The 105,661-nt window shown below is 42.5% G+C and overlaps 6 protein-coding genes across 12 annotated transcripts; 3 read left to right on the top strand and 3 right to left on the bottom strand.

The window, feature by feature from the left end:
* The first annotated feature begins 5,633 nt into the window (after nt 1-5,633).
* Nucleotides 5,634-52,676, top strand: fam222aa (family with sequence similarity 222 member Aa). Its single transcript, XM_063897905.1, has 3 exons — nt 5,634-6,520; nt 29,544-29,687; nt 45,685-52,676. Exons 2-3 carry the CDS (start codon nt 29,591-29,593, stop codon nt 47,148-47,150), a joined length of 1,563 nt encoding a protein of 520 aa, XP_063753975.1. The 5' UTR covers nt 5,634-6,520; nt 29,544-29,590; the 3' UTR covers nt 47,151-52,676.
* Nucleotides 52,677-55,640: 2,964 nt separating this feature from the next.
* trpv4 (transient receptor potential cation channel, subfamily V, member 4) lies at nt 55,641-68,273 on the bottom strand. The gene is made up of 17 exons (XM_063896405.1): nt 68,019-68,273; nt 66,892-66,973; nt 65,875-66,311; nt 64,916-65,091; nt 63,776-63,928; nt 63,125-63,265; nt 61,443-61,741; nt 61,138-61,317; nt 60,826-60,984; nt 60,161-60,253; nt 59,950-60,023; nt 59,433-59,598; nt 59,221-59,287; nt 58,308-58,612; nt 57,389-57,516; nt 57,172-57,293; nt 55,641-57,049 (listed from the first exon to the last, which is right to left on the bottom strand). Exons 2-17 carry the CDS (start codon nt 66,898-66,900, stop codon nt 56,949-56,951), a joined length of 2,610 nt encoding a protein of 869 aa, XP_063752475.1. The 5' UTR covers nt 66,901-66,973; nt 68,019-68,273; the 3' UTR covers nt 55,641-56,948.
* A 1,353-nt stretch (nt 68,274-69,626) lies between these two features.
* Nucleotides 69,627-74,460, bottom strand: gltpa (glycolipid transfer protein a). The gene is made up of 5 exons (XM_063898102.1): nt 74,354-74,460; nt 71,578-71,636; nt 71,344-71,477; nt 70,287-70,437; nt 69,627-70,164 (listed from the first exon to the last, which is right to left on the bottom strand). Exons 1-5 carry the CDS (start codon nt 74,454-74,456, stop codon nt 69,982-69,984), a joined length of 630 nt encoding a protein of 209 aa, XP_063754172.1. The 5' UTR covers nt 74,457-74,460; the 3' UTR covers nt 69,627-69,981.
* A 984-nt stretch (nt 74,461-75,444) lies between these two features.
* tchp (trichoplein, keratin filament binding) lies at nt 75,445-80,439 on the top strand. 2 transcript variants are annotated; one of them, XM_063897820.1, is made up of 13 exons: nt 75,445-75,582; nt 75,773-75,967; nt 76,920-77,130; nt 77,228-77,284; nt 77,623-77,691; nt 78,123-78,296; nt 78,374-78,486; nt 78,575-78,641; nt 78,734-78,906; nt 78,991-79,072; nt 79,161-79,346; nt 79,510-79,653; nt 79,742-80,439. In XM_063897820.1, exons 2-13 carry the CDS (start codon nt 75,777-75,779, stop codon nt 79,772-79,774), a joined length of 1,500 nt encoding a protein of 499 aa, XP_063753890.1. In that variant the 5' UTR covers nt 75,445-75,582; nt 75,773-75,776; the 3' UTR covers nt 79,775-80,439. The 2 variants fall into 2 exon arrangements, with proteins under 2 accessions (XP_063753890.1, XP_063753891.1); XM_063897821.1 differs by having other exon boundaries at nt 78,389-78,486.
* Nucleotides 80,440-80,482: 43 nt separating this feature from the next.
* On the bottom strand, nt 80,483-94,951 carry git2a (G protein-coupled receptor kinase interacting ArfGAP 2a). Of its 6 annotated transcripts, none has more exons than XM_063897812.1 (20): nt 94,557-94,951; nt 91,559-91,692; nt 91,093-91,205; nt 90,871-90,976; nt 90,676-90,762; nt 90,072-90,202; nt 89,891-89,985; nt 89,247-89,292; nt 88,762-88,810; nt 88,602-88,674; nt 88,418-88,515; nt 88,187-88,298; nt 87,953-88,095; nt 87,733-87,882; nt 85,810-86,058; nt 84,916-85,005; nt 83,375-83,457; nt 83,051-83,236; nt 82,128-82,191; nt 80,483-81,801 (listed from the first exon to the last, which is right to left on the bottom strand). In XM_063897812.1, the coding sequence occupies exons 1-20, from the start codon at nt 94,606-94,608 to the stop codon at nt 81,589-81,591; spliced, it is 2,274 nt and encodes a 757-aa protein (XP_063753882.1). In that variant the 5' UTR covers nt 94,609-94,951; the 3' UTR covers nt 80,483-81,588. The 6 variants fall into 6 exon arrangements, with proteins under 6 accessions (XP_063753882.1, XP_063753881.1, XP_063753886.1 ...); XM_063897811.1 differs by having other exon boundaries at nt 88,762-88,813; XM_063897816.1 differs by lacking the exon at nt 94,557-94,951 and adding an exon at nt 93,058-93,079 and having other exon boundaries at nt 88,762-88,813.
* A 169-nt stretch (nt 94,952-95,120) lies between these two features.
* On the top strand, nt 95,121-104,000 carry ankrd13a (ankyrin repeat domain 13A). The gene is made up of 15 exons (XM_063897819.1): nt 95,121-96,343; nt 97,339-97,474; nt 97,828-97,952; nt 98,057-98,102; nt 98,382-98,525; nt 98,618-98,807; nt 99,671-99,737; nt 99,842-99,923; nt 100,052-100,113; nt 100,198-100,328; nt 100,742-100,899; nt 101,311-101,493; nt 101,589-101,749; nt 101,876-101,940; nt 102,115-104,000. Exons 1-15 carry the CDS (start codon nt 96,242-96,244, stop codon nt 102,311-102,313), a joined length of 1,851 nt encoding a protein of 616 aa, XP_063753889.1. The 5' UTR covers nt 95,121-96,241; the 3' UTR covers nt 102,314-104,000.
* Nucleotides 104,001-105,661: the final 1,661 nt, after the last annotated feature.

Consider the following 105,661-nt stretch of genomic DNA (forward strand, 5'->3'; position numbering starts at 1 on the left):
TGTGTTTTGGGGGTGCAGGGCGGGTGAAAGGAGGGAGCACTCAAATCCCAGTGGCTCTGGGGAGCTGTCAGAACTGATAGTGCTCTATCACTTGTGAGCGGAGGTGCAAAATTGGGCAGAGCTGAGCACTGCGCACAGCAGAGGATGATGGTCCCTCTGTCCACTGGAGCCTGACTGACTGAGATGGAGAGACATGGAAAGTGTTCAACCAGCTACTTCACAACTTGAAATGAACAAGCCTAAGCAATTTAAAATGCAACACAGGGAATTCAGAACACAGTAACCTGCAACAGGGGTGACAAAATCCTCAGAATTTTCTAATATGTTCTATCCATAATGCAAAGGAGTGACTGCAAGAAGTAAAATTGTGCTAGTGAAGTACGCTTACCCACTTCTTTGCTGAGAGTTTAATGAGAAAATCAACACTAATCTTATATCTGATGAGTATATATGTAGATAGAGCCAGCAGATGGTTAGCTTAGCTTAGCATAAATCCTAAAACCACTGGAAAACAGCGTATATATTAATATTAAGAGTCATCAATATCTATGTTCTGATACCATACAACAACAAAAAACTGCCGCCCATTTCAGGTGTACTGTAGAACTTAACAATGAAGAGACTAACTATTCAGAAAATTCAGAAGAAGCTTGTAAGTGGACTTTGAGTTTTGATTGCTTTATAAAACTATTATTTTCAAGGTCTAGAATATACTTTCTAAAGAAATCACAGCAGCTACTGAACTGCTCTGTGAGCAACTCCTCCAGATTTGTTTTGCATTGCTTTGTGGGACAACATCATCCTTCAAAACCACACTCCACAACAAGTCATTTAGTACTTTTACATTTTACTTATTTGTGTCATTTTTTCAGGATAAACACATAATTGAAACCCAGTTAGAATAATGTATTGAGCACTGGCACTAAGTGAAGGCTTTTTTTTACCAAGTTGTATTGAAATTACAGTCAAATTTTTCACAAGATTAAGATATGTAATTAGTGCGGAGATCATCACAGTCTTTTTCACTGCACATCGGGGAGATTTCACTGCTGCATGGCTGGAAATCTCTGATTTAAATGAACTTGCCTTCATGTTGTACTTGCTTTTTAAACACATATTGATTATATGTGTGCTTTTGTTATGGCTGTTTCCTTTAAGGGCGTCTTTTATTAAAGGTGGTCTTAACCTAAACAAAGTGTAATCAGCGGCCCCTTACTTGTCACAGACACCAGTGCTAATCTGATCCTGTCTTGTATTGTATACAACAAGTCAAGCTCTCAAACAACAGAACTGCCTCAACCAGCTGCTGTAAGGAGAACCAGACTCCAGCGTAAATATAGTGTGTGTGTCTGTGTGTCAGTGTGTTTGTCTGTGCGTGACTTCGGGTTGTTGTAAAATGTTGACGTTTCATATTATGTTGAAACACTTTCATTTGGTATTTTTATTCATCACAATTTCATTGCTTGATGAATAGCAGAAAAGTGTATTTTTTAATACGATGCTGGGAGCTGCAGCTCACATTAAGGTGCTGACAAATACCGTAGTAGGTTTTGAAAAAGGGTTTTATTTTCTAACAAGGTAGTGGCAGCTGGGTGTAAGACTTTCTGCTTAAAGGCTTTTCAAATACTGGAACATGACTTCCTAACAAACACAAATAGCTTGGGTGTCTCCTTAGTTTGTCTCCTTAGTTTTTTTATGAGGCGGAACATCTGCAATGAGATTAAAAAGGCCCAGGTGTGACAGAGGTCAAGCTTTCTGACCTCCCATCACTCGAGCATGTTTATGCTTCTGTTTTATGACGACACGTAAAAACCTGACCTTTCAACTCTGTTCATGTTTTGTCTTAAGTAAAGATTATTTTATGAAAGCACAAATACATTATTGCCCTTTACTTTCACACCTTAATGCAATTACAGTATTTGATATGCTGTTTTTGAACGGAAATGTAAGCCTGAGGAAGGCATTAACCGTCACCACCTTAAAACACACTCATCCCAAACTCAGACTGTCTGCAAACGGTTTCCTGTGTGTATGATGAGGCTCCGGATGGTGTCTCATAGAGACTTCTCTTGACTGGTCACACACAGGAAACCAGATGCTTTCGAGGGTTGAACCAAAACACTTCTGAGACATAAACAAGTGACAGTCTTTGTGTCAATTCAACTGAGGTTCACTTAAACGGCACCTTGAATAGAAAACAAGGTTACAAAGCACTTCACAGGAAATCACTCTCAACCTAAACTGTTCAGAAACACCTTGTCCTTTTCAAATATAAATGAGGTACAGACTGCCTGTTTACTTAACTACAAAAGTAACTTATAAAACCTACACCATTCTTGCATAATATGGTTGAAATATCACCACCTTCACAATAGCGAGGCCGTAGGAAAAAAAGTGTTGTATTGGTTTTTCCAAAATATGAAATACCAACCTTTTTCTGAAGGTTGCTACAGAAGCAGGGGGCCACAATAGCAAACACTCACTTCTCCTTCAGTTTCAGTGCGGACGTGAGATTGCCAACAGCCCACTGAGGAGAGAGAGGGATGTTGTAAAGATTCAGGAGTAACACTTCTTTGTCTGGGTCTGTGTGGCTGCTCTGCCCTCTGATCTTTGTCCTGGCTTCCCCTCTTCTCAACAACATTTGGCTGTCAGTATAAAGTCTCTGGGGAAACATCTATTTGCCAATTGCTGAGACTTAAAATATTGCAAAAGAAGCGTTTCTTGTCAAGCCCTTGCAACAGCAGGAATTGATAAATGCTTACTCAGACAGTATCATTGTAGCCAACAGCATTTGAGATCACAATGACTAAACTAAAGTTGTTGTGCGTATGATAGTTAAAACAGGGGTCAGCCAGGTTACATTCATTTATGATGTTGATACTTTCAAGAGGACAGGGAAGTCTTGAATTCAGCTGGGGTCTTGGTTGATGACTTTAGCTTCAGGCCTTTTGCTCAGCTTGCTGCTTTCATGTTGATCTCTGTTCTCTTCTGTCAAAGACATTTAACGCAACACTTTAGAGACTCAACCCCTCGTAGTGTCGATGTCATCCTCGCAACATCATCCCCTCTTATCAATCCTTTCTTCCACTGCCTTTTCTCCGTTTGATACTTCATGCCCTTGCTCCCACTCCAGTCTACTCTTCCTCCCATGCCACCTTTGGCTGCCCCCGATCTCATCCGCCACCTCTGTGTCCTCTAACCACTTGACACCTTTTCAGATTCATCCCCATCAGTTGGCAGACAGCGTGCATTTCACCCAGAGGGCACAATGCAGCGATCCCTGGGAATCAATGGCAGATAAATCAATGCTATCTCTTTTTTCCATGCCTCTGCTGCCATCGATTTCTTTTCCTGTTACTTTGCTGTTTGTGGAGACTTGAACTTTGCTCAATTAAACTGAGTTCACTTTCAGGAACAAATTGTAACAGTGTAAGACTTTCAGTTCAGAGACAGACACTAATGTTTGCTCTGGATGGGGGCGTGCAAGAGCTTTATTTATGAGATGCCCCATTCAAACAGAAGCAGCAGTGGTTTTTACTGAAGCTGAACCTGGATTTATTGGTTTTGTGAACCCTCTTTCAGATGAAGCATGCCAAAGACTTTGCTTAATAGTGAGGTCTTTCATTTTGAAGCAGAGCTGATACCTCAAACAGAGACAAAGCAAATACCCTTTGATCATATTTAAGAAAGGAGGCCCAATTACCATGTGAATAACCCTTGCTTTGGTGTTTTAGTAAACGGCTCAGTGGTTTCTTGGCAGGGAAATATCTAATGTGATTTCATATCCAACCTCGCTGTAGATCCTGTCATTGGGACTGATTTCTTGGGAATGCAAAGACTCAGACATATTATTTTGAAAACTGCATTTAATATAGCCCACAGAAAATTATCCACTGTGATATTTCGCTAGTCTCCCCCATAAATAATTCATTGTTTTTATGTGCCCTCATGCTGCCTTGGGGATTGGAACAGCTGAGTGTTTTCACAACGTATTTGTGTCCAATCTTCTGCGTATTGGGCATACTCTAATCAAACCACAGTAAACATGCCTTGAATGTTTGTTGAGTCATCTGCTTATCAGCTAATCAAATGGCTTATTTGCCTGCCTGCCTGCCTCACTGGAGCAAAACACAGCTCTGGTTGAGTATTTTTCAATTAATTGTTCATCTGTATGATTGACTATGCAGCTGCACGGCGTAGGTGATATGATTGAGCTTTAATGTATGCTCTATAAGTCCACTGCAGCAATGAGGGGGAGATGTGATTGCAGTGAATACATTTAAGGGATTGACTAAGTCAGGCATCATCATTTCACCTCCCCCGACAGTCAGTTTTATTTTGGTCCTGTTGGTGTAGGACCACACAAAAGACCCCATATGTACCTCTTTTTCTGTCAAAGAACTAGCATGAAAGTGCAAGTCATAGAGAGAATTTCAAAGGCAGAAGCAGGACAGCGACATGGAGCTGCCAGGGATTGGTGAGCAATCAGATAGGGCAGAATTGATGACCTGGCTCAGGATGGATTTCTAGGAGCGGGCTGCCAGACCGAGGTAATACTTTCAGGCTCTTATCAGCACTGGCATAAGCTGAGTGCTGCATCACCCACTTCCCAGCGTCAGCTTATTATGAGAGTCCATGATGTGTGATTGCTTGTACTGCCTTTGTATGTCCAGGGGTCTGTGTGCACCGGACACAGTTGGTAAGAAGAAGAAGAGGAATGCTCAGGGCCTCAGTCAAAGAAAACCCTCCCATTTCCCCCTGTTAAATGACATTTGCAAAATAGGTGTTTTGCAAAGTTCCCTGTGACTCATATAAGCTGGAAGTGTCAGTAAAGAAATGCTGCTAAGTAGACAGTCACATACACTTATGTCATATTTTTAAAGATTGTCTGACTGAAATATATTTAGGTATGTTGTTGAAAGACATTATCAATCGTCAGGAGTTTGAAGAGATGTGCATGATTTCCCCTTTGGATCACTTAAGAAATATGAGCTCATACAGGACAATAAACTCTGATCACACATCAGGCAAACCTTTGATATCAAAAACAGATTTCTGCCAGGCTTATTATTTATATGGATCATTTGTCCTATAGGAGTTTCAAACCAATTAAGTTAAAAAGCATTTTGCAGTCACCAATTCATAAACAGCAGATTAATTCTGCATGCTAATCACTTTTAATTGTATTCGGGCTGCATGATAATACTTTATTTCTCCCTATAGACCAGCTACGGAGCAGCTTTCCTGTGGCTTGAAGTAATTCAGTCTCCTGCTCAAGGGCACGTCTGCACAGCCTGCAGGTTTTAGTTTTCCCGTGAAGAGATGCTGCCTTTAACCTTTAAGTAGGCTGCTGATAAGGATGGAAGCGTGATTAAAGATCTCAATCTGCATCCTGCCACGGCAATTTATATCAGACCGTTTTTTTTTTGTTTTTTTTTTCTCCACGAATAAACAACGTGCTTTTAGACGCTTGGACGCCGAGCATCTCTATGGTAACAGTCCTCAATTACTGATGATTGGCCAACCCGTGGGAATGTTTCTATTCCCTGAGTGCAGTGATTGGTCGGTGGGCGGTCGGTGCAGCCTGACAGTCTGCAGCGTTCCGGGTTATTGTCAGTCTCGGCAGCTCGGCACAAGGGCAGGACCGCATCCCGGAGCCGCCTGCAGCTGCTAGCTCTCAAATCAGTCGTAACTATTTCTTATTTAGTTCATACACCAAAGAGAGTATCTCGGACCTTTGCTATCGAGGTTACTCCAAAGTCTGAGCTGGAAATCTGAGTCTGAAACGGGAGGCAAGACATCTCGTTTCTGCCGACACCACGGAGAAAGTGACGGACGGAGCAGAGCCTGAGCACCGGGATTTTACATCGCTTCAGTTTAGGATATTTCAGCCAGCTCCATTGGCCCAGCCTTGATTTCTTTCAGGGTACCTGCTATTTCATAGAGAATAATACTAGCACTCGGTAGAGAATGTTTAACTAAGGTCGTCTATATTGAGCAGGCGGACCACTTAAAACCCATGCGTAACAGCGGTGGATTTGGGAATACTGCGTAGTAGTTCACCAAGCCAGTCTTCCGATAATCAGTTCTGTTATTTGGAGGTATCTACAAGCGAAAAGGAGAGCGACCAGGACCCTTTACTTTGTTCCGGAGGCTAAACGTTGAAAACCCGAAGCGCTCTCGGTGCGCAATCCTTCCGAGGACGCTCCTGAAATTGCCGACCTGCGCTTTGCCCTCGACAGAAATTGGCAGCGGAGTCGAGAAAAAAGGGCAAAGCTTATTAACTTTGCATGCTAGAGGCTAGAGTGTGGAATCTAATTCACGGGGTTACCGGTGAATTTGCATAACATCGGAAGAGGAGGATAAACTTAATCAACATTTGACATCGACAAAGCGACTGCTGGATTTTGGAGAACAGAATGAATCCTTTTTAATTTGGACCACAGAAGTATGAGGCAGATTGCTCAGTGAATGCTACAATCTGCATGGAGTTCTAGTCTGCACTACGGAGCAATTTATGGTAAATATATTCTATGATCATTTATTTTTCTCATTTAAGTCTTGCAGATGCAGAATGGTTTGGGTCAGCTTTTGTATCCATTAACGTAGTTACAGGCAGAGACGCACTGAATCCTTTTGGGATGGTAAAGAGGAGAACAACAGAAAATAATGAATGTTTGTAAATGTTCCCTTTTCCCAGGATACTGCCCACATAACGATGTCTCAGATATAAAGTCTTTGTTTCCATGCGTGACCTACAATAAAGGAAGTGTTGTAAAATCGACTTGTTAGAGAGCCGCTCCCGAATGGCTTTAGGAACTGCTTTGATGTGTAATATTGGTCTTTTCAAGTATGGGTAGCAATTAAGTGTATTGTCGAGGGTATCGCACCGCAGGCACCACAGGCAGGAGTGTGTGCCACTAGAGGAGTTGCTGCTCAGAGCAAAAGGTACGAATTTCTCATCTTTACGCCCCCGTGCGTCACTGAGTGTGGGGAGGGTGACTATAGTGACTGCTGCAATTAGTGATTTTTCACCCTCGAGTGTTAATGATATACAATCTGTTTTTATAGCGGGCCTGCATATTGTGACAGGCTTTAATCAAGGAACTCAGGCAATTCCTGCAGATGTGTGCTGAATGCTGTAAAACTTTTCACTTTGTGCTCGGAGACATGGGTGATTCTCTGTGCTGCATTGAGGTCTGGAGGCAATTTGTCATTGTCCTGTGAATTCTTTAGCAAACCTTTCCTCTGCAGCCTGAGCCTTGAATGCACATCCAACAGTTTGATTATCTTGAATGTCAGTCCATGTTTATTTGAATATGCGGGTTGATAAAGTTTAGGGCTGTTTCCACTCTTGTGAACTTTGAGCCTCATGGGTAGCTGAGGTTTCTCTGCAATATTTAGCTTCATCGCTCACACTGCACATAAATGAGCCTGCACATTATGCTGACTGTGCAGGGAAAAAGCTGCACACAGTATGTTTTATCATTAGACTACAAGCATCCCCAAAATGTATCTTCCTCACTGGCTCCAGTCACTCTCTCTCCAGCAGCCCAGCAGACAGGCAGCTCGCTGAATGTAATATGGGCCCCTACAGCGGGGCAGGCGCCCCCACAGTCAGGGCACCTGCCATCCTGGCTGTATTGAATAAAACATCCAGTGATGTATGAGGCAGGGGCTGCACCCGAGGGGGCAGAACTGCCTCATTTACTTCCTCCACTCTGCGCCTATGACCTGCTGAGCAAATTGTGCTCATATTAGCTCTGCGGCTGCTCCTCACCTAAACAAATAGTCTTCCCAGCATAATGCTTGCCTTAACTCAACATGAAGGTTGGACAAGGCAGAGGAGAACAGAATGTTGAAAAAGCTTTAATATCTGGGTCACTGAATCACCTTTTGGAATTTGTAGCTCTTGGTTTGCCTTTTTATTTTCTAGCTTGCTGTTAAGTCTTGTGTTTTTCAGTAACATTGGACCTTCAAGTGTCCTGCTGCTAGACTTTTCTCAAATTCCCTCTTTTGATTTCACAATGTTTCCTATTGCTGTCTGCTATCAACTGTCAAACAAAGTCCACACATTTAGTCTTGAAAAGTATTTTGTGTTGCAACAATCTGATCATCTCAGCATTTTATTCGTCTCTGCTTTACTCGCCGATCAAGTCCTGAAAGCATTACTAAAGTAAGATCTAATTTAATCCAACAACAGCTGTAAGGTGGAGAGCATATTTTAGCATCGCATTGATAAAAGTCAAAGGCAACACCAAGAGAAGCCTTGAATTTTTTTAGCTCCAATTCCATATCAGTTTGATTGATTGATAGCGTTTGGGTGCCTTACTGTATTCGTTGCTTATTAAAGCGCATGCCTGAAGTGAATAAGTGAGCTTCACTCATGAATATCGTTAAAGTCGCTGAAGTTTAATTTCCTGCGCTGTGTATTAATCTTTTTTAATCCCTGCATGGTTTGATTGTCTCAGCACCTACCCAGAGGCAGCAAAACTCATTTTGGCACTTAAGATGACTAAAATAGTAGATTGTGTGTGTGTGTGTGTGTGTGTGTGTGTGTGTGTGTGTGTGTGTGTGTGTGTGTGTGTGTGTGTGTGTGTGTGTGTGTGTGTGTGTGTGTGTGTGTGTGTGTGTGTGACTAAAGATCTTCCCACCCCTGAAGTGTCTGCATGTCCATTCTTGTGTGGACTCTGTAATAAAAGTGCTTATTTTTATTCACACAAATAAAATAGCCCCTTTTTTTTTTAGAGAACCGATTTACGATCCACTAACTCCATTTCCAGCGAAAATATACTGCAGACGTAAATAATCATGAAAAACATTTCCTTACCCTGTCAAAGAAAAGAAAAGACAGGCGTTCTTAGATTATTTGATATCCTGGAAAAAAGCACAAAGCTTCTTACTTCCTAATATCATCGGACACTTTAAGGAACACAAACGTTTCCTCTCAAAGCCATGTCACCAGCAGCTCATTAGATGCCTGATCAAAGTGTTTCATTTCAGGCAAAGTCTACAATAGTCCTTGTTTTAATACTTCTCATGTGCAGGCAAACAAAACAGACGTGCCCTTTTCTTGTACCTTACATGATTTCATATAAACTCTGATGTCCCTGCAGCAAGATTTGTCTTACACATCAGTACTCAGGATGTGGAGGGGGAAGGGGGGGGGGAAAGTGAAGTAAAACAAAGGCATTACGCAGAAGTAATTGTGGAGAAACAAACACACCCTTCAGCCAGTCAGTGTGAATGAATCGAGGTGGAAGCTAAGTTCCTTTTCCAGCAAAGTGTTGATGGGATTTGACATCATATGTGCAGGCAGGATTTGCAGGAAAAATATCTGGTGTAAATGTTTGCAGGTAGCACTACAAGTTCTTTGTGCTCAAAGCAGCTGCTAGTAAATCAAACCATACACAGTACTTAACTGCTGTTTGATTGACCCGTAGTGTAATTAGCATCGTGTAACAGAAAATAATACAAAAGATCATCATTAAATTGACTTGCGTGTCATTCTACAACTTTAAACACAGTGCAGGCATCTTGTTTTCATAAACAACCCTATGCATTTCAATTCAAGCATGTCTGATGTGGAGTAGCTGCTCAAATAAAGACTGCAGGCCTGTGATTGCACACTTGCACCCCTGCAGGGTTTCTGATGAGAGCTTTATGTTAGTGAGACGCTGTGTGGTTCTCTGCTCATTACGCCGCCGAGGATTTCCTGTTGTTCGGGCTGTAGGAAAAGGTTCACCTGACCACAGCCCTGCTCATGTGATCTGATCCGCTGTGATGGTAGACGTTGGCAGCTCTTCATCAGGGTTATCTGCAGCCACTTAGCGCATGACGGACAGCGGCGATCCCCCGACCTCCTCCCCCTCCTCCCCCTCACCCTGTCAGACTGAGTGGAAGTCACGTCTCACAGGGCCCCCGAGGTTAATGTATAGCCTTTAATTTGCAAAGGTTACGGCGGTCAGTCCATTTTTTTATGTCTGACAATGCCCTTGTGCGTGTGAAATATAGGGACTGGGGAGTTTATATGTGGTTAATGAGTACACTAGTATAGGAAGGCTGAGTGCCGTGCATTTTATAGTTTACTCCATAACCCAGTCAGAGAGGTGTGGGGAGGCATGCTCCTTCCAAAGTGTTCTTAGTGGAAGAAAAAGTATAAAGCAAATCTGACAAGCTCTCCAACAGCGAATTTGCTCTCCTTAAAAACAATGCCGCTCTTGCCTTCCTCATGGTCACATTGATTTGTTCTGGGTGACAGTGCAGGCTGCTGTGAAATCACCCCAGCGCCATTGATCTCAAGTGGAGGAGGAGGAGAGGGAATGAGAGCCTGGCGACAGTGAGCAACATGGGAAAATCCTCAGTATGCCCTCTTCAACCTTAAACAGTAATAAAATGAAGGCCTTGGTTACTATCTGATCAGCCCCCACTGTACTTATCCAACCTCTGTATTGCAGCCTAGTCGGCGCTTTGATTTGTTTTGGAGGCCTGTGCATGCTGTTTGATTTGCTATTGTGCCTGGCCATGTTTCACATTATCAGCTGAACTCTTTATTGCCACTGTTTTCCATGCCAGAAGCAAGGCTGTTTTTTTTATCTCATGCAGGCCTCTGATTAATCTCCCCGCTCTATGCTGGTGTACTTTAATCTTGAATGGAAGATATCTGATTCTCCTCGGCTATTGAGGAAGATCAAACTTTAATGGAACATGGAACTGCACATCATCCTAATCTCCATCTCCCTGCATTTTGGTTGACTGCTCTCCCTCGGGCTTGGTAGCTTTCTGCAGAAGCAGGAAATACATCAGACAGATAAGGTGTTTTCTGGTCATGCTGTGCTAATATATTCCCTGTTGACAATGGTCACCGATTTACATCTCAGATGGTTGAATACTTGGTTGAAGTAACAGCGAGTAAAAGCAAGGTGAATTGATTAATAATTACTTACAAATGGCAATCCTGTATAGAGCTCAAGGCGTGAAACTTTTCAACAAGCTTTAATTGAGGTTTCTTCGCAGTTCATTCCGCAGAAAGAGAAAATGTGTACGCCCTCGCTCTATTTATCGACATGCTACAGATGAGGCCTTGTGTGAACCATGTCATCTGTCTATAATAGCCTGGAGGAGAGATACAGTCAGCTGTATGGATGCGTGAAGGTTCAATGCGTCTGATTACATGACAGTCAATCCAGGAATTAGCTATTGACTGCTATTTCCACCACTCACTTCCTCCATATCACTGAATAACGGTGCACATTATGCTGACCAGCATCTGGACTGTGACTGACTAGATGCATATTGTTGCAAATGGATAACACTTATGGAGTGTCACACCTCCCACAGACGGTTTGTGTCTCTGACAAAAAGAGGCTATTACCCAATTCTAAGGCGGTTGCTGTAAGGTAATGAAATTTCCACTGACTGGAGAAAACAATGTTGTCTGGTCCTGGATTGTAATTGCAGAAGCCACCTCACCATTTTCCTGAGTTCAGCGTGAATGCAACACGATTTAATAAAACTCTGGAGATTTTTATCATTTATTGCCAGGCCTGGCAGCCGCATCAGGGGGAGTAAGCTGAGGCGTGCACAGATAAAACTCATTCAATTTTACTTGTTGAATTTTAACCAAGCTGCAGACCATTTACAAGACAGCCGGCATATAACCCATAGGGAATCGTTTATGTGTTTGTGTAGGGCGGAAGCAGGTCAGCTATATTGTTAATATAAAGCAGCCATTTCCTTAATCTAAATGGAGGAGTAGCCTGGAATTTCCGTCATTCTCTCCTGCGTTATTATTTGTGTCAAGAAAGGGTTGAAAATCCGTGGGATATTAGGCCCTGAGGCCAAAGAGCTTCTGTGTGCCTGCCTCCACTCACATACAAAAACATAGGAACATTGACATGAGGACATGTATGGACACACACACACTCACAGACAAATGCACACCCACACACACACACACTCCTAGCCCTGTTTTATTACCTCCTGCCTGCTGCTGGAATTGCTTTCCTCCCTCGAGTGAGCCAGGCAAAGCCGGCTTTATTGTGTTAACCTATTTGTGTGTCAAGAGCGATTGCAGCGTTCTTTATCTCTGTTTGTATTCGGACGGGGAGACGGCAGAGAGAGAGGGAGAGCGAGAAAGCGAGCAAGAGGGAGCGAGAGTGGCGGGGGAGAAAAAGGAGAAAGGGGTGGGGGGGTTTGCACAGGAGCCAGGCGAGCCACCGGAGTTAGACGGATGGCCGGTCACCTCGCTCCACTCTGGAGGATAATGACTGGTTGCTTAGCAATAACCCACCCCCACCCACTTCCAGACTTGCATCCAGAGTAATCACTTTTTTCCTCTAAAAGATTTCATATATAATTACTAGCCCACTGCCGGCCTTTGAAATCTGCCTAATGGGTCTTTTAATTTATTTAGCAGAGTGGGTCGAAGGTTAGAGCTGAAATTTGGGTGTGTGAGGTGCTTATCATCTCCTGGTTCACTGTAGATTTGTGTTTGTCAGCATGCGTTTGCATCACTTTGTGTTGGGCAGTTGGTGGAGTTTGACCGGGATTACAACAAGGCCAAAGATGTATTTCTGCTCGATAGCTGCTGCTGTATAACCTCTGACCTGTGTGATGCTGCAGTGGCAATGTTGCATTTAAACGGATGCATGTGCACACAGTCACATATTCCCCTTTTTTTTAATGGCTGACCGGAAGCTATAAGTGCTTCTTCTTGTGAGCTCTTAGTTTTATTAACATTTTTATTGAGTTGAACAAATTGCTGACCTTTTGTAGCATAATTAATAGCCCGGCCTGCTTAGGAAAAGAGAGTTTTGGCAGAAGTGACTGGCGTTAATCCAAGCTGTTTATCTCAAGATTTGCAGTGTGTTTATTCAGCAGGTGACAACATTTAATACTGCTGAGTGTTTTTCAACGTCTATATTCTTTTCAACTGCTTTTTTCGTTATTACTCCTCAGTCAGGATGTTAATCTACAGGCTGTCTTTACCCTCCACTGTTCTCCAGCAGGTCTCCATTATTTTAGGTAACTGTGTTTTTAAGTGGCAGGATAAAGGTATAATATCTGAACATGACCCCAATTTAAACTGCCTTTCATCACCAGCAGCCACTGATGTTGGCACAAAGTCCAGAGTCGTTTTAATGCTCAGCCAATTATCCTCTCTGCTGTTGAAAATAGATTTCTTCTTCTCCTCTTTTATAAAGAAGTAAAAACTGTTTTATAAATTCCCTGTGAAGTTCATATTAAACTTTTACTTGTTTATGATGATTTAAGAAAGTCACGGCTGCTCAAACAAACCCACGGATCAAACTAAATGCTTTGACTTATGCCAGTGTAGCCAGTTGGTGTTGCATTAGACTGTTCATTTCTGGATAAACAAATTACACTTCACATAAAAAAGAGTTTTGTTAATGGAGCTTCTTCAAATAATGTCAGCCGTGTCTGATATTTACCCATCTGTGCTCTCTCTCCATATCGCGTTCGTTGCCATCTTTCCTTATCCAGGCTCATGCACCATTGCTAAGAGTGACAGCTTTGCACGTCCTGGGAACTTCATACAGATAAACTAAACATACAGCGCTATCCCCCACCCCCATCTCAGTGGCATGCTTCTGTGGCTGCGTCTATAGGAACAGCTGTCCAGCTGTCACTGCAGCCAGCCAGTCAGACGCTCTCCGAGGCAACATCTGTAGAGACTGAACGCACAAGGGCAGCCTGCCATTCTCTGCTCGTCCCAAAAGACCATGAAAGTGTGTCAGGCCTTTTGGCTGCACATTACCGCTGACCAGATCAACCGTATCACTGGGTTTTGATTGAACGTAATCTGCTCCTGTGGCCCTTAAATAGGCTCTGCGGGGCTTCAGACCTTTATTGTGTCACTAACTTTGAGTGATCTGTCACTGAAATGAGTCACATGATTACAACAGTTCTTTAAATGTGACCGTAGAGCCAAAACATCATACCACATTATCACACCCATTAATAGTCGTGTGTGTGTGTGTGTGTGTGTGTGTGTGTGTGTGTGTGTGTGTGTGTGTGTGTGTGTGTGTGTGTGTGTGTGTGTCTGTGTCTGTGTCTGTGTCTGTGTCTGTGTCTGTGTCTGTGTGTGTGTGTGTGTGTACAAAATTCCATCGAGCAAGGTGCAATGGCCTGGAACTGACGAGAACCCACTGGGAGAGTCTTTCCTTGATGTAGCCCCGACTCCCCCTCCCCACCATCTTTTCCTCCTGGCAGCAGAGTGGCGGCGGCGGCGGCGGCGGCGGCGGCGGGGGGGGGCACAGAGCCATGCGAGTGGGGAGATGAGCAGAGCTGCGGTCCCTCTGTCAGCCACAAACTAGGATCAGGGAGAGCGCATGGGTCTCTCCTGGGATGAGCAAAGGGAAGAAGGGAGAAAGCAGCTGTTCAGTGTTTTTCTCTCACTTCTTCACCAGCTTACTGTTTTTTTTTTTACTCTATTTCTTTTTCTCTGAGGCTGTCATTAGCTTCTGTCATGCTTCCTTTTTCGGTGGGTTTGTCTTTAGAGGAGAAAACGCTTACAGTGTTTCTGTAGACATGGTTGAGAGGAAAATGTGCTCTTTGAAAGTGTCATTATCATTCCTGCACCTCTCCTTGTTGTTTTTAGGAACTTTTAAGGCACTTGATTTCTTCATCAGTGCACTTGGTAACTGAGGGCCTCTCAGGCATACTGTGCCGCTCCCCACAGACAGCTGCAGACTCATACAGGCTTTGGGCGAAGTTTGATGGATCCTGTTTACTGGAGCTGAGAGAATGCCTGGGTATCTCAAATTAAGTGTCACTTAAAGCTTGTCTTTTAGTCAGCTTTCCATTTTGTTCGCCCATCTCCAGTGACAGCACTGTGCTGCCAATTGTAACAGGGATTGAGAGGAAGACATTCGGTGATTATACATTCTGTCATGATTGAGGGGTGAAGCCAGAAAACTTGAGGCAAAACCAAATTCCATATGGCTTCAGTGAAATCTCTCCACCCATAGTGAGTTACACTCAAACAGCCCCAGTCCCAATGACAGGGAAATCGCCTGCTCATGACTTATCGTTTTATCATTCAAATTTGCCCCATTGATGCTGGCTGTTGTGATTGACAGCTGGGCTTGAAAGCCACAGCTATCTCAATTGAGCTGCGGCAGCCAGTTGGTAACCGTGACAATGGTCTCTCCTCTTTGCCTTGTTTTCACACTTTTTCTGCTGTCACAGAAACCTCACTGATTGCTTCTCTGCCAAGACAGCATCCTATTAATCTTTTAAATAAGGGCCTCTGCCCAGCAGTATTCTCTGCAGAAAGCCAAGAGAACCTTGTGAGACCACACTGAAAAGGAACATTTGGTAACTGGGGCTGAAGCCACCGCATTGTGGCAGGAAACCCAAGCCTCTTTAAAATCAACAATATTAGAAATCTAATAACTGCTGTGGAGATAGATGGTGCTGAGATCTGAATGCAGCCGGCGCTCTCTGGCCCCGCCTGATAACTCTGAGCTCTGTTGTCTTCCTCCGCTCTCAGCTTTTGCTCTCCAGGTGCATTCTGTGCTTTCATCTGCATTGTGGCACTCTGAATAAAAGCCTCTGTGTGTTTAGGGCCATTTTCTTCTTCTTTGCACTTATTGATCCCTTTCAGCGTGGTTGGAATAGGCTTTATCTTTTTTTCAATTCTGGGCTCAAAAGCATAACACCGGCATATTCTGAAATGGCACACCATTGATGTATTGTTGTCTGACCTAGGGAAGGGAGAATTACGGCCCTATCCTTTGTCCCTCTGTGCTTGGCAATTTATTTGAAGGCAACACAAACATGAATGAAATAACGGTCTCCTCGCCAAATGTATGTTTTTTTTAAGAGCCAGAAAACTCTTCATGCCCCTATCTTGAAAAATATTTCTGCATTCTGATTTCAAGGACTAGGCTTTGTGTTTAATTAGGTGTGATTTTGTGAACATTTCCCATGTGGTAAGAAGTCTTATTTGAGTCTCTGTAATTTCTTGTCAATTAATCTTAATGGGTTAATGGGAGTATTGCTGCAATGCTCCCGACACCTTCTGCCTTGTAATGAGAGCCTTCCTGTGCAAAACAGCCCCATAAACCAAACCTTTCAAGGATAAGGAACATGTGGTGGCAGTATTTGTCAGCTTAGTAGTTAGGATGTTAACGGAATATAAAGATAGTGAAGTTATAGGATCATTCTATACCTTCCTTGTGTCTTTGTCTCGTTTCTGGACATGGAAACCCAGTGAGGCAGGGCAACCTGGATGACTAATTGACTGCCAGGACAGAGCCATATGATAGCAAGACTGCTGGTCAATGGAAATGGATATACTTTCCCGTACAGGGAGCTATGTCTGCTTTGTGATCATCTGTGTGATCACGTACCCGTGCATGCACATGCATGAGCATCTGAGCATGTTGCTATTCATAGCTGTTCAGCTCTTTGTCTCACAGTCACTCCTCTGCTTTAAAAACACAGCAAATGTGTCCCTTAATCACAACTTCAGAAGGTTTTAAAACATCTATTTGTATAGACTTTATTCTGGTTCCTGTATGATAATATGACATGATGATGCTCGAAAATATTTCACATTTAAACAAAAGGAAACAGACAAGAGAAGCATTGTTTTTTTTAATGATATGCTTTAATACATATAAATAATTGTGGCTTGATTATGTAATACATAACAATAGTAATAGGTGTATCCACTTCAGATTTTGAGGAACATTTTTTTCCCAAGGGCGTTGCAACAGTTTTCGTCAATAGTAAGGGCTTTACTCTGTGGATGAAGCCTCACTGCAGTGCCTTTTATCAACAGTGAAGTTCTCTCTTCACAAAGACTCTGACAGTTGGTGCTTGAAATGTGCGTTAAACTGCAAGGACAATGTTTCCTCTGAACATGCAAATGTGTGCGCGCAGGGATGTCTTTTTGTTCTTGTTTGCAGGTTAAACACAAACACTTCTGTCCCAGTTTCACACACAAGCCCCCACCACCTGAGTCTGATCCCCGGCAGCCAGCCATGAGCCTCCTCGCCTCCGCCCGTCATCCAAAAAAAAAGATCCTCTCAGTTCCTCCAGTTTCAAAGCGCCCACATAACTTGACTGTGTCGAAGCACAACCCCCCCCCCCTCCCTGACCCCTCCTTCTGGAGACGGCACTCTTGACCTGCTGCCCCATTGTTTCCAGCGGGGATGGATGGGGAGCCGCCTCTGCCGGCGCGATCCTTCACTCAATAGCTGCTCCATCTGTTGACTGCGTGACTCTGGGTTACAAGCGGGGATTTTGCTCCGTCTGTGCAGGGTGTGAAAGGCGCTATCTCAGGGGGCTTCCTGAATAGGGGCTTTAAAACTGCAGTAGCAGGGTGTTGTGATGCCCCTCACACCCCGTCCCTCCACCCGCCATCAGCCCAACACAGCCGACTGGGTGTGTGCAGGATGAGAGGCCTTCATTGTGCTTGTTCACAGGCCCCTAGGCAACAGGGTCACCTTGTCCCCTAACAAATGCTGCCCTCAGTGGGATTGTTGGCACTGCATGTCTGTGTTTCTTCGTGTGTGTGTGTGTGTGTGTGTGCGGGGGGAGTGGGTTTTTGAGTATAAGAATGCATCATCAGGAAGAGGGCAGAGGCCTTAGCTGCAAGGACATTTATCTAACATCTCTGCCTTTCACATCAAGGCCTATTCAGTGAAAGCCGTCTGCGTCAGGCTTTCAAAGGGCATCACAGAGAGAGAAACACTCTGGGCTGCTTTAGGTCAAACTGCTCTCACTGAGCATTTAGACCAACAAAGCTTCTGATGTGATTTTATATCTTAAATTCAGATAAACTCAGCTTAGAAAGATAAAAACACTTTTTGGAAACATTATCAGTGTTTTGTCTCCCCTGAATTTGAGTTACCATCTCCTGAAGTAGTGAGAAAGCGCTGCCTAAGCTTAAAGATGGTCTTTTTTGGTCCATGCTGGAGTGTTTGTGAACAAAAACTAAATCTGAGGCTGTTTTGACTGCTGGTTCACCTTCAGTAATTAGTGTTGAAATTGCATTCTGCCAAACGTTTGTGCTGAGGTCCTCTGTCTAAATGCGTAGGAGTTGTTATTTGGCATTTTCTCTTCAGTGAAAATGAGCAGGATACGGCCCTGTGGGATCGTTTTCTTTCTCCTGATTAAAATGTTCATTAACTAAAATAACAACCTGTGTTTGGGAGGGTTTTGCATTCAGATAGTTGCATATATTTATAAATGTGCTGGCCTTTTATAAACCTGTTTCTCTGTTTCATGCTTTTGACCGTTTAAACAAGTCTACTGCAGTTTAATTTAGCTCACTTTGTTCTGGCTGTATATAAAAGGGGGGTCTTATGAGCACCCTTGTGGGCTCTGTTTCCTGTTCTTTTCCTTTATCACAGAGCCACAGTCAGCCACAGCCCCACCACTGTGGCCCAAACCTCTTAGCTGTCACAGGATGTCCCCAACACACCATTACCTCAGCTAAGATGATTAAAGTAGCAGGATCTGCTTTCCTCATGTCTCCGGCACATGCGTTTCACCTCCACCTTTATCTCAGCTAAGTGAGCAGCAGTACCAGGCCTGAAGCCCCCTCACCAGACGAGACACAGTTAAAGGAGGAGGGCGCTATTGAATGAAATGAGTGGAGGTAGAAAACTGCAGTGACAGCAGAATGAATAAATTGAAGAATTCTCTCATTGTAAATTGTCTATCGCTCGTGACAAACGATCTGATAGGCGAGCGGCCCCGGTTTCCGACGCATCCGTCCCAATAGAGCTGTGAATAACTGGTCTATCTCCACACTGCTTAGCACTGGCCCCGCTCTTAATAATTCATACAGTGTGAAATATTTTCCCCGGTACAGATATGCCAAAGAGCTGCCGCCAGCAGGCGGGGGCGGTGAGGGGGGTGTCCCTGCGGTGCTAATTTGGGGGATGGTGACGTGCATAGATTTCTAAGGGGGCTATAGTTTAGAAGAGACGGCTCCGACACATTTGCTCCCCTGTATGCTCTGTCTACTGTTAGAGCTGAGCTGCAGATGCAGAGTGAGGGAGTGCAGATGACATTTAACTCATGGCTGATCTGCCTGGAACCCGGGAACAGTGAAGGGAAATACATTTCCATTTAGGCTGACTGAACACAGTTATCAGTGACTGTGGGGACAAAGGCAGGCGGTAAACTTGATAAGTAGTTTTTGCTGTTTGCCCTGGTGAGGGTTGTGGTCACAGATGACATCAGTGGCAGCAGGTGTCTACGGACACCTGGTCTACAGTATGTCTCCTGTTTCCATCAGGTGACTCCTCCTGCCTCGGGCTCCTGCAGGAGCTCTCATGGTCCCTGACCTTATTGTCCCCTTTATTCACAGCCCTGAGCTCACACCCCCTTATTCTCCACGGCAATGAATCCAAAGCAATAATGCCCTAACTCGTATGTTCGCAGAACTTTGTGCTCGTGTGTCATGGTGTCATGCCATGTGTGTCCTTTTTTGTGTGGTTTCGTCTGGCTTGGTCCCCGGCGCAGTCCAGCACAAACTGGGTTTTTATGGGTCGCATTCAGGCCCTGATACCAATTATGCAAACTATTAAAAATTTAAGGAGGACAGTCTTTTATAATTTAATCCTAAAGTAATAGATTCTATTAAAAATGCATGAGAGGAGCTTTATAGATGGAGCTAGAATTAGTGTCTATCAAATTCTCCAGTCAAGGATGCAAGGGGAATGGGCAGGAGAGGTGGTATTGCCTCATTATTCAAAAAGGATACGATTACCATAGAGCAGGAGTCCCTCAGAGCTGAGGCAGGGCTCACTGACCACTGCGATCACAGACAGGAGGAGTCAGGTTGGACTCTCAGAGGGAACTCTCCCCTTTTCTGGTGAAATGAAACTGCATTTCCTGTTTCAACTTTTGCAAATGGGATTCTAAGTGACACGTGATTTGTTGTGGTTTAAAGCATTCTGACGTCAGAGTACTCTTTGTCTTCTGGCTGCTCCTCCCTAGTGTTTCACTCAAGATTGTTTGGTCTTGTCCTTGCTGAGAGCATGCAGAAAGTGTTCAAGCATGAAAACAGGAAACCTGCAGTGCTGTAACTTAATGGCTCATGCAGCAAGCAAGCAGCAGATCTTTTACCGGCCCCTGTGTTCCTCGCTTTACCTCACAGAGCTTCCTGGACAGGTGAAAACAAACCAGGGTGACGACTTTTCACAGGACTGTTTTAATTCTCATACATTTTATTCTCCACTTTTTCCCACTCTGCACGGGAAGAGATAGTGTTTCTGCATCGTATGTTTAATGGAGAACAAATAGCAGGTGAATTTCCCTTTGTTATTGTGATTCGCTTCAATAATTACAAGTAGGAACTGCAGTGCTTCAGATACCAAACCAGCTACTGAAATAAGGCTCTGTGCTCAACAAAGTGCTGTACGATGTGGATTTGAAAAGCCAATATAAATTGGAGTTCTGCCTCCGAGGTAAATTCCTCGCCTTTTTGATGTAATGGTTGCCTGTTTATGGAATAAATCCAAAAGGCTTAATCGATCATCTCCGTGGAAAGGTCAAGAGGAGAAGATCTGGTGTTTGAAGTGCTTATCCCATGGAGGAGTGCCAGAAATGTGACACCTTCTTATGAGTAGGCGGCGGCAGGCAGATTAGTGACGGACAGGGTGGCCCAGGGGGATGATTTAGGGAGATTCAGCTCTAAATACTCTGTGTATATCAGAGGGAAAGAGAAACATGATAAGCTGCCTTCCCACAATCTCTATTTTCAACAGAAAAGCATATTAATAGATTAAAAAGAACATTTCCAAGAGTAAAACAAATAAATGGGGGGGGGGGGGGGGGCTCACAGCTGGTGGTGAAAGGTGAACAAAAGTGTATTGGTTTTAACCTCCTGCCCATGCTTCCTGTTTAATGTTGCTTGAAGTTACCAGTCGGTTTCATCCCTCTGCAGTCTAATCTAATCTGGAGTGGGTGGCTTTGGGCAGCATCTGTGCTCTGAGTTGAAATAGGGCTTTCTCTCCGCCTAATCCTCTATCCAGGGATCACTCAGTAGGGTGAAGACAATTACCAGCCTGCTCTCTCATGCTAATGGAATCTCTAACTAGATCTTACAGAAAGAGGAAAAAATAGACGGCGGAAGAAAAGAAGCAGGGACAATGGCGCAGAAAGATGACCCAACTAAAATGGGTTTTTAGATTACCATTTAATTATTGATAGAGACCCAGTTGTTAGGCCTAAGGTCAGGATTTGGAGAGCATTTTCTGCAAAAGGAGATGGATTATCAAGTTATTTTGGTGTGTGTGTGTCGGGGGGTGTCGGGGCCAGGAAGTTGCTGAGACAGGACTGATGTCACTGACATATCAGCAGCTGTGTGCCAGGTAGTTCACCTTTTTATCACCTGCCTCCAGCAAGGTGTCTAGAGTGGTTTTAAATTGCATTAATATGCAGGAATTTATAGATTGCCTCCCTTGGCGTTTCTGCAGGGAGGGGTTGAGAGTACTACAGTCTCCATCTGCACTAATTACTGGGTCTTGGCAGTGTTACCTGTCTCTTGTGAAGGACAAACCAAGGCACCGCACAGAGACACACGGAGCAGAAGGATCTCATCTGCTGGGGAGTCTTCAGGAAGAGGCATGTCTCCAGGGCGTTTTTAGTCTCATGTTTGATGTGCTGGGAGTCCTGACGACCAGAAAAAAAAAATGTCTGCGAGCTACATCAATAGACTAAAGGACTTTGTCAAACTTCCTTATTCTTGCTGAGCGAGAAAAAGCTAAAAGGGTCTGCACCTTATTTTAGTGACAGCTACAATTGCTCACGTAGGTTTACTCAATCTGGTGTAGTTAAATATATCAGCATAAATCTTCTGTTAATCCCGGGGGGAACTCAAATTGACTGTGTGTCAGAAGATTTAAAGTTACGGCAGCTCAAGAGCAAATATTAACAGGTGGAGACCAGCCATGTTCACTTTAAAGAGTGGTGAAACCGGAAAGCAAGCCTCTGGTCTAACAAATAAATCATGGAAGCAGCAAAATGTATCAAAAATCCTTGAGAGGGGACAAGATAATCAGTCTTCACATAAGCTGTTATCTATGCGATGACCTCGCTTCTCGTTTCTCTCCGTGGCTGGTCAAACTCGCAGATAACAGGATCCCTTATCGGGATGCTTTTGTCATGGAAAGCATCTACCATTTTAAATCATTATAACGTGGCCATTTTTTCACTTTCCCGATCATTGAGCAGTGACACCAAGACCTTGCCTTGGAAATCGATGCTTTAACTCTTTGTACTTCACGTAGCGCAGTGGCTGCCAGGTTTCTGCATCGAATCAGCATGCTGCGACTCCTCTGCTTGCTGTGGGTTTCTCAGGTTTGTCTGTCAGGAAGACTTCTTGGATTGCTGCTGCACGACAACATCTTGCTGATGCTTGTGCCATCTGTGCCTTTAGCCAGCAGGTGATTACCAACCGCAGACTCGACTCCCACTCTGTCCAATAGATTCCTCTGCTGGCATGGTCAGCTCGGCTTTTGAGAGGAAGCAGGATGACAACAGCTGGATAGCACACATTACAGAGTAAAGGGAAAGGCTTGCTGAGTCTCGGTGACAGAATCCGCAATGAGGGGAAGATGTGTGGGGAAAAATGCCTGCTTCCTTTTTTCAAATCTGGCTTAGCTGAGAGAACTTGTGTCATCCTCTCCTTTATAGTCGGTAATATCCTGCAGAGCAAAAATGGCTTTGTCACACTTGAGATATATCAAATGAGATCAGTGTCAACATTTCAACAGTGCACTATTTGATTGCCTTGTGGGCTTCACAACAAACTAATGTTATGCATGACTGACTATTGGATCCATGACACCCTCCAGTGAAAGACGGCGAAGTCGTCCTTTGGACCATGGGAATTGGGGTCACCTCAGGCCCTGCAGAGAGCGATGTTTGGAGTCAGGCTTCGGCAAGTCTGAGAAGAAATCACATTGTTTGAATTTAATTATATTCCATTGATTTATTGAACACCCATTAATAAGCATACATTTTGAGGCAGGGCCATTTTGCGTCAAGGTTTTCTCTCACTCTTACACTGTCTCTCTCTCCCTCTTTTCTCTCGCCTGCTCACTCCATTTCATCATAAATTGACATAAGCCTTTCTTTGAAGTTCAGGAGCCAAGCTGAGAAAATGACAGCACAACAAACAATGAACACAACACAAAAAGACAATGAACACTGTTTGAATATTCAAGTGAGCCACCATCGGATGGGTACAGGGGGAAAAAAGAGCCCTTGTTTTATTGTTAGTTTGTTAAGCCATGAATGGACCTGTCTGAGACAATAAAGGATTGTGTCACATAGGGATAAGACATTTTGCAATATCAACAATGCTTTACAAATGGTGTGTAATAAGGTTTACTTGGAAGCTATAATTCCTAGCATGAAAACCAAGAAAGCACGGCCCATTTTTCACATTTAAGGAAGAGTTTGTGATTTATGCTCAAAAGTGGTGCTGGTGAGATGCATCTCTAACAGAAATCTGTTTTTAGAGTTGACACTTGGTTTCTTAATGCAGCCAGATTGGTGTTAATTTAATTTACTTTTTTTAATAAAGATTATCCACAGCTACCCTACACATCTGTTCAATATGTCACAACATTCGCAGGGATTCTGTGTGAAAGTGGTATTAGATGACAACTGATGCTGCTGCCTCGCAAAACAATGCAACAAAGGCTGAGGCAATAAGCGGAGAAGAGGATCTGTTTCCCCTGTGGTTTGTCTGACAATCTTAAGCCACACTCTCATTGCTCAAAGTCCCTCGCTGGCAACAGCAGAAGCACCGAGGCTCCGTCATGTTGTAAGAGCACCTCGGTTGTACTGTGCTGGAAACCAACAGATTTTTTACCGAGGGGACTCTCCCAGCGCGACATTAAAGGCGTGTGTTGGGTTTCAGATTGGTGATTGGTGCACAGGACTCAGGCTACATGTTCATTATGACTTTTGGATTTTGTTTGTTGGTTTATATCTCATAGATTTTGTAATATTGTAATTAATGGGACATGTTTTATGCATTTAAAATGATGTTACACTGTTTTTATTGGACAGTGAGAGCTTGAAAGTTGGATTTAATTACATATTTTGTTTTTATTATGGACATCTCTCCCATTTCAGACTCTACTTCGTAAAAAGCTTCATCTAGTGTTATTATGGCATGGCTTTCTGACTAAAAAAACAACCACATTTTTAAGATTTCATTGTTTTCCTCAAAGGCTTTGGTAGACACTGTAGAAGAGGAACACGCCTGCTACTATGTTTAAAAAAACAAGAACAGAGTAGTATTTCAAAATGAAACAAGGTAGCAGAGTATGTGTGAAAAATAGTTTGGTCTTTGGAGAAATATGAATCAAAATTTCTCAACATTTTTGACTTTTTCTATATTTTGAAACCGGTTTCCACACAGTCATTATAACATGCCGCCTTCTGAGCCTGTTATTTACCATAAATGAATCCTCTCCCGCCACAAGCAGCATTTGGATGTAAAGTCAATTAGTCCACATTGCTATTACAGGGTTGACATTAGTTGAGGCAGGCATGTTTTGATTAGAGGTGACAGACGACTCGCTGCTATTGGACTGCCAGACATTCCTCACCCTTCTTCCCATGGCTGAGCTATTGAAGCTGACTGAAATATAGAAAGCTAACAGCTCAGTGGTTTTTTTTTTTGCCAAGGCGCCCGTCATCTGCAGAGAAACCTCTTATAAATACGACAACACGGCATACAAGGCTGTATAAGCCCCAATAACAGTGACATGCTGCATCGTATATATAAGAATCGGCTGCCAATATGTTATTCCAACGCTGTATATCATGGCAATAATGCCTAAACTGTAGGCTTTTACACACAATGGCCTTTTGTTGTGCAGGTTATTTATTGTGCTGGTGTGAGGTTGTGCAGCGCTGGTGGGTGAGTGCATCCAGGGGCTTGTATTGTTAGGGAATCAGTGGCTCTTGTTTGTGGAGCTGGGAGGGTCTGTTAACAATGCCTTTTTTATGTCCCAGAGTGCGTGCCTGTCGGCAAACGTCCCCTCAGAATTTTTGTTTGTGTGTTGTTTTGTTGTTTGTGTGTGGATCTGGGACGGCGAACATAACCCTCCCATTGTTTGCCACGGCCAAGAAGACCAGTTTTATATCAGGCACATGTGAGCATGAGTGTGTGTGTGTGAGTGTGTGTTTTAAATATACAGTATGAGTGCAAATTATGTAGTGCCGATGTGTGGAAAGTGCCGAACTGAAAGGGTTTACTGCCAGTCCTTCCTAATGGAGCCTTTCACTATCCCTCCATTCATGTGACGGAATGGTGACGGAGAAGGGGGAGCCAGGGATTAAGGGGGTAGAGGCAGTGCCTTGTTAAAGAAAAAGAAAGGGTTTGAGTGTGTCGATTGGATTAACTTGTTTGGGCTTATTAAGAGTGGAGACACAGCAGCTTGTTAAAAGCACTGCATGGGGCGTCCTACAGTGAGATGGCAGGGTCACCATTCAATTAGGTCGAAGCCCCGCCTCCGCTCATTGTGGAGGCTGTCTGCCAGGCTCCCGGACCTCGGCTGCTCCTCCATTGGGAGGGGAAGCTTCACTGGAGACACTTTAACTGAGATAGTCAAGCCTCCACAGAAGCTTGGCAATTGGTTTTATATAAAAATAACTTCGGGATAATATTAGCTAGGACATGGAATGTGTTTTGTTACAGTATGCTGATCAAATACTTGAGTTTCTATGTCAATGACAAAATAACAATATAAGTTTTCCAGCTTTTTACCACGGGTTGTAACACATTTAACACCATGTAGAATGTTGATTGTAAATAAACCTTGGTCAAAAATGACTTTGTGAGCTCCAACCTCCTTCATATACATTGGAACATGCTACTCCTGTGGTGTCAATATGCCTAATATGAGCAAAACTCCCGGGTGAGTTTTCCTAAACCCGATTTCATTTGACAAAAGAAGACACATTTCAAATGCTATTTCAAGAGCAAGCAGCCTTTCAAGAACCTTGCATACAGGAACAACTGATCAAAGAATAAACAAACAACTATGAGTCTGACTCTTTCTTTTCTTTCTTTCTTTTACCTGAAACATGCAGTTCAAAACACACCCCTAAACACACACACACACTACGTTTATTCACCCATGACCACCCTGCAACACCCCGCACTTGGCAGGATGCTTATCTGGGCAGACAGCTTTGGGCGCGGGGAGCCATCTCCTCTGATCTCCTCTGCAGTTTAAGAACCTTTTAACTTAGAAATAGCCCTCTGCCAAGCCCACCGCCTCTTGATTCCGGCTTATTCCCTCATCTCCTGGGACTGATCTTCCGCCCCCATTGCAAACCCTGCAGCAGCGTTAGCAGAACGGGGAAAGAGCCGATAGACATCCTGGCTTTTGAGATATCCCCGCACTGGTGTAATAGGAGACCTGTGAGTGGATTTGATGAGTGAGTGAGGTGCAGGTGGTTTTTTCAAGTGTGTGTGTGTGTGTGTGTGTGTGTGTGTGTGTGTGTGTATGTGTGTGTGTGTTCTCGCACCAACCCCTTACAGGGATTGACCCGGGCATAACAAGCGTTTTTTTTTTCGGGCAGCTGGATGATGGCTCACAAGGTTTTTGGTTTGGAGATAATTTCCTGCCTCTGATAGACATCTGCTAAGTAGTACAATAACCTAATAGGAGGAGATGAGGGGAAAGGGGGACATGACAAACAAGCCAAAGACTTGCTCCTTTTGCCTCGCTCTTAAAGTCAATAATGGGAGAAAATTGGTTCTTGAAATTGAATTGAAAAAAAGTGGGTCTCTTTCAGCGAACTCTAATGCCTCCGAATACATTTGGTGAACAGCAAATGGAGAAAAATGGAGGGTAGTTACACGATTGTCTTTCATTTCACAGAGGGGAAAACTGTGGAGGTATCCCCCCGTTAAGACCTGCTTTTAGTCTCAATCCACACCACGTGTCCCTTTACTCCCTCTCAACCACTATCTTTTCACAAATGGGCTTTGAGGATGGGGTCATTGTGAAATTAGTATCCTCACAGAGAGGACACAGAGAAAGGATTATGTGAATAGCCAGTAATGAGCTGAAAGTGCCAGTGTGTTTGGGCCAGGCCTGCCTGTGTGTGAGAGGAAATGGCACTGCAAGCGACCTTTTTTGCTCAAGCACCTGGCGAGAAATAGAGTGGCCCCTCTCTTCCATCTGCAGCGTGTGTGTGTGTGTGTGTGGGATGGGATGGAGGGAGAGTGAACTATTTCATTAACAAGAAATCCTGAGTCTAAAGATTTAATTTACCTACATTTATCAGAGAGGAGCAGCATTTTCACATTGTCAGGTGTTTGTGCTAAAAGGTGTTGTGTTTTGTTGCTTCTAAAATGTTTTAAAAATACACATTTTTGAGTGAAAAGTGTGTTATACAAGCATCGGGGTCTGAGGTCAAATTAAATGTCTTGTGAAAAATGTTTTATTAGAACATATTTTTATGAGCGAAAGACTGAATTCTTTGAACGGGTGCTGCTTTTTTTGGCAACACCTGCTTCTAATCTTTTAACTATTCAAAACAGGAAAGTCATTCAGCCTTAATTATAGGCAGTAAATTGTGTTGTGGTAATTTATCGTGCTTCCTTCCTCCATTTCTCAATCCGTACTCTAGCACTTTACTTTTACACGGCATCTGTGTAGGGACGGCTGTTCAAGTTTTTACAAACGCACCTAGAAAATTCAGATTTATAATATATTTTAAATGGCATTATCTGCATCTTTGAGACCACGCATTCAGTGGGTGCTGAATTCTGAAAAGTGAAAAGCAATCATTTTTAACACAGCTTGAATAGATATGAATTGTTTGATTCTGTGCACTAACGTTATATTACAGTGTGCATAAATATATTGTATAAATGTTTCATATTTCTTTGTTGTTTTCCTACTAGATCGGTTGTTTATGGAATATGTTTTGTGTAAAGGTTAGTTTGATTGAATGCTTCAATTAGTGGTTTAATATTTTGATGTTTTCACTGGTGATTTATAATTTGCTTTATTCCTAAATGAGAAAGAACAAGGGCTGGGGCTTTATGGACTGCCATTAATTTATCTTGTAATCATTATAATTGCTTTCTTTAAATGATAATCTATAAAACTAAGTAATGGACTGATGGCAGGTGGCTAAATGTTCATTTAGTGATTCACCGAGAAAATAAATAACAGTGGACAAGCCTGTGACAGGCGCATGAGAAATCATTTTTCAATAATCTGCCACGCATCACGGCTGGAGACGCTAGCAGTGACAGCACGGATGAAATATTTGCCTCTCCTTTGTTTTAATATGTGAGGAGACCGGCCTAGATGGAAACGATAGTGTTTCATATCGATGCATTTTGGACAAGAGACTCAAACACATGCAGAGCTAAGATTAAACCCACAGAGTTTTAAACAAAGACAGCCTTGCTTTTAGGTGAGGCTGCTTCGCTGTATTCAGTACATTAAGAGCACGTTGTCTTCCTGGAAACCTAACAATATCCGCTAAGTGAACCATTGAGGGAATCTCGATGCTTATCATATAAAAACACTCTCTGGAACCAAATGGTTTGCTTTAGCTCTTCTCAGCTGGCACATAATCCAAGTAGAAGACTTAGTAATCAGTCATCATTGTGCAATGTGACACTGGTATGTGCTGATGAATGATACCTACCATGCTACTCGATTGTTGAGGGTTCTCCGTGAGGGAGCTGTAGGTTTTCTTAAATATAAATATATATATCTGTGTTTCCACTGGGGCCGTGATGGGCTTTTTGAGAGGAAACTAGCAGCAACTGCCTCCGTGCTCCTGAGTGAAGGTGGCTGTGGGGAAAAGGGGGAGTGCAGAGCTAGAGATTTATGGCCTAGAGGGAGATTGATTAGTGCCGTCACGAGCCCTGATGTACGGTTGGCAGTCCCCCCTCCCAACCCATCACATTTCCCACAAACACACACACATTCAACCATACGGTTCAACACACAGCTACACATACATCCAGACACCGCTCAGTCCCCCAGGCCTTTCCTGACAGTCCCCCAGAGCTGTTGCATGTTAAGTTGTAGCAGAGAGACTGCTGTTTTCTCAGCATTACCATTTTTTTTTGCCGTCCATAGATAACGCCATCAATCACCATGTACACACTGCCCTGGAAGGAATGTGTCTGAGTGTTGCTACTTTCTGTGTGCGCCCGTGTGTTTGTTTTGAGGATGGTTTCTAAGACGGGAGATGTGGTTGAATGGCTGTGTGCTTGTGCTGTTTGAAGCTGCAGAGTGACTGGCCTGGACTGTGCTCTGAACCCGTGTCAACCGTGCTGCCCCAGTGCAGGTGTGTGTTTATCATTCAGCACACAGAGCTGAGAGGCAGGCAGCTGTAGGCATGCTCTCCCAATTAAATCCTGGGTGAGAAACTTAGTCCATCTAGCCCTCAGCCAGATCCTGCCGCTTTTACCAGACACGGCATGGAGCTTTGACCTCGAATCATCCTGCTTAACTCACTCTCTTTATCTTTCTCTTTTCCTGCTGCAGGTTGGCCGCAGAACTCCCCACGGCTGTAGTACTGTGCCCACCTCGCCATGCTGGCCTGTCTGCAGAGGAGGCAAAACCCTCCACCCCAGCACCCAGTGTGTGCCAGCAAGACCCTGGAGCCCCCGCAAGCCCTTGGACGGAAATGTAAGTTTTCAAAGTGAAAGGGAGCGACGCAGTTAAGGAGTTCAGCTCACCCGAAGCTAAGGAATGAGAGAGGCTTGTGTTTGTCGTTTGTATTTAATCGGTCATGGTGAATGATGGAAACGGGTAGTTAACCCCAACTGTGAATAAGTGAAGGAAAATAGACTTTCCGGGTCCCGTTGTTTTGTCATTGGGTTCCCTCGCTACTCTGAGGAATTCTAAACAGTTTCATTGGCTCTGCACTTAGACCTTGGATTGCCATGTTGTTTGGCTATTCATTGTGAGGGGGGCTGTTTAGCTGTGCTGATTGTGCAGTCGTGACAACAGGGCTGAACAGACAGTGTTTAACGTGCCTCTCTGGCCCCGGGTGACCCTGAGGGTCTGTAAACATTTACAGTGTCTGGCCCTGGCTGTGCCGGCCGCCTGTAAAGCATGACAGCTGCTCTGTTTGCTCCCCGAGCACCACCCTCTGTCCACTCACAAAATGGTGTAAAGGGACAGAGATGAGCCAGGGCTGAAAACTGTTATAGAGCTGGCAAAACTAGTTTCAACCAGTTTTGGATTAGAGGGCTGCGGCAGTCAGGCATCTGGAAGGTGAGTTTCCCCCTGATTTTGTAGAAGCTTCTGGATAAGCTTTTTACTGTGAGAGTCTTTTTTCTTATGAGGGGAAGAAAGACCTTCCTCCTTATTGAATGCTTCTAGAGTGTTTAGTCGCTTTTGTTTACATGGCAGGCATACGAGCTAGCTCAAGCAGATTAAAAGGACTGGCGGATGGAGAGCGCTAACCTACCAGTTTTTACCTCAGCTTAGAGAGGCATAGTGGGAGTAGCAGGTTCTGTGCTTCTTCATCAGTGGGAAATTGTATCAGGCCTGTAACCAGCGCTGTGAAAGGCACTGCCTTCTTTCTCAGCTTCTCACTGGCCAATTAGCTACTTCTCAGCTCTACATCACACTCCAACCACCTCCTACAGAGGAGACGAAAGTCACATAAAACAAGGTGACAGTGTGCTACCTCTGTCCTCAGATCTGGCTGTATGGATGTTTCGTATGGAGCTGTATTGGTGTGTGAAACCGAGAGAGAGAACACGAGACATAAACACAGCTCTGAGTGCATTTGGAAGGGGCCGCTCTTCAGCTGAGTGGGGTCCAATGTGGCCCACTAATGAGGTTTCAGAGAGAGGTGAAGTGAAAGGAAGGACAAAGAGAAACTGCGCAAAATAGAATTAGAGAAGATGGAAATGAAGGGGGGCAAATAGAGGGAGTCCTCAACAGTCGTCTTAATCGATTCACTTCTTCCAATTTTGCAGGATTAGCCCACTTCCTCTCTGAGTCCTTTATTGAGGAGCAGCCAGTGCGAGTCAGGACCTAAATCAATAGAAAAAAGAACAGTCTCCAGTTTTCCCTTTGCACTCCGTCTTACTGACCCTCTCTCTGTTACTCTCCCTTTCCCTCTCTCCCTTTCTCCACCTGTTAAAACCTTTGATTGAAAGACTACCACAGTGACTGACTTGAGGTTCATAATGAGGATGTTTGAACATAATAGCCTCCTTTCTGTCCTTGGAGGAAGGGGTGGGGGGAGCAAGTGTTGGATTTCCACCACTGTGCAGCTCCTGGCCTCAATACGGCAATTGTTCATCCAGGCCCAGAAGGGGTGCAGGAAGGCAGACAGTGGGTCTGGCTGCACAAGTGGGCACACTCGGGTCACCATGCTGAGCAGGTCCCCATGATTGATTGTTCGAGTCCAAGTTTGTGCCAACCTAGAATGGGGGTTGTGGGTAAGGTGACCTGAGCTCTCAACAGGCGGCTGAATACCAGAATACACCCTCAAAGCGAGAGAGAGGGAGTGAGAGCACGTGAGGGGGATTACCTGGCAGCGAGGCGGAGGTGAACTCTGTCATCTGCATCTGCTGTCCTTTACACAAAAATTGTGTGTGTGTGTGTGTGTGTGTGTGTGTGTGTGTGTGTGTGTGTGTGTGTGTGTGTGTGTGTGTGTGTGTGTGTGTGTGTGTGTGTGTGTGTGTGTGTGTGTGTGTGTGTGTGTGTGTGTGTGTGTGTGTGTGTGTGTGTGTGTGTGTGTGTGTGTGTGTGTGTGTGTGTGTGTGTGTGTGTGTGTGTGTGTGTGTGTGTAAGTGTGTAAGGACTGGGGTGGCAAAGCAGTTGGGATGACAGGGCGAGGAGGGTTTTAGCAAAAGCCCCTGCATGCAGATGCACAGTGGCTGCACAGATCATTGATGCGACTCCCATTAAAAATCCCTCATACCCTCAATAAAAAAGGACTTAACTGGCTCTACCATCAGCTGGAAGCGTTCAGATCTGCTCGCCAGACAATCAATTTCCCCCAAGCGCACAGAGCTTAGCGGGAGAAACGGGAGGCGGAGAGCGGGATGTTTCCATTATCACAGCCCGCTCTGTGTCTGGACTCGGGGGGGTTGGGTGAGGTACTGTAGAGCGGGGAGTGCAAGGTAGAGAAAGGAGGGAGTGGCAGAGGGAGATGGGGAAAGACAGACAAGTGGGGGAGAGAGAGATAGAAGCCGAAAGGGAGACAGAGAAGCTGGCTTTTCAAAAAAAAACATTGACCGCCTGCCCTTAAAAATATCATATTGGATTAGCCTCACAGAGGCGGCCTTTTGATATGTTCTTCTTTGGACGTAGAATTAAAAGGAGTGCAGCACATTACTTGAATTATAAATCATAGGCACTTGCTTTCACTACGTCCAAATTCCACGCATATGTGGCTGCACTCTCCAGCGCCAGCCCCTGTCATTTTTAATTAAATCCCCCCTTATGGGTGACATTTGCAGATTGGCCCCTCCTCCGTCCTCCACTCCACGTCTCTCTACCACTGCCCTAGATGGAGACATGAAAGGCAGAGACGGCAGTGGGCCTCTCATCGTGTTGTGCCCCAGAGAGAGGGCACCCATCCAGACAGATGAGAAAGAAAGGCCCTGCAAGGGTAGAGGGGTGAATAGTTGCCACTGACCCTGGCTCCCCACAGCCAGCGGCAACCTCCCTCTCCCTGATTGTCGTCCTCCACCGTGGGTCTGAAGGTCCAGGGAGCAGGAGGTGCATTGGTCCGGTGATGAGTAACACTGAGATGGCTGGACAGCAAGCCCAGCAGCCCCCACCAACACCCTGCCTCCTCCCTGGCCCAGACAGCAATTACTCTGCCACATGTCAGCTCCAGAATAACAGGTCCAGGATTCCTCAATTGACTGGCTCATGGGGATATTTCTTCCTGGCTACTTTCCAAAATGATATCTTTCAGATTTCAGCAGGATTTCATTTGTTTAATCAGAACGGAGTGGTTAGACTTCAGCCATGCATGACCATTTATGAGACTGTCGTTGTCATACTGTCGAGCTCGCTGCCCCTCCCATATTTGTCCTGTGATTGGATCAGACTTTGGGCTAAACCTGGGTGTTCCCCTGTGTCTCTAACACCAGCAGGGCCTGGCTGCAAATCATAAACACACACACACACACATGCTCAGAAACACATTCGCATCATATTGAAAGCAACGGTGTAGAATCAATAGTTGTCCCCAGTTGAATGTCTCCTTACATACATGACATGCTCACAAACACACCTGCTGCCATAACCCCCTGTGACACCACCCAGGAGGCCCAAGATGCCAATCAGCCAGGTGTAGATGAGAAGTTCACAGAAGGCCTGATATCCCAGGTTCATGTAGTGCGGGGCAGGTTTAGCCCTCTTCAGTCTTGATCGACAGAGACAACCTGGGCATGTCACACACAGCCTCAGGACATGACACAGGGGTTCACCTGGGGATTGTAGTTTTCCTAATAGCCATGTGCCTCTGCAGGTGGAGCTGCCAGAGCCATTAGTTTGCTTTGCTTTTAGCAGCTTTTCTTCCTAAGCCACAACACCACGGAGAGGGAATATGCTCAGGTAATGACCTCTGCCACCTCTCCTGCACTGTTGTCTGAGGCGGTGCGAGACATAACAGGGGAATTAGCTGGCCATATCAAATTGCAGCAGGAACGGCTGTTAGGCGGCAAGGAAAAAAACACGTGGGGAGGGTTTTCAGTTGAATATTTAAACGTGGTCACGAGCAGCAGCAGGAATAACAACCCTTCCCCTGATTGCCTTAGTACCCTGGAGGTGGAGGGCATAAAGTAGGACTCGGGGAATGTATGGAGCGATGGAGGGAGAGACTCTGCATGCACTTGACCTTTTCCCACTGATTGAACTACCTCGTTCCTAACTCCCATTTGGAATTCCACAGAGTGCCCACAGAGACTGTCATTATTCCACAGTCTGCAGCAGGGAAGCAGAGGTCATGAGGTATTTTTCATAGTGAAAGGTGATTGACAGCTATCCACGGCCTGCCTTCTCCTGAGTGCCTACTTATGCAATCTCATTTTGGGGATCACTGGGTTTGCATGGTCACATGACAACAGCCTTTCACACTTTCATCACATTTCTATACTGCGAAATCCAGGATATTTAGTTGAGGTTTGCGTTATTTCAGAGGGGCAGCCCTCTGATATTGGTTGTAATAGTCTTACCTCCTGCATACTACTGGCTCTTCTGTCATGTTGGCATCTCAGTGCTGGCACACAGAGGACCATTTCCGGCTGGTGGTGTCCCACAGAGCCATGCCTTCCCTCTGCCCTCTGCCTTCTGCTGTGAACACGGGGGGCGAAACAATCTTATTGCCTTTGGAGGTGCGCTCGAGGAAGAAGCGCCCTGCTTTAGTTTTGGTCACAGCGGGACTTGGGTTGAAAAACAGGTTCCTGCTTCCAAAGTCTCCAAGCTGGCATTTGGGCGTCCCAGGTGCATGGTATCGACACCCTCTGTCTTCGCCTGCCAGAGCGTGGGGGTGGGTTGAGAGTGTCCGCAGTCCCTTGCTGTCCCACAGGAAATGACACACAGCCTGTGCTTTCTCAGCGCTGAGCCCACCACAGACTGACCATGAGAGGCGTTCAAGAGGTGCTGCACACTCCTGGCACGTTCCTACAGTTTTTTTTTAGACGTCTCTTCGATACAAAAAAGAGTTGGACCTACAAAGTGTGAAAGTAGGAAGAAAGGTTTAATCCCCCTTTTAACTAGATATCCAGCAATGACTCTATTTTTGTCCAGTCACTCCATCCAAATCGTGAAGAGAGTACAGCACATTAAACTCCATGAATTAAATGTGTTATAAAACTGTACATTTCTATTGTTTAATGTTCTCATGTGGTTTTGTTGTTAAATAATGAACAGCTAGCTATATCTGTTATTCTCCATTGAGTAAATTAGCCCTTACGCTCTAAACCCTGGGCCTTCATTGAAAAGTATATCAGGTGAATATTGATCAGTATGTTGTAGCTGGGGGTCTCCTTTGAATAGTGCCACTACTCTAAGAACATGAACTAAGAAGTCTTGTGTGAACAACACGGACCGAGCCCAGTTGGATGTTTTCTTCCGAACCACTTCAACAAACTTTAATGCCAACCCCCGGCTGTGGTTTTTCAGTCCACTCAGAGTGTTTTGCTGAGAAAGTAAGGGAGTGTAAACTGACCACAGCACAATGTTGAAATCATCGCTCCTGTGGGACATTTTACTACCGTTTATGTGGTTTGTCTGTCAATTCATTGTGATGAAGGCCATCTGTCCCATCGTCCCAAGTGTGAAAAGTACTTAATCTCATTTGCTTGGTTTTAGGTTCAGAGGTAGGGTATGTTATTATGCTGACCTCTGCCTGCCAGCTCTTTCTGAAACATTCTTACTGGACCTCAAGGCCTTTGAACAGATTTCCAACAACCACTTTTCACTAAGCTAACCCTGGAGGCCTGCGTCTGGCAGGTCCATCACGGAGAAGCAGGTTTCTAATTTATAAAGTTGTTTTTAGCTTTTTGATGTTGCTTGGCATGGAAAATGTTATCGACCTACAAGGTAAAATGGAAGCAAAAGTATTACTAATGAAGTTCTGTCCGCTTTTATGTTCCTCCTCAGTTCAATAAATGCATAAAACGAAAGTGTATTCATTAGAAACAGATTTCAGCTTGAAGCAGTAATTAGAATAAAACACCCTGCTTCTGTTAAATACCCGCCTCAACAACTCCATAGACATGGAATCTTTAAAATCATTGTTCGTCTTACTAAAAAATATACTGCGTCTCCTCTGCTTTATCTTCCTTCGTTCTCTTCTGTTATCTCCTCTCCTCTCGTATCCAGTCTTCTCCTGTCTCCTTCACTCTTCTCCTCTCTTATCTCCTCCCCTCCTCTCGATGGCATGTGTACTGCAGCCGAGTGCCTTGTTGTCTGTGCAGTGTTAAATATTAATTGGGAATCAGTGGAGGACTTGTCTCCTAAATGATAGAACAGAAGGGCCCAGGCGTGCCTCAGGCAGCCTGCAGGCGCCTTTCTTCTTCCATTTACCTGCAGGCCTCCGCACCAGCACTTCCTCTGGTCTGACAGGCCTGCCCAGGCGCCTCCAGCCTCCCCCCAATCTCTCCCTCCCACTCTCTCCCTTTTTTCTTCCTTCTCTACTCTCTTCACTGGTTCCTTTTCTTATCTCGATGTGCGCTTACAATCTCTACCTCTGGGGTCCCTTACTCTAAACCTGTGTGTGTGATTGTGTTGTTACTGTGTCCATTGAAGTTTGTGCATGACTGTGAATGCAGCTTGCTCTCGGCTGCACGTGTAGCCCTTTGAGAAAATAATGTCACAGTGTGGCATATTCTCTTAAAAACAGGACAGGGAGAGCTCGACATGAATCTTTCAGGTCAGGGTTTTAGCTTGTTGGATTTCTTTCTTGGCTCAGAGTACTGTGTGCTCGTCTCATCACTTAATAGTTTAATCTCTGCTTCTTCTTCTCTTTCTCCTTCTCCTTCTTCTTCTTCTCCTGACGTTTCCACATAACTTGCCTCACTGCTCGTCTTTCTCTTTTCTGTGAACTGGCCTTTGTTCCTCTCAATCAGCCTTGTCATCTGGATTAGTGTACCGAGACAAAACAACCGGCAGCAGCTGCTTCTTGATGCACCGGCTAGCTCTAACTTGTGGGTGACCCTTGTCGACTTAGTTAATTAGGCTGCTGAGATTTGTTTTGGAAATCAAACCAGCCTAACCTGTTGTGTTTCAACTCTGTATGTGTTTGCACTGGAGCACAGCTTTTCACAAGGTTCAGTAAGGGAACATCGTGAAGTGACAGGGCTGATTGTGAAATGAAAAAAGCCTCTAAAAGTAGGAGAGGGCAGCAATGAGGCAGGGATATAACTGGAGGACAGTCGGGGGGTGGGAATGACTTTGATGCCACAGGAATGAGTTCACAGGCCCATGAGCACAGGCCTAATCGCACATGACAATATCGGCTGGTGTGCCAGTCGCAACGCATAACCACCCCGCTGCTTGTGCTGACTTGGGATATTTGCTGATATAGCTCTGCTTTCTAGACCATGCTGTATGCACAATGAGGGTGGCCCAGGCAGGCCTGAGGGCTGATTCTTCACAGCCCGCAAACCGGGGGCCGGGTCCCCCTATCTATACAGAACTGTGCTCTCCACTAAGCCCTTCAGCCAAACTTGATTATTAAACAGAGACCAGTTTTGTGATGAATATAGTTATTTTTTTCCATTATGTTTTCCATCCATGCCCATAAATTATTGCAAATGTAGAGAGGTGGCGAAACCAGTGCTTGAAATGAGGTCGTGTTCACAGCGTGAAATATTCAGGGTTGATATTTCTCTATTGAAATGCCTTTTTTTTTGGCTGTCATGGGAACCAACATGGAGCCCGCTCTTTTTGATGGTCCGTTTTGTTTATGGAGTGCAGTGTGTAATGTGAGGTAAACATGTTGCCCCAGTTTCTGTGTTTGTTTGGTGCACGGCTGTCCCACAAAAGGCCTGACACGGCTGCTGGCCCGCATTCCTTTGTGGCTCAAAGAGGACATAAACTACCCACTGGTGTTGTTTTCCTGGACAGATAGATCATCAGTAATTAATACTTTCAGTGATCCGCTTTGAATAAAAGGGGGGTCCTATGTTTAATTCTCTTTCACTCATGCTCTGATTTGCATTAAATGAGACATAAGAGGCAAAGACAGCTGGATGTCTGCCTTCATATCGAATCATTTCTGTCTTCTTAAATGCTATCTTCACAAAGTTTAGTGCTGATAAGGTTTTTAATTCCAGAGAGAGAGGCAGTGGGTCTCCTCTGGTGATGCTAGTGGTGTTAATGGGGCAGGAATGCAGGACGAGTGCTTTCCCACGCTGTTAGTTTTCTTCTGCCGGGCGCGTTTGAGACAAGGCTCTGTGCCGGCTAGGCTCCGCTAATGCAGCCAGAGTGCAGACAAATGGAAAGTGACACTTGTGTGTGTAGAATGGTATTTGTGGTGACGCTTTGACTACAGATAATAAAGTGTTCGCCCTGAGGTGATTTCGCCCGGCAAGCACCCCAGATGAAACTCACTTACTCAGAGAGGGAGACTGAAGAGACAGAGTGGGGGATGAAGAGACAAGAGAAGGGGGGCTGAAGCAAGAGAAGAGACATAGAAAATAAAAAGAGGAGGCAGAGATGTTAAGGAAAAGGGAAAGCAGCAAGAAATAATCAAAAGGGAGCTGAAATGAATCCTGGTTTTAATTGTGTATTCTCCAGCTTTTATAAATCTACAATTAAAGAACATGTATGGAGCTTCTTTAGATGAATGGCTTTTGATAATTAATGGTTATCGATGTTATATAGCTGAAAAAGATAAAGGATGTCAGGGTAAATGTTCGGTCAGCTGTTATTAGCGGGATCTACGAGTGTGTGTCTGTGTGTCTCTGCCAGACCATGTGTACAGAAGAGTCCTTCAGGATCAATCAATTCTCAGTAATTTCCCCTACAGCTCATAAAAGCCAGGTCTGTCTGGAAGGAGCATGAGGTTGCCACATCAAACCAGCTAATTAATTTTCATGGCTGATTCAGGAACATCTGGCTTTAGAGATAAATTCTAACGAGAAAATGTAAACACGACAGTGTCCTGGTGGTATAATATTTCACGTTTCTTGGGAGCAAATCTTTAAAATGGAACCCTAATTAGCTGTTTTGATTTGACACATTGTCCACCATGTATTACACATATGTTAATCTCTAAAATTATAATATTGATAAGACATTGTGCATGAGGTGAACATGGATCTTGTTTTGCCTCTGTCCTTCCTAGTGTTATCTGTACCTGTGGACCTTATCTCTGTCTCTGTGCACTATATTAACCACACACGCCTCACTGCAGGCTAACTAAATGACCTCATGCTGCAGTCTGTGAGGAGGAAGCCCAAATTAGGCACTCAATTTAGTATTTCTTCCATCTGCTTGTGCAGGAAATAGATAGATTAAATCTGAGTTGAGATTGGTTTTAATGAAATAAAAGATTAGATTTGGGAGTTTTGTCCAAGTTTTTTCTTTTTTCGAAATCTCTTTTAATGATTAAATCCATTTTTGACATTGTGCCACGTCTGCATGCCTCTGAAGGATCAGTGTGCAGATTGCTTTAACATTCTCATTATCTTTTTTGCTATTTGTGAAACATGTTGGCAAGTTAAAAGCCCAATATGTGATTACAGCATGGCACCCCTGATGAAAATGTTGTCCAGCTACGGATTTTTATTAACATAGTGATTCATTCCATTTATTTATTCCCCTGTTATTTAGAGTCTGATTTGATTAAATCGTAACAATATGTGACTGTGAAATATACAGCTTGTTTACCTCACAAAATACAGATTCTTGATTTAGGAAGTCACATAAAAAATGAGATTAGATCAGTCAACGCCTTCTAAAAGTTAATGTAAAGAATTTATGGATGACTGCATTCTCGTTCCCACTGTCTCACAATATGCATGTATTTGATGATTATGATGACACAAGCAGCCGTGAATTCAGACAGCTCTATCCTTTGAGAAATCATTGCAGTTTGATTTTTATCTTTGCAATTATAGATAGCAGAGGCCTGACAAATAATTGCCTTGATTTTTTTTCTCGCTGTGTTGTTGCACAAAAAAATCAACCTTGAGATGAGCAGAGGGAGATGAGTGTTCCTAAAAATGGCTTTTCTGATATCAAGCAAGCAGCGGGGTTCCCTTTCCCCTCCTGTGCACTTGAATTGATTAGTACTCTGGCTGAGGGCATATTCAACATGTCTGCCCCCCTGCAAAGCTGCTGTACCCTGTTGATCACTGGCTCATACATGTGCTTCCTCTGCTCCCTTGCTCCTCAGGAAGCTCCTGTGGGGCGCTGAGGCTTTGATTGACTGGCGGCTGAGTCCACAGGACGCCTCTATTATTATCATCTCTACCTCGGCAGAGGGGTGGGGGGCTATGTCCAGGGGGTCTGGCCCACAGCCCCTGCTTTGTGTGCCCGATAGTCAATTAGAGGCAGCACACTGCCGGAGACGAGTGGGATGCAGGGTTAATTGCAGAGGACCAAACAGCTGGCTCTATCAGGGCCCATTGTGTTTGCAGCAGTTGTCACGGCAATTGAGGCCTGGCTGTAATCGCTGACTAATCAGCCCTGTGCCAGATGACACCTCCATTAGCACAAGGCAGGTATTGTTCAGGACGCGAAGCTGCCTCTGGCTCCCCCCCCCCCTCGCCTTCCCGTTCCTTTTACAGCAGGCTAGCAGAGCTGGGAACAGGACGTCATAGACCCTGATCCTATCAGCTAAGAGCTTAACAAAAGCCACAGGTCAAGGGTTCCTCTGTGCAACAATGCTGTTGAATCTGCTCTTTCTACTGCAGGCTGCTACACATTTGACAGGTCAGACATTGTCTGAGCGGGGGGATCGGAGACATGAATAATTAATTTGAGTAACAATTAGGTTAAGAGCAAAGTTGTGGAATGTTGTACGTTTGTGGATATAAGAGACAATCTGTTGGCCCATTGGTCAAAAACACACAGCATATATTTTAAGAATCAGTTTCAAACCTGGGAGCGTCCTTTGTTGCATGCAATTCTGTCCCCCAAAAATAACTTGTCTATCTGCGGAACAGGACATACACCCTTCATGATTCTCCATTGAAAGAGCAGCAATCTGGATAGGTCCAGGCACCAACACTAATTGATAAGGTTTGGGAAAGCAGATTAGTTTGGTTGTTATTAAAATAAACATATCAGAGGGGTGTGTTGTAGTAAAGTGGGTGGGTCATGTAGCCAGTGAGTCGCAGTAAGCCTTTAAAATGCAGGTCGAAAGGATGTATGATGAGTAGAGCCGCTCATGTTTCCTCTCAGCTCAAACACATTTAACTTAGTTCTCCTCAGGGGGAATAGTTCCCAGTGAATGCGGTTGCTCTTGCACTGAAGCTGACCCCTGTTCTCCTCTGCTCCTGTTGTTTGCCCTAACCCAAGCTCAGACGGCTCTGTTTGTTTGGCCAAAGTGAATGCCTACTATGTACCCGTATTCCCCTGAAAACGTAATTGCAGTTCAACCAAACAGTCCTCTCCCTTCACTTAAACAAGCACTTTTTTCCCACCATTTACCAGTGTATATGGTCAGGGGGGGATCAAAACATGCGGTAAGTAGGGATACAGGCTTGCAGTAGTGAGTGAGGAAACAGCGAGAGCTTTTTGATGTGTCGGAGCGTTTCATCCACTAATAAGAAGAAACTTCTCCGACCTGCTCATAATTTTAGAACACTTCGAACACTAATAAATGGGAGCAAGGGCATTTCAGGCAGTTCTCTCAGAGTTTTCCCTCTGCTTATTCATTTAAACCTCTAATTAAAATGCAAAGCATTCTCATGGTCCTCTGGATTTGGTGCTGCACTTTTGCACCGCCTCTGACTCGCTATCTCCTCTCCCTTTTTCTCCACTCCCCTGCTAACCCCCACCCTCCTCTTTCCACCTCACCTAACTCCCTGCTCTCATATTCTCTCTGTCTGCCTTTGCTTCTTGTGATCAACACAATTTGACCTCTCACTTGGAAGAAGTGCACAGAATTTAATGGATTTTTTACAGTCTAATCTAACCAGTTCCCTCTTTATTGCTGTTCTGTACCCAGTGGACCTCATCTTTACCAGCCCTCCACCACCTCCTCCACCCTCACACCAAGAAAATTAGTTCATCAGAATTCAAACTGTACTGCTGGCTAATTAAAGGAGTGTTAATTGAGTGTTCAGAATTGGGTACCCCTTTCACCAGAAGCACACACACACAAATGCGTGCATACACACAAGCACACATGCAATCACAGTAACGGCACTGGGTACACCAAGGACGTTGCGCTTGGGGAGTTTCATGCCAATCAAAAATGGAGAGAAAGGAGAGTGCCCATCCTCCAAGTGAAATGGGATTTCTAGATCAAATCATGGCCTACTGCAGCTCAGCCCGGCTCTGTGCTGCCATGTTATCCTATCCCAGCCTTGCTATCTCTGTCTGACCGCTGGAGAGTGTAACACTGCACAGATAGCCTCTCTCAATGCGTGCATCGTGCTAATGAGGGGTGGCATTTAGAGATGTGCTGCTCTGACACATGGGCATTGTGTGCCAGGCACTGGGTGATTAAGGACGAAGGTCAGCCCATTAATTGCCTCCCTGCCATCTCCGCTCCCTGGCGCGTGATCTCTCAGAACTGATGCATGTGTTTGCCTGAGCTTTTATCTCATCTCCAATGCAGTTCAATCATATGCTCGGTTTGTTTACATTCCTTTCAGGTGAAACTTTTTTCCCTGCTTATTGTTAAAGCAGTGGTAGCCCAGGTTTCTCTGTTCCTTTACAAAAAGATGTCTCATGTGCTTGTGAGTGCACATAGACTCCTGCTCACAGGAAGGGAAAAAACATATTCTTCCATCCCCAGGGAAATAATTAATCCTTACAAGGCTGTCGCATGTCGAAATGAAGCGAGTGTGAAGCATTTAGCCCAGGAGGCATTGCAGGCTGTCGCCCGCACAGGCACCTGTTGTTGTCCCTGCCCTACATTTCATGAGAGAGAGCTGAGCAGAGGATAACAACATGCTCCACTGATGGCAAGTGAGACACACGACTGCAGATGCGTGTGTATATTTGAGCCTTTTTTTGGTTTTCCTGCTATGCGTTTGCATGCACGGCCAGGCTGGAGAGTGTGCACAGGTGCAGGAAACCCCCTACCTTATGAGGAGGTGAGGGCTCACACAAAGGAGGCAGTGCTGCCTGCCTCAGAGGCTGTTTATCAGCCAGCACCATCTGTATGCTGCTGCTCATAGCTATGATCTACTGCAGCCTAAACCAATAAGTCACAGAGTGCCAGCCTAAAAAGAGACTCTCTCCTTTAACCTCCATGTCCTCACTTATAGACTTACTACTCTGGAGGAGAGAGATGTGGAGACCCTGCACATCAAACACACACAGTGTTCCACTCTATGTATGGGAGCGAAATTACGCCCCGGTTTCTGGGCATACTTACTGTAATCAACTTTGCTATAAAATTTATACCATGGAACTTTTTATTGAGGGGGCTGGAATCAGAAGCATCCAGATGCTCATTTGCCTCCTCCTCCTCTTCTTCCTTTATGCCTGTGGGTTCTAATAACCGGAAGCCTTTGTGGAGCTGAGATGGGTTTTGTAGGCCTGAAAGGCCTCTAATCCCTGTGGCCTATGAAGTGTGAAACCCTTTGATGCCAGGTTGGTGTGCCAAAGGCTCTGCCTATTGACAAACAAGGGCCAAGCTGGGGAAAGACGGATGGAGAGGGCTTTCTCGTCTCTCTTGGAAGAAATGCAGGCTCAGGCATGGAAAATATGGACTCAGTGAGAAGGAATAGAATTAGCCACCCTTAAATGAATTTCCTGGCTGTTTTTATAGTTTTTTCCTCACGTGGCAGTAATTAGGTGGAATGATGGGCATATTGCAGCTGGGGGCTTGTTGGGGCGGCAGGGCATGCCTGAAAGCCAAGTATCTTTCCTAATTTAGACCATGTGATGATCAAAGATGTTTTTTTTGCCCTCATGTAAAGAAGATCAGAAAAAATGCTGCTATTCCATTTGCATGTGGACCAGCAGTGTGCTTTGAAATGAGCATGTTTTTTATCTTCTGAGCAAATGAAATAAGTCTTCTGTCAGTTTTCAAATGCAAGTCAGAACATCAAAGCAGATGGCAGTGCCGTCACCAGGGGAGCGAGCTCTCCCTCAGAAAGGTTGGTTACATCTTTGATAGGCTGGACTGGCACACTCAGCCTTGCCCTTTAGGATGGCACCAGGATATCATTCTGATTTAAGTTATTCAATTCTATTTTTACTAACTTAAAATATAATTTGAAATACAGTGTTTCTGATTTAGAGTTCATGTTGTCTGTAGGGTGAAGCAAGCCGATTGAAATAGGTCTTGTACTTAATTTGGCTTGGGATATTCACAGTCTCCCCCCGCTGCTGTTAAATTCCCAATTTATTCCTTTTATGATATGGATCTTGTAGATTTAATCATTTTCACAGTTGGAGACCCATAGGGTTGTTCAAATGAACTCCCCATGCTATCTGTAATGGGTCCAAAGAAATGAGAATTGTGACTACTTGACTGTGGAGTCTCTTTAAAATGAATTTGCAATCGGAGAGGAAATGGAGTGAGTCCTAGTCACAGGCTGCACCCTGCAGACTCCTTAGGTTGCTAGGACATTTGCTGACAGCACAGTTATGGCAGTTAATTTTTGTACGTTTTGTTAGCTTTTGCATGAAAATGTCATTTTTGAAGGGGTTGCAAGTCATTTGTGGCAGCTGATATATTGCTTGTAAATTGAGTTATTTTCCCAACCCCCCACCCCTTTTGTTACACTGAGCTAAGTAGCCATGAAATTGCCTGAATAATGTCGTTTAAATCCAATCTCACTGCGGCCTCTCACCTCCGTGCCCAGCTCCCAAACAATGACACATGGTGGGGTTTTTAGAAATTGCCATTTTCCTGTTTTGCCACCTCAATTCACAATGGCCAAGCCTTGGCTCATTGAGCGAGGGCCATTGCTACTCTCACTCCCGCGTTCACTTCTGAATTTAATTTTGGGTTTGGATTGGTTTTTATATGGCAGACAGTACGCAGCATGTATCGTGCATTCATAGCAATGTCTTTGTACCTGTGTTTTGTCCTTCAACCGTCACCTGAAAATATGAAATAAATCATATTTATTTAATGATACTCTTTATTAACACAAGTCAACATTTATGTTTGTGCTTCTCCATTAGCATGCATGTATTTTGTTTGATTTTATCTCAACAATGATGCGTTTCCATCTTTTTAAAGAACCTATTCATAGTTTTTTATCTAATGTACACCTAGCAGCACTGTGGCAGTCTTGACGTCTTGGCTCCGGCCTGATGTAGATCACCTTAACCCGGCTGGATTCCCATTAGATGTTTTATAGTTGTTTTTGCGAGGGCCTCTGCACTAACTCCTGGATTGAATAAATGTGGAAATTATGTGGCCAAGGGTAAGACCCTGTAAGTGATACCACTTATAAATCTCAAATGTGCAATTCCAATTAAACAAGCTTTTATCCCCTCCCTATCCCCTCCTGCTTGCCTGGTATCCAGGGCTAACCCAATTCAATGCTAAAGAGGGTCCAAATTAACTTCACAATGTACTGATTTAACAGCGCCTAAGGTACCAGGCTTTGACAGAATGAGTTTTTAAAAAGATCCATTTGTCTAGGGATGAACTTCCACAGGAGGGTTTGAAAATGAGATGAAAAGGAAACTCAAATGGAGGATGAAGTGATGACAAGTCGGTCCTGATTTACTATGTACAAACTCTGTTCGGGTTGTTCGGCGCTGGTTCCTTTGTTTGCCGGTTTTATTCACCTGCTCTTGTAGAACACATTACTCAGTGTGCTTTAGATGTAGTCCCTGTATTGCTGCCGGGTTTTACTGTTTCAGCAGAGTAGTGGTTATTGCAATTGATTGATTGATCTGACTTTGCGGCTGCCATTGCTCTTGGCTCCTTCGATATTCCTGGTAATTAAACTCAGGTCTGCTGTTCTGCAACACATGCACCAGTCTGTTTTTTTTTTTTATCTCAACCCTTCGTTCCACTCATACCCCCTTTTCTCTGTTTATCTTGCAGGTGAGCTGGTGGTGCCGACACATTCCCCACGTTACCCCACTGCGGCAGAACTTGATGCCTTCGCTCAGAAGACGGCCAACAGCCCTCTCTCTATCAAGATCTTCCCCACCAACATCAGGGTTCCTCAGCACAAACACCTTAATCGGACTGTGAATGGATATGACACCACAGGGCAACGCTATGGCCCCCTTATCCCAGGGGGCCCCCAGGGCCTGCTCGCCATCCTCAAGGCCTCGTCATCGTCAATGTCATCAACAGCCGCCTTCTTTCCTGCAAAAGGTGTTCTGAAGAACTCCGAAGGCAGACGGACTAAGCTCTCTCCAGCCCACATAGCAGTTGCCCCATACCCGCCCCCTAGTAGTAGCACTTTAGCCAGTGGCCACGGCCAAATGGTATACCACACTGGGCCCTCAAAGCCTCCTGAAGGCCCTGTGCTGTCGGTTCCCCCTAATGTCACTGTAGCTGGCTCAGTGATTCCTGTAACAGGGGGCCGAGGCCTGGCCCTGCCCGCACAGTCCAACCTCCCCTCCATCCAGAGCATCATCTACCAGATTAACCAGCATTGCCAGGCCCAGGCTCTGCAGCAGGTGTGCCAGGGGGCCGCCGCACCGTCTAACTCCAGCCCCTCCAAGCAGGGCTCAACTGTCATGGGGCTCTCTTCAAGCTCCTCAGGTGGAAGCTATGTGGTGGGAATGGGTCCCCAGGCTAATATGGTGTACACGGGGCCCGGGCTGCCTGCTCAAAATGCAGAGGCGATGAAGACGGGCGTGTATGCAGATGGCATGGACTATATCCTTTGGCAGAAGCAGCAGCAGCATCAACAACAACAACAACAACATCAACAACAGCAGCATCAACAGGCTGTGCTCCGCATGTACAGCGGAGGGAGCGGTGGAGGGGGCGCCATCAGCAAGTCCCCCGAAACTTGTGTTCCGGGGGGAGGGATTATGGGGCCGCAAGTGTCCTCCTCCTCCTCCAGACCTTACCACCTGACAGTGAGTGCCAGCGGTGGAGGCGGGATGGACAAAGTCAGCTCTTCCCCTTTGAACTGCGTGGGTATGCATGGAAATTTCTCAGTGGGTCAATACTTTGCCCCGCCGTGGAACAGTGTGCTGGTGACACCTGACAGTGACTGCTACAACCCCCAGGAGCTTTTGGCCAACTCTGCGGGAGGGCCGGTCACAGGGCATAGAGAGATGGGCTACCCACACCACCATCACCACTACCACCACCCTCATCACCCTGCTATAGACAGCGGGGGAGGTTTGTGCTGCAGCCTGCCCAGCAAGAGCATGTGCAACACATCAGTGCTGAGCAGCAGCTTGCAGTCTCTGGAGTACCTGATCAACGACATCCACCCACCTTGCATCAAGGAGCAGATGCTTGGCAAAGGCTATGAGACTGTGTCAGTGCCACGTCTGTTAGACCACCAGCATGCACACATCCGCCTCCCTGTTTACAGATAGAGGGGGAAGAAGAGGAGGAAGAGAATCAAGAATTGTGAATTTGTGAAGAAAATCAAAGTTAAAGAACCAATATGTTTTTGTTTTCTGGGTACAGATTATTAAGAGTGGCACTGCTTTAACTTGTGTGGGAGCTCAGAGAAGAGCAGTTGTTGTGCTGTGTGACCATTTGGTTTGGTGGTTTACAGGCAGGCTGTGGGAATCCCAAATATGAAAGGTGGTGGTGATTGCCATTGGGAGAGAAAAAGGGATTTCACGATTCTCCAGATGTTCCATTGTGTGGTTTGCCAATAGGAATTTTGGGTTGATTTATTATATTATTTTTTCTTCAGTTTTGTTGATGTTGTTTTTATTTGCCTGAACTTTTTTTCATGAGAATCATAGCTTGACATGAAGTGCTTGTGGCACTTGTATCCCCCTTCCAAATACTAAGGATGAAGCTACTGTGTAGGTTGTCACTGAAAGGGTCTTAAGGGCCAACGTTTAGGGCTGCTTTCAAAATCCAAAACTCTGTAACGGTACACACATATACACACACACACACATAGACAAACCGAAACACAATGTTCTGATAAGTGAGGGGACTCAAATTATACTCGGGTGTGTGTGTAAAAGGATCATAAGGTTGAATTAAAAGGATAGTACAATATTAGTTATTATTGCTGTTATAATTGATACATAAATTGCACTGCTTGAATCTTGTTGACTTTGAAGTTTGAAATTCGGTAGTTTGGATATGATATATTTAAGAAACTTGAAAACTTGAACCTATTTTTTGTTGTTTTATATATTTGTAGGTATATTATATGCATTGGCTGCTATGGGGAAAGTGTCTCAAATGCTTTTTTTTCTTCTTTTATTTTTCCACTTTTGATTTTATGATTGAATAATTCCTCCACAAGCTGATGTGCAGTTTCTTATGTCCTGGTGTAAGGCTGAGTCGCTGCTTTGGTTCGTTGAGAACCTGGTCGAACCTGGAGAGCTCTTTTTCCTAACCAACACTGGAATCTACAAAAGATCTTGAAACATTTATTTAAAAAAGAAAATGTTGCAAAAAAACATGAAAAAGAAATGTTACAATGAAGAATGTGACCGGGAGGTTATTGACTTAACCTTATGTGTATGTTTATGCGTGTATGTTGCTGAGTGCATGCGCGTGTGTGCATTTTAGTTTGTGTTCTTCAAAAATCCTCAGACTTTGTTTATTTTTTATTGTGTCATTATAAGATTTCTACCACCAAGACTGAAAAACGGATTCCCCATAAACATCATATCTGAGTAATGTACAGGAAATATTTTGCAGATCTCTTTTATCCGAGGCTTTAGATATTCTCTGGAGTTAGAGTAGAGATCAAGCTCTCACATGACTCCCAATGGTAGTTACTGTGATAAATACTTTTGTCAAATGTCATCACAAATGACAGAACAAATGGAAGTCCTATTTTGGGGGTAATATTCACCCCTGAACCTACAAAGAACTACAAAATGGAAACAATCATGCCCTGTCCTCAGGCATCACGTGAAATGAGAAGAGGCTCACTGCTCCCCTTGTCCTTTTTAGTCCCTGGTTGCGATACATTTAGCCAGGGCCAGTCTTAACTTGATGATTCAGAGCAGTGAAATATTTATTATGACTGTGAGATTCCCTTGAATGTACTGCACTTAAATTACTGCGATGTTTTATTGCCTTGTGGGACTCAAGCGAAAGAGAAAAATTGGATCAGTGCAGCAGTCCTCTGATCTTAAATTAGCATTTCTTTTGTCCATCAAATTTCAATGGTAGATTGAATTTAGTAACTGGAGAGAGGGAGCCGGAGCTTTGTTGTGAGGAAAATACTGGCATCAGTCTAGATTTATGAAGTGCAATTATTATGACTGTATTAACATTTTTCTCTGAGCTTACACCAAAAAATGTAAACTACAGTTGTCAATACATTCCCAATGTACCACATCCCTTATCCCTATCCTTTTTTTGTTTTGAGGTGTAAAATAAATTTCTTTAAGAATATATTCAGAAGCCACATCCTGGCTTTGAAGTCTGTCATTTTTTAACCTATGTCCTCTAGTCGTCAGTGTGAAATTGGGCCCTTGTGTCAGCAGCAGCTCTCTCAAATCCAGAGTGGAGCGCGGTGTGTGATGTAGATCCTTTAATGTCCTGTAGCGATTAATCCTCTGTCTTAAACTATATTCGATTGATAATTGTTTTAATGTTTTTTTTGGCCATCCAAAGATAAAGGACAGACAGCATTGTTCAACAAATAATGGATTTACACAAAATGATTAACTCAAAGCATAAATTAATGTTTGTTAACATTAATGCACAGACCTGTTTTCCCCTAAAAACAACTCCTGCTTAATCGTAACTATGAGCCTTAAATGTTGATCCAATTGTGTTTGTAGACACACCACTGTCTTTGAAAGCTGACACAGATTTTAGTTGAAATAATAACAAGCCCCTTGGCTTAAATTTGCACAGTAAGCCTCCTTAACATTCCAGTGAAAATGTTTCATGTTGTTTCAACAGCTTAATACCCCAGCCACACTGTGATTCTACCATATTTTCTGTCTTGTAGAAATATTTTGACAGATTTACAGATACATCCCGTTCCTAAATCCCCTCCGTTTGGCTCCTGCATCCAAGCATTAAACCCTGTCACATGATGTGGAAGTGAAGAGGAGACACTTGAGGCAGTGGAGTTTCTGGTGTCTGGCCTTTCCCACCAGTGGAGGTCTGAGGCACCAGGCCTCTTTGCTAATGGGAATATTGGGTGACGCCTGGCTGCTGGACACCGCCAGTAGGGAGTATTCATTCACTCAAAGGGTTGAAATAAAACCCTTTTCAAATAACAAGGGATTTCCTATTAGGTACTGCAAGGAATCTGGCCATTTGAAGCCCATTAGAATGAAACAGAGAGAAGACGACTCCAAAGAAACCAATTTAATTTATATTTCAGCAGGAACATTTGAGTCAATTCGCACGTAGAGCATATAGGGCTGCCATTTAAATACGTTTACCATCTTTGCTTTGTGGCAGCATGTTCGACTGTACAGGCTCCAAACTGTCTGTCCCCCTGGTCCTTTACACACATTAATGAGCTCCTATTGATGGGATGCAACTTAGCCCTGCAACTATGCTCCATTCCACAATTCCTGATTTGGACAATGGATGCTTAGCCCATATTAGGATAATAGAATTAAATTTCAAATAGATCTGTGCCTGAGCTGATCCATGCATGGCTCACTCAGCTGCAGAGGCAGAGTGGCATATGGCATGTCATTATCTAAGCCCACCCTCCCCCTGTCCGGGGCCAACAGGGTTCAGCAGTGCTTAAACAAACTGAAGGTTAGGACTGGCTGGCTGGCGTTGAAGGGGAGGACAGCAGGGTTTTAAAGGAGGGGGGTGGGGTTTGCTAAATCACAGCCTCCTCAGCGTCTCGGAGGGCCTCAGCACCGCACCATGGCGCCTGTGCTCAGAGGCCTGCTTTAAAAAGCTGGGCTGTGTTTGATCGAGGGGATTTGTTTTCTGTTGGACTATACATGGTTGCTCCCTGCCTGGCTGAGGGGCCCTGTGCAATGTGACAGATCTCAGCAAAAGAAAGAAAGAGGGAGAAAGATACAGGGAGGGATTTGGGGTCAGAGGAGCCTCGAAGCATCAGTAATCAGGATAATTGCCATGTTCCTGGTGCTGGTTCCAGCCTCCCCTCCTCGACTCTGCGGCCTCATATTCAGATTTGAGCTCAGAGGAACCACATTGCTCCCTGTAACACTTATTGTGCCTAAATGTACTTAATTCTAGTAAGTGAAATATTTATTTGTAATTAAGGTTTTAATGCTTGGAAAAAACAGTTTCAAGTTACGTTGCCCAGGAAATTATAGATTACTCAAATCAGACATCATCTCAAGGAGGACATTTAGATCTATAACTTATCTCTGTGGCTACAGACTATCGACTGTTAACACGTTTTCAAGGGCAATGAGACGCTTGCGCAAAAGGCCTGAGGGCAAAGTGGAGGGGAATTGACTTATGCTGGTTGTAAAAATCCCTTAGTAAATCCCAATAAGTCCATGAAGACCTTTAACCTGAGCAAAGGTCTAGTCGCATATTATGCACCTTAAATGCTGCTGAGCAGGAGAGACAGCGTTCAAAGCAGGGTCAGCTCTTTCAGTCTCAAAACAGAAGGGACGGGAAGGATATAGAAAATAAAGGCAGCTGCTCGCTCTGTAGAGTCTTGGCGCTGCTTCTCTAACCTACAGATGACAGAGGGGGCAGGGGGGGGGGTTGATGTCCCCTCCACACCTCTTTGGTCAGTCGTGTCCCCTGGCTGCCCTTGGGCCCCTGGGGCTCTCATCTCACAGTCCTTCCCAGCATCCCTCCCTAATGTCTGCAGAAGATAAAGTCATGAGGCCAGTCCACTCCATTTGGCTCCTACCTAGCAAGAAAATACTTTAATCAATAATGTAGAGAGTCCTGAAGAGGCTGGGATAGTTAACCCACCAGCCTTATAGCTGTGTTGCACAATATCATCAAAATGTGTTCAGTTTTTCAGCACATTGCCATCTCTATTCGTGCTACTGAATAAAGCTGGATGGGTTGCGTGTAATAAGCAAATGAAATGTTTTTAAAGAAATGTTTTAAGGTCAAATTCAGCACAGGTCACAAGATAAATCAGGATATTTCCTACACAGCCCCACGGCCATTTATCTAAAAGGCGTTGCAGCGGGTCGTAATTCCAGGAGCTTACAGCTTTTTATTTCTTCAGCGTCACAACTATGTATGTTCAGCTGAAAAAGCTTATGGCCTCCAAATATTCATCTAGTTAGTGTGCTGGGTATACTGCTGTATCCAATCCAAACACAAAAGTCTGGGGATTTTGCTTTTTTTTTTCCTGTTTCCTTTCACTGTTTGTGTGGCTCTCCGAATGTTCCTGTGGACAAACAGGGCTGTTGTTCCCAAATGAATCTCAAATGCACCAACGCTGCCAAAGTCTGAGGGTGCCGCAACCTTGAGAAAATAATATATATGGAAATGGGAAATCTATTAACATCTTTCTTATTGTTCTCCCTGCAGTGTTGTATTTATGTTTAAAAAATGATTTTGTCTCCTCAGGATGAAAAAATGTAAAGAATACCTTGCTTTTGTTTTTGAAAATGATAATATATGAATCTTAGATTTCGAGAGAAGAAGTCTGAATATTAAAAAAGCTGTAAAATCCTTTCGTTGTGGGGTTTTCAACTTTTGAATGTGCCTACAGTCAAGCATCCCAGTGATTGCTTACCTCCTACCCTCTCTCTTCTGCAGTTCTGCAATCTCCCCCTAATCTCCCCACAACCATCATCTTCAATTTGCTGAAACTGCCACTCTCTCCCCTCACTCCCAACAACCACGGTAGATATTTTGTCTGTTCCCTGCTTTTTGTCAATCTCAGGACGGAAATTTCTTTATTTTAATGTAGATGGTTGCTTTTCGTTTGACCTCTCCTCTCTTCTGTATTATTGTTTGACATAAGTAAATAAAGCAGATGACTTCTATGCCTGTCTTGTTGCTATAACCATCCATTGTCTCTCTTCTCTCTCTTTCTCTTTTGCTGTAAACATCTTAACAATTTTTAAGACTTTTAAGACCTTACTGTAATGCAGGTAAGCATATTAGTCTTAGGATTCACTTCGCACATCACCACCATATGCCGGGCTCTACAATCCTGTTGTTCACTTGACCTTTTCCACCTTTACAGCGGTGTATTGTGGCATCACTAAGTATGCTGGAAAACAACCCACAGTATAGACAGTGCACTGCACGGATGATTGACATTTTTCCTGGATGAGGATTTGGAGAAACTGCTCTTAAGCAGAGGCAAGCTAAGTATCTAATGCAATTTACCAAAGTGGCCAAGACAAGATGTCCTTTTTCTGAGGCCTGGATGCTCAAGTCATACAATAAGGGAATATCAGATGTCTCGAGAAACGTTTATCTGAACCGATTTTGTTACCAAAAAAAAAAGGACAGCCACTGATATTTGTTACACTCCCAAACTTCCCAGTGATTTCGCTCTGAATTATATTTTAATCTGATCATTAACAGTCGATATTTTAATGTCAAGCTATCAGAAATGCCTTGTCCTTTTTTGTATTTTTCCTAAGCATTTCGGAAGTATAAAATATGCTCACTACAAAATAACTTCCAGAAGATAAGGTACAAAGCATGCAACCGTGTTGTGCTGCATTTGACTATTTAGCCACACAAGTAACTTCAAGAACTCAAAATTGATGCTTTTTCCTTCCTCCTTTTCTCCTTACTCCCAACCTCTCCACCCACCTGAAACATCAGATAAGCTGCAGACTGATGAGCCGGTCGCCTCCACCAGAGCGTGTGGTAGTGGGAGACTGCACACTGATTTCATACACGCTTGCTCAGACAGAAAAAGAGCTCTGTGGAGCAGAAATGCTTCTCTTATTAGCAAAACTCATTCACCTGCACGCCACATTGAGTCCCTGGCAATTTCACAATAAATCATGAGAGATGCCTATGGAGGCCGGGCAGCAGGCTGATGCCGAGCCGGGGCCGTGCCCTCGCCTGTCAGTTTAGACACTCTGAATCATTTCGGGTTCAGCAGCCTCGTTTCATCTGAGATGAACTGAAAGGTCATCTCACACACTATCTAACAAATATGTCCGTCTCCTCCTCTCCCAGTTCTTCCAGTGATTGTTCATTCTGGTTAGAAATACCACGCCTTGGTGAAATATTTCGCTGGATATTATCGAGGGGATTATGACAAGAAAGGAAATTAGCACCCATTAAATCTATGTTAAACCTGCTTTTAGTTATTAACCCTGCTTTTCAGTGGTTATCTATCCACCTTTTTGGATATGCGTGAAATATTTGGTAAGACTGTGACCAAAATGTAGTGTTGTTTCCCTCTGTGTCTGGCTGCTGGACCTCAGGCAGACAATAAATTGAATCCATCAGACAGTCTGAAGCGTTAGTTAGTGAATGAAGAACGATTTGGCCCAAGTCCAGCCCGGTATCCACTTGAGACTCATCAGCCTTAACACCTTAAAGCTTAACTGGCTGGACAATAGCTGAACAATTTAATGCCAATATCCAAGCTAGTTAGTTTACTGAAGACCTTTGGCTGAGTCTGTCAACTTTCCCCCATGTGTGGTTGCTAACTGAGGCTGTTAGTTACAACATGATCCTGCTTGGCTGTCACTTTGGTTTGTTGAGACACATTTGTGGCAGCGAGCACACACATGCTGCAAGCAAGTGAGCCATTTTGTTAACAGCTCACACTTCCTGTTCAAGTGTGCGGTTCCAGAGTTGCTGACAGTGACACTTGCAGGACCGAGCCCTGCCCTACTTAACAGGCTGCGGGGAGGAGGGCAGGCCAAGTTGTCAGCAGCGCTAGGTGCTCACTGCTTAGATAAACCTGGAGGATTAGTGGCCCAGTTAAAGTTGGGGCAAAGAGGATTAGCCTCTTCTCTGAGGTGGTGAGAGATTCCCTGTGTCCTTCAGCACTGCTGGCCTCAGAGAGGGGAGAGGGGAGGAGGAAGAGGAGGAGGAGGAGGAGGAGGAGGAGGAGGAGGGGGAGGAGGAGAGGTGAGGTGAGGGGTGAGAGCCTGGTTATCATGTGCGAGAATCACCGTTGTTGCGTTTTTAATAGGGAAAATAAAGGTGAGGTGTAATGATGAAAGGTGAAAAGCAGTGAAGCAGTTCATAAATTGTTGCCAGCTTGTTGTTTCATTAGGAAGGCAAAAGCCCATAATTACTGGCCAGGTGTAACAGCGAGGTCAATGAGACCTGAGATCCACAGCGAAAGACTTTTCAAGACTACAACCTATTAAAGGTTATAGTGCTAATAACAGTTAGCACTGACAATGTAATATTTACAGCTATAATTACAGAATACATACTGTGTGTGTGCCCTACAGTTTCTGCAGGAGTAGAAGCAGCTAACAGGGACCTCCACCTGCAACACAACCAGGAGTTTAGACCTCTGCCGCCATCACCAGGCCAGAGGAGGAACTGCAAATACATTACTTCCTGAATAGAGTTTAATAATCTAAAAACGTAGTAAAATGTATGTGCATTTTGTAAGAAACACATAAAAAAATCAGAACCACGTTTTTTACACAATCCAAAGCCTTCTGGAAAAGATTATATAGGTTATGACCACAAAACATAAAGTAATATAACATTTTAAGCAACAATTAGAACAATGACAAGATTAGATAAACATAAATATATAGATATTTATTTATTTTATAGATTTCTTTTTCCTTTCTTTTTGTGACTTTTGGTTTCAGTCTTTTCCTGAATGTTTTTTTTTAATTTAAATCTTTCCTCACATACATTTCAACAAAAACATTTTTTTGCTGGTGCTGGTTAGTAGCAACTATACTAGGATAAACCAACTCGATCATTTATCAGAGTAGAGATTGCAAAAACATTTCATAATTCTATACAGGAATGAGAAAACAGACTACTGTGCGGTTCATAAAATAAATTCAGTGTTTATTGTTCTGTGCAGCAATATACAAACAGTATAAAAATGTTTCGACAGGCCTGTTTACAAAAATAATGAAAATACAGTGAACAATGACCTGTGACCCTCAACAGTAATGAATTAGTGAAAATGTATTGTATGCTGTATCTGCTCTTAATCAAACCCTGTCACGAAGAACAATAACTCATATATGTGTATACATGCATTAGTTGCGCATAAACAAGATGCTCTATAAGGCAAGGAGCCAATTGCAATGACAACACTGCAGCATAGAGGGAAGCACATAATGGCGAGGCCTGAGAGTTGATTATGCAAATACCCCAGCTGCAAAGGAACAATAACTCTGGAAATTCAAAGACAACCCATAACACGGGAGGCTATTGTCTCACATTTGCATATGTGCTTGACAACTATAACCTGCTCATCATGCCCATCTTGTTCAGAACAATGTCTTTGTGTTCGTATAATAATGCACACATTAGAAATTGGCACTGTGCATTGTCTCAGTTCAAATGAAAGCTGCGCTGCCTGAGCTGGCAGCCCAAGCCTGAGAGTTAGTAACTATTTGATTAATACGGTACAGAAATTGTGGAGAAAATACACTTTATATAAAACATATATACCATTTCTATGCACTAATCTACTATAGCTTTAAAAATACATTTCAAATGTACATCTTTATGATACATAATATAAGGACCTCTTAAATATATAGCAAGCAAATAGGATCGCTCTTTAAGCATTTTTCAGGTAGACATGTCTCATTGTGATTTTATCAGTAGATGACATTTCTCTCAAATCCTTTGTTTACACTGCTAAGGCAATAATGCGAAATGATGCTTCTGTTAAATCATATCAAACCCATCCTTCTTCATTCTGTAACATTATATTACGAATGGAAATGCTGGAATATATTTGATTCTTTTGAATCCCTGAGTAAACAGTCACTGATGTCTGAAATACAGAGGTACAGTACATTTTTATAGTATCTTTTATGATAAATAAAAAGCAGGTTATAGCTCTCTGTGTCCTGAATGCTACGTGTTCTTCATTTTTTTATCTCAGCTTTGGTGTTTTACAGATCAGTGATTATCTCAGACATTGTACATCCAGTGTCTTTGTGTGATCAGTCCTATCACACCTTATATATGTATGATACTTTCTTTCAACCAAAGGCACATGAAATCTGCACAAATTAGTCCACCTATTGATCAAATCGTTCCCTGGGGAGTGATCTCACTGGTGCTGATGGCTTTCTGCTGTCTCTTTTTCAAGGAAGACAGGCAGTCTCCTGCAGACATCAGTATCTGGGCGTCAGCGGCTCCATCTCTACCGCTAGATCGCGAGGCCGTGGACCCTTACTAAACTCCACCGCCCGAGGAACCACTGTGGACCAGCGGTCTGGAGGGGGATAAGAAGAAGGGTTTTTGTTTGATCTGTATGAATAAGTTAGTGTGTGCTCCACATGAATATATACTTATTTGTCGATGCATTTATTCATGAGAGCATAGTGAGAATCTCACCTCTCCGCAAGGCTTTGACGGTCTGCTGCAACCCATTGGCTTGGCAAGTCTCATTCTTGCCTGGATCCTCGTTGATTATTGCCAGGTTCTGATTCCAGTGGCACCAATTCACCTCATCCACCCTGACAAAAACAAGACAACATTCAGTTGAACCGTTTCCTTTGAAGTGGCATTGGAGCTGCTGAGTGTGTCTGTGATTATCAGTCATGCATTATACCTGAAGCACCAGCGTCGATCAGGTGTATCATCCCAGTTTTTCCCCACAGTCACCATCTCACCGGCTCGAAAAGACTTGCGAAGGCAGACTGGGAAAGACCGCTCAATGTCCAATATGGTTGTTGCCCACTGTGAGTATGAGTTATGATTAGTAAGGGTATCGAAGCCACTCAAAAACCAAAAACATAATTATTTTGGTAACTAGCAAGAAAAATAGATTTTGGTTGGAATTTCGGTTGTTATTATTATTAATTGTGAGATATAGTCTTTTAGGGTTAGGTTTATTTCTGCCTGAAAAACAGGGAAGAATAGAAATGGTGGTGGTGAGAGCAGGGTTGCACCTCTGGAGATAAAAAAAACAAACGTCTGGATGCATTGATATGTAATGCGGTGTAGAAATCCTTGTCGCCTAGAGGATGAATCATGATGACTTTGGTGATGCCCTGACTTTTCCTCTGGTGCCACCATGAGTTTGAAATGTGTGCTTTAAAGGGAAACATCTTAACAACTATTAGATGGATTGCAATGAGATTAAGGAAATGAATAACAAAAAGGTATTTGTGTTATGTCTGAATCAAGTTGGTGAAAACAAAATGAATGACATTTAAGAAGTGAGTTTGCTTAATATCTAACATGCTACAATGTGATGGTTAACATGGTACATTTTAAACCTGCTAACATCACCACGTTAACACGCTGATGTTACAGTTCAGCCTTAAGAAGGGAATGGTTATATATAAGCTGTACACATGTTGTTTCACCTCTTATGTGTTGGAGTGGACGCAGAATTCCATAACCTTACAAAAATAAACCAAAACCTTTGCATGGCTGGATACCACAAGAGCTAATAAGGTAATACGTGTTATTGTGAAACTGACCTTTTAAGCACTGCCTACCCCATATATTAACTTGTAGCTCACCTGAAGCTTCCAGATCTTCTTACTCTGTTTGGACACCTGTCCCACTGTCTCCCCCATCAGAGCGATCAACATGTTGAGCAGCAGGACAAACGTGAGGATGATATAGGTAACCAACAGGATGAGAAAAACTGCAGGGTACTGTGCACTGTGAATCATGTCCAGCTCTCCCATCCCAATGGTCAGCTTAAAGAGGTCCAGCAGGAAAGCACTGAAGGTGTCTGTGTCCCTGCAGTCCGGGTAGGTGGGGCAGCCCCCCTCACAGTCTGTCCCCGGAGGAGGACACACTGTCAGTAGGGCGACCAGGGCTGAGGGGGGAAACAGAGGAGCTTGGGTTATGTGTCTGTGAGCATCACAAGTCCAAACTGTCCAACAATTTGGGAAAGACACATATTCGATTTCTTGACAGAATTTAGATGATTATTATTATTATTATTATTATTATTATTATTATTATTAATATTATTATTATTATATACCTTTATTGAACAAGGACTATGCATAAAAATACATTTATTTCCAAAAGAGAAGAGATGCTACATGCCAGATTATAGTTTAAAGCTAATTTGCATCTGCAGTCCCTTGGCAGGTACACACATAACAGTCAACAAACATTTCATAATGCCTACAGAGATCAAATACAGATGTAGAAAATATAAATATTAGTTTGTTTGAGGAGTTAGCACTCTTGTCTTTCTGTTAAATATGATGCTACATCCAGGAAACATTTAGCTTAGCATATAAACTGCAAACACCATGTTGGCTGTATGCTATGCTAAGCTAAACTCAATGTCGCCTGGCTGTAGCTTTATATTTATGTTAGAGGACATAAATGAGAGTATTAGCGCTATCTCTCAGAATATTAAACCATCCCTTTCAGCAATGCTGACCTGTAAAGTTAGGTGACCAATCCTACCTGACGCATAACCAATCATGAAGAGCAGGTACACCAGCAGGAATCGGAAAAGGTCTTTGAAAAGAATCTGTGAACCGAAAATAAAATGAGCTTTAGACACATGGAAATTATGATTATCAAGAGAACTAAATTCACTAAATTATTGTCACAGCAATGGTGAAATTTAAGGTTAGTTCATTTTCATGAGATCACTTTTTCCCCCATTATCTTACCTTCTGGATCATGATGCTGTAGGTGCCAGTGAGCTTCAGGCCTCTGGTGAAGTAAAGCGTGTTCATCCAGCCAAGGACAAGTGCAAACACCATCACAGCCACATAGGCCTTAATGCCAGACAGGTAGAGAGCAGCTGTGACTACAATCAGCACAGAGTAGATGAAACTAGAGAGGGCAAAGGAAGAGTTTATGAACCACTTCCAATGCTAAAATCTGTGGTACTGAAGACATTCATATGTGAAGATTTGAACCTGGTTATCATGAGCGAGAATCAGAATGAACAGCCATATTGCTAATAATTTAAACACATTTCCCGAGAGGGGCTCCTTATTTTCTGCACTTTGGATCATGGGTTTAATTAAATATGTAAAGTATGAAACATGTCAGGTTATTAGGTTGAGGAATGAATTACCTGACTCAATTTAAAGATTGCAAAATGTGCCTTGACTAAAAGTCAGCAAAATCTGCGCTAGAGGTTAGGAAAAGGCAAAGCGAGGACAGACGATGGAGACTTACTATAGCAGTTGAAAAGATCCATCAATAAATAAAGACTTCACCCCGGGGCATTTCTTCAAAAAGAGGTCCTTAATCTGCAAAAGGGTAGAGAGACACTTCCATAATGACACCGACGTGGTTTACAGGTTTGAGTTTGATGGAGGAGACTTGGAGACAGCAGCGAGCAACAAATGATCAAACCATAGAGAGGCATCAGAGTAAATTCACTCACGTTGGTGAGGAAGAAGAATATTCCTGATGCCAAGGTGATGATCTCCCCCGTCATGCGCAGGTAGTCAGAGGATGTCGTGTAGGGGTACGGAGGCTGGAAGGGAAAGAGGAGGACACCTTTAGATTCACTTAATATAACAATGTTGTAAAGAATAGGTTAAAGAAATAAGATATAATATCTTAATAAGACAGATCCAGGCTAGCTGTTTCCCCCGGCTTCTGGTATTTATTCTAAGCTAAGCTAAGCAGCGATGGCTGTAGATTCATAGTTAATGTACAGATGTGCAAGCAGTATCAATCTTCCATCTACCTTCTGGCAAGAAAGCAGACAAAAGTACCTCTCAAAACACTGAAACATTATGTTATTATTATGTGGTCACTTAAAAATTCAGGATACCCTTTTCTGCTCTGGTACAATAACATTTAATTTAGAAAAATGTCAGATGTAGACTATAACATGTGCTCTTCATATAAAACATACATACAGGCTACTGTATATACGTATTTACTAAATAAATTAAAAAATGCTTTGACGGTAAATGAAAAATGTGTTCATGTGGCATCCTGACAATTCAATACTGCTTGATCATATTCAAATTTCAGATCAATCTGCTGCTATGACATCTGATGTGGAAACTTGTTCACACCCAGTCATTTTACACCCACCGTTCCCTGTGTTGGTTGGTAATAAGCCACTACAGTGAAGATGATCATGGTGATGAGGTAGGAAACCACACTGATGTAAAAGGTGACGGCACCAAACTTCTGCCATTTGGCCCTCAACAGCTCGTTGATGGGCTCCACTGCCAGCATCTCATGGCGGTTCTGACAACAGGACCAGAAATAAACACTGATATAATGTAATGAATATACATTTTGAATATTTTGGCACACAGCATGTTTCTGTTGAATATGATCTTGACAGACACAGTGAATGATTTCAGCTGTTTCTTTAAATAAAATCAACATCTCATTCACCTCATTGCGGCTGTTGTAGACCAGTATTTCCAGCACAGACGGTTCCTCTCCACATGTGTCCAGTGAGGACAGATCATACAGGGAGGAGTACACTGGTCCGTAGGCCCAGTCCTTAAACTTCCGGGACAGATGACGAACTTCCTCATCTTTGATTTCCCGTCGGATAATGTGTTGAAAAACCTGGAGAAACATGGAGGAGATTGCCTACTGAGCTTTCACTTAATATGAAGGCCTGTGGTAATGTGATGCAACTGTATGTTATTATAATGATGCTGAACTACACAGTGATGTATCATTAACCCTACCCCAATTTTGCCCAGCTTGGCGGCCATCATGAGGGGTGACATGCCATCGTTGTTCAACACCGTCTCCAGGCTGCAGTCTGGGTAGAGTTTGGCGCTCTTGATTAGCAGCAGGTCATACATCTTTGTGAGAAAACGTGTGTTGTCCTTGGTGTTGTCTGCAATGTGCACTAGGGCGTGCAGCACTGTGTTTCCACGTGTATCTTGGCGCCGCAGGTCGGCCTTCTTGTGTGGATTCTCAGTCAGGTAGTGCACTATGTCAGGCTGGTTGGTGCAGGCAGCCAGTGAGAGAGGCAGCTCACCTAGGCAAACAGAGACAGAGAGCTGAAACTTCCCACTGAATTTACAGGAGATTAAATTAATTGTATTTTTAAAAAGGCAAATCAACAGGAGGGTTAATTAAGAACTGTAGCTGGCATCTGCATGTTTTTGCAAAGCTTACTAAACTTGGATCAAAGATTTGACTTAAATCCCTGCTATGAGAACAGCATAATTAGCAGTTGTTTGAGGGCGGGGCTCAATGGGGCCAGAGTGCCAAAAGCAGCTGCTGAAAATGAGCCGTTGCCATGGGTGACAGATTACTTTGTCACCTCACATAGAAACGCTCCTCTTCATGGATTTGCACGGCTGCATGCAGAGTGTTAGCGTGAGTCTAAATCCCATTAGCCATCAGCCCTGCCAGGTTCCTGTTCACCTCACTGCAAAGCTCCGCAGCAAATTACTCACACTGCGCCCGGACACGCTGGGATTTGGGAATGACAACCGTGCTAAGTGCAAATAGAAATCATCTCCTCTGTGATGAGTGAGAAATATAATAGACGAATGTAATCAAATAAACAATTTTTCAAATTGGGTTAGGTAAAAATATTAAACAGAGTCCCCTACAAGCTACCTTTCTCTCAGTGACTTTGAAGACTCACATCAGAATCAATTATACCTTCAATGATTATCTTCAGAAGGCTTTAGGAGAAATAGTGTTATTAATTAAAACACACTCGTTGTGCCTTAACAGACACCACAGAGGGCAGTGTTGAGGTACAGGACGTGATTTAATTTCCTCTGTTGTGTAAGTGCCAGAGGAGGGTCAACAGAGAGTGTTTACTTTTCTTCATGGCAGCACACTGACACCTTTCATTGGACAATCTCCCATGACATAATGCTCGTCTTTTCATGTGGTTTTGGGGCGCCACTGATGACGGTTTCTCTTACGATACTTTAGAAAACATTTGGCTATGAGGTGGCCTTCCCCTCTGGACCACAGCAGTATCCTGCCAAATTTCTGCCATGTAAAAGGAAAAAGGGTGGGGTATCATGTCACCTCATTTGGCTAGGTATCTTTACCAGGAGCATGTACCAACAATATTCATCCTGGCAGCTGCTATGAGGCAACTCTGTACCTTAGAAGACAGAACACCTCTTGTGGGTAAAGCAAAAAACTCAGGCTGGAAACTAAAATAGCGACCAGTGAAGTCATAGAAACTACATCCACACAACATCATAACTACCGGATGAAAAGAAAAGGCAGAAAACACATTAAGAGTTTTCCAGATGTGTTCCTATGACACACTGCCTATAGTGTTTGGAGAAATAAAGAGACAGTAAAAGGTCTGCTGAAAAGGGAAATACAGAAGCTGAATGAACTCTTTAGATTCCACATTAGATTTATGAGCTGTAAAGGTCGTTACCAAAGTAGAAGTAGCCCCCCTCGTCTCTGGGCTGGAAAAAGCGTCCCCTCGCCTGGGCATGAACATCAGCTCCCTGCTCCACCAGCAACTCCACATACTGCTTAGAACGTCGCTCTATAGCTATGTGGAGCGCTGTCTGGCCTGACAAATACAATAACAAATAAACACTTTAACTATCATTAGTGTTGAGTATTAGTATTAGGCTTGAGTGTTGAGGTCATAAAAGTAACTCGCCAAGAGCCATGAGAGGTGAAAGCTATCTATACGCAGTCATACTTATGTAGAACGTATTACGTAAGCTATCATAAAAATCCAAAGGTGAAATGTATTCATTCACTGTTTCGTCAAAAATAATGTAAGGAATTTAAGCCAAACAAAGGAGGCCTGGATCTTGTCATTATGATACAGAGCTGTAACTGGTAGCTGTACACATACATAATATAAATACAGTCCATAGCTTCCCCATAATAGGGCCTCAACCACCAGCCAGACAAGCTTCAATAACTCTTAACAAGACACCGTCTGTGCCAGCTTCAGCTCAGTGAAAGATGAAGGGACCATCTTGTATAAAACTGCAAAGTTCACTTAAGACTTATTTCTTTCAGCAACCTTTTGTAACTGAAAGTAATCATTATTGGGTTGTGTCCATACCTCTGTAGTAGACATCCCTGAAGGGTGTGTTGATGAACTCTCTGAGGTTTCCTGTCTTCTCTGCTATGTCCACCAGCAGAGGGATGGTGACGTTCTGCCCGCCGTAAAGGTTCAGCAGGGCTTTAGGCAGACATGTCTTACCTGTGGATGGCTCTGATGGGAAAATGTAATTAGAAACAAGATTATTTTTAGTTCAAGTGCACCTTTCCATTTAAGTACAACTCTATCAATACTGCAATACTACCAATAATGTTTAATAAGAGTAGATCATGTTTGAAATCTATTTTCATACAATTGAATGACAGTGTTGGCTGTTGTTTTTCAGTTGGTTTGGTAATTGCAGAAGCTGCACATTTCAATAATTTAGTCATTACTTTTCATCTATTACTTCAATTGTTTATGAATTGCATTTAACTTAAATATAAAACAGTTCATGTTTAAACAATCTTTGCAACACTTCAGGGTTTTAAGATGCTTAATAGAAGGATGAGTTTTAATAATATAGTTATAATTATACTATTCCACAATCTTTCCTCTTTTCCCCTGGAAATGACGAAAGTACTCCTGGTGTGTTCCTCTTAATGTGCTGGGAATATAGTAGTGAATGATGGTTTTGGGAAATGTCAAATGCCAATAATTAAATAGGGTTCATGAGATCAAACTGTCTGAGTCAGAGGTCAAAAAAAGCCCTTCACTATTTTTAGTATCTCAGTTTCAAAAGGAGAAAAACACTGTAGCCCTGTTTAACTCTATGAAGGAGATGGCAGTTTGCTGTGATTTCTCTCTGCTGCTTGTTATGAGCCTGTAAAAACTTCTTAGACACACAGGAAGCCTTCCTATAAGCCTGCCCATAGCAGGACAAAAGCTCAACTCCACCTTTTCCCTCTCACATCCTTTGAGCCAAACAAAGCAGAGGGAGAGGAGCAGGGGAACAAAAAAGGCCAAAGGTAAAAGTCGGCACCAGATAAACTGAGTTTCTGTTGTAGAGCAAAGGCTGAATCAACATTCAAGAGAGTGAATTCGGACAGAAACTGTCTGTGTCACCAAATACTGCCCTCCTATCCAAACACAAACCAATTCTGTTTCCTTGTAGTCTAAGTATATGTGATGAAAGTAATAACCTAAACATTTTAGACTCACCTTTAAACTCTTCATCAGTTAACCTCTTCTCCTGACTTTGCAGGTACTCCAAGAGGCCATCAAGAGCTTCAGCGTCTGCACGTGACACGCAGTCGAACAGGAGTGAGCGGTTGAATATTTTCACTACTCTCGGTGGGTCAGAGCTTTGAGCATCATCACAGGTTGTCTCAGATTTACTGAGGAGACACAAAAACAGGTTGTCATACATTCATGGAAAATGCAAAGTTATTACAACAAAGTCGTACTGTAATCGAGTTTCCTTTGAATCCATGGATTCTGATCACGTCATTGACATAAAACGTAGACTTGAATAGATGTTTAATGATCAACAATGCAGGCTTGGATGGCGGCGCGAGCAGTCGCAGCGGCCCCCTCGCAGTCCCGAAATAACTACTTGCACTACCGTCAAACTGTGTTCATGGTGTCGAACATATGTATATATTACTTAGTTTTTGTTTTCTGTATACCCATTTTTTTCTACGCTCTTATCTTTTTATGTTATATGTTCTTGTTTACTGTATATTTGACTGCCAGAAACGGTATTTCAATTTTCCGTGTGTATAACACATGTGGAAACTTTGACAATAAAGTGGACTTTGACTTTCACTTTGAACAAACCATCTTTTAAGCAGTAATCCACACCCTTGAGTGTTCCAGAAGAAAGACCTCTTTGTTTATGGGAAAGGTAGAGCAGCCTAAATATTACCTCAATGGCTGCAGAGAGACCAACAACATGCTCTCTGTTCGACCAGTGAATGGCCTGAATGTGTGTGTGTTAGCGCGCATGTGTGTGTTCATACTTTCTTATGTGGCACACACACCTCTGTTTACAGAGTGGCATTTGTACAAGTTTTTTCCTTTTTTATGATAACATTTTTCCAACCAGCTGTTTTCAGTCTAAAGTCACTAGTGTTCATTCAGAAATCAGGGACATACTTTAATAAATTCGGGACACACACCCTCTTGGGAGTTTCTTCCTGCGTTTCTTCTGATTGCTGGTGTTTCTGTAGGTACCGTAGTCAAAGAGTGAGTCCATTGGTGCTTTCTTGGGACCTTGCACCACATTTGAATCATATATGGTGGATTCCAATAGGTCCATAGGGGTAGAAATGCCCTTTTTGAAAGCACCCTGGAACTTCATCCTCAGGTTCTGCCTGCTGTCTGTGGGCTGGCCAGGCTGAACCAGCTCCAGGGCTGAATCCTGACTCGTGTCCTGAGTTGACGGGGAACCGTCCCCATTCTCAAACAAGTGGGAGAACTCAGACAGGGCGAGTGCTGCATCGCTCTCAGACTGGGCAGCCCCGCCATCGCCTGTGTCCACAGAGTGGGCAGCTGATGAGAGGGTGTCGGCCTTGGACAAGGCTGGGTGGCACCTTCTGAAGAGAGCAGAGCGGCCCTGGAATAAACAACATTTTCTGGGTGAACTGCACCGCCTTAAAGTAGTCAGGAAATTCTTTAACACATGGAAAAAGAAGTCTCAAAGGTTCTTGTTCAAACACAAAGGTTATGTAGCCTATTCATTCTGTGTTACCAAGCTTAAAGCATTTGGCCTCATGCAGGATTCAAGAAACTAACTCGTTTTTAATCACTTATTTTCTTGGTAACCATTCATTTCTGGGACTCACCAGTGATTTCTTATTTGTATCTTATTTCTTAGGTTAGGGGTGACTTTACAAGTAGTCAATATCTTACGTTCCCTGCCTTTGCTGGCAAGTGCAGCTCATCATGGTGCGGGATAATTGTATAACAAGTCACATTCGCTGTGAGATGCAAAAGATAAACATGAGGAGAACTGAATAAACAATCCAGAAAAACCACACTAGCCACTTTAAAGAGAGAAAAGTAGGAACACAAATATAATTTAAATAACATTACAATTGCATTGAGACTAAAATTGTCAAATGAACCCTGGAAATCCCCACTTAAAAATGGAATCTTAAGGTAGACTAGACATTTAGCATTTAACCCCACCATACCTCATTCATCCCTTTTATCACAATGGTGTGCCAAATTCCTCTTCAAGCAAAACTGGAAAGGATGCTGAAGCATGTGGGCATCCTGTAGAAACAAAAAAGAGTCACCATCAACTGACACAGGAGAGAGCAAATCTGTAGGGCCTGGGTGATATAAAGGAGCTCTGACGTTTGGGGTTGGGATATAAGGGAAAAAAGGACAGTTCTGATGCCAACACTAATAACATGTCTCTGACTCCGACCTCTCATTGGTCAGAAGTTACTGTTTCCTCTTCAGGCAAAATCACACCACCTGTCTGTTGAATGCTGGACATATTACCTCTGTTCCCCCTGCAGTTACCTTGCAGATCGTATGCATTGAGTTTGTTCATGACATTGGCAAGCTATCTAAGGCTTTGGCTTGCCTGCAGAGGAGCTACATAATCAGGAGAGCAGGGGTCCCACTAAGGGGGAGACATGACTCACAACCCTTCCTGACACACAAGGATTATCATGCCTTTACACCTCAATGGGCATTTGATAGTAAAAATACAGAGGAACAAAGAGAGGCTACCCTGGATAAGGTATTAAAACAAAGGATTTAGTTATTAGGTGAAGGTGTCAGGCAGAGAGGACCCAATGAGTATTAAACCTGTCACAGTGATAAAATAGGATCATAAAATACAATAGGAAAGAGGACCCAGAGCTCAGATATTATCCACTTATTGGGTCAGAAAAATGTACATCCCCTTGTAGATAAATGTGGGTGATGTAGCCTCACAGATATGGGACATCCTGCCCACAGTCACTGCTGATGTGACATTATCCAGAGCCAGAGAGTCTGGAGGCTCTGCCTAATGGCTACTGGGACTAAAGTTAAAGAAGTAATTAAATGGTCAGAAAAGAAAAAGTTAAACACTTTTAGCTTTAAAAATGTAAAGATCTCACCATATATTAAAAACCAAGAATCATATGGATTAACTAAACTGACAATTCGAAAACTGTTCATAAAAACTGTGTTAACTTGTAACAACATTAAAACTTGATTTTAAAGAATTTCTTTTTACGTATCAAACTAATACACCCTCAATCAGACTTCATACTTTTCTGAAAGCATTTAATTACCAAAACGGATCATGAGTGGTACTTACCTTGATCTGATCACTTGGTTTTATTTGGTAAACTAGTCCGAAGCTTTTTCCAAAAGTTTGAAACTTTATTTCTCCCTCTCTCTCTCGTGTTAGAGGCTCCTCTGCTGTACTCGCGGGTTTAATGTGACACAAAACGCTTTGACTAAAAGTAAATCACAGTATTCCTCAGACTTCCGCGTCCGAGTGCCGGTAAAGTCCGGCAGAACAACGGATGCTTTCACAGGTTTTCGGTGAGACAAGTGACCGCTATACATCCATGGCAGGAACCAAGGCTGAAGGGTGAGGTGCAGTACCACAGACGGCCGCCAGGCGCTTACTCAAACAAAACACCGGTAACTCTGAGCCTCTCTCAATCCTGGAATGTTTGTTTATTTATTTACATATCATCACAAGACGTTTTGTTTTAAGCATGTATACATTTTTAAGCGTATCTATTGTAAACTATTATTGAATTTATACATGGGTTTTGGAAAGCCCTATTAAGTTAACTGCAAGGCAAATATCCATTACATTAAGTTAACGTGAGACATTAAAATTACAAGTAGGCTACACAATCCAACATTCATAATTCAATTTAAACGTACATTGTTAAATTGTATTACTAGATTATTATTATTAGCAACGCAAAAAAAAAAGTGAAACAGCATTTTTAATGTTATTGCAGTTGTTTGAAATGAAGATCATTTTTATAAAGGCTAATGTTTGTTTTTATAAGGCATCATATTTTTTGAGATGGCCATACCATTTTAATATAAAAGGATGACAACTAGGTGACATATATGGCAATGTATAACATAGTATCCTATTTTCTAAATGATCAAATTTAGTAGAAATATAAAATGGCAACAATGAATAATATCTCAAACATGTATTTAATTATGGAACAAGAATAAACATATGTATTTACTTTCCACCACTGTAGTTATGAGCTGTGTTAATCAGTTAAAACAATGCTGGAAAACTGTAGAGATTCACAAAAAATAAAGAAAATTACATACATTATTAAATATTCTTTATTGCAAATTATAGTTTACATACATTGAAAATACAAGGGTTGTTTTTTTTTTTGCATTATTATACTTGCACTGCAACATATTCTCAGCCACAAGAGGCAACATCAGCTGAGCATTTCAGCACATAAACTCAAAACAATACAGACTAACTAAAGGACACTGACGTAACCTTTATTCAAGGTCGGAATGCTTTCAATACTTCCCTTTTAACATTTAATGTGCATCACCAAGCATCTCAAATTCTATATTACCACCGTGTTGAAGGCAAACACTTTTAAAGGAACACTTAATATCACCTTGACCGAAGAAGTTTAAAGAAAATACCCATTCAGTTTAATGTGAGGACCTGAGAGAAGAGGGGACAGAGAAGCTTGAAGAGCTGATGAAGCATTGCTTTATAGTTAGAATACATATTTACTTCCTGCAGAGCATGGAAGAATGAGGCAGACCATAACTTCAGTAATAATAGCATCTGGTACTTTGCCTGCTTTACAGAGGGACACATATACTTTTTTTGAAGGCAGAAAAGCCGTGGCTACATCTTAAGGCACAAGCAGGATTGCAATATTAGAAACTGTTCTTAGAGTTTCTGGTAAAATGTTTAGCTTTTTTAAAATAATGCCTTGAAAAACAAATAACTTTGGACAGTATAATATTAAAATTGTTCATTCAAAACTAATATGTACAATCCAATCCCCCCAAATAATAGACCTGTTGTAATAATATTCTGCAGCTGCTTAGGGAGACTTGCCTCATAGTCAAACAACAGGGAAGAATGCGTAAAGAGAAATCCAGAACAGGAACACGGATGATTAAAAGTAGACAAATATTTGAGTATTATTCAGTACTGTCAGATGAGCTGAAGGGAGACATGATGTCAAGATTTAGACTACAGGCTGCAGACAGTGAAAGGCTTTGTAAATTAAGATCAGTGGAGGAACGTCCTGCGGTCACACTGTGTAGTCAAGTTCAGCGTTCAGCTTAGTGTACATATCATAAATAGCATCAACAGTGGCAGTGAAGTTGATGAGGAATTTTCTGATTTTTTCCAAGCATTCCTCTTCCTTGACATCCCGACCCTTGGAAAGGGCCTTCATAAAATCGGTCTTATATGGAGAAGCGAAAAGAGCTGCCTAGAAGAGCAAATATGAAAATGTGATATTCATACACAACTCATCTTGCATTTTGTATGCTCAGTTACACAAATAAAACAGGCAAGGTCAAACATCGGCTCTATTATGCATGAATGCCTCACCTTGAAGAGCTGCTGCACGAACCAGCCATGGTACTTTTTCAGGGCTATTTCATAGGCTTTGGCTACATTGACTCGAATGAGGTTTGGGTTGCTATCATCCTTTTCACCATCCACCAGGCTCTGTAGGAAGACTTGAATAAATCGTAGACCCCTGTTGATAAAGAAGAAACGCACAGTGATTATGGATGCAGGCTAATAGGTAACATGGTGGAGAGGAGGTTGTGTGGTTCAGATTCTAGGTGGTCTAGACTCCTGGAACCTGCTGTTTACATTCATTATACACTGCCCAGCCAAAAACAAGGTCACACACTCTAATATTCATTGGACCGCCTTTAGCTTTTGATTACGACTCGCTGTGGCATCGTTTCCACAAGCTTCTGCAATGTCACAACATTTATTTTTGTCGTGCATTAATTTTCGCCAAGATCTTGTATTGATGACGGGAGATTCGGACCACTGCGCAAAGTCTTCTCCAGCACATCCCAAAGATTCTCAATAAGGTTCAGGTCTGGACTCTGTGGTGGCCAATCCATGTGTGAAAATGATGTCTCATGCTCCCTGAACCACTCTTTCACAATTTGAGCCCGATGGATCCTGGCATTGTCATCTTTGAGAATGCCTGTGTCATCAGGGAAGAAAGAATCCATTGATGGAATAACCTGGTCCTTCAGTATATGCAGGTAGTCAGCTGACCTCATTCTTTGGGCAAATAACGTTGCTGAACCTAGACCAGACCAACTGCAGCAACCCCAGATCATGGCACTGCCCCCCACAGGCTTGTGACCTTCTTTTTGGCTGGGCAGTGTATAATTTGGTCATATGGATGCCTATATTGTAATTTTATTTTACAGGCCTATACTGTCACACAACATCCGAAGCATGGGGTCAGAAAGGACAAATGCTGTCGTATGTTGTACAGAATGATAAGTCCATATTTATGATTTGTAAAATTGGACTAAATAAAATAAACCTGACTTGATTTGATCTGTAGCCCAAAATTAAATTAACATCTCCAGTTCAATAATATCAAAAACCTGAAATGCAGAGTTTCTCAAACCTTTTCAGCCACAAAAGGGCCAATGTGGCTCCAGCTTTGGGCCATTCTGCTCCATGTATTTCCTTCTCTGCTTCCAGAATCTGCTGCAGTGTCTTGAACCGTCCAGGGTTTGTATCGTAAATCGCCTTGATTTTCTGCAAGGTAAAACAGTAAACATTGTTGTTCTGTTCTGAGCAATAGATAAATAAAACCCCAGATTAAACTCTGGTGACATGAAAGACTAAACATACTTACCGTGATGTTACTTGATAAGTCCGCCTTTAATGGTGCAAAGATAGTAGAACCAAGGCAGTCTGGGGATAAATGTTTACACAGAGAGTGACTGAGAATTCTACGAGTTTAAACGTACATATGTAAACACAAAAAAGTATTAATATAAGAATACCAGCATTATTTAGAGCCTCCCATGGAGACCACCAACCTCTATCATTACAGAAGCTAAAAGGGCTACTGTAAAAACTGTAATGCAGGTCTGAATGCAAGGATTTCTTCTGTTTGTTTCCACTGGCACATGCAAATTGTTTAAAGCACCACTGAAATGCATAACAAGTGAAGTAGCTGTAGCTTTCCTTCACATGTAAGTTACATATCACATACAGACAACATCATTTAAAAGGTCAATACAATTCCTATAATATCTTGATGTTAGTAAATACTACTATATATTAAACTGTGGCACAAACCCTGACCTTTGACCTTTTATCCCCAAAGACTCTTCGGTGGCTCTGTCTTTAAAAACTCCTGTAGCACCACACAAAAAAAAATTATCCAACATCTGATATCTAAAACGTCAGGCTCAATTAAAGGGATTATATGCATAAAATGACGCACAAGACATTTTAATTGTTAAACCTTTGCAGATACTAAATTCTAACATGGATGTGTTTATTCTAACTGAGTTCCATGATGCACCGTGTAGCTTTAGTTAAGTTTTAAACCAAGCAGACACAAAAGTAAACACCAGGCTTACATTACAAGAGTTTTGCTGCCTGTTTCATCACTAATGGGAAGTGTGCTTGGTTGCACCTGTAACACCCAACAGTAATCTGACAGGATTCTGGAGTACACCTGTACGTCATTGCAGTGAGGTGAGAAACGAAACCACTGAATGTTAGTGGAAACAGGATCAGGAGGTGTTACTCTTTAAGTGAAATACGGGGAGCATATTCAAATGTTAAAAGCACTCTTGTGGCCTACAACCACCCAACAATACCTCGATTAGGCCTTCAAAGTCTGGTGTTTTCATCACAGTATTATCATTAGGTGTCCTTTAATTAGGCTATGGGAGTATTTGGTGACAGGATGGCGAACAATGACACATCCAGAGTCCCGACCACACGCGGCTTCTGAATAACCCGCTGACACACCAGACAGCTTTTATCTCGAGCGGTTAGTGGAAACTACTCGTGAAAAAATGCGCTCTTTTGTGCGGATGATATCCACAACACTGAACATATCTTGTTTTCTTAAATGTCCTTAACTTTTATGGCTCTCTCTATATTTCCGACTCTCTTTTTGTAACACAGACACAGTTCATGTAGAAATATTAAACATCAGTAAAATTTTATAAGAATAAAATGAAATTAAACTAACTAACTAACTAACTAACTAACTAACTAACTAACTAACTAACTAACTAACTAACTAACTAACTAACTAACCTAAATAAATATGTTTCTATTTACAAAAAACACCATTCAGTGCTCTGCTTGTTACAGGTCCTACATGCCCACATAGGTAATTATTCTGTATTTTATTCTGAAGCTTGACAGACCCACGTAAGTAGTTGTCCAGCATTTAAAACAGGTGCAAAACATCCAGGGAGTACTGTCCATGCAGACTCAAAGAAGAGGTCTAATTAGGCAGACTAATCTAAAACACCTGTGTGAATGTACTTTAACAGTGTGCAGGACTTTAATGGCTTGTAGGAAAGTTGGCCGAGCAATTTCTAGGTCAGGAAAAAAACAATGGCGACAAGGAGGAAAGAGTTTAATATGGACATCAGACTTGGGTCCTCTCAACGGTTTCACATGGCAAATTCAATGGAGGGCCTTTGGCATATTAATACAGAATGAAGCTGCACAAAGATGCCCTGCTGCCCCATGCAGCCGGTGAATGGGCAATGGGAACTCAACACCGTACTAATCAATTTTCACAACTCAAAATCCAGGCCAGTGGGTTAAATTATGCATGCTAAAGGATTGTGGACAGCTTGATGGTGAGAAATACGATCCCAAAAAAAAGATTATCATTTGGAAAGAGCAAGATCGTTTTATTGGGTTTGATGGAAGTGTTGTGACAGATTTCTCTCACAACAACTTATGTGTTTATTAATCAAAGATGAACAAATCCCACATGAAAGATGCATGACGTCTGATAAAAGGTTCATTGCAGGGGAACTCTAACACACTTAAAATGCTGCATTTGTATGCATGTTCAGCCAAAATAAGCAATATTAAGATCAAATCAATCAATAACAGTTAGTCGGTGTCATCAATGTACAGCTGCAATGATGGAACAATAATTATTTTGAAGTAGATTCATCATTAGTGGATTTTGTCCAACCAATATGGCCAAAATGCTGTTTTTCAGAATTAGTTATCTGGAGATGTAATGCTTTTCTCTTTTTAAAATCATATTTAAGTTAATAAATGTGGGGTTTGGACTGTCAAAACAAGATATTTATCTTGGACATTTCACTTTTTCCTGACCTTTTGTAGACAGAATGACTCATTGTTAAATATAAAAATGTATTTCCAGGATCCCATGAAAATAATCATTAGTTTCAACCCTATACATCAATCTTGCCTAAACTGAACAGTCACTGAACATCTCTGACAACTCAATCATTATAATATGCTGAAGATAAATACATGTGTGCATTAAATGCCTCTACTAGCTGCAGCCACTTTTTAATGTTTATTTCAACATAACTGTGTTACCTGGAATGGCAGTGGTGCATATCTATATATGGTCTCTAACCGTGTCACTCTGTGGAAACTTCACTTACCAAAGAATGGTGGAAGGTATGACACAGCCTCCAGAAACGGTCTTGTTTCCACCTGTCTGTCAGCAGGCAGCTGTCTGAACTGGTGCTCCAATAGAAGAGCCATCTCTTTACTCCGGACACACTCTAACCTTTGAATTGATGATAGGAACAGGCTGTCAACCATCCACTGCGATGCAATACAGTGACACCAGAAGAAGCTGTGTGCCATACCCCCACCCTGACACACACACACACACACACACACACACACACACACACACACACACACACACACACACACACACACACACACACACACACACACACACACACACACACACACACACACACACACACACACACACACACACACACACACACACACACACACACCAGTCACCTACAGTGCACCCAGGTAGTGTCTTATCCAGCTCCTCCAGTGGTCAACTTCTTAACTGGGTCATTGCTCCCTGTCTAAACAGCCAATAAACAGCATTTAGTGCAGAGCAAACACAGGAAGGCCAGCTAATGTGTCTAATCAGCTGACCTGATGCTATTATTCCTCTGCTTTTGATCACACGCTTTACTGCCTACTAATGGGGTTTTGTGGGATATCTTGAATATCTGCATTTGGCATTTCATTCCGCTTAACTAATTAAGTTTATTTAAGAAACAATAATTATTGAACAACACAAAAGGTTAAAAAAAAAAAACTGTAGTGCAATGCTGTGCTTCACCTTTTGTTATTATCTTTTAATTTGATTATAACATTTTAAAAAGCAATTACTTTCATTCATTTATTCAATTACAAAATATGCAATGTTATTTTTTAAATGTAAATGTAAAAGTAAATATGGTACTCAACAATAATATAAAAATAATAATACAAATTATAATAATAATAATTATTATAACAAAACAGCAGGTTAATAATAATAATCCTGATGTTTATGGATCATAATAGAACATTTAGAATTTAGCAGAACCATACACAGTGTATGAATCATTCCTTTTAATAAATAAGATTGCCAGAGAATTTTTTTCCGGAAGTGTGTTTTGCGATTTCCTCCAGTAGATCATTTTGACCTTTACTACACCCCGTAGCGTGGGAGTAACTAGGAAGTGTGGCGGTAACTAAGGAATACTGGCGGATCCATGGACTGAATAACGGGTTTTCTGTCAACAAATGCAAAACCCGGACTAGTTTTAAGAAATATTAGGAGAAAGCAATTCAGTGTGCTACCGGAAGGGTGAGTAGGTATTGTTTATCGTGCTGAAATAGTCATAACTGCGTATTTTTTGCTTATATAGAGTTTGTAGGTTGGCCAGGAAAAAAATTGACGTTAGCTAACTAGTAAACAACAAATCGCCCATCGTTAACGTTAGTGAGGATACCTTTGAAGTGATTTCTTCTTATATTGTGTGTTAATTATGATTCAGGTCTATGGCGTTGCCGACTCTCTCGGCCCGTGTGCCTAGTCGATCACGCGGGCTGGCCGGTCAGATGGCCCGGCAGCGGGAGCAGGAGGCCCGGCAGCGGCAACAGTGGGAGCTGCATGCCCGATACTTCAAAGAGCAGGGGGTCCGCAGCCACAAACAGGAGGCCTGGAGCTCCAGACACTCCTACCAGCAGAGGTGGGTAACGTCCTGCAGCAGAGCTGGATCTATACCAGTAAACAAATAGATCTTACTTCAGATTTGGGACAAGGACTCAGATCTTGTACTTAGGTAAAAGTAGAAGTGCCTCAGTGTAGGAATACTCTGTTACAAGTAAGAGTCCTGCATTCAAAATGTTACTTGAGTTTTTACTAAGAAGTAAGATTACTTATTGTGCAGACTGGTCCATTTCAGGATAATATATATGATATTTTTTAAATTATAATTGTTACTTTTGATTTATTTAGATTTCAGGTCTCTTTACTTGAACAATAAAATACTGTTATTTAATTTGACTTTTACGTAAAGGATCCGAGTCCTCCCTTTCAGCTCTGGTTCCATGTTTATGTTTAATATTAAAATGATTGCAAGTATTACTGTAAGTAAATATTCTTTGTATAATAGGTGTCTTTATGATACAAATTTAAAAAGAGACAGTAGTCTACAAACTATTGCTCCCAGTGAACCTTTACTTATTTGGGAAACACATTAGGATCACATCAGCTGTTTGGCACAACAAAAATCAGTATGTCTATATTTTGCTCTCAGGACCTTACTACTTATAATAATATTTGATGATAGATGTGTTTCATCTGCGAATGCCTAAATAAATTAATGTAACTATATTTTTTCAATGCCTCTTTTTCAGTGTTTAGTTGTTCATTATAAACACAGTTTATATTTTGGTTTGAGCAACTAAATATCAATGTTTAGCCTTACATCTATGTATCCTTATATACATGTGCTGTGATATATAATGTGTATGTGTCTGTGTGTACAATGCTCTTTTACTGTGTGTGAAAAATAAAGGGCATAAAGGAAAGTGGTGTTATATCTTGTAGTACGTCTCTGAAGCCCTTTTGTTCTCAACAGTGACAGAAAAAGAAGCCAGTGAAAATTAACTTATTTCTTTCTTCCTACGTTTTGTCAGTATGTCAGCATACTATAAACAGACACTCGAAGAGGAAAAGAAGGCAAGCCTGGAGCAGCGCAGGAACCGACTGAGGACAATGCTTGAAGAGGAGCGAGACCGACTGGAGGCGGAGCTCAGAGACGTAGTTCCTGACAGGAGCTCACTGGCAAGTCAGCTGGTGCACAAAACTGAAGAACTTCGAACAGCAAGAGAGGAAAGAAGAAAAAAGGTATTTGCATTTAATCAAAACTTATTTTTCAGTGCTGATCATGGTTGTGCTCTGCAAGTGAATAATTCCTGTTCTTTCTTTTCCGTTTCTTCCCTAGCTTGCACAAGAGCTGCTACGGGAGCACTGGAAGACAAACAACACAGAGTTGCGAGAGGTAGCTAAGTTTAAACTATTTATGGAAAAGCGAAAAGTTGCCAAACCTCATACTTAAAAGTCTAACTGTGGATCTAGTGATAGATGGCCTCAGGATTCTAGTAACTGTTCTGTGCGTCTGAAGAGCTCTGCAAGATGAGAAAACAGACACTTTTTGTCAAGACGTCCACTTGATCTGGAAACTAATAGGCCTTGTGATGCAGATATTCCATGACTTTCTGTTAACCTGAGTCCAGTGTTGACTTCAGAGCATAAAATGTTCTGGTGTCGTTTCCGCTACGGGTCGAGTTAATCAGTATCCCTGTCTCGTCGATGTCCTTACCTTTAATCTGTCCACAGGTAGAGTCAGCATTACATAAAGATCATGTTGTCGGCCAGTGGCAGGAGCAGATATCCGAGAGGAAACAGGTGAGACATTCATGTTTTTATAACTGTCTCTGTGTTTTTGAACCGTGGGTCCTTGTTGGACAGTAATCTCCAAATCACCTACAGGTCGTAGGTGATTTGGAGATTATTGTCCAACAAGGACCCAAAGCACTGACTCGTTATTACTCAATTTTCAACTAAATTGAGTAAAAATGGCTCTTAACAACTTTTAAGCATCACCTCCCTTACGTCAGTGCTGACACATAGGACCAACATGGCGTTAAACTCTGCCATTATCCTTTTACGTGACTAATTATTCATGTAACAAATCAATATTTAATTAAACTGGGCTCATGTCATCTGTGAACACAGTATCAAGTCTGAAATCGACTTACACTGAACCCCTGGAAATGGTAGATCATTAAGAAAGTTTCAACACCTACTGTAAGTGACCCTTCTCTTCAAACATTTAGGAAGAAGAAGCAGAGCAGGAGGTGAAAACACGCTTTGAAAATGAGTATGAGAGGACCAGGAAAGAGGCTCTGGAGAGGATGAAGCAAGCCGAGGAGAAAAAGAAGGCAGAGGAAAAGAAGAGGGCAGAGGAACTTCGCCAACAAATGGAGGAACTGAAGCTGAGGGAAGAGGAGGTATTCAGAACTTGGACAAAGTGTTTCTGCTGGGTAAAAATTGCAGATGTGTAAGCTAATGTTATTGTTTCTTTGAGGCAACTCGCCTGAAGAAGGAGCAAGAGGCTCTGCTGGTCAAACAATGGGAGCTGGAGAAGACAGAGGAGGAAAGAACGAAGGTTGAGGAAAAGAGAAAGAAGTGTGAGATGGGGTAAGGGAAGCTCTTTCTGCAGAATCACACCTCATACGATGCTTTGTTCTGGTGAGGAATGGGGTTCGTTGGATTTGTGTTCCACCAGCCAATTCTTGATCCGTCAGTATCGTGCTCAGCTCAAGAAGAGAGCCCAGCAAGTGCAGGAGGAACTGGTTGGTCATCCTCTTTTGATACAATATATATTTCTACATAACCCAACTTGCCTGGTTTACACACCTTTTTTAAATCTCCCCGTGCCCACCAGGAGGCCGACCGTAAGATCCTGACCGCCTTACTGGAAGGACAGCAGGAGGACACGAAGCTAGAGACCACGCGGAGGGAAAGGGCGATCGCTGATGCTGCCTGGATGAAACACGTGATTGAAGAGCAGCTTCAGTTGGAGCGGGAGAGGGAGGCTGAGTTTGACATCTTACGCAGGTGAGCACCAAGATTCAATAAGACCTGACTCTGCAGGAAAGGACTTCTCCTCCAACACCAACCTCTGTATCCCATCCATTTCAGAGAAGAAGCTCAACGTGTGTGGGAGAAGCGAGAAGCACAGTGGGAGAAGGAGAGGAAAGCCAGAGAACGACTCATGCTGGAGGTGAATTGCTTTAAAATGAATCCTTATTTGAATGCTTTTCAAATGGTATGACTGCTAAACACTCCTTCTTCTTCTTTTTCTTGTACAGGTACTTGCTGGGAGACAGCAGCAGCTGGAGCTTAAGTTACAAAAGAACAGAGAAGCTCAGGAGGAGTCCCTGAAGAGACGAGAACAGCTGATCCAGGATCTGGAGCTGGAGAGGCAGACCAGACAACAAGAGAAGGAGCAAGAAGAGGGGCACAAGACGGCACGGATGCAAGAGATAAATGCTCAGGTGGGCACAGTGGTTTGATACTTTATAGCATTTCTTTTCAACATGAAGAACAGAAATATAATTCAAATATATATAACCATGCATTCCAGCCCACAACGCAGCATTAGATGTGTATTTTTATTATAAAAACAGATATGAAGTTGTTTCTGTATGTATACTCCAGATGGAGCAGCGGCGCCAAGAGCAGTGGGAGGAGCAGTGCAGAGTAAAGGAGGAAGAGGAGCAGAACAAGGAGGCTCTGCAAATCCAGGAGGAGGATCTGAGGCTAGAGATTCAGAGGATGGCCGAGAAAGGGTACCAGGAGAAGGTAAAAGTTGAAAGTCCCGCTGAATGCTCGTGTTTCAAGTTTCCAGATGCTTCTCAATATTAAAATATGCTGAACCTGTGCCTTTCAGACTCGCAGCAGACCTCGATCAGCATGGACATGATCAACAGACAAGACTGAAGAGCTAAATAATATTGGAGAAGTGTGTCTTAAAACAATGCTCCCATGACTAAATCGAAATAGTCAGCAGGCACTGTAATTGTTCCTAATGGCCATGAGGAGATGTGATGTAATTTGACGGAGGACAAAATCCAGTCCTTGTTCAATTGAAGCATGCATATCAAACTTAATCCAATCAGTTGGGAAATGTTTCTTTTCCTGCTTAATTTATTTGTTATTTTCACTCCATTGAGTGGTGGTGTGTTGTTCCTTGTGTCACTAACTCCTGATGCTTCAAATGATCTTTAGTTGACCTTTAAAATGCCTTTTTTGTGCACATTAAGGACTGTTTTTGTCATCCCTCCTCGTGCAATGCAACTGTGTTGTGTAGGGATCTTTTCACAGCCAGAAAAGAGAATGAACTGTTACGTAAATTAAAAGCTCTTTAATGCACACATGGAGTATTGTTTTAAGACATATTGGAAACATTTGAATGTTATCCTTAAATGCCTTTTGCAGAATGAAGCATTTGTGTCAGTTATGAAGTCAAATACTTTGCCATCTTGATGTTATTTAAGGTATATGCTGATTATTGTTTTGCACTTTTAGAGCTGTATTTTTTCTATCCTGATTTTGTAGACTTTTTATAATAAAATGTTTTCAACCAAATCATTTCTGTATGTAGGCAGTGAACACATGAAACACATCTGAATATATTTATAAATTAAGTTTATTTAGAAAATAATTATTTTTCCCAGGTGCAACTGAACAGCTGCATCACATACATCCCTGCACTCCGGTCAGGTACAGAGAGGGACTTTATTTGATCAGATTTCCAAACCACGATGAACTCTGAAACACTTTGTGAGGATGAATGTGAGGTTGCACAATTATTATTTGGAGACGTCTAGACTTCTATCCCATATGACGCGCATTAAATACAAAACAAGCAGCATGGAGCTCCAAACACATAGGACATACATACAGTATTAGCTCTAAATATATTGTAACATCACCAACACTGCATGGCACACACGATCGCAGAATACAGTGCAGTGTGAAGACACTTCGAACATAATACATCAACATCAGCGTGCTGGTGAAGCATACAGCTTAGCCCTGAACAAGCGCTTTTTCTGCATTTACTGATTAGACAAATGGGCACGGATAAATAGAACCGCACTGCAGACTGGATTTTTCTTGGACGGGACAAACGATACCAAAAGCTTTTGCATTGCAACAGACAAGAGCATTGCAGAGCTCCAAAGTGTGCATTAATGAAGTTCCCAAGATGTAATGGTCAATTTGTTTTGGGAGATTAGACCAGTATGATGATGCTTGCACAGTGGAGTGAATGAAAGGACGCTCCTTTAGCTACAAGGGTGTTAGCAATAGCATCATTTGAGGCTTTTCAGCATCTTGTCTGGCTCTGGACAATGTCATCATGTGGGTATACTATGCTGTGCTTAGTGTCTTCTCTCAATCAAAAGGCGGATTCAAGATTATTTGTAAGTATGAGAGAGTTGACTCAAATTGTAACCTTTAAACCATAACAGACCCCAGACCTGCTAGCTGCTGCTTGATTTAACATGATTTGTTAGTTTGTTATTTCACCTCAAGATTAATTGTGCCATTATAAACAGCCGAGGATACCTCAATAAAGTTTCCCCCCTTTTTCCCTTTTACACTCAGATTTTGCTTTAAATATTTATTCATAAATTAAAAAAACAATGCATGCATATACCACAAATACAAAAAACATCATTAAAAAAATGACGAAACTGAGATGCTGACTGCCTTGCAGCCCTGTAAGTGCTGTTAGTTGGTATTCTCCTTTGTGGTGATGGTCACAAGCTGCTTGGCGGCCTTGGCAATGTCATAAGCACATTGGATGACCTGCTGGGTGACCAGCTGCATGTCCGGTCCCGGGCAGCCTTCCGACGGCAACGCCTTCCTGCACTCGCTCTGAAGCCGGAATGCACTGGAGGTCAACAAGCGCAGAGAGCCTCGCACAGTCTCTGAGCGCGGCTTCTGCAGAGGAAGGATAACATTTATATTAACACTAAGGGACTGAGAATCTTCAAAAGGAGACTTCTGCAAAGAGAGGCGATGAAGACACTTAACATACTCTCTTTTCTTAACACAATTTTAAGAATATGCATATTTAATACACAAGAATATATACAATTACATTAATTGTTTTATTTCATTAAAGAATCAACTAAAATGATACATCAGGAATCGGCACAACTTAAAATACTGCTGTAGTTGGACCTTGAATCTCTTGCATTTGTGCTAGTGGTGTCAAATGAAATGCCAGACTGATCTGTGCTCTCAAAGCAATCTTCTATCCATACCTTGGGAAAGAGGGCAGCCATTTCTTTCACAGCCACATGTATTCTTTCTGAACAGGGTATGAAGCTGTGAGGAGAAGAGAGTTGTGGTTGAGTTCAACATGTTTATGTAATATTCATACAAACCTCATAACTACAGAACGAACAAGCTAATATCTAAAGTATTCAAAATACTTATATTCAAGTCCACTTACACAGTAAGCCACAATGTAGAATTCACACAACACCGTGCATTAACATATCGAACATTTTCAGATCATGCTATATAACTACCTTTCCATTAATTGCACACTTGTTTTAGAATTGTAAGTAAAAGGCAGTTTTATTCCATAGCACATTTTTGTATTGAATAAATATTGCTTGACACATGAGACAAACAAACGCCAAACACTGCATAACTTCTATTAAATTAAATAAAGCTAATTCAAAACCAGCACATTAAAGAAAAAGAGACAGCTTGTTAGCAGGTGAGGCAGAAGGAAAACGGTGAGGCAGAAACAGTGTGAGGGAGAGGAAAATGAAACTGTGCCTGGGAGGCAGGGACAGAGGCCAGAGTACCAGGATGTGGGGTCAGGGGACCGAAGGCTGAGGGGCTGAAGGGGAGGAGGGGCCTTCTCGGCCCAGGGCACCAGAGTGCTGAAACATCCCAGGCTGTGCCTGAGCCGACGCACACCTTCACGCTCAGAGGGTCTGCTCTCAAGGTGAGGGACAACGCGACACAAAACAACATCATAACAGCGGGGCAGAGTGGAAGTTGAAATGGGAACAGTGAAGATAACACACAAAAAAGGGAAATGATAGGAGATAAACACAACTAAAAACTACAGAAAAAATCATGAAGAGGAACTCAGGGTGTAAAGTGAAGATAATGAAAGCTAAAAGAAAGATCCTAAACTGATGAATATACTTTCTCTCTGGCTTCTGACCTGTCGTGTTTGTTTTCCTGAGCAGCTCGCAGCAGCTCTTGGATATTCTTGGTGATTTGCTCTGTTTTGCGGATGACGTCCTCGGTGCTGGGAAGCGTGGGGTCTGGCTCCATCTCCACATCATCCAGCTCAGGGATAGAGCTGCCCTCCCCCAGCCAGCTCCTCAGCCTCCCTTTCCTGCAGTAACTGCACAGGGAAATTCAGAAGAGATCATGTCTACAGCCAACATCCCTGCTTGTTGTTTTTCTTCTTTAGACAAAACAACCCTTTACTGTATCTTTGGAAACCCCTGCAGAGTGTTTGTTGTGTAATAAATACTCTTACCCCGAATCATCCATCTCAGAGTCATTGAATGTGTTGTCATAGTCACTTTCCGGCATGCTGATTTGCTTCTCTAAATTCGAGGCCTAAAAGAAACAGAGGAGACAAAAAAAGATGCTGCATGGGTCGCAATATCATGACCTTCCATGTCAGTGATAGCAGAAACATAATCAGCTGTTCTGAAATCAATGCATGTATCTCTGTGCTTGTTGTATGTCAGATTGGAACTTAAAGGAGTGAAAGCGATGCAGGTGGTCTGCCTGAAACAAGCCAAAGATCTGTGAAGCAAGAGCACATCATTAATTTAGAGCAGTCAAACAGGACTGGTGAAACAGATTATGCAGAGCTCAGAGAGTTTACTCGCGTTAGTGTGACATAATGCTGACTAATAATGACCTGATCTTTCCCAGGCACAAATAGCATTGGGTCATTCCACTGACTTAGATCATCATCAAATGTCATGGTGTTGAAAAAGCGATAAACACACGCCAATTCTAATCATTGGCAAAATGTGTCTGAAACATTGAATCAGAACCAAAACACAAGCTTTATTCACTCTCCAAACTAAAGAGAGGTAGACATTCCTGTTTGATAAAGGGAAGTCAAGCTTAAAATAAGTTCTTATTTGAAACTAAATCACGTACAACACAACTATTACTTGAAGTGCACAAAATAGGGATGCCTTATCTTCCTGAAATGTTAACTGTCAACTGAGATTTTACTTGAAGACTATCAAACTCAAATCCAAATGTATAAACAGTAAGCAGAGACAAAGAGGTATAATCGAGCCACACAGGACCTATCGTACAACACGTTCATACTCAACCCACGTCCAACAGAATCCAAACTAAATCCTCTCTTTTTATGCAGCACAAAATGCAATGCAGGACACATAAGCTAGCTTCAGCAAATGCAATTAGCACTAACATGTCTCGATATATCCCAGTTCTGACTGAACAGAAAATACATCTTTTAATACTGAAAACACATCCTGAAACACAACATTGTTTGTGTTACTGGAGGAGTGTGAGAGCATGCTGCTGGAAGCTCACTGTGCAAAATGGCCAGGCAGTTGTTAAGAGAAAAAAAAGGACTTCTCTTTTTTCGGAACAACTCAAGAACAAAATATACATTTAAAATAGCAGATTTAATCAATTTTTTCCCCGTTCTATTTAGAGACTTGTGGTTGTTTTATAAAAAATGACTAGCAGTAAAAACAGACGTTGTTCAACATCATCTGCTGCTCACGTTTCTGGAGCAAAGACAGGAAGCATAAAGATTAGCAGGTGTTTGCATCACAATTGAGAGGTTCTGCTCAATGTTCAAACAGAGGTTCTGCCTGCGCAAAACCACACAATTCCAGTCGTTTAGCTGTGAGGATGATGCTGATGATATATGAAGGTGGGGGCAGCTGCTGGAGGCTCATGCAGCAGAGATTGAGCAGCATATGGAGGACAGAGGGAGGCGAGGGGGGGGGACAAGACTGGCTCCAAGTGGATTGGCTGCGTCCCACAAGATGCGGACCGAGCGAGGATGTACTTAACCTTTTGGGCACTCTCGTCCTTCGACCAAGACAGGGTGGATGGAAATGAGGGGAGGGATGAAGAAGTGGTCACAAAAGCGCCCCTTTCCGTCTAAAGACAGGGTTCAAATCACATTTTAAAGGACACAAATGTCTTAAATTAAAAAAGAAACAAACTAAGATTAGATCGTGTCCCAGAAGCCTCTTCAAGTCAGATGATCGGATACTGTAGATTGAGAATGGAATTGATGGAAAACTGTGTAATGAATTGAACCATTAAAATCAGGATGAGATAATCATTGTGTTTGTGAGGGGTGAGATTAAGATCATTCAATGTAGACGGATTGGATTATGCTCCTACATTTATTTATCAATTTGTGCTGGAAAAAATACAAGACTAAAGAGCAAAGGAGTTCATCCAACAAGAGAAAATGTGCAGAAAACTATGATTCACAAGCTCAAATTTAAATGCAAATTACCAAGAGAAGATAAAGTGAGTTTGTGAAATTATCATGCATTACAAAAACACAGAGTATTTGTATGGTAGTTTTAATGCTTCATCAACATAAAACACAGTACAAACCTTGAAATGATATCACAATAACAGCATCTGCTTTTGCTTACAGCTATGTGTTGTCCCACAAACAAGCCAGTGAACAACAGGTTTTTGCAGATAGAGGTTCTGAATATGGATCTGGACAAGATGAGGTGTGACTGGCTGTGTCTAAAATACATGTCATTGTGGTTTTGATGACTCTGTCTTTCATGCTGCAAAGAAAAACTCCCCAATGATTAAGGAAAGCCATAAAAGAAGGTAGAGATGAGGGTTTTTCAGACAGGGTGAAGGGAAAGTAGAGGAAACAGGGCAGGGCGGAGAGGAAATGGCAAAGGAGAGCAGGGAACACGTCTTACTTACATGAGGTGGGAGGGGTTGCAGGGTGGGGATACACTCCTCTGGGTAGTGGCTTTCTCCTTTAGGGAGATAGGGCTTCAGGCCTGAGCCGGTCTCATACATAGACATGGGGCGACTGCCCCGCGCAGACTGGCGGCGTTTCAGGGCCAAGGGGCTGGAGGGGTCGGGGTAGTCTGAGGCGCTGGGGGTCTGATAGATATTGGTTGGGCCGTGCCGCCTGAGAGAGGAGTTCTCGCTTTGCAGAGATTGCAGCTGGAAGAGACGTTTAGCAATAAACTAAGAGGTGCAAAGCAAGCTGGGTTTCCTGTTCTGCTGCACTCAGCACCACAGTTCAGATTTGATTCCATTGTTCTCCTAAAATATTATATTGTGATTCGACAGTCTGCTTCTGTCAGCATGCTTACTGGCTTTTAATTGTGTAAAGGTCTTCCGTTTGTTTTTGTTATTCCCATGCTCAGTAAATATTTGATTATCACTCTGATATGTCACCAATATATACCTGATATACTGTATCACTTAAGCTGATTCAATGATAATGACGTGTGGAAACGTATAGCTTTCAGGTTAGAAACATGACTAAGAATCTTTTCCCGTAAATACAATTTTAAGTTCTACTGTTACCTCCTACACATCATAGAATAGCATACCTTTTGACTTTAAAAAAAAACAGAAGAAAAGCAAAGCAAGTGATAAGCAAGCAACAGATAGTTTTGTAGGTAAGCAACAGAGGTGCAGTATAAGTCAAAGAACAGACAGATTAACTCAAGAATATAGGAAGATAAGAGCCATTAAAGAATAAACAATGTCATGACAATTAGGTCAAGAAATAGTTCAGAGAAAGAAAAACTGGCCTTCATTATTGCAACTACTTGTACGTTTTGCAAAGTAAATGTAAAAGGTGTACTTTGGTTTAGTTTCCAGCCTCTGCTAAAATGAATGTTTTCTCCACCTCATCTTTAACTATTCATCCATCTATAGTTGGGGAATCTGTTCACCCATAAGCAAACACAAAGCCAGATCACATCATCAAAAGCAATACAGTACTCTACAGTGCTGTACATCTACTGCGGTCTCAAGAGACAAAATGATCTGCATTCTCCTTCAAAACTGCCAAATGTTAACAGAAATATAAGCTTACTGACAGGTTGTTTTTTTTTTAACAAAATAAAAGATGAGACATGCATAGAACATCTGTTGCCAAAAGAATGACACTTTTCAGGATTTAGCGGGACACAGATTGATAATTGAAGCACAATGCAGTCCAAAGGTGCAGAATCTCAAACTCAACATTGTTGATGTAACAGTATCAGAGTTACAGGTTCGCATCAGCTGAGGACAATGTATTCTATTAGATATCTATGAAATGAGACCACTTAAAAAACATGTCAAACAATAAATCCATACATAATAAAAGGCGTTGACCAAAAACAAAAGCAGTGTGTCATTCAAAAACATTCTCTGCAGTATATTCAGTAAATGTGATGAAGCAATGCACACACATACAATTGTAATTAGTCACTATGAAGGGATTAAAAACACTATTGATTACGTCATGCTTTTTCTTAAAACATGCTTGTTAGTCTCATTAGACAGAATGGATTGATAACAAAAAGAGAGAGCAAGCAACCGGTGAAATGTTTTTGTTATTAACTGGACAAAGTGTGAATTCTGTTCTTCTCAAATCCAGAAAACAAATGAAAAAAAAATCTCCAGTTTAAATTCGAGCTTTGAAATGAAATCGAACATGCTGGCCAAAACAGAGGGTGGACCAGCAGGGTGTCACAGCAGCCTTATCGAGCAACTCAGCATTCCTGTTCTGATATCGGCCTCCACACTGGGCAGGAGAAGAGCTCTGCTGACCGCTGTGGCCCCCCCTCAGTGCCGACCCCGGTGTTAGTGATTTTATTGGTGGAGCGCGGGGGATACCTTTTTCTGCATCAGCCTCAGCTCATCGCTCAGGTTGTTGTTGGCTTTCATGAGGTGCTGGATCTTGGCCTCAGAGGCAGAGAGCGCGTGTTTCACCTCCATGTACTCATGCACAGTGATGGGGCCGTCTGAGAGGTCAGAGTCCAGGCTCTGTGGGAGAGAGGGGGTTAAAAAAAAAAAGATTTCAGGGTTTTTATTTGTTAAAGTGATGCCACGGTACCTTGGTCCGATCTCCTTTGTTGGTGGGGAGATCCTGCTCTGTATCCTCGTCAGATGCCACGCTATCGTAGTCGGGCTGGTCGTTGTCCTGGCTGTCACTGCAATGTCGGACAGCCACGTTCTTCAGGATGAATTCAACATTATCTGCAATGAAGGTGCAAAGTGGAACAGTTATATTTACGCTACATTTCAGTGTCAGTTAGATCTTAGAATAAAGTCACAATAAGATGCTGACCTTTGGGGCTAGCTATCGAACTCCCTTGTTGTCTGCGCTTGGCATCACTTAATATGTCAATGACAAGAGTTGCAAATTCATGTGCATTGAATCTTGCAAGCTTTTGTCGTCCCTAGATAAGAAAAACAAAGACACATCAGCCAAGCAGTACAGGATGTGACTTCACAGTGAAAGTGTGCAAAGGGGTAATAGTAAACATGTGCAGGTATGCTGTCTGTAGAGCGGACATACCTGATTTCGTGTTGACGAATACTCTGGATTCACAGGAAGAAAAGGCACCACAGTCGTCTCTGTCACCAGAGTGCTGTGATTCTGTGTAGTCAACCACACTACCAAAAATAAAGGATAACAATGAGCACATATTACACTAGAGACGATGAAAGACAACAATCTTTACAGGATCATTCTACCGTACCTGCATCAGTCTCTCGTCTGTCCACCTCATCGTACACATCCATGGCAAGCTCTTCAAATAAATGATTACTCAGCTGCATGAAAATCAGAGAATGACACTTAGACTTAAGTAAAGGGAGAAAAGATAGCTAAATTCAGGGAAATTCTGCACAAATACTTACAGACTGAAGTTTCTTCTTTGCTGCCTTGGCCAGCTCTGATAAATCTAAACTGCTACACAGAGCATAGCTTTCATAAACACATGCTGCTGAACTGCTAGGTCAACAGAATGCCCTTTTCGTTCAGAGCAATACTTACATGTTCCTTCCATCAAAAGAAGGCAATTCAAAAAGAGAAAATAGTTTATTTAATTTAAAAAACACAGATTGTCCTGCCTGAATTACAGTTGCCTGGAGTAACACTTTCATTTATTTGCAGCCATAGTGGTTGTTATGTCAGCTATTTCCATTTCCTTAAAACTCAGATAGTACATGCTGCAGGTTTCTCAGCAGCGTGTTAGAACAGGCCTCAGAGCCACAAGACAACCCTCAAAAGCTGCCTCAATGTACTCTCTTTGTTGGCTGGATTCAAGTTAAGCCCATTCACTTAGATGTTGGTTCATTAATAGATCAATCACTTCATGTTGACTTACGGCGTGCTCTCTTACCTGTCAGCCATTTGTGGAACAATGAAGTGCTGGCTGTTTTTATGATCTGAAAGCAACAACAAAAATGTTCTGTAGGATTGCCAACAACACAATCAATACTTGTGGGAAATGTAAATGTTTTAGATTAAGTGTGTTTTAAATATAGTACATACTTGGTTTCATATGGTAAATTATAAACACTTGTTCTTATCTGCTTCTCTATCTAGCTTAAATAATAACTTACTCGTAGTTTTGGCTTATTTGCTCGTCAATATTTGCTTTAGCTCCAAGCAACACTTCTGCACATATTCTTTGATCCATATCTTTTTAGTTCTCTCTCTCTCTCTCTCTCTCTCTCTCTCTCTCTCTCTCTCTCTCTCTCTCTCTCTCTCTCTCTCTCTCTCTCTCTCTCTCTCTCTCTCTCTCTCTCTCTCTCTCTCTCTCTCTCTCTCTCTCTCTCTCTCTCTCTCTCTCTCTCTCTCTCTCTCTCTCTCTCTCTCTCTCTCTCTCTCTCTCTCTCTCTCTCTCTCTCTCTCTCTCTCTCTCTCTCTCTCTCTCTCTCTCTCTCTCTCTCTCTCTCTCTCTCTCTCTCTCTCTCTCTCTCTCTCTCTCTCTCTCTCTCTCTCTCTCTCTCTCTCTCTCTCTCTCTCTCTCTCTCTGCATACCTGGCTTTCTCCCACACAGGTAGAACGCCAGTCGATCAGTGAGTTCATACTGAATCTCCACCAGTCTGTCTGCCAGGTCATGGTGGCCGGCTTCCCTGCAAAGGCACACACAAAAAACATGATATACCACTCATAATAAACTGAGTTTATAAGTTATTAAGGATGACTGAAAATACCTAACCTTGCATAGTCAATGGGAGTTTTGCCATTGCTGTCAGGGGCTCCAGGATCTGCTCCGTAAACAGTTAACAGTTCGGCCTGAGACACTTGTCCTGCCTTTGCGGCTACATGCAAGGGAGTGTTCCCTTTTTCCTGGAGGAGAGGTTGATAAGGAGGAATAAATATTGTGATTTAAATGTAATAGAAACGTAATTGCAAAGATCACAATAAGAGACCATCTTGCTAAGGGATCACACCAGATGCAAAGAGAAATCTGGCCAGGGGCTTTCAGTCGGGGGGCCGATAGCCCTATCCCAACTTTCTCCCTCCCTACTCTTGGCTTCCTTGCTCAGATCAGACCCATCCCTGAACCTTCATTTTGTTCTCAACTACACACCTGTAAAGTTTTGTGATGCCATATCTGGCCAGAGGGGTAAAGAGAGGGAGAGGAGCCTCCCTTACTTGAAACAAACCCAGTTTCGTACTAGTTCATCATTTTGATGAAGACACTACTCAACGCCTCTGTGGCAGTTACCGCTTCAGGACATGTGTCAGGAGCACACTCTGCCACGATGATACGCAGAGTGTCGTATTTATGGTTTGAAAATACAACAGTTAAATCTTACCGGGTGAAAAAAATGTGCTTGTGCTCCGAGGGAGAGCAACCGCAAACAAGTCTCGAGATTCCCGGTGCGTACACTTGAGTGAAGTTGCTGCAAAAAACAAAACAACTCTTAATATGAATTGATGAAGCGTATTAATAAAACATTGTGCCATAGATCAGTTTTGTCCTCAACTCACGGGGACCCACTTCTCCTCACCTTGCTTAAATCCTTGGCTGTCGAGCTGTCGTCCTCCCGGCAAGGCATGCGATGAACAAATGCCAGCATTTGATATTTGGCTCTTATGAACTCGGATTTGTTTGGGCTTCAGGACAACATGAAACAAAGAAACAATTAGTGAGTCAGTGGAACACGGGACAGATGGGATTTTGTTCATTGAATTAACATCTACATGAACATTTCACAACAATAATAACTCACTGCAGTTTGTCCTGAGGGTTGGCCTTGCGTTTTCCACTCATCACAGAGGCCGGGTCCAGAAGAGAGTGCTCCCATATTGAATTGGCACCATTGCCGTATAATGTCTGAACCATCTAGGATGAAATGAAAAAGGAACCTGTATAATGTATCCCGATGATTTATACTGAGAATGCTGCCTGGCCTTTAACAGTTGACTTCCTGAACAAGCTCTTTCTATATTTGGACAAAATCAATAAACCTCAGTGGGATCTGATGTACAACTGTTGTCAACAGATGTATCTTGAGCAAAGCTAGAGGCCTGCTGAATTTGAAACCGCAGCGAAACAGATTTTGTGCAAGGATAACGGGATCTCAAGTTATTTTAGGAGAGGAATCGGCCTCAAAGCACTCATGAGCCCACTGTGAAAAGTCCTAAAGATGGAGGTTTACACAGGCGAATATTAATATAAATGAGTGAAATAGTTACCTGTAGCTGTGTAGCAGGCCATGGTGTGTGCATCAGGTGGCGGACTTGCGAGCTGTGTCTTCCTAGACTCCGATGAACGCTGCAGCACTCGTCACAAATCAACACACCTCTGTTCACTGAGGCCCAGCGAGGTTCTGAGAGGGAAGAGACAACCAGTAAAAAACACCACACTTGCTGCAATGTAATCGATCAATCAAAACTGATTCAAGATGTAATAAAAGGAGGGGCTTTAGGGGATCATTTTGGATCATTCAGTTCTTACAGGTTTGATCTGCTCTAGCTTCAATTGTAGGTAGTCTAAGATGAGTTATAAATGCATCATAGGAAAGGTCCTCTCTTCATATTCAGTACCGCTATTCAAATAACCGACATACTAGGTTTTAGCACTACACTTCTCCTTTTCTGTTCCTCACTGACTGCACCCAGAGAAACGTATACTTTCAAAACAATGAGACACATGCATAAAGGATAAAGCTGGGGGGAAAAAGGGCAAATGTAAAACTTAAAAGATCCTTCTAACAAGTATTGTCCGTGTATCCAAAGCCTGAGACTACTCGTCGTTCTGTGTCATCGACCTCCGTAGTTTTCCATCAACACACAATCACACATCAGCGAGCCACACTTGTGTACTAGGTGTACTATCAATAGATACATTTGGGTAGAGTAGCTGGAAATACTCAGTAGGTCTCCAAAACAGTATTAATTCATGGATGAAAATATTTCTTTATTATAGCAATGCGCTGAAATCTACAGGGTCCAGCTCTTTAAGATCTTTAGTAGGTCTTTAATATTGAAATTTCAGATGTTTTTTAATATCATATATATATATAAAAGTATAATTCATTTTCAGTTTAAATGGGCTTGGGGGCAAACACATTTTGAAACAAATGGAAAAAAGTCCTGAGAGCCAAAAGTTGCTTGCATTTCTTTTCTGAGTTCCCAGTTTAGACTACTAATATAAAACAAGAACAGTCAACACTACAAAGGTTACTAATATTACAGACAGCCAGAAACAGGTAAGAACGTGGTTAACACTTTGAATTGACTTGAGGAAGTTTAACATGCAGACACAAACGCATTATAATCACTAGACAAGGATAAAGAGAAGTGCAACCCCAAGCTGGCTTTAATAGAGTTTTAACGGTTGTTTAACCACAGTCTTAAGTGAAGCCATGCATTGTGTAACAAGGAAGTGACTAGCAGTTGTAGGTTGAGGCACTTCGACCTTACTCATAAGTAATAATGCAGCTTCCGCCTTTAAAGCCAAAAGATCACACTAATGCCATCTGGAAATGCATAGTAAGAGAAATATACATATAGACACATAGACAGTGCATTTACAAGATACAGTATACTGTGACCAAAATAAATATGTTTACTTAACCTTGACCTATTTATTACACTTCGCAAATGTCACATAGTTGTGCCGTCTGCCATTTCTACAGAGACTCCTCTGACAGAGAACATCTGAAGACCAAAAATACTGTAAATATACATACGATACTCTGATGGCCGATAAACTGTTAAGCAGATTGAGTGGCTGGCACTGTGACAAGACAGTGAAGACAGTAAGTGTGTGAGCAGCAGCTGAGGTGTAGGAGGAACAGCTGCAGGAGTTTCTGATCAGAAACTGGCACCTGGTCCCCAGTGTTCAGAATATCCTCCTAACTTAACTTCACCAAGACCTGGGAGTTGGTGCTGACATGCCTCTTTTACCCTATCCTCAACAAGTGCTGCTACATTTAATACCACATCTTAAACTCTAAAAATATTCACAGCCAACAACTGGTAGCAGCCGTATGGAGGGGCAATCCAGGCCAGCTGCTGTGAAGACCTGCGGGTTTAACTAGTCTGAGTGACATGATGATGGACAAGGTCCTGAAACTTGAGTATAGCTACATTTTACGCATATTTGTTGTTTTTTCTAGTGAAATATGAAAGTAAACACCATAAAAGTTCCAAAGCGAGCTCTCGGCCTACTATTACTCTATATCATAATTACAATGCATTGTGGTTAGACAATAGAAAGAAATCTCTTCTGCATTGAAAGCACGCAGTGAATTCACAAAAGCATCCTGTTTTGCTTCCTGTGACTGCCGGAAAACATCACGTCATTTCATTACAAATGGGACTTCTGAAGGTTCCTCACACACAATGCAACTATTACTTGTTCAGGTGACAAACCGTATGTTTGACTGTAAGGGCATGATCCAAATGTCTCTCATTGCTATTACCATGATGTAACAAATTAACTTCTTTCAAAGATGCTGAAGACATGTTGTAAACACAGGATTACGTTCTCTTCATCTCCATTAATGAATCCCCTGCCAATAACTACAGATACCAGAGTGCAGAGATTGTTTCATTGTGGCAAACATTTCGGATGTGGGATAAGGAAGTCTTTTTGAGGGGCAATATCCTTTCTTTTTAAAGAAAGATTTAGAAAAGGAAAAGCCATAGCATTAAGAATATTTTCAGTGACACACTGTCAACATGGGTTAGGTTTCTCTTTTATTGCCAAAACCCCTGTGCATACCCAGTGATTGTTTATGATGCAATCATCCTAGTGAGAGATACATAGCAGTTTCCTGCTGCTCTAGAATGACATTTTATAATGGATGATTACATTTCCAAGTAGATGGAGACTTTTGCATGCCACAGACATTATTTAATAATCAAATGTATTGTTTTACTTTTTCATTTCACAAAGTTACTACTACAAAAATGCCAACCTGAGTATTTACAACAAGTAAGACCGGATGGAAACAGTTAAAAAGACAGCTGCTTCAGGTCTAATTGCATCCTCAGCCAAGGACCTGTCAACAGCACTAAGAACTTGCCCCCTCAAAACAGTGCATGTTAGAAAGCAGCATGTAGGCTACGGGTAGGGATAATCTGATTTAAAGCAGAAGAGTGGAGCGCAAGGCTCTGGTTTAGGGTTACTTGGTAGTTAATAAATAACGGGTAACAGCTTCAGCGATGGTGTGAATTGTCTTACCTGGAACATTGCAATCAGCGCAGAGCTCAGTGTTTCGTATGCGTTTAGACATCCTTTGCACAGCAACAAACCCCTTTAAAACAGAGTATTATTTCCGTTGCGTTTGGCTAACCATTGATTACTCTTGTGGGGTGCCTTCCGTGTTAGCTAGCTAATTAAAAACAACCCCAAACAACGACCTGCTACTTCACTCAACTGTTGCTAGCCGATTTGCTTTGTCCAGCGTCTGTGTTAAAACCATTATAACGTTACCTAACAAGAATAAGGTACCACGCTGCTTGTTTGCAAAGTAAGCTGACTTAGCACCTGATTAGCTAACTCGCCTGTGCCCGTTTGGTAGTTTACTCCTCAGTTGGTCTGTGGTAGACAGCAGGACTACAAATGAAGGACTACAGATGAAGGACCACAGATCTCTAGCGTTCCCAGTGGCAGCTGCTAGTGTTGTGTGAGAGACTGTGCCCAGAGTCAGGTCTCTCAGGAAATACACTTATCTGCGGAAATAACGCCTGCTGGATATATTGCTATAAAGACAAGTCGGTATGCTTCGATTAGTTTTGCAGTGGCCTTTTGGGCGGTATCGCTCGGCACAACACCTGATAGAAATGACTGAGGGCAAACACACAAGTCAGAATAGGTGAGTTTGATCTAAGCACCTTCTTGACACGGTACAAAAAGAGTACTCTTTACAGCCTTAAAATAGGGTGACTCCTACTGGATTTAATCTACCGGGAGCCTTCTTTGGAGCAAAATTGGCATACAACAACATTATGGTTTTTGTAGCTAATAATAACTTTAAGAACAAAAACATCAGTATTTCACAGCAAGAATGTACCATAATTTTATGATTTTGTTAACAATATGTATCTTCAAAAAAAAGTGTACTATCTACTAAATAGGCATAAGTTAATAGAGCAAACGAATCAGGGTTTATGATAAAAACCTGTAGTCAATATAGTGTAAAACCTCAAACGGTTGTTAAGCACATCCACTACACCGTGGTACGCTGGCGGTAAAGTGTTTTCAACCTCCCGACGCATAAATGGGTCGATCTCATTTCTACGAAATTGGTCAGTTTAGTCAATGTATTGTCTGTGAACAGCTTTAGAAATTTTTATTTTGTGAAAATGTGTAGACAAATGACTTCAATATAAATATTTAGCATCTAAAAGGCCCAAGTGCGACACGGGACGTTTATAGGATGTATACGTTTAGTTAGTCAAATGGCACCCCCCACGCGGTGACGCTGAATGGTTCCGTCCAAGTGGGACTGACTATTTCTCCCTTTTCCCTAAAGGCGATGGCTTTATTTACAAACCTAGATTCTTTCGTGTATTTACCAAATAAATAATTGCTATCAATCATACATTAATTTCCATTTTTCAGGGTAGGGACAGCGGCTTTAACCGGATTGTATTGTTTAGATTGTGCGTCTATTTCTTTGTAGGACACCCCTGTCATTATTGGGCACTGCTGCTGCCACTTCCTTGTTCAAAAGTTTTATTTTAGGGGAAGGCTTGGTGAAAAGTTGGATACCGGTTGATATATTTCGACGTCAAATATTAACGGTATGGATCGCATTAATTGTACATGTTGGCATGACTAGCGTGTAGCTATCGCGGTTTTCCCATGGCTGTGATTATTAGAAGCTGGCTAGCGTTGCACTGAGAGGTTCCATAAAGAGAAAGATGTCCACGGCTAACGCAGACATCCGAGAGAGGTTCCCCCTGCACTCAGCCGTTTGGGAAAATGACTACAGGACTCTGGAAGAACACATTAACCTTCCACAGGTTGGTAAAAATTACGGGAAATGTTTCAAAGCCTCACACAAATGCTCGCTAGCTAGATGAGGCCAGGAGTTAGCTGTTAACTCACCCGCAGCCTTTCAGTAAAAGTAGGCCAGTCTTGTTGACAGATGCTCCGATGTGCCACACACAGATAACGTTTGAAATGCCTAAGAGGACTATTTACACACCAACAAGTTCGGCAGTTTACTTAAAAAATACATATATATTCCACTACACACATTTAAATGGATATATGTATATAACTGTTCAGAGTATATACGATATACTGTTCATAGTGTAACTTCATGTTTATTCTTATTGTATTCTATGTGTACGATAATGTATCAAGGCCTATCTCTGATCCACACTAACTCTATTTAAATCTGCACAGCTCTCCACTTTGAATATTGTATTCGTCATATTTGATTTGACTGTACTCAGCTTCTTACAAAATGTTTGTTTTTGTAAATATTGTTTTATTTGTTAAAATATGTTTTGCTGAACAACAACAACGTATTCTTCTTTCTGTGACTGTGTATACACTATATACACCACAGCAATTTCGTGTATGTGTAAACCTACTTGGTAATAAAACCAATTCTGATTCTGAATTGAGGCTGCTAACCCAACTTATTGGACTACTCCAACACACTTTGAATGTTAGATATGATAAAATAAGAACTGTTTTACCAAATAAATATATAGCTTGACTCAACAATGCTGATCAATAACACATTTAGCTCATGACTCTTATAAGGACCGGACATGATGCAGTCTTATGAGTATACCGACAACTGCAGGCCTATACCGTTACCAGTGTTTGATTCAGCAGTGTAAAATGACTCTGATTATAATACGATGGCCTCCAGGTACAAGCAAGGAATTTTTACAAGGCCAGTCCTTTTGTTTGTATGACAGGTCGCTTCGTTAATTATTATTGAACCAGGTTTAGAGTGTAGGGAGAAGCTAAAATGTTGGATCCTCTTTGATTTTCTCAGAATGACATTGAGGCTGTGGATCCCAGAGGCCGGACACCTCTGCACCTGGCTGTGTCGCTCGGGCACCTGGAGTCAGTGAGAGTCCTTTTGAGACATGGTGCTGAAGTGACTAAAGAAAACAGCATGAATTGGACAGGTTAGTCATACAACTGACAGCAAAGTAGATCATACGATTGCTGCATAAAAGAGCGATGTGATGCCATGCATGTTTAATTCACTTGTCTTGCAGAAATGCTTTTTGGGGAGGTTGTGGCTTGTTTGATCACTTAAAGCCCTTATCACATTAACCTACACAGCATCTACTGTTAATGGGTTTCTTGTCCAAATCCATATCCGCTCCTCTAACTGCAGTGAAACAGTTTCACTTTCCCTTCTCATTACTGTAATTGTGGTTGAGGTTTTCTAATGGGTATTTGTTGCTCCCAGGGAACAGATGCTGTTATCTTAAAAGGTTTAGTGGTTTGTTTATAATCGTCTGTCCCTGTGTAGCTCTACAGGAGGCAGTCAGCACCGGAGACCCAGAGATGGTTCAGTTAGTGCTGCAACGCAGAGACTACCTCAAAGCCTCCACTGCTCTGGGAGGAGTGCCTGAGCTGCTGGCAAAGATCAGAGAGGTCTTACTTCATTTTCACCGTTGTCTTGTCAGCTTCCTCTAAGTGTTCCAGGAAACATTTTGCACCACATGAACTCATTCCTCTGTCTGTATTTTCCTCTACAGTCTCCAGACTTCTATATGGAAATGAAGTGGGAATTCACTAGTTGGAGTAAGTTATTTTATTTGTATTTGTGGCTATATATCATTATAATAAAGTGCTTACTGTGTGTACAGAGTAGTAATTTCCTGCAGTACATGCTGGTTATTAGAAATGAAGTCTAACAGAAAGGAAAGTATCCCACTTTATCTTTTCCTGTGCAGAGGTTTTATCAGGTCACACAGGAAAAACAACATACCTGCCCCTTTTTCAGGGTAGCATTTCTTTTGGTTTAGTAATGATTGATAAAGTTTTTCATGTGTGAGACATTCCTTTGCTGTTGCTTCACAGTCCCTCTTCTGTCCCGGGTTTGTCCAAGTGATGTTTGTCGCATTTGGAAAAGTGGCGCCAGCCTGCGAGTGGATGCCACTCTCCTAGGCTTTGAAAACATGACTTGGATCAGAGGGCGCAGGAGCTACATCTTCAGAGGAGATGGTTTGTGCTTTAACTCCCCTGCACTAAAAGAAGAGTTCTTAAGATTTGTGCTATTTCAGTAAAATAATGTATCCCCGAATGCATTACTACAGATTCATATGCAGAGTTGATGGAGGTGAACCATGACGATGAGGTTGTGGACACTGAACGCTTCAACATATCTCAAGAAATCGAGGAGGTCACGCTGGAGTCAATGCAGCCAGCTGAACAGGAAGTTGCCAAAAGGCTGACCACTCCTATTGTCAACACATACTTGGACACCAAGGATATTGCTTTTGAGAGGCAAGAGTCCCGTTTTTTTCTGTTGTAATTTTTCTCATAACATGCATCGATCACACTTCCTTTGATCAGCTGAAAACAAACTCCACCCTGACAGTTGTTCATAAGAGTGGACATGTTGTGTGTGTGGGTGCAGTGTAAGCAGTGTTACAATTTGAGTTATTAATCATTATTTTGTATTGCTGTGTAAATTACATTTCAAGTGTCGAGCTGGCTTCTAATTGTCTGACACGCGACATTCATAGTTATCGGTTCACTTTTGCGTAAGCTTACACATTCAAATAGGTGTGTTAGTTATGAAGTGAACCCTTTGACCTCACAGACAGGTGTAAATTAGGCATAAGGGAAAGCCTGAACTTAAGATATGATGCACCACAGCCTTGATATTAAAAAACTGCTTCTTCTGCTCAACATGTTGGCCTGCTGCTGTTGCTAAGATAAGATTTGTGTTATTGAAGCAGATAGTAGTTTATTGTAGCAATGAGGAACATATCTTACTTATAACTAAACTTGAGAATAGAACATGGGTAAAGACTCTCAAAGTCCACTTTATTGTCAAAGTTTCCACATGTGTTATACATACAGAACATTGAAATACCGTTTCTGGCAGTCCCACAGTGCAAATATAAACAAGAACATATAACATAAAAAGATAAGAGCGTAGAAAAAAATGGGGGATATGAAGGGGTTAAGATAAGAGAACAATCACAGATTTGTGGAAACACACTTTTAAACGCAAAAATTCAGTCCATTAACGGGCTAATTAAAAACCTCATATCTTTATCTTGCATTCTCTTGTGGAAGTTTTTCCAATCTGAAGGATACACTTGTGGTTTTAATCTGTAGTAATACTTTGGCTTTCACAGGAACAAATCTGGAATGTGGGGCTGGAGAGCTGACAAAACTGAAATGGTCAATGGATTTGATTCAAAGGTTCACGGAAGTTTTATACTTTATATTTTCATTAGCAACTAAAGATTAAAGCCACTGTGGAACCATTTTTTTAATGTATGACTAGATTCTGGTTGTTTTCTCAGGTTTTCAGTGTGAACAATGTAAACGTGGTAATCAGGACAAGGACGGAGCATCTAACAGACGAGGAGAAGGCCAGGATAAAAAGTAGGTGGACAATATGCTTCTATAGTCAGATGTTATGTCAGTCTAAGAATATAGATGTAGCTTAGAATAACTGAGCTATATCTATGGAAAGTCAAAGAGAGTACTAAAGTAATCATTTTTGTTTGAAGGTGAAAGGAACATATTGGAGTCTCTGCTTGGGACCGTGGAGCAGCACATAAGTGCACAAGGGGTAAGCCGTGTATTCAGTAATCACATAAAAGTGATGTGTTTTCCCAACTGGTAGCTGATTTAATATGAGTGCTCCACTTTACAGGACCTGACTCTTGAGTATGCCACGGCCACCAATCCCACTGCCATCACTCCAGAGGAATACTTTGACCCTGACTTTGACCTGGGGAACAGAGACATTGGCCGACCCATTGAGCTGAGCATTCGGACACAGAAGTAGGACACACCGCACTTCATTTCTTGTCTCTGTGTGTTCTCTGTATCAATAAATCAAGTTGTGTGCACATTTCAGTCCAGCAGTGGCTCAGTCAGTAGGGGCTTGGACTGGGAATTGTAGTGTTGCCGGTCAAGTCCCCAAACAGACTTGAAAATATGGAAGGTGGACTGCTACTTGGATAGGTCCCAGTTCACCTCCTAGGCCCTGCTGTGGTGTCCTTGAGCAAGGCACCGGACACCTCCAATCCCCCCCTCCCCATTGCTACCCGGGCGCTCCTAGTACTAGGATGGGTTAAATGCAGAGGACAAATTTCACTGTGTGCATGTATGTGACTAATAAAGAGGGTTTCATCCTCCGATTCTATCTATCTATCATTTAAACTCAAATTTGCTTTATTTTTTGTCTCACACAGGTTCAAAGGTACATTGTGGATGAGCGAGGAACATCCCCTGTCCCTGGTGGAGCAGGTTACCCCCATTATCGACTTGATGGCTCGGACCAGTTCCCATTTTGCACGTCTGCGAGACTTCGTCACCCTGAATTTCCCTCCTGGATTTCCTGTTAAAATAGGTATGTGACATAAAGTACATAGAGCAAATCAGTGCTCAGTAACACTAAATGTTTAAGTGGCAACCATGATAAGATCTGGACGAACTCTGAGTCAATGTCATGACCTTCCACCATTACTAAAGACAGCAACATTAAAAGCAACGCATCATTTGGCCGTCAGTTTTGGACAGGAGTTCTTACTTGGATTGTACAGCATTCAATTTCCTACGTGTTTCTCTTAAAACAAAACTTTCTCAGTCAAGTCTAAAAATGCAGTTGGATTTCTGCACAACCTGTTCCGTCGAGGTTAAGGTGGTCAGTAGAAGACATGGGATTTATTTTTCCTTTTCAACCAAAGCTCTTGTTTGTAGTCTCTCTCCCTCTATGAAGTGTGTTTTTACATGGCATATGTTTTGTTTTCCTCTGCTGCAGAGATTCCCTTGTTTCATGTGCTGAATGCCAGGATTACATTTGGTAACGTCAATAAATGCAGTACCGAAGAGGAGGCCATCGCCACACCAGCCGCCACGCCAGCCACCACGCCAGCCGCCACGCCAGCCGCTACGCCAACATCCTCAGGAGAAGAGGAGGAAGCTGCAGGCAGAAATGCAGAAGGTAGAACTATTTCATGTGAAAGTGTTATTAAAATGATCTCACGTCTCAGATTCCTAAACAGCTTCTTTTTTTCTTCTTTTTGTTTATCCGTGCAGCGATGCCTCCATTTCAGGTGTGTCCTTCAGTGTTTGACGTTCCCGCCACTTACCACCGCAGAGGAGGGAGTCGACACACACCCGTGTCCAACAACGACGAGGAGTTGTTGCAGTACGCCATCCACCAGAGTCTCCTGGAGTCTCGCAGGGTTCCTGGCGAGGTCAGAACAATCTTCGACTCTCTCACAAAACCCTCAGAAAAACCCAGATCTGTTTTACCATGTTCCTATTCTCTACTTGCCTCTCTCTGAATCCTTTTGATTATCATGATGTTTGTGTCATTGAAGGATGGAAACTCAGAGGATGCTGATGCGGAATTTACTGATGTGATGCCCTGCAGCCAGAGTGACAGGTAGGAGCACATGCTGACATCGCAATTACATAATTACATGTGGTAAAAGGAACAGTCCTTGATACTTGTTTGTCTTACAGGGATTTAGATGAAACTGTATATCTATCTACCTCTTCTATGTGCCAGTAAAAGACACATGACAAATCTGGATCTCACTTTCTCCTGCTATTCTAGGAGTATCCCAGAGGGGGTGCTAGTGGAATATGGAGACACCCCGAGTCCCGTCAGCTCCCCCTCCGCCTCCAGCGCAGACTCAGAGCTCCGTCTGGCCATGGAGCTCTCTGCACGGGCCCAGGAGGAAGAGGAAAGGCTCAGGAAGCAGGAGGAAGAGGAGCTGGCGATGATCTTGCAGCTATCACTTACTGAAAAGTAAAAAGGGAAAAAGAGGGAAGAATGATGATAATAATAATAATAATACAACTTTTCCAGATCCAGAAGCAACTACCACACCTCAGTATTCCTCCCTAACCACTGTAGTCATCTATGCAAGTGCAGGTTCCTTTCTGTAGCTGATCGTTCTTGCACAGGCAGACCCTCGCTATCTAATTTTTTTCCAAAAGGTATTTTTGGTAAGAGCATAATCTTTTATATATTTCTATCTCAGCATAGTGCATCTCCATCCTCAAGGTTAATTCATGGACTCTTTCAGATCATTTTGGGTTGGTTCTTCTAATTATTTATTTTCTAACAGCAGCAACCTGCGTGTGTTGATCACATTGTTGTCCGAGGGAGGTCGGATCAGTGTAATTAAGGTTCAGTGAACAAAATGACTTCCTAAGTTGTCTTCATGTTGTGCTGGCACTCAGATCCAGAGTACTACGTACATGTTGCTTCAGTCCCTGGTTTTTAAATGGCTAGAATGAAATCAGCCTAGCACAGTAAAAAGCTACTACTACCCTGGACCTGAAGGGACAGATTTGAGTGTCCTCCCTGTGAAGTCTTCCTACAGAGTCACTTTGATGAGGACCGGGAGCTCACTGACGAACGGAAATCTCAGGGTTCTAGTTTTACACAATTTTCCTTCACTTTGGAGTTAGTTTGTACATCTATTGGAAGTTGCAGCGCAATGTTTCTTTGAGGCTAAATCAAAACGCTCATGCATATCTGCCTTATCATTATAAACGTAGAGGTTGGGTTCATGAATTAAGAAGAATTAACTAAATGCATTTTCCTGTAAACACACTGCAACGGAAGCATGTTTCATTAAGAAACGTCAAAGCAGCTGCATGGTAATGTAAATTGTCTGCTGCAACAAGGATGGGGGTTTAACTTTCCCGGCCTGGTTTTTTATTTGAATTTTTTCTCAGATTTCATGGGGAGAATGGAAATATTTTTGTTAACTCACTGAGCAACTTCAAGCACCTCAGTTTAAATCCTCAACAGCAGAGACCAGTTCTGTACATTTACAGCCGTCATGCAGTTAAAAGGCAGTCACACAACCAATGCTGCAGAGATTATTCAGATTCCTCAAGGCATACTGTTAGCTTTTTGTAGCCATGAACAACCTTTGACCTCTGAGCAGAAGAAGAGACAGCACAGACGCTTGAGATGCCCGCCATCTGTAGGATTAGCTTCTTCAGCATGTGCCAAGAGACTGCTTTGTTCTGACAACGCTTGGTGGGGGCAAGAGGTGGTGACAATATATTTGGTGCCACTTGGACTAAACTTTTGAATAGTTATATTTCATTTTTTTGTACCTTTTTTAAAAAAAAACATGATTAAGAGGTTTCCATTGTACCAGGGTGATGCTGAGTAACATGCATTAACCACTATAGTTGATTTCACTGACAGCCAACCACTTATCAACGGTCTCTCTGTGAAGCTGCGTCTCGCTTTCAGGGCCTGCAGCTGAAAAACGACTTATTGTGTAACAAACAAGTTTCCAAACTGCTGAACAGTCGACTTTAAAAAGGCTAGCTTTTGTTCCTTTACTGCAGGTCTTTGTAATGCACCGTTTCAGCTGCAACATTTTCTTTTTTAATATGTTAAGATTTTAAGACATTGTCTCGATTTCAAAATGTTTCTAAAATAAAAAGCACTTTATTTCCATAAGGAATAAATCGACCGTGTTCATGTGATTGATTAACAATGACACAGCTGACTCCACAACCCTATATCTTTCTATCTAATGAGTTGGATATAGTGAATGCACTAGGTACAGGTGGGACAGATTTTAAATGCACTCAGCATACAGCACATACTGTTTACAGAATACAAATCTACAATGTAGGAAGAATCTAAATAATACAAATTGACATTGATGTTATTTTATTATCAGGAGCCAGTTTTGAAGACAATATTTCTAATAGTTTGCCTTGATCTAACTTAATTTTGTGTGTTTCTTTCAACCTGGTTCTATGTTGCGATTTTAATTGTAGAGATCTTTTATGACAAAAACAAAGAAGGAATTATTTTATTTCAAGAAAGTTAGGAGATTTTTACCATTTAGGGGGAAAATACTTTTTTTTTTTATATAACTTTTGGATTTAAAGTCCTTGTGTCACACAATTAAAACTATTTCATTTATTAAGATTTAGGCTCTCGCATTATACTTAATTCATGGTCCAAGAACTCCAGGTTTACTGACCAAATGTATGTTCAAACACGTTAGAAGCAAACGCAACAGCACACTTCACAGTTACAGCGTTTTAATTCAAATGTTAAATCAAAAATAACTTAAATGTACCCATATAATATACAATATGTAACAGGCCAGGCAAATATATCAATCCAATTTCCCTTTGTCTTTCAAATTAAATAAAGAAATTACAGCTTTTCAAAATAAATAGATGTGATTGATGAGGCATCCAAACAAGGGAAGTGGGAGAAGTACTCAGATCTTGTCCTAAAGTAAAAGTAGAATTACCAGTGTACAAATATTCTTTTACAAGTCAGTCCTGCATTCAAAATGTTACTCAAGTAAAAGTACAAAAGTATATGCATCAAAATATACTTAAAGTACCAAAAGTAGAAGTACTCATGAAGATTGACTGAAGAAATAGGAGTGGAGTAAAAGTACAATATAACCTCTGAATTGTAATGGGGTACAAGTACAAAGTAGCAAAACAATTGAAATACTCAGGTAAAGTACAAATACCTCAAATTGTACTTAAGTTCAGCACATGAGTAAATGTACTTAGTTACTTTAAACCACCACTGCAGTTACTCTATAATAACGTCATTTCATAAAAATTGAAACCCCAGTGCACATGGGGTGTATTCTGGTAGCTGTGCCTGCAGAGCTCTTGTGTTCCCCCCAGTTCACGTCCCGTCCCGGGGAGGTTGAATCGGGAATCCGGGGCTGAGCTGCTCGGTGCACCGGGACCAAAGAGTCTGTCGCTCGGTCTTTATCTCGTCCAGGTTCCGGGCCTGTTTCACCGACGAGAGAGCGGTTTGTAGACACAGACAGCCATGATGATCATCAGCACCAGCAGCACCGCGAGGACACTCCCACATGTGACTGTGAGGACAACAACACAACCGTATCAACGACAACAACAACAACAGGTAACCAAGCTGTAAGGTCAAGTATTTACTGTATTACTGGTTTTTAAGTACTAAGTATTTAGCTGTCTCTTAATAATAAAGACAAAATACGACTATAAGGTGTAAAAACACTAAAGAGCCAATATGTCACAATCACTGCATGCACTGCACGGTAGGCCTTACATCGGTGTTCAGTCTGATGCTAACGCTCACCTAAATTCTGCTTCTGCAAAAC

The sequence above is a fragment of the Eleginops maclovinus genome, chromosome 12 (assembly GCF_036324505.1).
Source record: "Eleginops maclovinus isolate JMC-PN-2008 ecotype Puerto Natales chromosome 12, JC_Emac_rtc_rv5, whole genome shotgun sequence".
Lineage (NCBI taxonomy): Eukaryota > Metazoa > Chordata > Actinopteri > Perciformes > Eleginopidae > Eleginops > Eleginops maclovinus.

What these genes read in the sequence shown, in the direction of transcription:
- git2a (XM_063897811.1), bottom strand. Translation starts at nt 94,608, where the DNA reads ATGTCTAAACGCATACGAAACACTGAGCTCTGCGCTGATTGCAATGTT. An exon ending in ACAAAGGAGATCGGACCAAG is followed by an intron (nt 87,883 to 87,952) that starts GTACCGTGGCAT and finishes TCTCTCCCACAG; the next exon opens with AGCCTGGACTCTGACCTCTC. An exon ending in TGGCTGCCCTCTTTCCCAAG is followed by an intron (nt 81,802 to 82,127) that starts GTATGGATAGAA and finishes CTTCCTCTGCAG; the next exon opens with AAGCCGCGCTCAGAGACTGT.
- tchp (XM_063897820.1), top strand. Translation starts at nt 75,777, where the DNA reads ATGGCGTTGCCGACTCTCTCGGCCCGTGTGCCTAGTCGATCACGCGGG. An exon ending in AGAAAGAAGTGTGAGATGGG is followed by an intron (nt 78,487 to 78,574) that starts GTAAGGGAAGCT and finishes GTGTTCCACCAG; the next exon opens with CCAATTCTTGATCCGTCAGT. An exon ending in GAGTTTGACATCTTACGCAG is followed by an intron (nt 78,907 to 78,990) that starts GTGAGCACCAAG and finishes CATCCATTTCAG; the next exon opens with AGAAGAAGCTCAACGTGTGT.
- gltpa (XM_063898102.1), bottom strand. Translation starts at nt 74,456, where the DNA reads ATGGCTCTTCTATTGGAGCACCAGTTCAGACAGCTGCCTGCTGACAGA. An exon ending in ATACCTTCCACCATTCTTTG is followed by an intron (nt 71,637 to 74,353) that starts GTAAGTGAAGTT and finishes ATTTATCCCCAG; the next exon opens with ACTGCCTTGGTTCTACTATC. An exon ending in GCCCTTTTGTGGCTGAAAAG is followed by an intron (nt 70,438 to 71,343) that starts GTTTGAGAAACT and finishes CTTTATCAACAG; the next exon opens with GGGTCTACGATTTATTCAAG.
- ankrd13a (XM_063897819.1), top strand. Translation starts at nt 96,242, where the DNA reads ATGTCCACGGCTAACGCAGACATCCGAGAGAGGTTCCCCCTGCACTCA. An exon ending in AACACATTAACCTTCCACAG is followed by an intron (nt 96,344 to 97,338) that starts GTTGGTAAAAAT and finishes TGATTTTCTCAG; the next exon opens with AATGACATTGAGGCTGTGGA. An exon ending in CTGAGCATTCGGACACAGAA is followed by an intron (nt 100,329 to 100,741) that starts GTAGGACACACC and finishes TGTCTCACACAG; the next exon opens with GTTCAAAGGTACATTGTGGA.
- fam222aa (XM_063897905.1), top strand. Translation starts at nt 29,591, where the DNA reads ATGCTGGCCTGTCTGCAGAGGAGGCAAAACCCTCCACCCCAGCACCCA. An exon ending in GCAAGCCCTTGGACGGAAAT is followed by an intron (nt 29,688 to 45,684) that starts GTAAGTTTTCAA and finishes TTTATCTTGCAG; the next exon opens with GTGAGCTGGTGGTGCCGACA.
- trpv4 (XM_063896405.1), bottom strand. An exon ending in AACTGATGAAGAGTTTAAAG is followed by an intron (nt 63,929 to 64,915) that starts GTGAGTCTAAAA and finishes TTTTCCCATCAG; the next exon opens with AGCCATCCACAGGTAAGACA. An exon ending in CATGATTGGTTATGCGTCAG is followed by an intron (nt 58,613 to 59,220) that starts GTAGGATTGGTC and finishes TTCCCCCCTCAG; the next exon opens with CCCTGGTCGCCCTACTGACA.